General features: G+C 38.8%; 2 protein-coding genes and 1 long non-coding RNA gene across 8 annotated transcripts; 1 reads left to right on the top strand and 2 right to left on the bottom strand.

The window, feature by feature from the left end:
• Positions 1-62,837: 62,837 nt before the first annotated feature.
• On the bottom strand, positions 62,838-68,865 carry LOC133784146 (uncharacterized). Its single transcript, XR_009871157.1, has 5 exons — positions 68,594-68,865; positions 68,331-68,400; positions 68,020-68,153; positions 66,583-66,711; positions 62,838-63,040 (listed from the first exon to the last, which is right to left on the bottom strand). It is a non-coding gene; the product is annotated as an uncharacterized LOC133784146 (long non-coding RNA).
• Positions 68,866-85,548: 16,683 nt separating this feature from the next.
• Positions 85,549-88,533, bottom strand: LOC133782423 (3-ketoacyl-CoA synthase 11-like). The gene is made up of 2 exons (XM_062221726.1): positions 87,577-88,533; positions 85,549-86,637 (listed from the first exon to the last, which is right to left on the bottom strand). Exons 1-2 carry the CDS (start codon positions 88,300-88,302, stop codon positions 85,852-85,854), a joined length of 1,512 nt encoding a protein of 503 aa, XP_062077710.1. The 5' UTR covers positions 88,303-88,533; the 3' UTR covers positions 85,549-85,851.
• A 21,392-nt stretch (positions 88,534-109,925) lies between these two features.
• Positions 109,926-120,474, top strand: LOC133782422 (uncharacterized). 6 transcript variants are annotated; one of them, XM_062221725.1, is made up of 7 exons: positions 109,926-110,493; positions 110,586-110,691; positions 111,141-111,268; positions 111,595-111,822; positions 117,749-119,134; positions 119,255-119,610; positions 119,683-120,474. In XM_062221725.1, exons 5-6 carry the CDS (start codon positions 117,749-117,751, stop codon positions 119,387-119,389), a joined length of 1,521 nt encoding a protein of 506 aa, XP_062077709.1. In that variant the 5' UTR covers positions 109,926-110,493; positions 110,586-110,691; positions 111,141-111,268; positions 111,595-111,822; the 3' UTR covers positions 119,390-119,610; positions 119,683-120,474. The 6 variants fall into 6 exon arrangements, 5 of the variants coding, with proteins under 5 accessions (XP_062077709.1, XP_062077707.1, XP_062077705.1 ...); XM_062221723.1 differs by having other exon boundaries at positions 109,926-110,351; positions 110,422-110,493; positions 110,586-111,822; XM_062221721.1 differs by having other exon boundaries at positions 111,099-111,822.
• The last annotated feature ends 23,705 nt before the right edge of the window (positions 120,475-144,179 follow it).

Raw genomic sequence — 144,179 nt, 5'->3', positions numbered from 1 at the left:
CGAGGCCACTAGGCACAGGTGGCCCTTGGGACGAGGCCCTTTGGGGCGAGGTCACTGGGCGTTCTTAGTCCTTGGGCGAGGCCCTTCGGGGCGAGGCCACTAGGCATGTGTGGCCCTTGGGACGAGGCCCTTTGGGGTGAGGCCACTGGGCATGCTTAGTCCTTGGGTGAGGCCCTTTGGGACGAGGCCACTAGGCACACGTGGCCCTTGGGATGAGGCCCTTTGGGGTGAGGCCACTGGGCGTGCTTAGTCCTTGGGCGAGTCCCTTCAGGGCGAGGCCACTAGGCACGCGTGGCCCTTGGGACGAGGCCCTTTGGGGTGAGGCCACTGGGCATGCTTAGTCCTTGGGCGAGGCCCTTCGGGGCGAGGCCACTAGGCATGCGTGGCCCTTAGGACGAGGCCCATTGGGGCGAGGCCACTGGGCGTGCTTAGTCCTTGGGCGAGGCCCTTCGGGGCGAGGCCACTAGGCACGCATGGCCCTTTTGACGAGGCCCATTGGGGCGAGGCCACTGGGCATGCTTAGTCCTTGGGCGAGGCCCTTCGAGGAGAGGCCACTAGGCACGCGTGTCCATTGGGACGAGGCTCTTTGGGGTGAGGCCACTGGGCGTGCTTAGTCCTTGGGCGAGGCCACCCTATGCTTGCATGTCACTTAGGTGTGGCCCTTGAGGGCGAGGTCACCCCGCGCGCGGATCCTGGTGGTGCCGCCAGGTGCGCGAGCGCAGATCCTGGTGGTGCCGCGCGGTGCGCAAGCGCAGAGCAGAGGCGTCGCGCGATGCGCGCGCGCAGAACAGAGGCGTCGCGTGATGCGCGCGCGCGGATCAGGGGCGTCGCGCGATGCGCGCGCGTGGAGCAGGGGCGCTGCGCGGTGCGCGCGCACGGAGCAGGGACGTCGCGCGGTGCGCGCGCGCAGAGCAGGGGCGTCGCGAGATGCGCGCGGAGCAGGGGCGTCGCATGGTCAGTGAGCGCGGGTCCTTGGCTGCACGTGAGGGACTTTTGGCACTTGTTTTGCGTCTCCTACAAGTACCAGGTTTTTAGCATTCACACTTCCCCCCTGTCTAGAAGAGTACCTTTAGGTGCTCTTGTAGACTATTCTCATCAATTCTTATAAATAGGCCCTCATGCAAGGCTCATTATGTACACCTCACTTCCTTAGCTTAGTGGTATCTAGACCCATACTCCCTTCAAGAGGTAAGGGGTTCAATCCCCCATCACCTCACTTTTTCCATAGTTTTTTTTTTTTTTTTTAAGTATGGGCTAATTTCTTGGGGTATCTATTTGGAGACTAACACATCCTTTTGGTCTACTTTTGCAGGCCTATACTGTGGCTCTACGGTTTGCCGACTCGTCTAGCAACCTCTCCGCGTCTACTGCTGAGAGGGACTGCCTTATTGCCCGGGTCCAGGAGCTCGAGAAAGAGCTTGAGAAAACCCAGTTTGAGCTAAAGAAGGTTCGGGCCGAACTTGCCACCTCGTCGAGAAGGAAGCTGAAGGCGGTTGCCAAGGCCAAGGAGCTGAAGGACCAAGTTGTCAGCCTGAAGAGCGAACTCCAGGCGACCAAGGATATCGTGACAGTGTCGCAGGAGAGGGTTACTTATTTAGAGGATGAAGTCGAGTCTATCAGGGTCGAACTCCAGACTGCAAGGGCCGATGTCGAGGCTACCAGGACTGAACTCCAGGCTGCTAGGACCAATGTCGCTACGTTGCAGGAACGAAATGCTTCCTTGGAGGAGGAGAAGACTGTCATTGAGTACAGGTCCATAGACCGCGCCCTTTACAACGTATGGAGGCAGGATCCCAATTTTGATTTCTCTTCTTTTGGTGAGCATGCCGTCGCTCGAGCGGCCATGTGGAGCCCCCATGGTAGGAGGCCCTGAAGTAGTCATTTCATAATTTTTGTTAGTTAGCCCACCATGGGTGTGCGCTCCTTTTTTTTTTTTGACTCTGTAATATCATTATCACTACTACTTTTCTTTTGTAACTCTTGTATTGTCTTCAAAACTTTCTTATTTAATGTATATATACATGTGTTGCTATTTATCTCTTATTCTACTGCATTCGAGGCCCTTTTGAGCCTGTATGATGGGGTTTGGTTGGTTCCCCTCTTTTATTTACCAGGCTGGAGGTCCTTGGGAGCCCATGTGAAAGGGTTCACTGGGACCTCTTTTGGTGCCTCTTGATTACTCTTATAAGGATATTTTGACCCCTTGGGTCCTAGCTATCCTTTTATATATTCTTGCGCGCGCTTATTATTTTTTGTGAGAAGCGTCCCTCTCGTCATTATGCATAGTACTATTTTTGCAAGGGTCTCTTTTAGGACCCTTTTTGGCTAGACGGCTTGGTGGCCGCTCTAGACTTATTAGTGTTGTCACTATATATTTTTCTGTCGTAAGACCTTTTGGGCTCCTTGACGTTCACAAGGGTAGCTAATCCTTGTAAACCCAAGGGATGCCTTGCAAGGTCCTTTCCTTGTTTTCTGTATTTAAGGACTTCGCCTAAGGCCCCGATATAAGGGGTTCTTCTAGGACCTCCCATTAAAGGGTCCTTTTTAGGGTCATGGTCCCTTTTGGGTCCTCCTGATGGAGGGCCCTTTTTAGGATCCTCCTAGTGCATAGGATCCTGGTGCAAGGGGTCCTTTGGATTCTCCTGCTTGTTGCTTGCTTTTTCTTCACGGGCCACTTCCTCCTGATGGAGGGCCCTTTTTAGGATCCTCCTGATAGGGGGTCGTTTTTAGGTTCTTCCTAATTGAGGGCCCTTTTTAAGATCCCCTGTTAGAGGATCCATTTTAGGAGCCTCTTTTTTAGGAGTCTCCTTTTTAGGAGGGCAAGGGGTCCTCTTTCGGATCCTCCGTTAGTGGGTCCTTTTTAGGAGCCCTTTTTAGGTTCTCCTTGCTAGCTGCATGTTTTTGCCTCCTGTCCTGCCCCCCAAGTGTTTGGTGAAATTTATTTCGGCAGGCACTTTGGCTGATGCCCGCATAGCGAAGAAAAGTAACACATGAAGTTGCAAACAATTTCATTCATAGCATGCGGTTTACAACCAATCTTGTAAATAAAAAGGGTTCCATTTAACTAGGAGGTTACCTAGGCAGCCTCTGTGATTCTTACTAAATTAAGCTAAAATAACAAGGAGAAAATTAAACACAGGTTCTTTTTGCACAGAGTGCCGAAGCCTCGCTGGTAGCACTTCTCGAGATGATCCGTAACTCGTGCGTCCAACTTGTGTGGGTCTAATTTGTGTGGGTCGCTCCTTCATACTCAACCATTGCCATTGGTATGGACGGTTTGGTGGCTGTGCGGAGGGACATGTTATAGCATTGCCTCGCCTCCTTCTGCTCCCCTTTCACGCATGCTACTCCCCCGAGGGTTGGGAATTTCATAGCCAAGTGATACACAGAAATTATCGCCTTCAATTCTCTCAGAGAGGGTCTCCCCAATATCACATTGAAGGCTGAGGTGCAATCCACCACGACAAAATTAGCCATTACGGTGGTTTGCCTGGGTTGCTCCCCTATTGTGAGGGCTAATTCGATTGCCCCCAGGGGCTGCATCGAATCTCCCGTAAACCCATACAAAGACGTAGTGCAAGGCTTTAGGTGGCGGAGGCTCAATCCCATCTTTTCCAGCGCAGGTCGATACAATATGTCCACAGAGCTCTCGTTATCCACCAGGACCCGATGTACCCTCATTTTAGCAAGCTGGGCAGTTAGCACCAGGGGGTCATTATGTGGGAAATTCACCCCCTACGCATCTTCTTCAGTGAAAGTTATCGAGTCATTCTCACCCTTGAAACTCTTCGGGGGGAGTTGCTCCAAACATAACACGCGAGGAGGTGGACTTCGTCTGGCCTGCTTGGCGTACTTGTCTCGCCCCTTCCTTGAATCGCCTCCGAATCCTGGTCCCCCAAATATAGTCCTGACCTCTCCCTGTATTTCTGGGGCCACCTTTCGCGCCTGCGGTGGGGACGCTCCTTCGTCTGTCTTCTGGCTTTCTTTGCGCACGTACCTGCCCAAATGTCCCCGGCGAATGAGCTCCTCAATTTCCACCTTCAAATTGTTGCATTCCGCGGTGGTGTGGCCGACGTCCTTGTGATACTGGCAATACCTGCTGGGGTCTCTTTTGGACCTGTCTTTTTTCATTGGCGGGGGCCTTTTGAAAGGGACTTGGTTTTCATTCCCAACGAAAATATGCTCCCTCGCATGGGTGAGGTCAATGTAAAAGGTGTAGGGGCCCTGTAGGTGCTCCTCAGAGCGTTGGTGCTTCCGGGGTCGATCGTCTCTCGTTCCCTCATAAACCCCCTTCTTCCTTGCACTGCTTTGGCTATCCTGGACTGAAGGTTTTGGGGGCAATGGGCCTTTTCCAGCTTTGAGGTTCTCGTGACCGTCCTCCACGCGAATGTACTTTTGTGTCCGCTCGTAGAAATCATCCAAGTCTGTGACCTCTCTCTTGAGCATGTTATCCCATAACTTGCTCCCTGGGCATACTCCTGTCGTGATGGCCATTTTCAGCTCTCGGCGGGGTAGGCTCCCTACCTTAGCTGCCTCCATGTTGAACCTGTGGAGGTTGCTCTTCAGACTCTCGTTTTCTCCCTGCTTCACTTTGGCGAGGCTGGTGCCTGGCATCGTGTAGTCTCGCACAGCGTGGTGCTGCTGGAGGAATTCATCTGAAAGTTGTTGCCAAGATCGGATGGACCCCGGTCTAAGCCTCTTGAACCATTTGTATGCATGTCCTTTTAATGTGACAGCGAAGCAATGACATCTCGCCCCGCTGCCGATTCCCCTTAGCTTCATCAAGTCATTAAATGTATCCAGATGATACTTCGGATCTGTGCTTCCTTCGTAGTGGGTCATGTGGGGCTCTTTAAAGTTGGCAGGGAGCCTGATGGCCTGGATCTCTCTGACGAAGGGTGACTCAAGGTCGAACTCCTCCTCAAAAATTGGTCCTCCCGAGCCGACGATGATCTTGCTTCGTAGGATCCTTATTTCTGTGTCCAAGTCCTACCTTCTCTTGCTTAGGGTGTCCTTTAAAGCGGATGGGTTAGGATCACCCTCTCCTTTGCCCCCCCGAGGCGCCATAGGGGGCGTGGTCCCTTTACCAGCCCTCTTTTTATTGAGCTCCTCCCGTAAATCAGAGGGTGCTCTCCTAGAGGTGACCTCGTCCTCGTTGCGAGGGGCAGCGTTGGTCCTTGGCTTTGGCTTCTGGGCCTGCTTCGGTGGTTCAGGATGTTTGCGTTGCTTCGCTCGGGGGGTGTTGCTGGTGGAGTGTCGGGTTCTCCCATCATCTATTGGTACGGTGGTCTCCACCCCTCCCGGCCTTTCTCCTTCCTCTTAGGCAAGTTCACGCTCGGTTTACCCTGCAACAGGCCATTCAGGACCTCTTGCATGTTCTCCAAGGTGGTCTCCAACCTTTGGTTCTTATGGTGGAGCTCACGTATTTCCTCTTCATAGAATCGAGATTTCGAACTCGAGCTCACGGAATGGACCCAGGAATGCTTATCATGCCTACGAGTAGAGGGGCCCGGGTCCTGCCGGCCGGAGTTCGGTACCTGCGGTGGTTTTGGGAGAGGGAACTCATTAGCATTTCCCGATGGTGCTCTTGGAGGACTTTCTCCAGGTGGAGCGGCCGGTGACGAAGCCACCCTATCACCTCCGTGAACCTCAGGGTTCTTCGGGGGCCCCACATCTTTGGGTGGAGGAGGATCCTTCATGGAGGCCTTCAGCTGGACTCCGCTCAGGTGGACCTCTACCTCCCGTGGCTCCCTGAGTCGCTTTGAACGTCTTGGAATTTCTTCTTGCCGGAAATAATGGTAGAACAGTAGCTTGGAACTAACATTCCCACAGACGGCGCCAAACTGTTGACGGTGAGAACTTGTTAACTAAGTTGAGTTGGAAAAAATTATCAAGTTAAGATAGTCAATAAGAAGGCTGTAGAAATTTAAGTAATAACTCAAGAACAATCACAGAACAACAATGGAGAAATCAATATTTCATTCACTCTCAAGCATTTGCTACAGTAAATTTTCCAACCCCCTCCCATGTGGGAGAGGGGTCCTTCTTATAGTAAGCTCTGATGGCCTGGGATACATGGTGGTCCAGGAGACCAAGTGGTACACAAGTACTCTGTCAGGAGAGTGGTATTAGGCGTAGTGGTGTCGGTTCTGGTACACCATTAGGGTCCATGGGAGCACCTCAGCTTTTGTACCCGGACCTGACTCCACTACTTGTCTCGTACGGGTGTCAGAGACGTGGTGGTGGTGTGACCACTCCTTGTACTATTCCCAACCGCCACTACTTGTCGGGTACCGGTGTCAGGTCTGTCCCATGATCCTTGCAGGCATGTACGTACCCCTTTAGAGGTACCTCGTTCGTACTCTTTTTGTCTCTTATGGGCCACCTTGAACACTGGCATCATGCACGCGTGGCCCTTGGGTCGTGGCCCTTTGGCGCGAGGCCACTGGGCGTGCTTAGTCCTTGGGTGAGGCCCTTTGGGGCGAGGCCACTAGGCACACGTGGCCCTTGGGACGAGGCCCTTTGGGGCGAGGCCACTGGGCGTGCTTAGTCCTTGGGCGAGGCCACTAGGCACGCGTGGCCCTTGGGACGAGGCCCTTTGGGGTGAGGCCACTGGGCGTGCTTAGTCCTTGGGTGAGGCCCTTTGGGGCGAGGGCACTAGGCACACGTGGCCCTTGGGATGAGGCCCTTTGGGTTGAGGCCACTGGGCGTGCTTAGTCCTTGGGCGAGTCCCTTCAAGGCAAGGCCACTAGGCACGCGTGGCCCTTGGGACGAGGCCCTTTGGGGTGAGGCCACTAGGCGTGCTTAGTCCTTGGGCGAGGCCCTTCGTGGCGAGGCTACTAGGCATGCGTGGCCCTTAGGACGAGGCCCATTAGGGTGAGGCCACTGGGTATGCTTAGTCCTTGGGCGAGGCCCTTCGGGGAGAGGCCACAAGGCACGCATGGCCCTTGGGACGAGGCTCTTTGGGGTGAGGCCACTGGGCGTGCTTAGTCATTAGGCGAGGCCACCCTATGCTTGCATGTTACTTGGGTGTGGCCCTTGAGGGCGAGGTCACCCCGCGCGCGGATCCTGGTGGTGCCACGCGGTGCGCGAGCGCGGATCCTGGTGGCGTCGCGCGGAGTAGGGACGTCGCGCGGAGCAGGGGCGTCGCGCGATGCGTGCGCGCGGAGCAGGGACGTCGCGAGGTGCGCGCGCGCGGAGCAGGGGCGTCGCGTGGTGCGCGCGCGCGGATCAGGGGCGTCGCGCGTTCAGTGCGCGCGGGTCCTTGGCTGCACGTGAGGGGCTTTTGGCACTTGTTTTGGGTCTCCTACAAGTACCAGGTTTTTAGCATTCACACCCTGGATAACCAAGACTGTTACACTGTGTGTTTGAAATAGAGCAAGACTTGCTAATCAAGTCTTTTAGTTGGAATTGTGTATCTAATGACACAAAGGATTAGGTGAAACAGAATTTGATTATAAACGGTTAAACTTTATTGAAAACAGACGTTTATTATAAGGGATCCCAAATCAGGGTTTAAATAACGTAATTACAAAATTCTTATTTACAAATAATCGACCAAGCCACTCTAATGGCAAAATACACGTTTTAGGTTCCCAAGAGCTCTCCAACCCATGGCCAACTTCCTTTACTTGCACCATGTAGCACTCGTGAGCCAAAGCCCAGCAAGAAAACATAATAACATATCACAACAGTATCAACAGCTAAACAGTTCACAAATGCTTTAATTAGAGAGGACGACCCCCAAGCATGATCCATTCCCGAGCCCTAGCTTATTACCTAGTCACAACCAAGATAATGAATTCCATTAATACTCAAATATAAGTTTCTGGTTATAAAACTAACTCCCGGGAAACCGAATTCCACCAAGCACGGTGGTGAAACCAATCCTGAGCACTCTAGACTTCCTTCCCGTGCTTAAAACCCTTAAAAACTCATGTGTGCAACCAAGGGCAGCGGCCCTTGAAGCTTAGCTGCGGCCCTTCTCCAAAACAGAGCCAACACCCTCCTGAAGGGGACACGTGCCGCGGCCCTTGCTTTGGGCACCGCGGCGCTTGCCTTTGGCCGAGCCTTCTTGGCTCCTTTGCAAGCTAGGGCCGTAGCGCTCTAGAAGAGAGCCGCGGCCCTTCCCTTCGAACCCAGAATTTCCACCATTTCTAACCTCCAAACCTTAACCAAAACCATCCCCAAGCTCCCTACTTCAATATCAATCATTCCCAACACTTTTAAGACAACTTTAACATCATAATTCAGCAGGAAACCCAATCCAAAGCTCATTGCAATCCATGTTTCAATCTCTGAAACTCAAGAACATCAAACACCATAACCAACCATTCAAAACTCATATTTAAGCTTCTAAATCTTAAATTAAAGTTTACCTTTTCAGCTGAACCCCTTTTCTAAAAAGAATCCCAGCTAGTTCCCAAGTTTCTAGCTTCAATTCCACCTTAAACATCAAAATTACAATTATCTTACTACTCAGAAAACTCAGAATTCAACCACACAAAAGATGTTTAGATGCTTACCTTAATCCCTGTTTTAGTTCCTTGATTTACCCCTGAGCTAAACCTTCAATTCCTCACCACAAATCCAAGAGATTCCAGCTTGTTTCCCCTTAGTTTTCCTGTGTTTTCTCTCCTTTGTTTTCCTTGAACGTGTAGGTGAACTGAGGTAAAGTGTTTAGTCGGTTTATGTTTTTCTTCCAAAAGCTTCTTTATGTCTAACTTATCTTATTAAGCTAATCTCGAGGCTCGGGGTGCCGGAACCGTCCCCGAGGCCAAAATGGTAAAATCTCCCAATATTCCCACCTAGACATCCTAACCTCAAATATATCTCCATATATTTATTTTCATAACCCGATAGTCTAAATAGTTACCCGATACCTATAATATCCCTGACTTATCCAAAGTCAACTATTAAACCCCGTTGTGACTTTCCCCGCTACCTGCTCCCTAGGATCGCCTCGTGCCGCTAATTACAAACGCACACACCTGTACACGCACATATATTTATCCATCTATCCACATAATAATGTGGTCTCAACAATTATCACACACATTCACATTTATGCCCTAACGGGCCAAGATTACCATTATGCCTTACCAGCCAAACAGGGCCCGCATACTTATTCAATACCCATTTCACGCTTTCTTACCATTAATTCTCTTAACCTCCAATTATGCCCTCCCGGCACACTAATCAAGGCCCTTAAGCCTTATTAATAATTTTGGGTCGTTACAAAAATGGTGTCAAAATAAATATTTTCCCTAGAGGACATTAAAGATAAAGCTTTGGGAAAGGGATATTGTAGTCTTTTCATACCCAGCGATAGACTTAAGCTAGCAGAAGCCTTCAGAAAATAAAACAAGAAACACTCAGCAGTTCCTTCAACTTTCTCTCTCTCCTTAGCTCTCTCTCTCTCTCTCCTAGTTGGTTTGGATCTCATGAATTCTTGAGTTTTGGGGTAAAGCTTATTAGGGATTGAAGTTTATATTAGAAATGGAAGCTTAAGACATAAAGAGGTAGCTGGGAAAGGATTTTATCAAAGGTGCATTCCAATTTTAAGTTTTGATTTTTGTTTTGTTTGTTGTTTTTAGAGTTTGTTTTGAATTTTGAGTTTGGGTGATATTTTGTTACGTTTATAGGGTAGGTTTTGATGATTGTGAAATGTTGAGCCAACTACTATGGTCTAATTGTATCAAAATCATGTTTTGGGACGATTTTTGGGGAGTTTAGAAATCTAGAAAATGTTGGAAATTCTAGGTTCGCAAGGTTGCGCAGGAATGCTTTTCTTGGTGCACCGCGACCCGCATGAAATCAGAGGCTAGGGCGGTTCTTTGAATTGCCTTTGCACTACGATGCCTGGTGGACTACAATGCGGCGCGTGCCCAGGGTGATAGCTTGGGGCGCTTTCTGACTTATGGAGCATCGTAGCTTTTAGTGAGGGGCACTGCGGCTCAAATTGGGAAAGTTAGCCAAAGAGGGGTTTTTAGTATGGGAACTTAAACCTAAAGGCTCGGGAAGGATTCTACTACCCAATTTAATTGAATTCGTGGTCTCGGACGCTAGGAATCAACCTTGAAGCTGTTAATTGGTTTATTTCCTTATGATTATCTGTTAGTATATTGTGACTGGATTATCGCAGGCTTCGAGATTAGGATCGTACTTGAGGCCATATCGTCATTCGCAAGGAACTCAAGGTAAGAAAATTACACCATGGTTGAAACTAGGGCTTGATCCCTTATGATTGAATTCGTTATGACTCTGTCTTGAGTTATTTGTTTGAGTGTGTATAACTGTGCTTTACATAGTTGAGTTATGTATGCATTGTACGTTTACTCATATCTGAAATTATGGTGCGCACTGGTACAACACTATGGCTGCTCGAAAAGAGACTAAAGCGTGAGTTTTGCCTGTCTAGCTTTATATCTGTCTAAATGACACAAGTCCGGTACGCAACTTGGGTTTCCTTATTATTATGTGAATAAATTGAATATTGTTGAGTATTGTAATTAATTATTAATTAAGCTCTTTATAATTGTAATCTGTTGATTTTTTGTATGCGTGATTGAGTTTTCTTACTTGGACTTAGCTCACGGGTGCTACGGGTTGCAGGTAAGGGCAAGGGGAAGCATGACCAGAAATGATTTGGAGAGCTTCGGGGGCGGCATGTACATAGGCAGCCTGGTCGACCGCCACGGTCGAGACTTCTTTTGGAAAGCTAGGGTTTAGTGGTTTTGCCGCTTCGGAAGGCTGTTATGTACTTCGTTTGTTTTTCTTTGTATTAACTTTTTAACTCCTCTTTTCTTTGGGATCTTATGGATATATACTAAATCTTTTAATGAAAAGTAACAAATTTTTAACCAAAAACTTTTACACCAAATTTTAACTAACCTCAACTACATGTTTTAGTTCAAATTACTCGCTTAACGAGTTAAGCACAATTTTAAACAAACTATCTAACGGTCCTGATTTAGTATGGAGTTATAGGAGGACATGGAAAAAGCCAAAAAATTGATGGACAGATATAAAAAGCTTGCCCATGATAACCACAAAAAGGTGTGAAGCTGGAGCAGGATTTGGTTGCAATTAGAAAAGAATCAGACGATCTCGAGAACAAAGTAGAGTCTCTCGAGCAGACCAACCAAAGAAACCTAAAGCGGTTCTAGGTAGTAGTGTTTAACTTCTTTTAAATGTTTTGTAAGAGTAATAAAAACACAAGCTTTAATTACCTTCCTGAGCAGGTAAAGAAGGAAGAACTAGAAAAGTGTGCTACTCGGTTGGCTGACGAGAACAATCATTCTGCTTACCTAGATATCTTTCTTTCAAAAGGCATCAATTGAAAGGACAGTGCTGATACCACCATCGAACAGAAGAATCAACAGACCCCACCTGCGGAGTGATTTTTTCCTTTGTAATATTTTTATTCCTATAATTTTTATAACACCCGAACAACATGTTCATGGTGTTAAAACAATACACTTCCTAAGGAATTTTCTCTTATATTTTACTAATTACATCTGAGTAGCACTGCTCGCGGGGTAAAGACAATCATTTTTAGTATTATAAATTTTATAGTTATAACACCTGCTCGTATGGCCAAACCTAGCACAACACTTTATGTTTTTTTAAGAACGCACAAAATTTTGAAATAATATTTTAAGTTTTTTTTCATGCTTTACCTCATTTTGCTCATGTGCTTACTTATTTTCATATGGTTTTCTTAACCTTAGTATATCTCATGTGCTCCCTAAGTGATCGAGGGGCTTTAAGTGCTCTGTCACGTGCCACAGACCGTACCTGTTCTTACATAACTGCTTGTACAACTTTGAAATAATTATGAATACAATAAAACAACACAGTAAAGAGACAATACTTGTAGAAAAAATATAATTGTTGGCAAGAATAAGTTGTTGTGCACAGTTCCTCTTATTTCACGTAAAAAGTGGACAAAATTCATTTCTATACGAGTGACCATAATGGTCTTACACTTATAAGCGACCACCCAAATATATGACTGGCCCCTATCCAAAACATGTAAAAAAAATTAAATACAAGCCATCCCTTGAAAAAGAAATGTTTATTGATAGTTCTTGTGTAGGTGTTTTCCACTCCAATAGTGAGGAATGAGATCTTTGTTTAATTGAGCAAGTTTCTACATTCCTGGTCGGAGATTTTCATCAATTTGATAAGGGCCTTCCCAATTTTTTTCCAAGGACTCCAGTAGCCTATTCGCGAGTGTTGAGAAAAACTCGTCGAAGTACTAAGTTGCCTACAACAAACTTCCTTTCGCATACTTTAGAGTTAAAATATCGAGCGACTTTCTGCTCATAAACTGTTATTCACAGTTGTGCTTGTTCTAGACATTCTTCAATCAAATCTAACAATTTCACCAGCAATTGGTGGTTTGTATTCTGGTTGTATGTTACCCTCCTATGTGATGATGGAACTAACTCAGGTGGTAGCATGACTTCATACCCATTCGGGTAGTTTTTCTAGCCATGCCCCATTTGCCTCCTCAAGCCTTTTCTTTAGAGTATCCTTTAGTGTTTTATTAATAGCTTCAACTTGTCCATTGGCTTGCGAATGAGCGGCAGAAGGGAAAGTTTTAGTAATATCTTTTCACTCAAAAAAATCAATAAATAGGTCACTATCAAATTGTGTGCCATTGTGCAACACTATCTTCTTAGGTAATCCATAGCAAAAAATCATATTTTTGACCATAAATGCAAGAACTTTCTTCGATGTGATGGCCACGGGAAATTCAACTTCTTTCCATTTGGTGAAATAGTGGACAACTACCACTGCATATTTTACTCCACCCTTTCTTGTTGGTCAAGACCTGATCAGATATACTCCACAAACGGTAAACTGCCATAGGCATTGCATCTGTTTTAACTCATTAGGAGTTTCCCAAGGTATTTTGGAGAATCGTTGGCAATTATCGCATTTTGGCACATACTCCATTGCATCCTCATTCATGGTTGGCTAGAAATACCCTTGTCGTAATATCTTTTTCGAAAGACTCTGCCCCCAGCGTGATTACTACAAAACCCTTCATGTACATCTTGAAAAAGTTCTTTGGATTTTCTTTGGTGATACACTATAATAGTGGTAACGAGTACCCTTCGTCGGTAAAGGATACCATCGACTAGTATAAATTGACCAGATTGACTCTGATGTCTTTTTTATTCATTTAGATCAGCATGCAATAACCCCTGCTTGAGGTAATGTATGATGGGAGTCATCCAAGTATCAAAAACTTGAATAACCATGGTAGAGTATTTTTCTTGTATACTAGGAGTTGCTAGATGTTCAACTGGAACAATGTTTAGTGTATCAGCCTCCTTCGCACTAGCCAATTTTGTTATTGCATCAGTGTTCAAGTTTTGGTCGAGAGGTACTTGTTGTAAAGAATATTTTTCAAACTGTGCCAACAAGTCTTTAGCTTTGTTCAATTAGTCGACAATCTTTGGCAACCTTAGTTCCGCAAGCAGTGCTTCGTACTCCTCTTCATTGTTTGATGCAGTAAAGTCGAACCTGAGAGCAAAATCAAAATGGTGTCCTTCGGGTGTGATAAGAATTAAAGCTGCTTCCGAGTTGTGCTTGTTAGATGAACCATCAACGAACAACTTCTAGACTGGGATTTCTTCCAATGCTTCTGAAAGTCTAGTGAATTAGGTTTCAAAATCGACCAATGCTTGCCCTTTATCGCTACTCAGGGCTGATAGGTAATCTCAAACTACACTAATTCTATAGCCCACTTAATTAGTCGACGAGCAGCTTCTGGCTTTAGCAACACTTGTCGCAAAGGCTGTTCGGTTAGTACTTTTATTGGGTGAGCTTGAAATTAGGGTCACATCTTTCGTGATGCCAGCACTAGGCCATAAGCTAGTTTTTTGATAGTTGGATACCTTGACTCTGCTCCTACCAGCCATTTACCTTCAATTGGTTTGGATAAAATGGAAGGTTGAGCCATATGTTGTTTGATAGCTTGGAAGGCATGCTCGCATTTTTTTATCCATTCAAATTTTTTACTGCCCCTCAAAAGATTAAAAACTGAGACACACTTGTCCTGTTATACTTTGAACTTCTTTGGTTCTGATGGGTGATTACATCTCGATCAGAGATTGGACTTTTTTAGGATTTGCCTGTATTCCTTGTGAATTTATTATAAATCCAAGAAATTTTCCAAAACCTACCTCAAAGGAATACTTAATAGGATTTAGCTTCATCTGATATTTCTTCAAGATGTTGAAGCACTCCACGAGGTCATTCACATGTCCACCAGCTTTCTTTGGCTCTACCAACATGTCATCGACGTATACCTTCATATTGTGGTCGATCTGGTCTTTGAATATATGGTTTACTAGGTGCTGATAAGTTGCCCTGGCATTTTTAAGACCAAATGGAATAACCTTATAGAATTATAGTCCGATGTAGATTTGAAAGTTGGTGTGTTCCTCGTCCAGGGGATGCATGCTTATCAGGTTGTATCTAGAATAAGGATCCATAAAATATAGTGTCTCGTGCACTGATGTAGTATCGACCAGCTATTCGATCCATGGCAACAGAAATCAGTCCTTCGGGCAAGCTTTATTGAGATCTGTTCAATCAACAGAAGTCCTATATTTTTAATTCGATTTGAACTAGGACGAGATTTCAGACCCATGAAATCATTTTAAGATGCAAATTGATATTTTAAAAAATAATTATTGTTAATATTAGATAATGTGTGTTAAAGCCTCTCAGTAATTTCTCATGGAAATATGTAAATAAAAAAGTGATTATTTATTGTTGATCTTCATTTCGATCATGTTATATTATGATCTAAATTTTGATCAACATTTAGCATGTGCCAAATTTTGCAAAGTTGCCTACTATTGAAGAAGATTTTCTTAGAAGTATGCTATATTTTAGCAATTCATTAGATTTTTGCACTCCATCTGTGTTGCTCTAACTCAAGTAATAAATAAAAGAGATTCCAAAAGAGTGGTATGTTACAAAAATAGGGATAAAATGAACTGAGATAAATAATTAAATTATCTTTAGGAGTTGCCTATTGAAGTGTGGTTAACAAATTAGTAACCAATCATTGAGCTGGAAATTTAATAAGGGTTGACTTCCCTAAAATATCACTTGTTTTAATAGTGTGGATTCTATCCGAAATACACATTCGAGTAGTGCTCAATTCAACCTTTCTCGAGCACATCCTAATTGAACCTTGGGCATGAGAACCGACTCACGGTCCTTTAGGCATTGACTTGAGAATTTCCACGTATTATTTCCGTACATGAGAATATGATCAAACACTTGCTTGTATTGCGAGTCTCACATGATGCGTCAAAAATAAGGCATAACAAATTCTATTTTATGTTATTTGTTATTTTATATATCTTTTACTGCATTTTGTCAATTTGATATTTTGTCACAGTAAGATATATAATATGATACATTTTAAAATTAGAATTTAGTTTTAATAAAATATACATGTCTCACTTAAAAGCATTATTATAAGTACTTTCTAATATCAATTAATAGTGTAGAATTCTCATTCTGCAATAAGAATAAATTTAGGGAGTTTTTTCACTGCACACCATTTTTTGTGGTACTTGAACACCTCATGTTATTTTTTGGTCATGTAGATAGTTATAATTCCAATTTTTGTTATAACGTTGTATGTTGTACTTATTTAGAACATTCCACAAATTTGTTAAAATTATGAATAAATTAAGGTGTCGAAAATAAGGTTCAAATAATTTGTTGCACTCGTGACTAATTTTTTTTAATGCTTGTGAAGCAGACTGTTAAAACCTTGTTTATTTTACTGTCAATTATTCGGAATTTTTTGAAAATTTGCACAATGTCCTAAATAAGTATAATGTATACCATCATAAAAAAAATAGGATTGTAAGAATCCATATGCCAAAAACACGAGGTGCACTGGTACACCCAAAAATAAGGCGTGGATTGCAGAATTTTCCGAAATTTTATCCTAAATATATGACTAACATAAACAAAACTTATAACCCTGCATTCTCTTTTTTTATCACTTTTTTTGCAATTTATAATTTTATTTGTGTAAAAATATTCATTGTAGTCTATCTTCTAAATTTTATTTCTTTTTCTAAATAATTTTATATTTTTTTTTGTTATTAATTTCGCCTCTATGTCAATACGACTACTCTATGTACTACAACTGCTAGTTTATATACTTCATTATTTTTTAGTTTTATTTTATAAATCGAACGAGGGGTTTTACATGTTTAATTATGCACTAATTTAGAATAAATGATTCATAAGTCCTATGAAATCTTCTGTTTACCCGAAAAATATTTGCTTCATGACGTGGCACAATAGGGACATACGTGGATAGCACGTGACTATTTAGTGATGATATTCTGGTCGACCAACGACAAGGATAACAAGCTACTCGATGGATTCAAGAAATATGTTGAATAGTACGACAGAAGATATGCTGATATATGCAACCAGGTCTGATCGTGGTAACGAAGCCAGAGTTCAAATACAGTTATAAGTTGAATATGTAATGACCCACTAATCTAGACTATTTGGACCATTAACGAAACTATACATAAAACTTACATTTTTACGAAAATACCATAATTTATTGAGTAACTTGCAAAATAAGAGTTATTTACAAATAAACAGAATACTAAGAAGGATTTGGGATCCCATTGTCTTTAAAAACAAAACATGATTTAAAATAAAAGACATTACATAATAATGCGGAAAATACATGTAAAACCATAAAAAGAATATAAAATGAGACTACATCCTCGAATCGAATAACGCTCGGCCCCTTGACTCCATTCACCATCGATACACATCCTCCAAGCGTCACGAATCTTACCGCCTCTAAAGCTTATTTTCCTGCACATAAAACAAAAAGGAATGAGCCTAATGCCCAGCAAGGAAAAATCTAACACATAGTCATATACATAATTTCATAAGAAACATAAAGACTTAACATAATACATATAACATACACTTATTATAATGGCCATTATTACTTGGGGTCCCATAGACTAAACAAGCATATGCCCATGGGATTAGTGGGGTCCTACTAGCTAAGTAGGTCATATGCCCATAACCCATTTGGGGTCTTGTTAGTCATATGGGTCATATGCCCAAGCCTAGAAACATATATACATATCATAACACATTTAATAACATAAAACATATAGATAACATAAGCACATTACATATTGATTCTAGCCTATTTTCCTTACCAAAGTTACCGGGATATAATGGACTGAGTTGGGACTTTTTGGAACACTCCTAAAACCATAAGAAAGAGTGAGTCTAAAGAAAGGAGATGAAATGAAAGAGATGGAAAGACTAAACCATTTGAGAAACATGCTTACCGAAACTTATGTGCTCAAGAACTTAGATTCCCTAACCAAAATGAAGATTAAGGTTAGAGATTGAGTAGAAGACTATGAGAAAGAAAATAACATAATACAGAAAGGAACTAGAGTTTTGGTTACCTCAAAGACTTGAAAGACCAATCTACACCTCCACCGAAATACTATAGAACTCACTTCCCAAAGTGTTTGATAAGCTTATGATGTTTAAGCTTATAGTTTTCCCAAACCAGGTGTTTACACTCTCACACTCACTTAACACTAGCAGCTTCTGAACTTAGAGCAAATGGTGAATAATGGCTGGGTACTAGGTCCTATTTATAGAGTTTGGGAATGAAAATATCTTGATTTTACTTGAATAAAAATAATGGCTTTTTAGGTGAAAATCATTTGAATAATCGTTCAGCAGAGGCTGAAGACTCGTTCAAAAGATGCTGGACTGTTGAAGGAGTTTGAATGGCTGAAAGGAAATGAATTCAAAAATGTTTGAAAACATACTGGAGGAGGCGATATATCGCCCCCTGTAGGCGATATATCGCCTGGGCCAGTATGCCCGAGGCGACCGTGCATCGTTTCGTGTTTTCCGTATTTACGTGCTGCGATATATCGCCCCCTATAGCTGCGATATATCGGCACACGCTGAATAATTAAACACGAAATTACACATTTTTAGCTAAGTTTGAATGGAGTAAACAGCCTTGACTAAGCCTTCAACGTATTCAAAGCTGCTGACTGACCCTATAACATTCAAACTTTACTCCTTATTAAATTAAATCCTCAAAAATCTTTAATCCTTAATCACCATTCATAACATGTGCTTAAAATCCTATTGGTTGATGTCTAAACCTTATAATATAATAAATATAATCCTTAATATCAGTCACATTAATCAAACCTTAGGTTATACTTAATATTCTTAAACTATAGATTAAACTTAGAAAATCTATAAGTACTACTATGAGTGTCCAAATAATTCCCGGTCTGAACCAAAAATCCATAGTAACAAAGATAACACTAAACATACTATAATACTACTAAAAAATTAGCTAAGTAAAGTTCTTGGACTCTACAGAATATTTCTAAGATATTTGACCCTCTTTATGTGGAACTATTATGAATTTGGTTATTATTCAAATATTTTTATGTTCAAAGTTTAAACACGACCTATTGGCCCATATGTACATCCTAGAATCTATAAATAGGACTCATGGGATTCATTTAGGAGAGAGGCAGTATTTGGTATTCAGAAAGAGAACAAGTGTTTTTATACACAAATTTTGTATTCCACTTTGGAGAATGTGAAACTTAGTGAACCCTAGATTGCGGATCGCAGGTTTCAGAGTTTACATTAATAAAAACACTAAGTGGATGTAGGTTATTACCAATCTCCAGGGCCGAACCACTATAAAATCTTTGTGTTGTTTAGTTCTTGCATTCAACTAATTAATTCTAATCTTTTTTAGTGACTTTGTGTCATTGGCTAAATCATCAGTCAACATCTTCCAATATACAAAACCTAAAAATGTAAAATATAAAGTGAAGATTATAAAAACAAATGTTGTAAGGAAAACATTTCCCCTAATGACGTGCAGTATGAAAAATAGAGCTCGTAGCTCTTAGAAAGCAAACAGAGATCTTGTAACTCTTTATGAATGAATGAAGAGTTTGTAACTTTTGCTGAACGAATGAAGAGCTTGCAGCTCTTAATGAACGAGTGAAGAGTTTGTAGCTTTGTACAAATCAATGATGAGCTTCCAGCTCTTGATGAATGAGTGAAAAGCTTGGAGCTCTACACAAATTAATGAAGAGCTTGTAGCTTGTTGACAATGAGAACTCATCAACGAAACTAGTTTGGAAAGCACAAAGAATTTTAAGTACATGATGAACTTTGAAAGAAAACTTGAAGGAATGTTGTAGATTAAAAACGGAGAAAAATGTTTCTATTGCTCAATAGTCTAAGTGTATAATGAATTTTGAAACTCCTTTACCTAAAGGGTGATGTTCTATTTATAAGGAAGCTATAATGGATCCTAATACACAGTGGTCCCAAGACAAGAACATAGTACATTATGGTATAGCAGGTGTCAGGGCACAGAGAGTAGTGGTGTTGAGGTAGTGGTGGTCAGATCAGAGCTATGCTAAAAACGTTGAGGTAGTGTTACCACTACTTTTTGGGTGCAGACATGAGGGTCGTACCCTTGAATTCTCAAGGGTCGTATGTACCTTGCATGTCATGGTACCTCATACCTCACAGTTGCCTCTTTCCTTTCCGATAAGCTTCTTGAGACACATCCCAGGATATCTCTGTGTAAATGCTTGAAGAGATGGGCTTTCAATTTTACCTTCTTGTATATGATTAAAAAGATGCTTTGGGCAGATGATGGTGAGTCATAACTCAACATAGTGAGCCCATTTCACGTTACAGCATGCACAACAAGGCCCTCTTTGGAGATGGCCAGGCTATTCTTAGGCTCATATATAAGGTTCCTAAGTCATCTAAGCATTTTACGTAGGCTTTGCTTCATATATAAAGCTATAAAGCCTGGCCTAAAATATATGGATTTGAGGCCATCTCCAAGGCAATCTATGCATTTTTTGTATACTCCTAGGCCGTCTAGGCATTTTATTTAGACTTAGTCTCGTGTATGGGGCTCGACCATCCATACAAGGCTTGGGCATGCATACAAGGCTCGACCTTGCATAACGAGGCCCTTCTTCGCGTCTAAGGCTCTGACGCCAACCCTGAGACATTCTAGGCATTCGACATAGGCTCGGCCTTACGTATGGGGCTCGAGTATCAGGTACGAGTCTCAGCCTCGCATAGTGAGCCACATCTAGCCTTGCATCAAAGGCTTAACCTTGTATAGCGAGGCCTTTCCTCACGTTGGCCCCGTGCAAGTTTCCAACATTTTAGGACTAAGAACTAGGCGCAATACTTTTTCGGATAATTTCCCATGTTCACACTTGCCCTGGAGTCTATAAGGAGACTTTCAAGTGTTCTTGTAGACTCCTTGCAATGTACTCTTTGTAAGTTGCATGACATGTGTTGTGTCGTGTACCCAGAGACTGCATTTAGTCTCTTGGAAATATATTTGACAGTATGTTTTCCAACATGATACACCAAGTGTGGTGAAGTGATGGACTTTTTCCTTATGGAGATTAAGCGATCTATATGTTAAACATCGTGATCTTATCCGACAGGTAGCTATGTGTATGTGTGCGAAAGATACACATGTGTTTCTTGCATAAGGGTCTCTCATGGTGGGGTGTCATACATGGTGTTGAGAGGACACATGTATAAGAATCCTCTTGATGTGGACTCTTGTATCATGCTCTTGAGTGGTAGCCTCTCAAGGTGTCTCTAGCATATTTTTCCTTGGAGGTGTGCTCTCTGAGTGTAGCCTCGCGCAATGGCTTCATGGTGACATCTCATGTCATGACCCTTAGGGGTGTAACAAGGTCACACCAAGGCACAATGACTTCTTTAAATGAGGTGTTTCATGGTGTACCCTTCGCATAAAAGTCTCCCACATTGTACCTTTTGCATGGCGCACCTCTCGTGACATAGGTCTCGCAGTGTGCAAGTCTTATGACATGGTCACTTATTGAAACCAATCTAGATTAGAGCCTAGCATAGCATATTTGAGAAGCATTGTGAGACATAGTCTTGTATAAGGGTGTTGTGAAACATGCTTCAACCTAGATGGATGTTCTTCTTGAGGGGTAGTCTTGCAAGAAAAATGTTCACGCGATGGTGTAGCTATTCTTTGTGAAATTTGTTTTGGTCTTTTTTTAACACTTGCTGGCCCCCCGAATCTAGAAGGAGACTTTCATCTGTCTTTGTATACTTTTGTTATGTTGCACTTACTACGTGTTTAAGGTAGTAATTTGCACCCTCTTGTAGACCTTGTATAAAGGAAATGTAAAACCCTTTCCTCTCTTTTTTTTCTTCTGTATTGTACATTGAGAAGCTTTTTTTTTTTTTGTGAGGAATTTTGGATGTCCATTTTTACACAATGACAGTGGTCTTATTGGTGCACCATAACTGTTTCTATAATGACATGTTGTAAAGACCTGAAAAGTCAAAACAAAAATAATGCAGAAAAAAAAAACATTTTCATTTAAAAAAACGTCTTAAATATGCACATAAAAAAAAATCTTGATGTATGCACATACTTAATAAACTATGTACAAATACAATCCTATTAATAGCAAAGTGAGTCATCAAGTTCTTCAAAACAATAACAAAAGCTTTTCAAAAGCGACCATTACCCCACTGTCGGGCCACATGTACATCCAGTAAGGTAGACTCGAGTGCTCACTACTCAGCTTTATCCATGCCCTTACCTACAACATTAAACAACTAGGTAAGCAATAACGCTTAGTAAGATCAACCTAACAAACAACCAACTGCATAGTAGAAGAGATAAGAATTAATGACCGAGTCATTGAAACAAACAAACAAACAGGCAATCTTACCAAAATTAGGGTTTAGGATAAATTTCAAGAACGCCCAAGCATCCTTGTAGTACTTGATCTCTACCCAAATAGCACAATCAGTATAAGTTTCAACCTATAGGGAATAGCTAACGACAAAATTCCACCAAATTCTAAAATCTAGAAGCAAACTTGTGGATTTTCAATAATAGTGGAGCATCCAAGCATTCCCACATTAAGCATACTTATTTAACAAGAAAGACCTAAGTCTCAATAACAAAATTTTAACCATACATTCATGACGAGAGAAAATAACAGCTCACCTTGAGCAAAAATGTCATCACGGGTGTAAAAGTGATACCACTGGTTTACAGAAACTCCTAGATAATACTCATTGCTCAAGAGTAACCTCAATGTCAATGGTCTCCACTGAGACTCTTAGAATACATGCCTCCTCATCTCTTGTCCAATCACCACAGTCTCATACTAGACATAATAATTACAATAGGAGTGTTTCAAACCACAATCATAGATATACTTGTAACGTCCCCTACATCAGGTACGTTGTTGCACACTCATTGAAAAAATCCTACAAATGTATCAGGCATCTAAACACAAAAGCTATAAAACAAAATTTATAAAAATGCAAAAAAAATTAAAATCTATGAATTTAATAAAACTTACAACCTTTCAAGAGTAAAAAGATAAAACTAAACTTAAATAGTTATACAAAACTCCTAAAAATCCTATATAGATAAGTCCTTGCTACTAAGTCTGGAGTTCACAAGCTGTCCAACTATCAAGCCACGCCTGAAAAAGGTTGGAAGAATAACATAATAAGCTAACTCTCAATAATTAAATCTCTTGCAAGGCATGTATGCATATATACATATACCATGAGCTTGATGTTGCATGACACAAAGTATTCTCATAGCGTAAACAGAAACACGATCAACATAATAGTCATCAATCAGTCACTCATAACCAGAACACTAAGAGTCAAGTTCAACTATTCAACAACTGAATTTAATTCAATGATAACTTTATAACCCAACATAACATATGAAAAATACTTAAAGGGGATCAACTACAGCATCTCCTTGAGACGTGTTGATTTATCAACAACCTCAGTGATACTTCACCCAGAAGACCTCAACGTTCAAGACATTATTTCGTGTCATCACTATTGTATGGGATAATCATAAGTACACCCATCTATCTAAACCATCAACAATAAGGTCTTTACCTTTTATCCCAATAGACTTCTCATGGCTAACGCTTATCTTTAATCTCCATCAACATGGTTTTCTGGACATGTCTTTCACTGTGCTAGACGTAGCATTTATACTTAAGAAACTCGTAAATTGATATTGGTCATGTATAATGAAAACTAGGGCCTTCTTACGATACTAAGCTTCGATAATTCTCTTTAAACTTATTTAGAACTTTAGATTATTGTTTAAACACTCTATACTTAGATCTAAGCCCTTCTAACACATAACTTATGCCATTAATAAATTTAATATATTAAAATTTTATACTTAATAGAGATGATTTACTCTTTGTGACCTTAACACTATTTTAAAAGTTTAAAGTTCTGAAGCCTTACTGAGTAGGAAATAACAGCGGTTAGTGGCGACAATGATGGATGTACTAGAAATGTCGATGAAGGTAGGGTTAGCATATTTGAAAACAATTCCCTCGATGAGTAGATTGCGATTATACAACACATTAGTCCAAACTAGCGCCGATGTCGCGAGAAAATGCTCCCAAAGGGGCGAAGATAGCCAAATTCTTCCGTGAGGAAAATAGCGAGTTGACCAATAGAACTTAGTGGAATTTTTTTCCTCTCTCCACGTGGGTTCCATTGGTACCAACCACTCTTCAAGAGGTGGTCGAAGTTGGCGAGAAAACCGTTCAAAGTTTGAATGGAAAAACTTTGACTTGGTTTTCTTGGTAGCAAGCGGCGAGTGAGGAGATGGTGCTTGGTGGTTCAGTTTGTTGGAGTAATACCAAGCCAAAGGGACGGTATGTGGCGGAAGGTGCTGGCTGAAAGTTCGTTGTCCATAGCTATGTTGAAGAAAGAGAATGGAAAATAAGAAGAAGAGTGTGAGGACTATCGGGTAGATGGGAAGGACAAAAAAGATTGGGAAGAAGAGGTTTGAATAAAGTGGGTCCCACCACTTTTGAAAGTAATTTTATTAATAAAAAATTTGGGTTTTGCATTCTTCTCTCCTTAGAAAAATTTTGTCGAGAAATTTAGCAATATAACCTCAAGCGGTAAATTCAAACAGGCAAGGACACTTGTTATAGGCATACACTTTCGCCGCCAACTCTTACTCCCAAGTATTCCTATCTTTTCTATGGATCCACCATAAGAATGTAATTATTGGAATCTCCCTATACCTTTGAAAATTAACTTGCTTACCAAAATTGTAAGAAGTTTTTTTTTGTAGACGACATCCTTTAGACGATGGACAACATCATATCCAATAAGGTACGATGGATATGGATTATACTTCCTCAAAATTGATTCATGGATCTCAATATAAACGTTCCCCAACTGTGCTAGTAAATTTAACCGGTAAGTGATATCCCCAACCCTTTCGATAACCTTTCTGTATTCTCCTAGCATGTGCAATAAATTTAGACCTATGGGCCTCAATCATAACAAAGTCTTTTAGATTAGGGAACTTTGCAACAATCAATCTTCCCTTATGGAATAAACACCTTTTCACATTTACCATCTATCCATCCAAATGTTCACCAATTCGGATTAGATTCCAAAAAGTTTCAATTTCTCATATTGCAACTAACATTGTCTAACCTGCTTAAGTAGCAATGTGCAATCTCCACAAGTTATCTCTTCTCACTCAGAGTAGTACAAGTTATAACCATCCATCGTCATTGTTCTCTTCAAGATCTAAAGAGTCAAAGATGCATGAGCACTATGATATTTATAACTCAGTACATTCATCACCATGTTGGCTTTCATCTAGATAATAATATGGGGTGAAATCATAGCTTCTCAAGTACCCAACTCATCTTTTTGTCCCATCCTCGAGTCCATTTGAGTGAAGAGGTACTTGAACTTTTCATGGTCAAGAATAGGTGTCAAATTTATCTCATGTAAGTAACATCTCCAATCCTTTAAGGCAAAATGATAGTTCTGAGCTATAAATCATGCATTAGGTATCCCTTGCATGAGACTTTAATTGGCATGAAGTATAAGTGACAAACTTAATGCATTCTAAAAGTATTTCCAAAGCCTAAACTTGTGGGATCTAAGTGAACACCAACAATTCCTTACTATTAGAAATAGTTGACACATGTGGGATAGTAAACCTTTTATTTAGTTCCTGGATTCTTTTTTTTTTTCAAAACCATCGGTCCACACCGCGTAAAGCTTTTCCTTTTGAAGCTTTGTTATTGGCATAACACTCCTCGGGAATGTTTCAACAAATCAATGTTAGTAGCCTACTTTCAAAAATAGACTAAGAATCTTAACAACACTCTTTGATTGAATAATTATGTATATTTTTCTTTTCCTTTGCAAGATAAATCTATCCTTAAATGATCCACAACGATATCTTCTGAAAGTATTACACACTCAAAGAAATTTAATGTTAGGATTCCCAAACTCACGCTTTCTTACTTGAATTATTTAGCATGTGATAAATTAAGTCTTACAAAGCATTTTCCAAATATCCAACGTGTTCTTCACACTTCCAAGAATACAAAATATATCAATGAATACCAATACAAACCTATCCCAAATGATCTGAAATCTCTACTCATGAGAACTATACAAGTTGTAGAGTGTTATTCAATTCAAACACAATCACCAAATCTTAATTCAAATAACGACTTAATCTCAATTCAAACTTAGGAAATAACCTTGATATTCTAAGTTTATCAAATAAGGCATCCATCATCATTAGATGGTACTAGTTATTCACCATCAATTGATTATAATCAACACAAAAGAGTAAAAATCCATCTATCTGATTTTCACACAAAATAAAACTTCTCATGGTAAATTTTTATTGTAAATGAAATCCTCATACAATAATCCCTATAATTGGTTCATCAGCTTAGCCCTCTTTTGTGGTGCTATATGTTGAGGGAGAGTGAGATTACACCACAACAATAACTACAATCTATACAAAATTATGATTGACAAAAACCAAAGAAATATTGAGAAATATGATGCAAACCCTAGTGTTGGAACACAATTCTTCAACCTTGATGATGCTTCAAAGCCCTTGTTTAATCAACCACTTTGAACTATTTCTTCTTCAATGGAAAAACACAATCAAAGGCTTATACACGATTTATATCACTGTCCTATTTCTCTATTTCCTAGCCCACCATAGTTGCTTAAAGCTTTTTCAAAGAGGAAATAAGAATTGGGATTGAGAAAACCTTAAACATAGAAAGTCAAGCACTTTTTTTATGAGTTTTTTTTAGAAACTTGAAATTCTTGAAAGCTAGTGTGAGAGAGAGAGGTTAGAGAAAGATATGAGAGAGTGATCAAGTCTTCCAAAACTCTTTAAGGACCCTTTTATAGTGTAGGCATCGTCATTAGGTCTAACTAATAGGATTAGAGCTAAAGAACTCGTCATTTGGAGCATAAAACACGTGCCCGTATGAACACTTCAGACAACACATTGCCTGCTTGTAGGTGATGCATCGCCTGCCACACGATGTGTCGCTTGTTAGGGCTTTTTGAGCCCTTCGCATCCAGGTGATGCTACGCCTCCAAAGAGGCGACACATCGCCACCTCGACTGACTTATGACCCCTCTAATGGCCCTAACATTTCTCAAAATGCTACCATACTTTTTGGGAATCCTTAGATACCTCTATCTATCACTTTGGACCCAAAGAAACATTTTTTCAGTGCCTGCAATTGAAACTCAAATTTCACATCTACAGTATGTAAAATTCACTAAGTGTTTTATACCTAGCTTGTATAACAACACTTATCCTTTGTATTTAACCAATAATAACACTATACAATTAGGTGCATTGGAGGCTTATTGAGATTAGGGAAACAAATCAATGCAAAATTCAACCTCCCAATTCAGGTGGTATTTCCATCTAATCATCAAAATCACATCTGGATTGCCATCCACCACCAATATCCAAGTGATCTAATATGGAGTCCTAGACCCTCTCTCATTTGCATACTAGTACTCCCATAACACTCCAAGTTTTCCTCCCATCTAAACAAGCATTTCAAAATAGTAGGGTTTTACTTTACAACACCTACATTGGCTCAATGGAAGATGAATTCACCGCTTGATAATAAAAAAGTCACTCACTTACTTGAACGATCAAATATGGTTTGGTACATCTACTACCACCCCATACCTAATATTACATCCATTTTTCCAATGTGAAATGCTATTAGATTTGTCATAGCTTGTGCCATTCCAACACAATTCAACCTCCACCGACAATCGATGAGAACTTCACTATGTACTTCCTCAAGTACACTTATTATAATGTACAACAAAGGGTTTCTCATCTCGATCCAACATGCTAATAACAATAAATGTATGAACAAATGAGATGCACCAACATTGAACAATACATTGATTCATGAGTGTGACATAAATAGCATATCTACCACAATTCTCTAGCCTACACCTCCATACACATCCTAATTAGTAATAGCATAGGATTGAACAAAACCATTTATTTTCTTTGATCAGATTAACTAGTGTTCACACACCATAATTTTTTTCATAAGTGCACCTATTGACTTTCTGTAGCCACATGAGTTTAGGACTTGGTGAGTAACTTCAATGAAACTTAAGCTCTGTATTGTTAGGAAACTTATACAGGATCTTTATTTATTTTCATGTATATCTAATATTAAACAAATTAATACGAGATAGCCTAAAACATGTTTCTAAAATTGAATTCAAAGAGAAACAAAGAATAGAATACTTACAGTATACGCAGCGGAATGAAAGAGTCCTTCCTTCAGTTTCTCTAATTCTTGTATCCTCTCTGTTGCAGAGTATTATCAAGAAACTGAACCGATCTTCTATTTTCTTCACAATCTTACAATGTATCCTTAGAATCACCTAGACTAGTGATAAGTACTGAATTTGTCTATTTTTAATTCATTATTCTTCTATTATTATGCACTTGATTATTTATTTATATATGTCTAATTAGTTTATATTGTGTTTTTAGGATTTTCAAGACATTTGGGTGAAAGTGAATGAATTTGGGATGTTTTACAAGCAATGGTTAAGCTCGGAATTACAAGTCTGAAACTTCACACTTGATTTTGATACTTTTCTAATACTTTTTTGGAGATATACCTAGAAATAAACGTTTTATATATTTCTCTTAGCTTTCTATAGATTTTTTAATCGTCTAATTACGAGTTATATCAAGGAAGTTATGCTTAAAATACTTTTGGTCACTGCAGTAGAAGAAAATCGAAAAACGGGAACACTTGCTACGGCCGCGGCCAGCCTTATTCCAGGCCACGGCCTGGGGGATAGAACGTAGTGGCCGCGGCCAGAAATGTCCCAGGCCACGGCCGGAACCCGATTTTCTAGAAAATACATTATTCTAGTGGCCGCGACCACCAAGAATCACTGGTCGCGGCCGATGATCGATTTTTCCTTAAATTTCAATTTTTAAATGTAATTTTTGGGGGCTATAAAAGGGATTAGGGTTAACTTTTATTAGAACTTTGGATTGTGATTTTTAGAGGCTAGAGCAGCAGAGGAGGAGGAAAAAACATCATCATCTATATTCTTCAATCTAGTTTTTCTTTCTTCTCAAAACTCTTTTATTTTCATTGAATATTTATGTTTATGAATATGAATATGATTATGGAGTAGTTTTCTTTATAGTTAAGGGTTATTTCAAAACCTTAGACATGAGATCTTGAATGCATTGATGAATTTTATTCCTTTTATTCCCTTATATTAAATTGCTTTTATTTTTCTATTTGAATGTCATGGATCTTGTAAAATCTTGTTTAGATGGCCACTAATTAATGTTTTGCATTGTTCTACTATCATCTTAGGATTTCTATTCACCTAATAGTTTAGGATTCTAAGTAAAGTGATAAATTGCAATTAAGGTATTGTGACGAGTATTTTAATTGTGATGAGAAATAGAACCTAGGTTAAATGAATTGCATGCTTAATGGGTTTGTTGCCTTGATTAACCTGTTTCTACAAAGTGTAATGCTTTTACTAGGTTAAATAGATTACATGCTTAATGGGTTTATTGCTGGCTAAAAAAGGGTTAATTAAGAGCGCTTAGCTTTAATTAATTATATTAGGGAAACTGGGATAATTGACTGCTTAAGTGTTATCTGCAGGGTTAATAATTTAATTGGGAATAGGGAATATTATTCATCATTGTTCATAGATTGATTGTTGAAGGTGGAGAGTAATTCTTGACTATTTCTTTAATATCGTTATATCCTTAGTTATTCAATCGTTGATATTTATTTCATTTTATGTTTTCAGCTAGTAAAACTAAAACCCCTTTTTAATTTCAATCTAGTATTATTTTGAATAATAATTTGACCATAGTCCTCGTGGGTTCAACCCTTATTTACCGCTATACTGAAGTAGCTGGTGTAAGTGAATAAAAAAATATATATTTAAATTTGATACGGCATACGACACACATCAACTAGTGTGGGAAATTCTCAACACATGAGATAGATATAGAGAGAAGAAGAGAAAATAACAAAGAGGCTTAGAAAATGACTTGTGTTTAGAGAGAATCTAAAACTATCAGAAAACCAGTGATTAAACTTGTGTTTTAACTTTTCTCTAAGCACTCATTTTATAGACTCAATTAGGCTATTTAATTTAATTAAAAAAAATCAATAAAATAATAGTCATTTTAAAGCCCTAGGTCGAAATTATCATGGGCTTCAGGCCAGTGAAATTTTCATTTGATTATAAGCCCATTGGACTTAAAATCAAGGCATGTATTATTTTCTATTAATTTAATTAATTAAATAATTATTTAAATCCTTCATCAAATTAATTATTTATAATTTGAACCTTGATTTAAACTTATTTATTAATTTAGATACCAATTTATCTTAATTAATAAATCTGCCATAATTTCTCTTTTCTTCTCTAAATTACATAACTCTGTGAAACTATCCAAAATTGACCTGGTCAACTTTGATAATTCTAATTGATAATTAAATCAATTAATTGAGACTATCTAGATGATTTTATACAAAGTACAATGGGGACCATGGGCCTATGAAATCAAGCTCCAATAAGTTATCATAAATTTAACAAAAATATTTACTAACTTATTAATTCCTCGCGACATCACTATAGACTCGGAATTTCACTCTTGACTTCATAGATCGCTCTATAACAAATATAGATATGCTATTAATTATTCATTGTTACAACCACAATTGTCACTCAATCCTCTATAGATGGTCTACAATGAGATAGGACTAAAATCCCATTTCATCAGAAGCTATAGATGTTCATATCTATGATTAACACTCCCACTCAATTATAATACCGAGTTCCCAAGATGTAAGTATGGGCTAGTCCGTAGGGTAAGCTGGTAACGAACAAGTCAAAGACCTCAAATAATACAATCAGTTAGAATACTAACCACTCAGAATTGAGATTGAATTGACCTATGGTCAACTATATGATATGACTAGAATAGATAATAATGATATGTTTACTTATCTTATCAACTGTCAATATTGGTCCTGTCCGATGTAACAAATACATCCGATATTATCTACTTTGCTAATGTTCTGGAAAGAACATAACACTGTAATGTGTAAGTAGATCATATCATAGATTGGCAAGTCAGTGTAAATCCTGTGCACTGACTAATCTTAGGACTAACTTATTTTGAACATATAATCATATTTATATTCCACTGTGATTATGTCACTATAAATAAGATTAGCTATATGCTCAGGATTTAATAGAAGTTTATATTAAACAAATAATCATGAAAATAAAACATATGAGCAAAGCGATTGACCAAGTCGAAAAACGATTTCTATTCTTTTATTGATAATAAAATGAGATTACAAAGAATTTGTGTTTTAATTAGGGCATAAAATCCCAACAAACTCGCACTTGCACTAATTGAAACTAATGCATTAATTCTACTAATCCCATTTCCTTGATATGCTTATCAAATGTAGCTTCTGGTAGTGTCTTTGTAAACGGATCCGCAAGATTGTCTTCGGTTGCAATCTAACCTTCACACTTCCCCTGGCCACATATTCTCGAATAATGTGATGCTTCCTTTCTATATGCTTACTTCTCTTGTGACTTCGAGGTTCTTTCGAGTTGGCTATCGCTCATGTATTGTCACAAAACAAACACAAGCGGTTTATCCATTTATGGAATAACACCAAGATCCAAATAGAACTTCTTTAACCAGACTATTTCCTTAGCTGCTTCTGACGCGGCTATGTACTCAGCCTCCATGGTGGAATCTGAGATTGCAGACTGCTTTACACTTCTCCAAATCACAGCTCCACCCCCAAGAGTAAACACCATTCCAGAAGTAGACTTCCTGTCATTGACATCAGTCTGAAAATCTGAATTGGTGTAGCCTACAGGGTTCAGAACACCACCTTTGTAGACTAACATATAATCCCTAGTCCGTCTCAAATACTTCAGGATATGCTTAACTACTATCCAATGTTCTGGTCTTGGGTTTGACTGATAACTGCTCACTACTCCCACTACATAGCAGATGTCTAGTCTATTACGCAACATGGCATACATCAGACTTCCAACTGCAGATGCGTAAGGAACTTTTCTCATTGCATCTTCCTCTTCAGGAGTCTGGGGAGACTGCTTCTTTGAAAGATGAATTCCATGGCGAAACGGTAGACACCCTTTCTTTGAATTTGTCATTGAGAAATGTTCAAGCACTTTATCTATGTAAGCTGCTTGAGATAGAGCTAAGAGTCTGTTCAATCTATCCCTGATGATCTGGATACCTAGAACATAACTCACTTCACCCAAATCCTTCATCTGGAATTGAGTGCTCAGCCAATTCTTCACATCTGATAATTTCTTAACATTGTTTCGAATGAGTAAGATATCATCTACATAAAGAACCAGGAATACCACTATTTGATTTGCCTTCAGTTGGTAAACACAGGGCTCATCAATATTTTGTTCAAAGCCATAGGTTTTGATTATTTCATCAAACCTAAGGTTCCAGGAACGAGAAGCTTGCTTAAGTCCATAGATGGACCTATTAAACTTGCAAACTTTTCCTTCTTGTCCAGATACTTTAAATCCTTTTGGATGATCCATATAAATGACTTCGTCAAGCTTTCCATTAATAAAGCTGTCTTGACGTCCATTTGGCAGATCTCATAGTTGAGAGCGACTGCTATGGATAGGAGGATGCGAATGGATTTGAGCACGCATTCCCTTTGGGTATAACCCTTTGCCACTAATCAAACTTTATAAGTCTCGATATTTCCATCAACACCTCATTTCTTCTTGTAGATCCACTTGCACCCAATGGCCCTAAAGTCACTAGGTGCTTCCACAAGATCTCAAACATAATTTGAGTACATGGACTCCATTTCATGTTTCATGGCTTCGAGCCATAGTTCCTTTTCAGGGCTAGCCATTTCCTGTTTAAAAGACAATGGATCATCATCACTAGTGTCACCAACAACCACATTTGTTTCACCATCCAAACCATAGCGAACTCAGTTCCTAGAAACCCTCCCACTACGACGAGGCTCCGTGACTATTTGCTCAGGAACAGTGGTACTTTCTTCATTTAAATCAACTAGCGTAAACTAGGTTCACGACCATTCCAGTGTTCTAAAGGTGTTTTGGGGATTGATTTAGATGGCACGACATTGAGAATGTCGTTCGTGGTTTCAATTGCATGTCCCCAGAATGAAGTTGGTAGAGTTGAGTAACTAAGCATGCATCTAACCATTTCCAATAAAGTTATATTCTGGTGTTCCGCTACACCATTTTGTTGCGGAGTACCTGGGGCAGTAAGTTGTGATAAAATCCCAAGTTCAGTTAAATGATCTTGGAACTGCATATCCAAATATTCTCCACCCCTATCAGATCGCAAGATCTTTAACGTTGTACCTAATTGGTTCTGAGCCATTGCTAGGAAATCCTGAAACTTTGGAAATGTTTCTGATTTCCTATGCATTAGGTAAAGACATGAGTATCTAGATTAATCTTCAATGAAAGTGACGAAATACTCAAAACCACCCCTAGCTTGTACATTCAAAGGTCCAAAAACATCTGAATGCACAAGACCAAGTGGTTCTTTGGCCTTATCACCCTTTGCAGAGAATGGACGCTTGGTCAGTTTGCCTTCTAGACAAGATTTATATACAGGTAATTCACCAAGGTGAGTTTCCTCAAAGGTCCGTCCTTTGTAAGTGTTTGAATCCTATCATAGCCAATGTGACCTAGTCTCAAGTGCCATAAATATGTCATATTATCGTTATCGGTCTTTTGACGTGTATTGGTCCTAGGTTTAGCTACTTTGAATAAATCATTGTTAAGAGCGAGAGGTTTGTTAGGTCGCAGCATATAAAGCCCTTTTTCCAAACATGCAATACACAATTGTGATCCATTGAAGGAAATAGATATATTAGAACTTGTGAAAGTCATAACAAATTGTTTTAATTGCAACATGGAAACTGAAATTAAATTTCTACTAAAATCTGGAATAAAAAATATATCTTTTAAAATTAAGTATTTATTTCTGAACTTCAGACGAGCTATTCCTCTAGCTTGGACCTTAATGAACGCTCCGTTCCCAATTCTAAGCTTTGAGCCACCTTCGTCCACTTCCTCCCACGATTCAAGAAGTTGTAATGAGTTACAAACATGGCTGATAGATCCAGAATCAATAATCCAAACAGATTTATCATTCTCTAAAACACATGTTTCTACGATAAATGAACTATAATCATTACATTTGTTTTTCGCTGCTAGAAACTTGAGGCAATCTCGCTTCCAATGCCCCTTCTCTTAGCAGTGAAAACATTTATCTTTACCTTTCTTGTTTTTCATGTTCTTCCCCTTAGGCGTCTATGCACGTGGTTGTGTACTCGTCTTTGCAGCCTTTGCAAGCTTGGGGTTGTTGTTTTGTCCACCTTTCCTCTTGTTTCTAGCTTTCGAAGATGAATCTGGGTTAGCTTCAGCCTTAGCTAGATCAAAAGCAACATCAATAGTCTTATTTTCTCCTCCTTTACTAGGTCCACCCATGACAGGTTCAATAATCTGAAGCTTGTTCATGAGCTACGTCAGACCATTGTTGAGTTTAGCACGAACGTGCAGACACGGTTCCATCCGAGAATTTACGATGCCATCACGAACGTGCAGACACGGTGCTATCCAAGCATTTACGGTACCATCACGAGCATTGACGGTGCTCGTTCTGGGGATTCCTCAATCATGACGAATTTAGAGTTGTCACCAATCAACTCTATGTTGATATTCTGCTTCCAATTAAGGAAGTTTTCTCCAGTGAGTTTCTCCATCGAAAGTTGAGAAAGGATGGGAGTAGACACAGACACTACTTAGCTTAAAACTACAAATTATCAATAAAATAGACATCAATCACATTTGCTCAATAAACCTTCTATTCACACAAATTTCAAGAAATAGCACAACATATACCAAAATATGTAAGATATGAGAAAAAATACCAAAGACAATCATATCTCTATTTCTTTAGGTTTTTAACTAATCTATATATCCTTGTCCCGGTTGGCGAGAGTAAAAAATACCACTAGTTAAATAGAGTTGTAAAATCATTTAATAATGGACCCACTATTAACAACCTACCATTCGATCAAAATAAGAAAACAAAATCTCTTATTTTATGAGCTAGACCCACGGTTTCGATAATCATAGATTTAGTCACGGTAGTCACCGTAGGGGTGAGTCTAGTAGAATTTGACCTATAATTATCTATCTTTCGAAATCTAACCTTGTCAAAATAACTAATGAACACCTTCCGTAGGAGGAAGAATCAAAGCGCTTCGAGGCCCCCTTAAGCTATTAACTATGTTAAACCACGGTGGAGATCGAATAAAATTCTTAAAATAAGCTCATTATAAAATTAAAAATAGTATTTTTATTATTTATTTTTAGAAAATTAATGACTATGGTTTTCCAAAAAAAAAAATTAAACAAATTAAAATTTTTAAAACCAAAGTCCTATAATTTCCTATTAATTCTAAAGTTTCACATTGAAACAAATTCAATTAATTTAGAATCAATTTGTTGCTAATCAATATTTAGGTTTAACTAATATAATGAACATATACAATTAAGTCCAACTCAGATAAATGGGCCTTAACAATTGGGCTTGTATGGAGGAGGGCTGGGTCCAGTATGTCGTTCCCACTACAAAGGCCCCCTATCTTCCATACAAGGTCCAAAAGACAAGAATTTAAACCGTTGTTTTATTAATTTATTATGCCCACTATAGTCATGCAAAGCAAATGGGCCTTCACAAGTGGAATCACCCACAAGAGAGGAATTTAAACTTTACATTTTCTAATGGGCCCAAATAAAACCTATAATTTTATGAATATTTTATTTGGCAAAAACTATATATCTAACAAACATATGAGCCACTATATGCATCTAAGCCCAATTGCAAAAATACCACATAGTGCAAACAGACATGCTATAATTGGATGGGCCTAATCATGTTACTATATGAGAAATTCTATGAATTTATGCAAAAATACCACAATTAATTATCTAGAATTTATCAAAAAAATTCAAATTAATTAAATTTTTACAAAAAATAAGTCAATTTAAATGAAATTTATCAACCATTAACAATAGTTAATTTAAATTTCATTTATCAACGATCAACTTGGTTTAGGTTAATTTGAAAAAAAAATATTAATTTAATTTAAATAGGATTTATCAATAATTAGCCAAAGTTAATTTAAATCCCATTTATAAAAAAATATATATTTTATTAATTGGCTGGAAAAAAATGATATTTTTCAAAATTTAACCAATTTTAAATTTTAAAATCAATATCTTAACTACTTTCCAAAATATCTTATGTTGTTATAACTATTAGTTAATATTTTAACCATTAAAACATAAAATAAAATATAAAATAGTTATAACAATCCTAAAATATCTCAAAATAAATAAACAAATTCAAATATCCATAAAAATATCTAACTAACAATATTCAAATTTCAAATAATTTAAATATTAAAAACTATAGAATAAAAAAAAAATTTATATTTTCAAATAAAGATTTAATAAAAAAAAATCAAGAATATAAATGAAAATATCTTAAATATCTGATATCATAATTCTAATATTTTAATATATTAAAAGATTTAAAATTAAATTGTTAGTCTATTTTTTTTTAATTTGAATTTGAATATTTGTAGAAAATATCTAATTATTTAAATCTCAACTAAAAAAATATTTTATTTAAAAAAAACAATTTTAAATTATAAAACAAAAAAAAATTGGTTTTGATTATAAATAATTTATTTCTACAATTTTAATTTTCTTTAATTTCCAAAAAAAAAAATATTTGGGGGATGGGCACGCTCGCGCGCATGGGAGCCAGGCAAATATTTTCAAAAAAAAAATTGTACAATTTTCCAAACCAAAATAATTTTCTAATTAATTTTTAACATGTTTTACACAAAATAAAGCATATATAAAATTAATATAATTGAAAACACAACAAAATAACCTAGAAAATTGCTAAAATTCACATAAAATCAATATGCTTCGTAAAAACATGAAAACTATCCAATTATTCAAACTTATCAAATAATCCAATTTTAAACAACATGTTAATGCATGAAAATAAAGATTACCAAAGGCTCTGAGGACAGTTGTTGGAAAACTTATATATAATCTTTATTTATTTTCATGTATATCTAATATTAAACAAATTAATACGAGATAGCCTAAAACATGTTTCTAAAATTGAATTCAAAGAGAAACAAAGAACAGAATACTTACAGTATACGTAGCGGAATGAAAGAGTCATTCTTTCAGTTTCTCTAACTCTTGTATCCTCTCTGTCCCAGAGTATTATCAAGAAACTGAATTGATCTTCTATTTTCTTCACAATCTTCCATTGTATCATTAGAATCACTTAGACTAGTGTGGGAAATTCTCAGCACGTGAGATAGATATAGAGAGAAGAAGAGAAAATAACAAAGAGGCTTAAAAAATGACTTATGTTTAGAGAGAATCTAAAACTATCAGAAAACCAGTGATTAAACTTGTGTTTTGACTTCTCTCTAAGCACTCTTTTTATAAACTCAATTAGGCCATTTAATTTAATTAAAAAAATCAATAAAATAATAGTCATTTTAAAGCCCTTGGTCAAAATTATGGGCTTTAGGCCCGTGAAATTTCCCATTTGATTATAAGCTCATTGGACTTAAAATCAAAGCTTGTATTATTTTCTATTTATTTAATTAATTAAATAATTATTTAAATCCTTCATCAAATTAATTATTTATAATTTGAACCTTGATTTAAATTAATTTATTAATTTAGATACCAATTTATCTTAATTAATAAATCTGCCATAATTTCTCTTTTCTTCTCTAAATTACATAACTCTGTGAAACTATCCAAAATTGACCTGGTCAACTTTGATAATTCTAATTGACAATTAAATCAATTAATTGAGACTATCTAGATGATTTTATCCAAAGTATAATGGGGACCATGGGCCTATGAAATCAAGCTCCAATAAGTTATCATAAATCTAACAAATAAATTTACTAACTTATTAATTCATTGTGACTCCACTATAGACTCGGAATTGCACTCTTGAATTTATAGAACACTCTATAACAAATATAGATACGCTATTAATTATCCATTGTTACAACCACAATTGTCACTCAATCCTCTATAGATGGTCTACAATGAGATAGGACTAAAATATCGTTTTACCCCTCATTGTATTTTATCATTAAAACACTTAGTTCCTTGTAAATGATATTTCAATAAACTAATTTAATTACTGAAATGAGATCTCTATCATTTAACACCTTGAACCAAACTAAAAGGAAACCATCATTTCACTTCTTCATCAGAAGCTATAGATGTTCATATCTATAATTAACACTCCCACTCAATTATACTACCGAGTTCCCAAGATGTAAGTATGGGCTAGTCCGTAGGGTAAGCTGGTAACGAACAAGTCAAAGAACTCAAATAATACAATCAGTTAGAATACTAACCGCTCAGAATTGAGATTGAATTGACCTATGGTCAACTATATGATATGATTAGAATAGATAATAACAGACTGTCAATATCGGTTCTATCCGATGTAACAAATGCATCCGATCTTATCTACTTTGCTAATGTTCTGGAAAGAACATAACACTATAATGTGTAAGTAGATCATATCGTAGATTGGCAAGTCAATGTAAATCTTTTGCACTGACTAATCTTAGGACAAACTTATTTTGCACATATATTCATATTTATATTCCACTATGATTACGTCACTATAAATAAGATTAGCTATATGCTCGAGATTTAATAGAAGTTTATATTAAACAAATAATCATTAAAATAAAACATGTGAGCAAAGTGATTGACCAAGTCAAAAAATGATTTCTATTCTTTTATTAATAATAAAATGAGATTACAAAGAATTTGGGTTTTAATAGGGCATAAAACCCCAACATGTATAACTTTCGGTAAGACACCAAATTAGCAATGGAATCCTCTACTGACGATATGGACTATTTCTATTCTTATGGCCTTGGTAACGACAACCAAAACCACCATGATCGAAAATAGGACTCTTCCTAGAAGACTAGTATTTATACATTTTCTCTCAATTTATTGACTCCAACCCTACCATAATCCTTATATATCCAGAGTCATATTGTGATGGATACTTCCATCAAGCATCAAATTCATATTCCTGGAACTCATTTTCACGAGTTTCAATATGAATCATTAACACCATATAATCATTCAAGTTAAGATAGGATAGTAAGTTGGTCAAGAGTCCTTAGGACATAGAAATTAACTTGCTATGAAATATTGGTCCACATCTACATCACATGATTAAATGGAAAATTCCTTCATCCTTTGTGTACACTCATTCACCAACTTGGTATCCCACCATTTCACAACATTCATTGGTCACTACGAATCAACAAGGACAACTCATTACCCAACTTGCGTCCGAGACTAATAATTTGTTAATTTTCATAGGCATTTGAAAGCCACTAGGGTCCTATCCCTCATGAATGTATGACATCCAAAGTTTTCGAAAGACTTGGAGAGAACAATACTTGCGTCTGACATCACCTTAGTCTAGGATTTTATAGCTAATAATTTAGTGAGGAATAGATGCTTTCTATAAACATAACTTTTTGTCATATGAAAATATTTTATTTAAAAACTAAATTAAAAATATTATGTTAAGTCTCGTAAAATCTCTTAACATAATTTGCGGAAAAACATAACCATTTTTCAAAATATGATAACTGAAAATCCATATAAAAAAAAAATTTAAAAACATGCAAAAGTTTGGAAGTATGCGCATACTTAAAAGTAAATTACAGTGTCAAAATTTTAAAACATTCAACAAGCCCAGAATAATTTCTTAGTTATCATATGTGTTCTAGTCCCCAAAACATAAATTCCTAAAAGGCTGGTCCACATGTACATCCTCGCAGATAAACTCCAACGCTCACTGATCCACTTTTCCTTTGATCTTACCTACAACACGAAACAACTAGGTAATCGAAATGCTTAGTAAGAACCACTTATCAAACATATCCACATAAACAAAGCAAGAACTTAAACTAAATGTAACTAGCTAGATAATAGAATTCTGATGAAACCAAACCCAAACATACAATTGAAGAACGTGCAAATGTCTTGACAAACTTATGGTCATGCCTCATAACCAAAATGTATATCCTGAAAGTACAACTGCACGCAGAAAATCCTAGAGCATACATACAATCTTAACTGGAAACATACATACATACTAACTCAGTCGTATCACAACATACATACTTACTTAGTCATTCATATCATAACATACATACTCACTTAGTCATTCATAACTTAACATACATACTTACTTAGGGTTCCAGAGGAACCTTCAACATAACTTAACATATCTTACCATAGCGTCGATGGGTGTAAACTAGTTACACTGGTTACCAAAACTCCTAGAAGAATTCGACATACTTTCTTAGTCATAAAGATTTGATTTCGGAATTAACTTACTTACGTGTCACTGAGTTTAACTAGACTCTTTTGTCACGGGTGTTAAGCCGGACTCCTTACATATTACGGTGGCCAAATGACCTTAGTGTAATGACCCAAATTTTCAAGACTCGATAATGCGGAAATATAAATGTTTTCATTTAACAAAATATCTCAAAAACCCGTATAAAAAAAATTGTTTAAAAGTCGTATGGCATACTTAAAATTTACTACAAACATAATTTATGAAGATTACAGTGAGCCTAGTTTATGAAAATAACACAACATTGTCCAAAAACAAAATGGCTTCCCAAAAGGTCAGTCCATATGTACATTCACAAGGTAGACTCCAGCTCACTGCTCAACCTTGCCCTTGTTCTTACCTACAATAGGAAACAACTAGGTAAGCGAAAACGCTTAGTAAGTTAAACTTTAAAACAAAAGCATCCAAAGAAGACAGGTGGTCACTGACAAAGCTACTATCCACAGATAACAATAGCTCACAAAAATTAGGGTTCTGGATCCATCCGAACCTTACGCAATCAATTTCAAGAAAGCAAAAGCATCCTGCCAAACTTATGGTGATGCCTAATAACCAATGACAAACTATTTCATATAAACAAATAAATCTCTGTACTCAGAAAATCCCAGAGCAAGCAGATATAATATATCACAACTATTATTCGAGATAACCGCTCGACAATTTCCAACAATTTTAGCGTGTCACACCCTCCAGTATAAACGCTAATCTGTAAGAGAGAACTGAGACTCAACACTAAAATCTAGCAAATAAATAATCCCATCAAGGGTAACTATTGAGTTACCTAGGGCATTGCTACTTATCCAAGAGTAAATCCCTCACAAGGGTAACCATCAAGTCACCTAGGGTATTGCTACTATTCAAGAGAGTAATCGAAGTTACACGGGTTTACAAAGACTTCTATATTAATCAGAGGTATTGGTGAGCAATTTCCCCTAGGGTGTTCAGCCTCACTCAAACTTGGAAACCACTAGTATCTCTAGGCACTCTCACTGAATGGCCAATATTCACGAGTACAATCTGGGAATAACTTATCAGAGCACATGCTCGGGTTCTAACCATTCACTGATTAAGTAAGCATGAGGGCCCCTAGTTCCCATTCATTTTGGTGCCCCTAGGTTTAAACCAGCAATCCTCACCTCTTGGAGACTCATCGTGGTAATGAACCTAACATAATAAAATCAAGCAGTGTGATAGGGATCAGTCGTCTAGAATATCATGGATATCTGCTGGTCATATTTTCTAAATTAGCACCAACTAGACTAACGTCTCTAAGCAAAATTTCTACGACACTGTATATATGTGCATGTGTCTCTATACTAACATACAATACATAGTCGTTTCATGTTGCAGCCGCACAATAGAAATTAACTTACTTGGAGTCCTTTGCTCTCAGCAAGATTTCACCCTCCAATGTATAATCCAGTTATGCTTAGCCAATCCTATAATTATCCATACTGTATACTCGGATTAATTATGGCACTTCATAATTCATTATAATTATTTGGGCAGTTTGGTCATTTTAAAAATCATTTGTAAGGATTAAAGATCTATATTTGGCTTTAAACCCATTCAAGAAATTTATACAAAATAATTTGAGACTAAACCATAAGTCTCAAGGAGACCTATCCTATGGTCTCGATACTTAGGCTCGTGTATCGTAATAGTATTTTCCCACAATTCCCTACAAATCTTATTCTGTAAAAGTTCCGCTGTTAAACCGTACTTTCAACAGGCAGTTAAATATATAAAAGATTTTAGACGGAATTATATCCAGAAAATACTAATTAAATTCCTTAATTATTTTTCAAGAAAATAATCTCTTAATTTTCCTTTTTATTTTTCTTAAAGTTTTAATCTCTAAAAACCGCTTTAAGAAAATAGCCTAATTATAACATAATTAGGAAAACTGTTAAAATTTCTTATCTTGACTATTTAATTTTTCCGAAGCCAATTAATTAATTGTACTTACTAGAAAAATAATTTACTTAATTATTTTCTCAAAATATAGGGTTTTAAACCGTCTTCGAATTTATTAACTTATTAATACATTAAATATTTATTTTTAGAAAGAATAAAAATTCATTAATAAAAATAATTCTCACTAATCTCGAAGTGGTATTTTTGGTCAAAATATGTTTTCAAGACTTACCAAGTTTTTATCTTGCAATAAGCAAAATTTTACTTTTTACCTTAAGTTCCAAAATCTCATTTTGCACGAAGTGTGAAAACCTCATTTTTAATTACATTCATTGTTAGGTCATAACTTAAAATTTACTAACTCAATTACTACCAAAATTTTCCAATTGCATTTTTGGTATACCATTTAGGTATTTGTAAAATATTAGGTCAAAATGAGCATTTTTGATTGGTGACAATATTTTCCAATAATGAGGTAAAAATGACCTTATTTTCAAGTCTTTATTTTTTCCATTCTTTGGTACTTAATAACTTTCAAACCGTTCAATATTTTGTTACCAAATTTTATAGTGGAATACTAGGTTATGCCAAGAATATGTCAACAAATTTTTAGAAAATACTCGGTTCATTTGACTTATACAGTGGCTGTCCAAACTTGGTCCGGAATTAAGAATAAACAGTTTTTTAACAAAACTTTGAAATAGCATAACTCACTCATTTCTAAACATTTTTTAGTGTTTCAAAAGCTAGATATTATATACTCCATCTCAAAAACATCACAGTCCAATTATATTTTACAAAATCAATATAAAGTGGATGGTTGACCCCTTAGAAGTCATAACTCAAAACTTGTATTTTGGTTTTAGGGTTTTCAACAAAACCCTTGGGGATTTTGATTCCTATTTTCAAAAATCAACACACAAGCATCATAAAGATTATAAAGCAACTACTATAGCTTTATTACATCACCAGTAAAAAACTTTAAGCATTAAATATACAAAATAATGCTTAAAAAAATAAAAACCATACACTAACAACCATAAAAAGTAAACTTTTTACCTCTTGTTATTCTTGCTTAAGGTTTGGATCTTTCTACTAGCTTTGGATCCTTCAAAACCTTAACCAACTCCCCCAACAACATATATAATTAGCTATTAAAAAATATGTGGTTAAAACTTTACAAAAGTCTAGTTTTTTAAATTTTACCTTAGGGAAACCCTTCCTAGACCAAAGCTTAAACTTCCAAGCCTTCTTAGTGTTCTTGAGGTTGAAAATGGAGAGAAAACTTGAGAGAGTTTACAAAAAAAAAGATGAGAGTGATTGTGAGAGAGAGGGGGTCGGTTTTGGGGAGAGTTAGAAGAGTTTTAACAACTCTTAAATATCTTAAAACACTTGAGTATTTTTCGTACTATCCACTTGCCTATTAACCCTAATATTTAAAATGGGGATTAAACTTAAATAATTTGGTCTACCCAAATAAATTCTCCACATGGCTGGCCACCCTTTATTCTATTTATGTCATATTTTTTTAAAATGGTTAATAATTATTTCCTAAGAAGAAAATTCCAAATTGACTTTCTATAACATTTTTCACTCTTATTAAGTTTTAAAAACAAAAATTAACACATAATAATTAAATTAAATGTCTCTCACATTTAATTTAATTAATCACACAATAAAATTTAACCTAAGGTCCATTCATGGAATAAAATTCCGCAATTCGGTAAAATTAAGCATTTGAGACCAAAATGCCCTAAAATTTCCATTTTCTCTTAGGTTATTATTTTTTACCAAACTTTAATTTTTATGAATGTTTTTTATGATCAAAATATATTTGTCATAATTTTTCATTTTATTTTATGAGATTTTTACCCTATTAGGGTTTTTGTGTCAGCCCAAGACCGAAAGTCTTATCTTGACTTTTAAACACAAAATTCATAATTTGGCTAGCAATAACTCATGGAAATAAATTCCAAACAAATATAATATTATTTAAAATAATATTCTTAACTTGGGGAAAACAATCCCGACCCGAGTCGTTTCAAGGTACGCAGGATGTTACAATACCTACAATTTATTAAGGTTTCGTCTTCGAAACTTAAAACAAATGAGGATACTTCTCCCTCATCTTGTCTTTTGTTTCCCAGGTTGCCTCTTCAATGCCATGGTTACACCACTACACCTTTACCAATGGCACCGTCTTGTTCCTCAACACTTTTTCTTTTTAGTCTAGAATCATCATCGGCTTCTCCTCATAGACAAGTTGAGGATCAATACTCACCTGCTCATTGTTGAGTACATGCAAGGGATCACACATGTATTTTCTCAACAAGGATACATGAAACACATCATGCACCTTAGACAGGGCGGGCAGAAGAGATAAACGATAAGCTACTTCCCTGATCCTCTCTAAGATTTTGAAAGGTCCAATGAACCTTGGGCTAAGCTTTCCTTTCTTCCCTAACCGCATAGCCCCTCATAGCAGAGCTACCTTCAGCAACACATTATTGCCAACCTCAAACACCAGGGGTCTCCTGTGTCGGTCGGCATATTTGTGTTGTCGATCAACCGAAGTTTGCAAGTGTTGCCTTATCTATCGGATGTTCCCTATAATCTGATCAACCTCATCCGATCCTAGAAACTTTCTTTCACCGGTCTCATGCCAATTCATCGGAGCCATCTTGATGGAATCATGATAGCTATTATTGTAAGTGAACTCTATCAGTTGAAGCTTCTCATTCCACGACCCTTGAAAGTCGACCATGCATGCCCTTAGCAGATCTTCCAGGGTCTGAATTGTTCGTTCGCTTTGACTGTCTGTTTGCGGGTGGAAAGAAGTGTTGAACTTCAGTTTAGTACCCAACATCATTTGGATTCTATCTTAGAATGTCGACGTGAAATGTCCATCGCGATCTGATACGATGGAGTTGGGCACCATGCAGTCTCATTATTTATGCAATATAAATATATGCTAACTTATGTGCCCCATAAGTTACCTTGATCGGCAAGAAATGAGCAGACTTAGTCAGCCTATCTACGATAACCCAAACGGCATCGTGCCCCTTGGAAGTGGTTGGTAGACCTGTGACAAAGTCCATAGTGACCATCTCCCACTTCCATTCTGGAATTTCTAAGGGTTGCAACAATCCGACTGGCCATTGATGCTCAGCCTTTGTAATGCCCTAGATAGCCAAGACTGTTACACTGTGTGTTTATAAAAGTGCCAGACTTGCTAATCAAGGCATTTAATTAAAAACGTGTTACTGAAACTACAATGGAACTAGGGTTAAAATATTTTCGTCTCAAAAGCTGCATTTCTTAAAAGTAACGTTTTCTGTTTACACGGGATCCCAAAAATATTAAGATTAAAACCATTTACAAATATTCAAGATTTAAATACATTAATTAGCCATTCTAAGGCAAAATAGACTATTAGGCATTCCCTGTCCTGATCCACTCCTCGGCCATGGCGACCGAACAGCTGACTATGTACATTCAGCCCCGCAGCTCTCCATCTCAGGATTGGTCCGACTTGCCTTTTTCCTTTACCTGCACCACGTAGCACCCGTGAGCCAAAGCCCAGCAAGAAAACACAACAACAGAGCATAATCAATCAATAAACAATCCACTATCTCATATCACATAAGCAAGTTCTCATTAGACCAAACATCCATGATAATCAAGTATTCAGTATACCAAACATATCATTTCACATCAATATATAATTAATCACAAATGATAACTAGGGTTAGCACCCATAGGTCGCACCCTCTGTTTATCCCACTGACTCCGACCCACTTAAACAGAGCTCAATGAATATTAAGTTGTCCTCGGCTACCAGTGGCCAAGCCGCGCCCTGTGCGCAAATATTGTATACGGCACCCTTAGGCCATTTATCACATGTCCCATGGCATAATACCATCATTGACATTATACAGATATCGGGAGCACTTAGTCCCATCACAAACATATAACCAGGTGCAGTTTTCTTACCTTTAAACTCGCTAGCTTCGTTCACTTTGATCCCTGAGCACGATCCCTCTTAAGCCCTGGCGCACACCTAGTCACAACCATAGGTCAAAATCATCACCAAACCTTAAGTCCAAAACCTAACCTCGGAACCAATCCCGAGCCCTCAGGAAGTTCCAATTCCACCAAACGGGGTGGTGGAGTCGAACCCCGAACCCCCGGGCAAAAACCCTTGAAAATAACTCAAAAACCCTTTTTCTGGAAGCAAGGTAGCGCTACAGCGCTCTTTGGAGGGCGCTACAGCGCTACAAGCAGAAGCCAAAAACCCCCAGACAACCTAGCCTAGCGCTACAGTGCCCAAAGGCTAGCGCTATAGATCTAGTCACAAAACCAGTTACCTTGCATTTTTCCTTCCTGCGATTTCCCTGAGCCAACCCTTACCAAAAAATTTTCAACCTTCAACCAAACTTAAAAACAAGCTTATCAACACACTCCACTCATCCCAAGCATCCCAAATACACAAAACCCAATCACATGCATCCCTAAACATAGAATTCACCATAGATGAACCTAGAGTTAAAAAAATCTCAGCCAAACAACAAAACTTCAGAATTCAAGTGTCCAAGCTCAAATTTTCTTACCTTTAATAGGAAAGTTGATGTTGGGATATCCTCTACTCTTCCTTGGCTTCCTCCTCCTCAAACCCTTGGCTTGAATTCCCTAGAATTCCCATCAAATTCTACTTAGATATCACAGTTCAGCACCAAAACCAAAAAGTGAAGAAAATCTCAAAGTCTTATCTCCACTGAATGAATTTCCCTGCCAATTCCTCAAGCTTAACTCAGAAACCTAATTGCTCAGCTTGACCTAGCTCTCCTCTAAACCTTATCTCCAAAAGACCCCAAGAAATGGTGGAGAAGAGCATAAACCGACCTTGCTTTTCTTTCCCTTCTTTCTCTTTCTTTTATTTCCTTTTCTTTCCTTCAGACTTCTATTTCATTCTACAAACTCCACTAAGCATAAAGCCTCGGTTATGCCTATCCTTATATGCCAAATGACCACAATACGCTCCCCTTTAATTCTAAATCTCTTAATCCACCTAGGGGCATTTTGGTCATTTCACCCAATTCCCGCTAATTCCTCGAGTGTCTCTAATATTTTCCGCTTACTTCCCAATACCTAATTAATCACCAATTATATTCCTCAATGTCATAATTAACCCCAATATATTCTCTAAATTCACATTTACACCCCCAGGCTCGCCCCGAGCCGGGTATAAATCCCCGCCGTGACTTTTTCGCTTAACCGCTCACTAGGATCGTCTCGAATCACAGATCACATATATATCCACATAATAATGTGGTCTCAAAAATTATCACATATATTCCAATTATGCCCTCACGGCACACTAATCAAGGCCCTTAAGCCTTAGTAGTAAATTTGGGTCGGTACAGCCTTTGTTTGCTGACAAGTCAAGCAGTGTGCCACATATTTTTCCATCTCCTTTTTCATCCCAGGCCACCAAAAGTACTTTTTCAAGTCTTGGTACATTTTCTTGGTACCCGGATGCATGGCATAAGGAGTATTATGTCCCTAAAAAAATATCCGCTTCTTGATCTCGCCATCCTCCGGAACACATATCTTCAGAGAATGGAATCATGGTCGCCCCTCGTCCCTCACTTCATACATCAGTCATTGAACCCAAGGATCGACTAACTGGCTGCCTTTTAGAGCTTCCTTAACTGTAGGCTCAATAGAGAGGTTAGCCAATTGACCGACTACTATCTGTAAATCCAAGGTAGCAAGGTCGGCTCGTAACTGCGGCAAAATCTCTTTCACTATCATCACGTAAGCACTTAGCTGTCAACTCAATGCATCTACGACCTTGTTTGCTTTTCCCGGGTGGTACAGAATGTCGCAGTCGTAGTCGTTGAACAACTCGACCATCGATGATGTCTCATATTCAATTCCTTCTACGTAAATAAATACTTCAGGATTTTGTGATCAGTGTAGATGTCGCAATGTATCCCATATAGGTAATGCCTCTAAATTTTCAGTGCGAAAACCACCGCTGCTAGCTCCAGGTCATGAGTTGGATAGTTCTTCTCGTAATTTTTAAGTTGTCAAGAAGCATAAGAAATTACTTTTCCATGTCGCATCAGCACTGTTCCCATAAGGCATCGCTATAAATAGTATATCCCTCTGTGCCATTAGGGATTATCAGCACTAGGGCAGTCATCAATCTCGTTTTTAGCTCCTGCAAACTCTTCTCGCACTTGTCAGTCCATTCACACTTGATGTTTTTGTGGGTGAGGGCAGTCATTGGTGCAGCTATTTTGGAAAATCCTTCCACAAATCACCGGTAATATCCCGCTAACCCAAGAAAACTTCTAACCTCATGAGCATTTTTAGAGGTTTCCACTACTTAACAGCTTCTATCTTGGTGGGATCTACCGAAATTCTATCTCCCGACACTATGTGCCCCAGAAAACTAACTTTCTCTAGCCATAATTCGCACTTCGAAAACTTAGCGTAAAGCTTTTCATCTCATAGACGCTGAAGGACCAGTCCTAGATGCGTTGCATGCTCTTCTTGGCTTTTTGATTATATTAGAATATTGTCAATGAACACGACGACGAACTTATCCAAATACTCGCAAAATATGTGATTCATGAGATCCATGAATTTCGCAGGCACATTGGTTAGTCTAAAGGACATCACTAAGAACTCGTAGTGAGCGTAGCGCGTTCTGAAGGTCGTCTTTGGTATATCCGTCTCCTTAACCTTTAGCTGATGATAGCCTGATCGCAGGTCTATTTTGGAAAATACTGACGCTCCTTGTAGTTGATTGAAAAGATCGTCAATCCTAGGCAATGGATATCGGTTCTTGATCGTTACTTTGTTCAGCTCCCAATAGTCAATGCACATTCTCATCGAGCCGTCTTTCTTCTTCATGAATAGGATCGGGGCTCCCCACGGAGAATGCCTTGGTCTTATGAACTTCTTGTACAGTAACTCTTGATGTTACGACTGCAACTCCTTGAGTTCAGCTGGCACCATCCTGTAAGGAGTCTTTGAGATTGGCACAGTTCTCGGAATTAGCTCTATCTCAAACACGATCTCTCGGTCTGGTGGAATCCCTGGGAGATCTTCAGGAAATATGTCAGGAAACTTGCACACAACCGATACATCAGAAGGTTGTTGACTCGTCTCTTTATCCTTATCCACTATGTTTGCCAGAAAACTGATGCATCCGCCATTCAACATTTTTCTCGCCTTCATCGCAGAAATCATGGAGCACTTCTTTTCTCTTGACGTACCCTTGAACTCGAATGGTTCTTCTCCTGCTAGGGTGAAGACTACTTTTTTGCGCTTGCAATTGATAAGGACTCCATATCTGGTTAACCAATCCATCCCAAAGATGATGTCGTATTCATGTAGGTCCAAGACAACAGATCCACTGCCAACTCATGACCTTCAACCAAAACTGGTACGACTCTAACACATGTCCGCACCAGCATATCCTCTCCCGAAGGCAAGGATAACCCACAAATAACAGACATAGGCTCAGGGTTTCTATTTAATTTTTCGACAAAGGATGCAAATACAAAAGAGTGCGATGCACCAATATCAATTAATGCATATGTCGAGGTTTGGGCAATAAAGATTTGACCTGACACCATATCAGATGGTCCAGCTCCTTTTTCGCTTTGCGTAAGCACATAAACTCGAGGCGGATTGGCTGGCATTCGACAATCTTTAGCAAAGTGCCCTGGCTTTCCACAATTATAACATACCCTACACTCGCCCCAATGGCGTCGGTTACACTTGTTGCACATTTGCACAAGGTCGATCCACATGTACATTCACAAGGAAGACTTCAGCGCTCACTGCTCTACCTTGCCCTTGTTCTTACCTACAACAGGAAACAACTAGGTAAGTGAAAACGCTTAGTAAGTTCAACTATAAAACAAAAGCATGCAGAGAAGACAGGTGGTCATTGACATTAGCTCACAAAAATAATTGTTCTAGATCCATCCGGACCCTAAGCAATATATTTCAAGAACGCAAAAGCGTTCTGGCAAACTTATTGTCATGCTTGATAAACAATGACAAACTATTTCATATAAACAAATAAATCCCTACACTTAGAAAATCCCAGAGCAAGCATATATAATATATCACAACTATTATTCGAGACCAACGCTCGGCAATTTCGAACAATTCGAGTGTATCACGCCCTCCAAAATAAATGCTAATCTGTAAGAGAGAACTGAGTTTCAACACTAATAACTAGCCAATAAATTTCCCCATCAAGGGTAACTATCGAGTTACCTAGGGCATCGCTACTTATCCAAGAGTAAATCCCTCACAAGGGTAACCATCAAGTCACCTAGGGCATTGCTACTATTCAAGAGTGTAATCGAAGTTCCATGGGTTTACAGAGACTTCTATGTTAATCAGTGGTTCTGGTGAGCAGTTTCCCCTAGGGTATTCAACCTCACTCAAACTTGGCAACCCCTAGTTTCTCTAGGCACTCTCACTGAATGGCCAATATTCACGGCTACTATCCGGGAATAACTTATTAAAGCACTTGCTCGGGTTCTAACCTTTCACTGATTATGTAAGCATGAGGGCCCCTAGGTCCCATTCATTTTGGTTCCCCTAGGTTTAAACCAGCAATCCTCACCTCTTGGCCACTCGTCGCGGTAATGAACCAGACATAATAAAATCAAGCAGTGTGACAGGGATCAGCCGTCTAGAATATGACGGATATCTACTGGTCATATTTTTTGAATTAGCACCAACTAGACTAACGTCTCTAAGCAATCTTTCTACGACAGTGTATATATGTGCATGTGTCTCTATACTAACATACAATACAATAGTCATTTCATGTTGCAGCCACACTATAGAAGTTGACTTACTTGGAGTCCTTTACTCTCAGCAAGATTTCACCCTCCAATGTATAATCCAGTTATGCTTAGCCAATACTATAATTACCCATACAGTATACTCGGATTAATTATGGCACTTCATAATTCATTATTATTATTATTATTTTGGGCAGTTTGGTCATTTTAAAAATCATTTGTAAGGATTAAAGATCATTATTTGGCTTTAAACCCATTCAAGACATTCATACTCAAAAATTTGAGACTAAAACCTAAGTCTCTTGGAGACCTGCCCTATGGTCTCGATACTTAGGCTCAAGTATCGCAATAGTATTTTTCCACAATCTGCTAAAAATCTTATTCTTTAAAAGCTCCGCTATTAAATCGTACTTTCAACAAGCGGTTAAATATATAAAAGATTTTAGCTGGTATTATATCCAGAACATACTAATTAAATTCCTTAATTATTTTTCAAGAAAATAATCTCTTAATTTTCCTTTTTATTTTTCTATAGGTTTTAATCTCTAAAACTCGTTTTAAGAAAATAGCCTAATTTTAACATAATTAGGAAATCAGTTAAAATTTTCTTATCTTGACTAGTTAATTTTATCGAAGTCAATTAATCAAGTTTACTTACTAGAAAAATAATTTACTTAATTATTTTCTCAAAAAATAGGGTTTTAAACCCACTTTTAATTTATTAACTTATTAATAAATTAAATCTTTTATTTTTAGAAAGAATAAAAATTCTTTAATAAAAATAATTCTGACTAATCTCAAAGTGGTATTTTAGGTCAAAATATGTTTTCAAGACTTACAAAGTTTTTAGCTTGCAATAAGCAAAATTTTACTTTTTACCTTAAGTTCCAAAATCTCATTTTTACACCAAGTGTGAAAACCTCTTTTTTAACTACATACTTTGTTAGGTCATAACTTGAAATTTACTTACTCAATTGTTACCAAAATTTCCCAATTCCATTTTGGTATACCATTTAGGTCGTTGTAAAATATTAGGTCAAAATGAGCATTTTTTATTGGTAAAAATATTTTCCAATAATGAGGTAAAAATGACCTTATTTTCAAGTCCTTATTTTTTTCCACTTAATAACTTTCAAACCGTTCAATATTTTATGACCAAATTTTACAGTGGAATATTAGGTTATGCCAAGAATTTTTCCACAAATTGTTAGAAAAAACTGTATTCATTTGACTTATACATTGGCTGTCCAAACTTGGTCCCGAAATTAAGAATACGAAAAAATAGTTTTTTACCTAAACTTTGAAATAGCATAACTCACTCATTTCTAAACATTTTTTAGTGTTTCAAATGCTAAATTTTATGTACTCCATCTTAATAACATCACAATACAATTAAAGTTTACAAAATCAATAGACAGTGGATGCTTGATCCCTTTGAAGTCGGAACTCAAAACATGTATTTTTGTTTTAGGGTTTTCAACAAAACCCTTGGGGATTTTGGTTCCTATTTTCAAAAATCAACACACAAGCATCATAAAAAATTATAAATCAACTACCATAGCCTTATTACATCACCAGTAAAAAACTTTAAGCATTAAATATACAAAATAATTCTTAAAAAAATAAAAACTATATAATAACAACCATAAAAAGTAAACTTTTTACCTCTTGTCGTTCTTGCTTAAGGTTTGGATCTTTCTACTAGCTTTGGATCCTTCAAAACCCTTTCAAAACCTCAACCAACTCCCCCAACAACATATATAATTAGCTATTGAAAATTCTATGGTTAAAACTTTACAAAAGTCTAGTTTTTTCAAACTTTACCTTAGGGAAACCCTTCCTAGACCAAAGCTTAAACTTCCAAGCCTTCTTAGTGTTCTTGAGGTTGAAAATGGAGAGAAAACTTGAGAGAGTTTTCAAAAAAAATATGAGTGTGATTGTGAGAGAGAGAAGGTCAGTTTTGGGGAGGGTTAGAAGAGTTTTAACAACTCTTAAATATCTTAAAACACTTCAGTATTTTTCTTACTATCCACTTGCCAATTAACTCTAATATTTAAAATGGGGATTAAACTTAAATAATTTGGTCTACCCAAATAAATTCCCCACATCGCTGCCCACCCTTTATTCTATTTATGTCCTATATTTTTTTAAATGGTTAATAATTATTTCCTAAGAAGAAAAATCCAAATTGACTCTCTATAACCTTTTTCACTCTTATTAAGTTTTAAAAACAAAACTTAACACATAATAATTAAATTAAATGTCTCTCGCATTTAATTTAATTAATCACACAATAAAATTTAACCTAAGCTCTATATTGTTGGGGTTTTATGCCTTAGTTAAAACTCAAATTCTTTGTAATCTCATTTTATTATCAATAAAAGAATAGAAATCATTTTTTTGACTTGGTCAATCACTTTGCTCACATGTTTTATTTTCATGATTATTTAAATCATGTAAAATTTTATTGAATCTCGAGCATATAGCTAATCTTATTTATAGTGACGTAATCACAGTGGAATATAAATATGATTTTATGTTCAAAATAAGTTAGTCCTAAGATTAATCAGTGCACAAGATTTACACTGACTTGCCAATCTACGATATGATCTACTTACACATTACAGTGTTATGTTCTTTCCAGAATATTAGCAAAGTAGATAAGATTGGATGTATTTGTTACATCGGACAGGACCGATATTGACAGTTATTATCTATTCTAGTCATATCATATAGTTGACCATAGGTCAATTAAATCTCAATTCTGAGTGGTTAGTATTCTAACTGATTGTATTATTTTAGTTCTTTGACTTGTTCGTTACCAGCTTACCCTACGGACTAGCCCATACTTACATCGTGGGAACTCAGTAGTATAATTGAGTGGGAGTGTTAATCATAGATATGAACATCTATAGCTTTTGATGAAGAAGTGAAACAATGGTTTCCTTTTAGTTTGGTTCAAGGAGTTAAATGATAGAGATCTCATTTTAGTAATTAAATTAGTTTACTGAAATATCATTTACAAGGAACTAAGTGTTTTAAGGATACAGTACAATGAGGGGTAAAACGGTATTTTAGTCATATCTCATTGTTGACCGTCTATAGAGGATTGAGTGACAATTATGGTTGTAACATTGGATAACTAATAGTGTATCTATATTTGTTATAAAGCGTTCTATGAATTCAAGAGTGTAATTCCGAGTCTATAGTGGAGTCACGAGAAATTAATATGTTAGTAAATTTATTTGTTAGATTCATGATAACTTATTGGAGCTTTATTTCACAGGCCCACGGTCCCCATTGTACCTTGGATAAAATCATCTAGATAGTCTCAATTAATTGATTTAATTATCAAGTAGAATTATCAAAGTTGACCAGGTCAATTTTGGATAGTTTCACAGAGTTATGTAATTTAGAGAAGAAAAGAGAAATTATGGCAGATTTATTATTTAAGATAAATTGGTATCTAAATTAATAAATAAGTTTAAATCAAGGTTCAAATTATAAATAATTAATTTGATGAAGTATTTAAATAATTATTTAATTAATTAAATCAATAGAAAATAATACAAGCATTGATTTTAAGTCCAATGGGCTTATAATCTAATGGAAATTTCACGGGTGTTGACCGCGTTTTTGGCCAACAACGTGAGAACATCAAAAACGATGAAACTTTCAAGAGAAATAAAATGACACAGACGGGTTTTAAAAGAAAATAAATAACACGCGCAATTTTTATAGTGGTTCAGCCCGAATATGTTGGTAATAGCCTAATCCACTTAGAGTTGTGATTATAGATCTGTACTCAAGATCAGATGAACTAAGCCAACTGAGTTTCTTCAGTACAGATTGCAAGAATACAAGAATTATTTCAAATACAAGCACTTTCTCTCTCTAGAAAACTCAGACCCAAAATTTCCCAAAAGTCTCAAAAGAAGAAGAAGCCCCTTTCTGATCTCATAAGCCATGTATTTATAGGCTTAGGATCATACATCTGATATCCCCTAGAATCGGGATATTTTATTATATTTATTACATTTACATTACAAAAATATTCAAAATATAACATAACTCCAAATTTGTGGGAAGAATGAGAGATTCCCGCGTGTGCCAAGATCGGTTCTTGTTGAAGCCGTTTCTGGGAATCTTGACTTAGTCCTCCTCTATCTAGTTGATCCATATCTCCTTCAAGCTGGTCGAACACACCTCTACTGGATAGTCACGCACTTAGCTGGTAGGATATACACTTGCTGGTCGGACATGTGCATGCTGGTAGGACATACACTTGCTTCTCGTCTAACATGGCACTCTAGTCTAGCATGCCATGTCTCTCCTCTAAAATGGCACTCTGGTCTAGCATGACTTTTCTGGGCAGCAAAGTCGTGACTGGTCGGACAGGGTCATGCCTGGCCGGTCATGACACTTCTCAAGCCAGTCAAAATTTTATCACAACTCTCAGGAGTCAGTGTATTTATTGACTTATTAATGTGTCTTTTATGGACCATGTACTGCCACTTGTCACCTCTATTTCCACGTCATCGATCTCCATTTTTTGGGGATAACAACGGGCCTGAAGCCCATGATAATTTTGACCTAGGGCTTTTAAATGACTATTATTTTATTGATTTTTTTAATTAAATTAAATGGCCTAGTTGAGTATATAAAATGAGTGCTTAGAGAGAAGTCAAAACACAAGTTTAATCACTGGTATTCTGATAGTTTTAGATTCTCTCTAAACACAAGTCCTTTTCTAAGCCTCTTTGTTATTTTCTCTTCTTTTCTCTATATCTATCTCATGTGTTGAGAATTTCCCACACTAGTCTAGGTGATTCTAAGGATACATTGGAAGACTGAAGAAAATAAAAGATCGGTTCAATTTCATGATAATACTCTGCGACAGAGATGATACAAGAGTTAGAGAAACTGAAGGAATGACTCTTTCATTCCGTTGTGTATACTGTAAGTATTCTTGTCTTTGTTTCTCTTTGAATTTAATTTTAGAAACATGTTCTAGGTTATCTCATATTAATTTGTTTAATATTAGATCTACGTGAAAATAAATAAAGATCATGTATAAGTATTTCCTAACACATACATGGAATAAAATTCCCCAATTCGGTAAAATAAAGCATTTAATACCAAAATGTCCTAAAATTACCATTTTCTCTTAGGTTATTATTTTTTTTCTGAAATTTAATTTTTATGAATGTATTTTATGCCAAAATATATTTGCCATAGTTTTTCATTTTATTTTTCGAGATTTTTACCCGATTAGAGTTTTTGTGTCGGTCCAAAACTGAAAGTCTTATCTTGACTTTTAAACACAATATTCATAATTTGGCTAGCAATAACTCATGGAAATAAATTCCAAAAAAAATATAATATTATTTAAAATAATATTCTTAACTTGGGGAAAACAATCCCGAGCGGAGTCATTTCAAGGCACTTGAAACGCAAGACGTTACACTTAGTTACATACTCATCGGTGGCAAACTAGATTCGTACTTAGTTCCCCGGTGGCTAGCCGGAGTTCATAGTGGTCACAGTAGCTAGCCGGAATCAGAATCAACTTACTTATGTGTCTTGGAGTTTAACCGGACTCTTATGTTGAGCCGTACTTCTTACATATTGAGGTGGCCAACCGACCTTAGTTACATAGTCACCGATGGCGAACCGGTTTCTTACTTAGTTCCTCGATGGCTAGCCGGAGTTCATAGTTTTCACGGTAGCTAGTCGGACTGCTTACCTTAGTCATGAGTATGCAAACCCTCTAGGACCACAGTCTTGAGTAAACCTTCTAAGACTAGTTCAAATTATTAGCTTATAACTTAGTTATCTAAACTAGTCATTAACGTGTTGTAGCCAAACATAGCATAAGTTGTCTTACCCGGATTCCATAGCGTTTGCTTGTGGAAATCTTCTATCTAGAAGTGAGCCTTCACGCTTAGATAACACTATAGTGAAACCACACAATGAGTCAGATTAAACTATGGCATATTCTTATAGTTAATATTCCACGATAGCTACATTCAATAAAGTTCTCTTAGAGACTCTATCCAGACATTTGTCTTATACACTTATAAGACCAGATTCCGCTTTAAATAAATTTACGGTTTCCTGAGAAAAATCGCCCTTACCGCAACATGCTCTCCATGCTGTGCATTTTAATATTCTATCTCTAGAAGACTCTCTCAATCGTATTAGGCATATTTTGGTTACTTATAAAAAAAGTTTTAAATGACTCTTAATCTTAGAAAACCACCCACTTTCTACTCAAGTACGAAGTTACCGTTTCCCTTTTTTTTGCCAAAAATACCGCATTTCAACCTTTTTCAATTTATTATCTGTTAAGAATAATAATTTTCGATTTACGATTTTATAAAACCTAACTCCCATTTTTACCATCTTTAAATCCATAACCTAGGATCTCTATTACGTCATTTTATAAAAGAAAGGGCAATTGAACTCTGAGTTTAAAAAATTTTAAAACTGAATTCTCAATAACCTTAAACTAATTTGGGATTTGTTAGATATCCAAAACTTTAGCTATATTTGAAAACAACTTCATGTCCAATTCTGAACCTATATTTTTTACTATTAATTTTAACGTGATAAAAATTTCGCTTTAAATCTTATATTCAATGCTAGGTTCTCTAACCACAACCCTTTAAAATCTCGTTCAAGTAATATGTGTCCTAAAGATGAGAACTAGGCGAAAGCTCATGTCAAAAATTCAATCTAGGTTAAGAGAACTAACCTCCCAAAACTCATTTTTTTTGTTAAGGTTTGAAATTACTATTTTTCTCTATTTTTAGGTAACCTAGAAAAATTAATACTCTTAAACCGTGACATATTTTAATCTAAAATTTTACTAGGGTCTTAATACTTATCTTAAAAAATTTCTCACTAAGTTTAAAAAAATTTGGGAAGGCGAAACCCATAAACCATTTAAAGAAATCTGGATAGTGCCTGTTGCCCAAGAGTTTTTCTCAGATTTTTTAGGGTTCTTAGAAAAATTATTTCTCTTACATTATAGCCCAACTTTTTCTAATATTTTACCAGGATCTTTAATCATATCTAATTTAGTTTCTCTCAAAATTTCATAATTTTTAGGATAGGGGAACCCATTAAAAAATGTAATACAATCTAGGAAGTGTTTGTTGCCCATAAATTTCATTTTTAGATTATTAGGGCAAATTTTTAAAAACCATTACACTTTAACCATTTGGCTCAGTAAAATGTGTTCAATATTCAAAACAATCTTGGCAGTGCATGCTACCCAAAAAATTTCCAGATTTCATCAAGATGCCAAAAAGCTCATAACTTCAGTTTGAAAACACATTTTTTCGATTTTCAAAAGCCTAAACTCAAGTACTCATCTAGAGCTATGCAAACATACAAATTATTTTCACAAATAGAGGTAGTAGGATACGATCTGACCCTTTGGAAGTTAGACCACGAAAACTTGGCAACATGCATTTCTACAAATTCTAGCAAAAATAAACACAACTAGTAAAACCCTTGCAAAATGCATTCATGAGAATCAACAAATCAACCAATCTAACACTCAAGCATAAAATAAACTTCGAAAACCAACAAAATAATCGATACAACCAGATCTAACATCAATAACAAAAAACAACTCAAAATCAACCAAAAATCTACCTTTGATGGTTCTAGCTTGGAGATAAGGTTCCCTTTGCCTTTCAAACTTCCTCCTTGTGTTCTATACACTCAAACCGAGCCCAAAGGTTCCACATGCAGATTTTAAAAAAATAATGCTAGGGTAGAAGGTGGAGATGAGTGGAAAATTGCCCAAACTCTAAATATTTTAACATTGTTCTCACTAAAACATCAACAAGCTTCAAATCTTTGAGATCCTCCTAGAACCACCACTCTTGAACCCTATAATATATGATCCATGTCATGCATGGCTATTAGAATCACAAGCATGCATAGTAAAACCCCTTAGGATTTCAGGTTTGAAAGAAAAAGAGAAGGAAAGAATGTACTAGGTTTGAAACTTACACTTGCCTAGTGTGCTCTTGAGTTTTCTTCCTTCCTTCAATGGGGAGTGAGAGCTCTTGCTCCTTGGAGAGAAAAATAGCAAAAAATGGAGATGGAAGAGGGAGAGCTTCAGTTTTGGGGAGAATAGGAGAAAGCTAGTTTTTTGTTTTATTGAGGAAAAAAAGAAATTAAAAGAAATAATGATTGGATGTGTAAGAGGAATGATTGGAGGGTTAGCCAATGGGTCAGGTAGCCTCTTACTCTTCCTAGGATAGGTTTCAAAGAAACTTGAATACACTATGGCATAGCCTAGCTGCCCATCACACCCTCTCTCCTCCTTTGGAAATGACTAAAATGCCCTTGCCCCTTTTAACTCACTTCTAATGCACTCAAGGGCCCTTTGGAAATTTCACTCTCCAAATTTAACCAAATTTTTACCCTATAGCTTTTAAATATCTCCAAGCAAAAATAAAATCCTCATTCAACCTGGTAGATTTGAATTAAATCCTCAATCAACTTTTCTTAAATTTATTGGCTCGACTATAAAGTCCCAGTGCGAAACAAAAATTAATATTTTTTTGCCATAGTATTTCATATTTACTAAATCCGAGATTTTTACCCGATTAGGGTTTTTGACCCAGTCCACGACCAAAGGTCTTGGTTTCTTAAACTGCACTTACCACAACATGGCTAGCATTCAAACATCACAGCTTCTTGTTGCATAAAATGTTCCTCTAACATACTACATAATACATGGAATTAAAATACCCGAACTAGGGTTTACCGGGTTGCCTAAACGTAGGGCGTTACATATTTGGTGACACACTCTGAGTTATTTAAAACCAGTGCTCCGATACCATTTTTTTATCACGACCCAAGCCCTAGGCAGTGGCAGATGTGTAATATCCATAAGTTGGGTGGTCAATAGTCAAATTTTGACCATTGATGAAAAATATTGCTTATAAGTGATCATTTACTGTATACTATAGACTACAATAGTTAGAAGTAATAAAATAATGGAATAAATCCTATAATTTTATAGAAAATAATAGTAATCAAAGTTTAATCACTCTCATCATATGTACGTTTAAAAGTAATATTCTCACAGTTATGCGACCACCAAATAGTTAAATTTAATAAGTTAGAAATTATCAGAAATATAATAAGCATCTGTAATTCCTCAAAACTAAATAACGCAACTAAATTCTAATTCATATACCTTAAAAGAATCACAAATAATTTACAAGTTATAGACTTCGCCTTGAACCTAAACTTTAAAGAAAGCTAGATTGGACTAAACTAGAAAAAATTCAAACATTGTATCCCCATCTATCTTGGTATCTATCAATCTAAAATTAAATGTCACCTGGAAGGGATAAATATGGGTGAGCTTATAAAACCATTAAGAAAACAACTAATATCAAAGGATCAATAGTTTAATAAAACCTCTCCAGGGTTGCTTTGAAAACAAAGCATATATCATCATGTATAAACAAAAAATTGAAGGAAACCACAAATTATCATAAGAGACAAGCTACACGTGCACATCACACCATCCACTAGATCCCTTATTCCTAATACCCATCATAGAAAATTGACATCCTAAATCGGGTAGTCATGCCTGATAACTACCGCAATGGGTGTCTCAGATCACATCATGTACAGATCCTAGGTCTTTACAGCTACAGATGAGTGAACACCTCACCTACCTATTATGACACAAAGACTAGGTCGTGAAACAACAATATGCAAAAATCATGATTAATATGACTTTCATCATTATAACCAAATGCAAGAAAATAGAATAACAAAGCAACATATTCCCCCTATTTTAGAAAATTGGGCAGCATAACAGCTGCATATGAATAAAACAAAAAATCATAACTTTCATAAATAAGTATATAAAATATATATTTTTCACTAAGTACCGTCAAAATAGTCAAGAAAAGAAGGCTGATTAAGTTATCAATTTTTCAAACATTTATAAAATCACATAATTGGAATATGTCTAATGCAATTCAACACATATAAAACAAGTCCAATAACTCAATTGAGTCCATACCTCCTTAGAATTGTCTATTCGAGTTCAAAGCGATGCTCCTAAGCATAACGATTATCCTAGAATGATTTCATCCAATTATAATATCACGCTTTTCCGACGTGCATCACATGAGAATATGATTATCATCATTGCATTCCTTATTCAAAATTGTGTCCAACGAAATATATATTTTTAAAGTTTGATGTTCTTAAGCCTTACCAAATCGGACATAATAAAGATTAGTGGTAGCAATGTGCGATGTACCAAAAACGTCGACAAAGGTAGACTTGGAATATATTAAAATGATTCCCTCCACTGGTAGATCACATTTATACAGCCCATTATTCCGAACAACCACCGATGTCACTGGAAAATACTCCCAAAGGGGCAGAGATACCCAAAATCTCGCCGGATAAAAATATCGAGTTGGCTGGAATGACTTAGTGGGTTTTGTTCCTCTCTCCACTTTGGTTCCAACGGTACTAACCACTCGTCTATAGATGATAAGAGTTGGCCAAAAAATGTGTTCAAAGTTTGAATGGCAAACCTTTGATTTGCTTTTCCAGGCCCCTTGGCGGTTGAGGTTGCTAGAGCAAGATGATTCCAAAAGGGATGGCACGTGGCGGTAGTGGTTGTCGTAAGTTTGTTGTCCATTGCTGCATTTATGAGAGTGAAAGGAAAGAAGAAAAGAAAAAGAGGAGAGAGAAGACTATCAAGCAGATGGGAGGGAAAGAAAAGAATGGTTAAAAGAGGTTTGAATAAAGTGGGTCCCACCATTTTTTAAAGTAACTTTATTTATAATTTCTTTTGGGTATTAAAGCCATATCATACGACAAAAAACATATACACTAGTTGGAAAATATTATGCTAACCACCCATAAAAAACGAAAAAAAATCAATATAACTTAAAAATAAAAACTAATTAACAAAATTAATATGGGAAAATATCTTTTTGGCCCCTATGTTTTTCCGTAATACGCGATCGATCCCTATGTTTTGTTAAATGACAATTTGGACCCTGTGTTTTATAAAATGGATCAAAATAGTACCCTAGACCCGATTTTGGTTAAAATATTTTCAATTATAAGGACAATTCTCGAGTCGTTAGAGATGAAATGGGTTCAGAGAAGCAAAGAAAGTAATCGAGGAGCTGAGAATAAAAGATTATATTAGAATTTTGTTTTACCAAAATTGGGTATGAGGTACTATTTTGATCCATGTTGTAAAACACAGGGTCTGAATTATCATTTAACAAAACATCACTACAAGAAAAAATGCTTTTAATAACACCGAAAATGTGTTATCAAAACATACCATAACACTTTTTGATGTGTTAAGACCGACTATGTTATCGTAGGTCAGGGTACTTTACATAACACTTTATTAGTGTTATACAGATGTGTTATTATACTGTCAACAATAACACACTTTCTGTGTTATTTTAATATATAGATCAGTGTTTAATTATGTTATTTATAGTCGATTATATAACACATTTCAATACTTATAAATTTGTGTTATACTACACTTTAGTATAACACTTTTTTTGTGTTATACTACACTTTAGTATAACACATTTTTTGTGTTATACTATACTTTAGTATAACACAGTTTTTGTGTTATACTACACTTTAGTATAACACATTATTTGTGTTATATAATGTAGTTTGCATAACACAATTCTTTGCATAAAAAGTGTTATTGCAATAGATATTATAACACAATTTTTGTATTATTGTTATATTTAGATATGTTTAAATTCTCATTATATATTTTATTTATATAACATTAATTTATTCTATTATATTTTAATTTTTTTTATATAATTAAAATTAGCTTTCTAATATATATTAGTATCATCAAATGAACTTGATTTTCAAATAACAAAAAGTAAGAACATTCAACATTGTATTAACAATCCACAAATTAGTTTAAAACATTCAACACTGTCATCAACAACAAAATGTTCTTTAAGTATTCAAAGAGTCTTAAATATTCAACATAGTTAAAAGTTACTACTTTCAACACAAAGAAATAAATAAAGTTACTACTTTCAGATGTCTTAAGTATCCTTTTCTACTTCGCTTGTCACATCTGTAAAATAAACAAAGAAATATTTTATGGTTTTTATCTAGCATCACAAATTACTTCAAGAAAAATGCTATGGAAATTATATCCAAGAAAGGACACCACATACAAAATAATGAATTCACAACTACACCAAAGCAAACAAAAACTATTCTACTTCGAAACTACTCGGAAATGAGTCTTTTACTTAAGAGTGTCAAAAACCATAATTTCCAAGTCTCCACATAAGATATAAAGGAAATACTAGCAGTTTTTTCTTTTTTGGTTTCATCAGGTTATGACAAGTGGGCAAAAGAAACAATTAACTGAAGTCGCACAGAATAGATTAGCATTTGCTAGTTTGGTAAAGTTGAGTTCTTTTCACCATTGTCAAATCTACCAATAAAGCTAAGATCAAAAGATTTATACAATTCTAAGTAACATAGCTAAAGTCAATAGTTCTATTGTTACTGTCACAGTATATTCATTAGCAAAGCAACCATAAGCTTCTGATGAATGTTAATTAAGAAGTTCAAAAGCACCATCACGAACTTCATCATATGCCATACAACCTTTAATGCATATACAACTCCAAAAGAAAACAAAGCAGAAACTGGAGAAAAACAGTTCCCTACTTTCACATCTCTTAAATTTCTTTCACTGTATTGATGTAATCATGTGTTGATTTATTTTAAGGGTTCCTTAGGAAGCTGTTGCCTATTATGATAAATATTAAAAGCCAATAACATGAAGAAGAGAAATTGCAGGATCAGAATCTTCTATCGACCCTAATTTTTTTATGTTTTCTCCTTAAGGAATCAACTTTTCAGATGATTCCAATACCTCATAAAGCTTAAACTAGTACTTAATATATGAAGATAGGATCTTTCTCCTCTATGATCATCGCTCTCAGGCTCAGCTGTTATAACGCCCTACTACCTCAGAGTCGTTACTAAGTGAGTTTAAAACGGAAATTGTGCAACTAACTGACTCTACGAGGTTTCTAAAACCAAAAGTGTGACTTGATCAGAAGTTAAGGCTGTAGTCTTTGAAAATGCTTAGTTTCATTGAAAACATTAAGTGTTAAACATTTGGGATCCCAAAATAAGGTTTATAAAATATTTACAACTCAAAAATAGATTTACACCTGGTTAACTATCAAAAGAATAAGTTAATACAGCCATATACAAAATGCCCCCAACCAAAGCAGTCGGGCAGGCCGAACATGTACGCGCTGCCCCCACGCTCTCCATGCTCATGGCCGGTTGACTGACTCTTTGCTTTTACCTGCCACACAGAGCACCCGTGAGCCGAAGCCCAGCAAGAAAACTCATACAGTATATAACATATGCATAAAATATAGCTGACATATAATCCACTAATAAATAGGAAAACCATCAGACTGAATAAACACGGCCATGCTGCCCCAGAGGCCTTACCAAAGCCTGGGGTCTCGATCCTTACCGTAAGGATAACTCATGTATCCATTGGGTCCCACCCTGGCTACAAGCACTCCATGTGCTAAGCGTTACTTCCGGCCCCAAGGCCGTTCTCAGCCTTCGCCGCTCTCGGCCTTAGCCGTTCATTTCATTATAATCACACATATAGTACATTTCGAAATAATCATTCAAGCATATAATAATTCATTTAAGGTTATACATTCGCACATAATACAATCTAGGGCCATGCCCTGCAATAACATTGTGGGCCCATGCCATGTTCTCGGGTACTACGGTTTTCTTACCTTTCAATTCGGTAGCTTTGATCACCTGACTCCTCGAGCACGATCCCACTCGAGCCCTAGCTCTCACCTAAACAAAATCCATAAGTCAAAGTCATTACCAAACCTCAAGTCCAAAACCTAGCCTCGGGACCAATCCCGAGCCCCTGGGATGTCCTAGATCCACAAAATAAGGTGGTGGAATCGAGCCCCGAACCCTAGGTCAAAATCCCTCAAAAATAGCCCAAAAACCCCTTTCTGTGAACAGTGCAGTGCTACAGCGCTCTAAAGAGGGCGCTATAGCGCTACAAGCAGAACCACACATCCCCAGAAATAGGGCCTAGCGCTACAGCGCCCAAATACTAGCGCTGTAGCGCTAGTTACAAACTGGCAACACCCAAAATCATTTTCTGCGATTTCTTTCAACCATTTCAACCCCAAACTTGTCCAAATCTTTCTCAAACCCAAAAACAAACTTATCAACACCTCACACTCATCCCAAGCATCCCAAGAACTCATAACCCAAGCTCAAGCAACCCAAAACTCAAGATCTACCATAATGAACCCTAAACCCAGAAATTCAGTCAAACATCAAAGTTAAAGAGTTAGAAATCATACCGTGGATGGAAATTCGACCTTGAGTTAAACCCTAGACCTCCTTAGCTTGCTCCTTCTCAACCTTGGCCTGAATTCCCCTAAAATCCCCATCAATTCAGCTTAGTTACACAGCTCAAACCAGTCAAACCCTAAAACTGAAACTTCTAAAAACTTACCTCAATGTTTGATGTGTTCTTGCTAATCCCTTGCCAATCTTCAAGTCTAGCTTAGGATCCTTGATCTCAGCCTATCCTAGCTCACCACTGAGCTTAACTCCAAGAAAAATGAAGGGAAATGGTGGGAGAACCACAAACCGTACCTTTTGAGACAAACCCCACTGTTTTTCTCTCTTTTCTTTTTCTTCCTTTTTCTTTCTTTTCTACAGCCTTATAACTCTTTTCTACCAAATCCACTAAGTATAAAGCTTCATTTAACTTATCTCTAAAAAGCCTAAAGACCAAAATTCCCTTCCTATTAATTCTAAACCTTTTTGTCTATGTAGGGCCATTTTAGTCATTTTACCCAATTCCCACTAATTCCTTGAGTGTCTCTAATAATTTCCCGCTTACTACCCAATACCCGATTAATCACGAAATATACATTCCTCATCATCAAGATTAACCTCAATATATTTTCCAAATTCCCATTTAAACTCCCCAGGCTTGACCCAAGCCGGGTATAAATTCCCGCTTTGACTTTTTCGCTAACCTGCTCATTCTAGGATCGTCTCGAGTCACAGATCACAGATATCAACACAGTCATGCCCAAAATGGCCAAATTACAATTATGCTCTTTCTAAGACAATCAGGTCTACATGCATACTAATACACATAGTCATGCATCTCAAATAGTCAAATAGTCATATAACATGCATTAAATCATAATCATGCATTTAACTCATTAAAGTCACACACAAAATCTCATTATGACCTCCAGGCACACTAATCAAGACCCTTAAGCCTTATTAGCGAATTTGGGTCATTACAGCTGTGCCAGAAACAACTTCTGTTTCTTTAAAATACGAAAATGACCATTATATATATGAAATTGCATAGCTAACTATAGCATTATATATATATATTATATGATAGGGAGCATATGAGTTACTGTAGAATTAAAAGAAGTCAAAGAATTAGAAGAGAGGAGGAAGACACTTGATGCTCTGGCAAAAACAACAATTAGTTACTCCTATTGCCACTGCTAATAAACTTATGTGTGAGATATGAATATGAGAGAAGGCATAGCTCCATACCTAGGGAATCTGTAGAGTGCCAGAGGTGTTGTTGCCGGAAGTCTTAACTTTAAAGTGAATAACAAGATTACTGCAGTAAATTGTTGCTGCAGAGTTTTATATGTTTTTTTCTTTCTGATTCTTTGATCCCTGAAAGTGAATAAGAATGACCATAACCAATTAACCAACCAAATCAGAATGCATATGAGACAAAAAAGCACAGAAGAAAATCTTACTATCAATCAATATCAACTTTACCATTCTTAGTAATAGAATAGGAAACAGACCTATCATGTTTTGACCCAATAAAGCTCCATGACTTAATCGATTTTTAATAAAAACATCTCACCAATTTCCAAAAATAAACTACTACTAACTATTATTATTTTACTTATGCCAAATACATAAACCGTCAAAAGGAGCATGGCAACTTTTTCATTGTATAATCATAAGGAAAAAATGAGACTTTCTTTCATTACCCAAGTGTGTAAGCTCTGGTGAGAACCATCTTTAATATGTCTCTAGTGTTTACTTGTATCACAGCAACACCACCGAAAAAGTTTGTAAGATAAAATACAAATAAATTAAGCTAAAATCACTCACACAATATCAATAGCCAAGAACAAGAAAATTACAACTAATCAACTAACAGAGAATAAAATTTAGTCAACTTAAAACTAACAAATACAATGCTAAAGATCCCCATCAATAACAAGTAATACATTTAATAGTCAAAATCAATATATATATATGAAGAAAACTTTCAATTTTGTATACAGAGTAGTCTCAGATGCTTCTCAAATTTCTATTTTTGAGAGAATTGGGGAAGAAATTTCAATTTGCAAAGAAAAAACCTATTGTTCTATTTAACAGTGTCTTGGAAAACAAAACATCAAGAAAATTGCAGGTCAATACCTTCCCCAGTAATCAAATCAACCTCCAAACTTTCTCTTCTCTAATGGACAAAAACTACATGATCAATTGTTTTCTGGGGAACAGTATATATTGTCTCAGTTTTTAAAAAAAAAAATTGTACACTTCTCTTTCAAAATTAGACATGTGAGCTTCTTTTTGTTCCCCTTTTAATTAAAATTCAAGAACTACAGTTTCAAGCAGATCAACATAGTTATATTGCACTACTAGAACAATTAATAGGCTTTTATACGTCATCATTTGTAGAGTATCTTCAAAACGTCGCTTTTCACACAAACATGTGCATTAGAATAATCAACACAAAAATGCTATTATGTTCTGTTTTTAATTTGAAGGAATTTATCAATAACTAAAGTACATCTAATATCAATAAAGTGCATCCACAAAACACAGATATAAGTTTGAAAAAGTAACACCTAAAGCTTATGTTACAAGGCTTCATTATGTATCATTTTAATCATCATATTGCAAAACAATATAAGGAATGTAGGAAATACATCTTTTCATAGTAATTAGTAAATATACCATTTGGTCAGGGTGACTAGAAGAAAGAATCTCTTGGAGAACAGACAATAACTTTCCTTCTAAACCATCAGAAATGAGGTTTAGTGCCTCCTTCCATATATCGACATCTCTCTGATAGCCATTTCCTAGAGATACTGCATCAATAGTAGCAGTATAAAAAGAAAAATAATGAGTTTTAGAAAGTAGGATTTAAAGTTCAGCTGTAGATATCTAGCACTAGTTGAGGACGCCCAATAAAGGAAAATAAGTCTCTAAGGGATAGCAACTGAGAACTAAATAAGTAAATCACTCATCATTCATTATAAACTTACAAGCATGCATGAGAATCCTCCTCGTACATTTCAGCAGGCACTGTCGTTCAATGTAGTATTGAAGCAATACCTAAAACAAAATAGACAGAAAAGTAATACAATTTCAAGAGCATGGAGGAAAATCTAACATTCACAGGGAAAAGCTTCCTTTGAAGATAAGTGTTGAAACCCCATTCCTCTAGATAGAATTTGAAAATGAATTTGATAACATGGAAAGAAAAAGATAATAATAATAATAATAATAATAACAATAAGCAACTAACCACGTGAGGAAAGTCTTGAACTATAGAGTCAAGAACAACATTGTACTTCTCCAAAGATCTTTCAACGAGGATATATGACTGAACCTCATCTAAACACTATAACAAGCAAGATCTAATTAATCAGATGGTACAAAATAAAGAATATGATCTTAATAACAACTTCTTTGTATAATTCAAAACTTATATTTTAGGAGAGTCAACATAAACCCAGAAATACACTTATTTAGAGTGTGCTAGGCGGGAGGAAGAAGTGGAAGAAAGGAAAGGAAAGGGATGGGATGAGGGTTATTGGATGGATTTGGGTAGGGTAGTTGTTATGGAAAGATTTAGAAGGGAAGCCATTGGGCAATAAGAAACAAAAGATTGCAAAAAGTAATATTAAATTATTAAATATATTTCCAGTTTGTACAAAAATTTGTTTGACAAATTGCAAACACTGAATTACAATCTAGAGAATTATAAATTACTCATAACTATAACAGACACTTCTCATAATTAGGTAGATTAAATTAAACAAAACTTTAGGCAACAACTACAACATTCTTAAAGGAAAAAAAAAGATCTGTTTAAAAAGGAAATTTAACAAAGCAAAACTAATAATATATGTTTTAATTTAAAAAAAAAATTCTGGTTAGATAATGTAAAGAACGCCCTAAACTAATACTTATAAAACATTCGAATAACATAGTTTATAAAAGAACACCACTCATTATCAAAGTCTCAGTGGGGACTTGCTTAAAACCATGCAAGTTGGCGCCATTAGTTTTAAAAGAAAACATAAATTTTTATGCAAAGTTCAAAAGAAACAAAAATTTAAATAACTGAGTCCCACTGATAATTAGGAAAGTCTCTTAAAACAAAACATAATTTAAATGGCGTTCTAAGATGATCGTTTTTCCGTCCATAGGATTACCCCACGCCATACACCCCACGATGATAGAACTCCTCACGTCACCACACGTGCCATAAGAAATTCTATTTACTACCTGGAAGGAAAGTAAGGGGGGTGAGCTAAAAGCCCAGTAAGGAAGTACAAACAATAAGCAAGTAAGAATACAACAATACAAACACTAACGTTCATCTAAAACATCATGGCATATCATAACATAATCGTAACATACCATCATTGCATATCATAACGTAATCGTAACATATCATCATATCACAATCATACAGCATACATGATGAGCATAGCCCGCTAGTTGTCCATGTCACCCTAATCATATTCATACAGCATACATGATGAGCATGGCTCGCTAGTTGTCCATGTCACCCTATGAGGTAAACAAGAGTCTCTGGTCCTTGAATAACCCTTGCGCGTCCACCCTAGGAGTTACGTCTTTAGCTATAGTAACTCGTTCGATGTATCTAACATCGTAATTTGTTTGATGTATCTAACATCGTAACTTGTTTGATGTATCTAACATCGTAACTTGTTTGATGTATCTAACATCCATACACATATCATATTCAACATATCATCACATTATGGCATTCATATTTCATAACAATTAATTCATACAACAGTCTTACCATTCATAGCATAAAATCATAGAATCTATCTAACTTCCTTACCTCAGGTCCAAGCTAAGAAATTTTCACAATCTTTCAACGAGCCTATATCATAATCAAAACAACATTTCTTAGGTTCATAAAATTACTATTTGCCCTTCCATACAACTCATGTGTGCATGGGCCATGCACACATAATAACAGTTACACATAACACGCAATTATTCTTAACTGCACATAAAGCTATAAAAGAATAATGCTCATTTTACTATTTTACATGCATGATCTTTTTATAAAAACCACATAGTTGAATAGTAAACATAATTTTGGACGTAAAAGTGGATTTGCATGTAACATGCATACGTGAGAACATTACGTAATAGAGACATTTTAAAAACGATAATTCTACATTTCTTACTTTTATTGTTAAAAATCAATAGACATATAACATGCTTTATTTTTCTTAAAATTTCTAAGTTGATAAATTTCTCAAAACATTATTTTATTTTATAAAATAATTTGATTTAGTTTTAAAAAAAAGTGACAATTTCCTTTATTATTCTCAAATTACAAAGAAGTAACAAAAACTTGGAATTAATTAAAATATCTATTTTTAATATGTTTCTTTAGAAAAGCAAATTTTAACATTGGTTAATTGTGTTACATAAATGATGTGAGAAAAATATATTTTTAAGTGTGGGAAAAATATATTTTTATTTAATTTATATAAGACTTAGTTTTATGTAACATAAATCCATATGTAACAATTAAATAATCATTTTTAAACTTTTTAAACCAAACTTTCAGCCACTATTTAATTTCTTTAAAAATCACAATAAATAGAATCCAAATATTTTTCTCTATCAAAATAAAGGAAAATCATAACTTATCAAAATATGCATTCATACCATTTTAAAATATCATTTTTCAATATTACCATAACTTAGGATAATAATTTGTTCCAAAAACTCATCAAATTTATTTTAGTGGAACACACTTCACATTTTCTCACAAAAATTTCAGCAACTATTTTTACCTATAAAAATCACCATATTCAATTTAAAACCTCATATTTTTCTAAAAATACAATAAAAATTATGTAGGTATTTATTTAAGTAAAATATCATTTTAATGGGACTTAAAATACCCTTTTTAATTTCATAAAATTAACATAACATCAAGGACATTACTTATGCATGCAAATCATTTTTTTTTTTATCAAACTTTTACCCAATTATTTACAAAAATCAGCAAGCTTAATTTCTCATGAAACTCATCTTTTATCCCAAAAATTTCACATAAAATCATACATGGCCAAAATCTCATCATACTCTTATTATATACATAATTCTAAGAATATTACTAACATATTCACATGAAATCTTATAAAACCCATTTTTTCTATTCCATTAAATCTACACATGAAATCCAACAACAATAACAATGGCAATAACATACATTAATTCATAAACATCACATTTCATATACATGCCTTTATAATAACCCTAACATATTTCTATCATTCCTCCTTTTATGCATATCAAGATTCATTAGTACAAAAATCACCTACATCTTATCATATTTCTAAAATCATCATTTTCCATTTTACATAAATCAAAGATTTAAAAAAAAATAACCATAGCAATATAAACATAAAATATAACCTCATATAAACCCTATCAAATCCATTTTCTCAATCATACCCATGAGCCCTTTTTAAACAAAACATATTCTCTTAAAAATACAAATCATAATCATCAATCCTACAATAATCAAACCATTAGCATCACCATCAACAACCTCAAAGATAAACCCATCAAAACCAATATATAGGCTAAGAAAGACCATTACCTCTCTTGATTGTAAAATCAAGAATACAATATGATCAACACCCAAACTTCACACCCCTTGTTCAAGCCTAGGGTTTTTTTGTTGAAATCCACCATGAGGAGGAGAAAGAAATCCAATCACACACAACAAATAAACAAGTCAAAATCATATAATCAAGAAAAAGAGATTGGACAAACAAAAATACAAGAAAACATACTCTAAACTTGGTTCCTCTTCTCCTTCTTCTTCTTTCTTTCTTTCTTTCTTCTTCTCCTTCTCTCTCTACACGCCACACTCTCTCTCTCTCTACCTCTCTCTCTAGGTCACGGCAGCCACACAAAAATGCCCTCCTCTTCTCTTCCTTTCCCCTTTATTCAACTCTCTCAATAAAGCCTCACCAACACAAAATGGTAAGTTTCTTATTTCTATTTTATTTTCTCTTAATTTTCTTATTATTTTCTTTTATGATAATAGATATAAGGAATAAAGGGTGATCACATCCTATCCTAAAATAGATAGTTTCTTCCAATATTTGATTTTATTGCCTTAGAAAAATAAGTGGAAAAATCAATCCATTTCCCACTACACACTACACGTCCAAGCACCTTCCTTTCCCTTTTCTTTTTATTTTTTTCTTTTCTTTTTTTTTATTAACTAAAATAAATCCAATAAAGGAAAGAGTATGTAGAAAATCAACACATGTGCACCCTTTTACCATATACTAGCACACACTAAAACACTAGGGTGCATCACTATCTACCATGCACCTTAGTGCATTCAACCATAACTCACATAATTACCTCAATTGTCACACTTATTCAAAATGTAACACTAATAGTAAAATAGACATGTTACACAATTATTCACTTATTAAATTAATTAACCAAACAAACAATTAACAAATTTAAAAAGATTATATCAAACAATTTTAACAATTAAATAAAATAACAAACAATCAAATAAAACAAACAACAACTAAATAAAATAAACAACATTTAAATAAAACAATTCATCATACTTAACATTTAAATAAAATAAATCACAAAATTTAAATAATCTAAAAAAAATTTGGTGCACTACAATATACCCTCCTTAAAAGGAATTTCGTCCCGAAATTCTTTCTTACCAAATAACTCAGGGTATTTTGCTTTCATGTCTTCCTCCAACTCCCATGTTGCTTCTCGTTCCATACTATTCTTCCACAGGACCTTAACTAGTGGAATCCTTTTGGATCTCAATTCCTTGATTCCCTTTTCTATAATGCGCTCAGGCTGTTCATCAAAACTCAGGTCCTACTTCAGCTGTAATGGCTCGTAGCTCAACACATGAGAGGGGTCTGACACATACTTACGCAACATCAAGATGTGAAAGACGTTATGCGTTTCAGCTAATGCTGGGGGCAGTGCCAAACAATACGCAACTTGCCCTATCCTGTCCAATATCTCAAATGGAGCAATATATCTAGGGCTTAACTTCCCTTTCTTTCCAAAACACATCACACCTTTCATCGGCGAGACTTTCAAGAAAACAAACTTGCCTACTGAAAACTCGATGTCCCTTCTCTTGAGGTCAGCATAGCTCTTTTTCCTACTCTGCACAGTAAGCATCCTTTGGCGTATCTTCTCAATTGCCTCACTGGCCTCACTAACTGCTTCAGGCCCTAAAATTCGTTTCTCCTCAACTTCATCCCAGTGCAAAGGAGATCTACATTTACGCCCATAAAGCATCTCATAGGGAGCCATCCCTATGGTAGATTGGTAACTGTTATTGTACGAGAACTCCATTAGAAGTAGATATTGGTTCCAAGACTTTGAGAAGTCCAAGGCACAGCACCTCAACATGTCTTCTAATATCTGTATAGTCCTCTCAGACTGGCCATCGGTCTGAGGATGAAAAGAGGTGCTAAACTTTAGTCTTGATCCCATGGCTCTCTGTAGCCCTTTCCAAAAGTTCAATGTGAAAACTGACCCTCGATCAGAAATTATCGACTTTGGCACCCCATGAAGTGTCACTATTTCACTAACATACAAGTCAGCATATTGATCCCCCGAGTATGTGGTCTTAACTGGCAGAAAATGGGCAGACTTAGTGAGTCTTTCTACTATCACCCACACTGAGTCGTGCTTCTTGGTGAGGACACCAAGACTAAAGATCCAAGTCTAGTTCCAGTTGGTCTGGTGACGAGGGCGCGAGCCAAAAGACTCAGTTTAGGAGCTTGATGAGTCTTATTGTATTTTGTCATCTTGCGTTTTTTATTTAGTCTTTGTTTATTTTGTGATAAGTCAAACATTTGACTTGTGTGAGTCCAATAGTCCTTTTGTCTTTAATTTTCGGTTTTCATTAGGAAGACAAAAGGCTTGTCTTTAATTTCGGTTTTCATGAGGAAGACAAAAGGCTTGTCTTTAATTTCGGTTTTCATGAGGAGACAAAAGGCTTGTCTTTAATTTTGGTTTTTAGGAAGACAAAGGGGCTTGTCTTGATGTAATTTTCGGCTATATAAGGCCTTGAAAACATTTGGAAAAATCAGATTGTGATGAAATGAAATTTGTGAGTTTTTCTTCTTGAGTTCTTGAAGAAACTATTAGAACTTATCAAGGGGTTCCTTGTGGCGTTCAACCTGACTTATCAAACGGATTCCCATCCCCATTTTTGGCGTCTTCCTCATACCAAGGTTCGTGCTTGGCTAAGCATTGGGTCGCGGTTCTTCATTCCCATTTCGTGTGTTCTTGGTGGCTGCCATATTTGGTGTCGGGTTTCACCACAATCGTTGGTGTGGTTCGTATCAGTTGGTATCAGAGCTTAGGATCATTCGGTTTGGCCTATCCTTTTTTTTTCTTTCATTTGTGTTTCTATTCTATTCGTATTTCTATTTTAGGGTTTCTGAAATCAAAAAAAAAAAAATCTATCTATTCGTGTTCTTGATTTTCTTAGTCTTTGTTCTTGTTTTCCTTCTAAAAATCCGAAACCATTATAGTTAATCTCTTTATTCCAGATTGTTTCTTTGTTCAAATCGTGTTCTTATTTCCTTGTTTACATTAGTTCTTTTTGAAATCCCTTGAAATCCGAAACTAATCAACTGAAATTGTTATTGAGTTTGTGAAAATCCTTGTTTCCTTTGTAAAAATCTGAGATTGTTATTGAGTCAATTGTTTACTTTGTGATAGTGCCACGGATTGATTGGTCCTTTTCTATTTTGGGTTGTTATTTTTGGGAATATTTGTTCTCTGTTATTGGGAGTGTACCACCAATTGTTATAGTGCCACTGATTGAAATTTTGTTTCCCTTTATTTGGGAGAAATTCGAGATTGTTATAGTGCTACAAGTCTATTTGGGTTTTCTGTAATTGGGATTGTTTTTGGTATTCTGTTTTGGGTGAATCACCGATTGATTTTTATGTTATTGGGGAAGTGTTCTTGAATCACAGAGTGTATTGGGAGTATTGGTTTTCACAGATTGGTTTGTTCTTGAATCTGTGTTAGTAACTCAGATTGTTTGATTTCGGGTTGGCTCTTTGGTATTCATTTTTTTTTCTCCTTTTCAGAAATTCGTATCTGGTTTCTCAAATTTGAGAGGTTAAAAAAAAAAGGAAAGGAAAGGAAAGGAAAAGGGAAGGGGATCCGAGAGCAAAAAAAAAAAAAGAGTCTGGAAACCCTTCTTAAAAAATTTTGTTCTATTCTTGTTCCCCATGGTCTAGAGGCCTTTTTGCCAAAACACCACGCAAGTGTTCCAAAAATCACCAGTTTTCGCCACTTTTTCATCGGTTTTCGTTTGGTTTGTTTGGTAGGATTGGCTGCTTGAACCTCCATATCACCATTTCATTAGTTTTCAAAGAGCTTAAAGAAGAATAGAGTGGAAAAAGGCAGTGGTGTAAGCTTATTTGAGGGTAAAAGCCATCATTGAGTGAAACACGAGTGTACTTGAGTGACCATTTTCTTTGAGTGAAACACGGGAGGGAGTGCAGTGAGGTCCTTTCTATAACTGTCGAACCTTATTGTTTTGCAGATTTTTCCATCATGTCACAAAATACAGAAAGAAATACAGGCAATGACAATCCACCACCTACAGTTCCAACTCTACAACTTCAAGCCATTATGGGGGAGATGAGGAGGATGTTGAGGGAGGAGTGTGAACAGATACATGAGCGGTTGGATAGGGTAGAAGAAGGGGCACAACAGGGACCAAGGAGGAATAGGGTGCACCAAAGGGAGGATGAGAATGAAGGGGATTTAGAAGGGGTAGTTTCTGATGATGAGTTTGATAGGATGTCGGCGGGTAACCATAGGAGGTATGGTGGGAATAGAGAAGATAGGAACCAGGAAGATAATTATTTGGGGAATATCAAAATGAGAATCCCAGCATTTCAGGGGAAGAGTGATCCTGAAGCATACCTTGAGTGGGAGAAGAAAATGGAGTTAGTTTTTGATTGTCACAACTACTCCGACATGAAGAAGGTAAAACTTGCTGCCATTGAGTTTACTGATTATGCTATTGTTTGGTGGGATCAGTTGTGCATCAACAGGAGGTGGAGTGGAGATCATCCTATTGACACATGGGAGGCCATGAAGAGGGTGATGAGGCGACGGTTTGTACCACCTCATTATTATCGAGATCTCTACCTTAAGTTGCAGGGTCTTCGTCAGGGCTACAGAAGTGTTGATGAGTATTACAAGGAGATGGAGATGGCTATGATTAGAGCCAATGTTGAAGAGGATCGGGAGGCAACCATGGCAAGGTTTTTGAATGGGTTGAACCGAGAGATTGCTGACCCAATCGAACTACACCATTATGTGGAATTGGAGGATTTGGTTCATATGGCAATCAAAGTTGAGAGGCAGCTCAAGAAGGGTAGTTCAAGTTCGAGGCCAAGACCGAGCCCACACAATCCAAGTACAACACCTTGGAGGTCGAACTATCCAAAGAAAGAAGACCAACCCACTTCATCATCTACACCAAAACCAGCCACCACAGCCACACCACCTCAAGGTAAAACAACTCCTACTAAGTCTCATTCTAGTGAGATAAGGTGTTTCAAATGTCAGAGGCGAGGACACATAGCTAGCCAGTGTCCAAACAAGAGAGTTATGGTGATTCGAGAAAGTGGAGAGATAGATTCTGAAGATGAAGATGATCTTGCTGACATGCCACCATTGGAAGATGCTTCTGACAATGAGTATGGGCCAGAATCTGGTGAGATGCTTGCACTAGTCACAAGGCGAGTCCTGAATTTGCAAGCAAAAGAAGAGGAAGAAGAGGTGCAGCGAGAGAACATCTTTCACACTCGTTGTCATGTGAGAGACAAGGTATGTAGTGTCATTATTGATGGAGGTAGTTGTACTAATGTTGCTAGTGCTTCCATGGTTGCCAAGCTGGGGCTTACAACGCTTAGGCATCCTTGTCCATACAAGTTGCAGTGGTTGAATGATAGTGGTGAAGTGAGGGTTACAAAACAGGTGCTGGTATCATTTCGAATTGGCAAGTATGAGGATGAGGTATTGTGCGATGTGGTTCCCATGCAAGCTGGACACCTCCTTCTAGGAAGGCCTTGGCTATTTGATCGGCGAGTCCAGCATGATGGCTTCACCAACAAGTACTCATTCACGTTCCATCAACGAACAATCACTCTAGCTCCATTGACGCCAAAGCAAGTATATGAAGACCAAGTGAGGTTGCAAAAATTGAGTGATAAATAAAAATTGAGTGAGCAAAAGAATGAGAGTGAGAAAAAAGAGAGACAAAGAGAGAAAATGGTCGAATCAAGTGAGAGAGAAAAGAAAGAGAAGAGTTCGATCAATGAGGGAAGATTAGAGAGAAACAAAATAATTTTTATGTAAAAAAAAGTGAGGTTAAGGAGGCTCTTTTAAACACTAACCAACTTGATGCTAACAAAGGTCATCACAAGCAGGTTTTTGACCCCGGTGATTGGGTATGGGTACACATGAGGAAAGAGCGATTCCCAGCACAAAGACGTTCCAAATTGCTACCTCGAGGAGATGGTCCATTTCAAGTGCTAGAAAGGATCAATGACAATGCCTACAGACTCAATTTACCAGGTGAGTATACTGTTAGTGCTACTTTTAATGTTTCTGATTTGAGTCCTTTTGATGCAGGTAAAGATTTGAGGACAAATCCTTCTCAAGAGGGGGGGAATGATGAGGACACCAAGACTAAAGATCCAAGTCTAGTTCCAGTTGGTCTGGTGACGAGGGCGCGAGCCAAAAGACTCAGTTTAGGAGCTTGATTAGTCTTATTGTATTTTGTCATCTTGCGTTTTTTATTTAGTCTTTGTTTATTTTGTGATAAGTCAAACATTTGACTTGTGTGAGTCCAATAGTCCTTTTGTCTTTAATTTTCGGTTTTCATTAGGAAGACAAAAGGCTTGTCTTTAATTTCGATTTTCATGAGGAAGACAAAAGGCTTGTCTTTAATTTCGGTTTTCATGAGGAAGACAAAAGGCTTGTCTTTAATTTCGGTTTTTAGGAAGACAAAGGGGCTTGTCTTGATGTAATTTTTGGCTATATAAGGCCTTGAAAACATTTGGAAAAATCAGATTGTGATGAAATGAAATTTGTGAGTTTTTCTTCTTGAGTTCTTGAAGAAACTATTAGAACTTATCAAGGGGTTCCTTGTGGCGTTCAACCTAACTTATCAAACGGATTCCCATCTCCATTTGTGGCGTCTTCCTCATACCAAGGTTCGTGCTTGGCTAAGCATTGGGTCGCGGTTCTTCATTCCCATTTCGTGTGTTCTTGGTGGCTGCCATATTTGGTGTCGGGTTTCACCACAATCGTTGGTGTGGTTCGTATCACCATGAAGTGTCACTATTTCACTAACATACAAGTCAGCATATTGATCCGCCGAGTATGTGGTCTTAACTGGCAGAAAATGGGCAGACTTAGTGAGTCTATCTACTATCACCCACACTGAGTCGTGCTGCTTGGTGGTTCTAGGCAACCCTACCACAAAATTCATAGTGATATCCTCCCATTTCCATTCAGGAATGTAGAGCGGTTGAAGCAACCCTGCTGGCCTTTGGTGTTCCGCTTTGACTTGCTGGCATATCAAACATCTAGAAACAAACTCAGCAATGTCCCTCTTCATTCCATGCCACCAATATAATTCCTTGAGGTCTTGGTACATTTTCGTGGACCCTGGGTGCAAGGAATAAGGCGTTGTGTGCGCTTCTTTCATAATACTTTCCTTAATCTCGGCGCTGTCAGGCACACAAATCCTATCCTTGTATCTTAGCAATCCACCCTTAGACATCGTGAAATCGCTGCTGCCACCTTCTTGTACCAAAGCCCCTTGTTTCACCAAGGCTTCATCCAATTTCTGTCCTTCTCGGATTTGTTCTAGTAAAGAGGATTGCAATGTGAGGTTTGCCAAACTTCCTGTCACAATTTCAATCCTAGCATTTATGATCTCTTTCTGAAGAGGCATCTCTATTGCATGCAGCACTGAGACACTCCCATGTCCCCGTCTGCTCAAAGCATCAGCAACTATGTTTGCCTTGCCTGGGTGGTATAGAATCTCACAGTCGTAGTCCTTTACTAATTCCAACCACCTTCGCTGCCTCATGTTCAGCTCCTTTTGTGTGAAAAAGTATTTCAGACTTTTGTGGTCAGTGTATGTCTCACACCTATCTCCGTACAGGTGTTGGCTCCATATCTTGAGTGCGAATACTACAGCTACCAATTCAAGGTCATGAGTGGGATACCGCTGCTCATAATCCTTGAGTTGTCTGGAAGCATAAGCTACCACCTTCCCTTCTTGCATCAACACGCATCCCAAGCCGTTCTTTGATGCATCACAGTACACCACAAACTTTCCACCCTCAGTGGGAACACAAAGGATAGGCGCAGAAATCAACTTATCCTTCATGGTCTGAAAACTTTCTTCACATTTTTCTGTCCATGCGAACTTCTGATGTTTCCGGGTTAAGTTGGTCAACGGGGTAGCGATCTTCGAGAAACCCTCGACAAACTTTCTATAATAACCTGGCAACCCTAAGAAACTCTGAACTTCTGAGGCATTCTTTGGCTGGGGCCAGTCTCTAATGGCCTCGATCTTTGATGGGTCTACTGCAATCCCATCCTTGGAGACTATGTGCCCTAAGAAGGTTACCTGTTCCAGCCAAAACTCGCATTTAGAGAACTTGGCATACAACCGATGTTCCCGTAATCTGTTAAGAGTCAATCTCAAATGCTCTTCGTGCTCTTTCTTGGTCTTTGAGTAAATGAGGATATCATTAATGAACACTACTACGAACTTGTCCAAGAAATCCTTAAATACCCTATTCATCATATCCATAAAGGCTGCTAGGGCGTTGGTGAGTCCAAAGGACATCACTAAGAATTCGTAGTGCCCATAGCGAGTTCTGAAGGCCGTTTTTTGTATGTCTCCCTCTTTCACCTTCAACTTATGGTACCCAGATTGCAGGTCAATCTTCGAGAACACTGAAACCCCTTGTAGCTGATCAAAAAGGTCGTCTATCTTAGGCAAAGGATACTTATTCTTAATGGTGACCTTATTGAGCTCTCGATAATCAATGCACATCCTCATACTCCCGTCCTTCTTCTTAACAAATAGGACTGGTGCTCCCCATGGCGAATGGCTAGGTCTTATGAATCCTTTGTCCAACAACTCCTGTAGTTGGTTCTTAAGTTCCTTTAACTCTACCGGCGCCATTCGATAGGGTGCCTTAGATATCGGTGTAGTTTCAGGTGCAAGCTCGATTACAAACTCGATCTCTCTGTCCGGGGGTAGTCCTGGTAATTCCTCGGGAAACACCTCCGGGAACTCACAAACAATATGAACATTTTCTGGCTTTAGTTCTGACTCCTTGGACTTATCCACTACACTGGCAAGGAACGCCGAACATCCATGTGTTCATCATATTCCGTGCTTCCAGTGTTGATATTATGGGTGTTCGAAGGCTTGCTACTTCACCTTTAAAGGAGAAAACCTCTCCTTCCTTTGGCCTGAACTCTACGATCTTCTTTCGACAGTCTATCGTAGCCCCATGCTTGGATAACCAATCCATGCTGAGTATGACATCATAATCCGGTATACTCAGTTCTATGAGATCTGCTGGGCACTCTCTACCTTCTACCGTTACAGGTGTTGACGGTAACCACTTATTTGACAACATCATATCTCCCGATGGCAACAATGTACTAAAATTATGTTCAAACATCTTATAAGGCATATTCAGTCTATCAATCACATTCATGGAAACATAGGAATGAGTTGCTCCAGAATCAATTAAGACTCTACACATTGTACCAGATATAGGGAGCTGACCTATAACAACGGTGTTGCTATTGGCCGCTTCATTCTGAGTTAAGGCGAAGACTCTTGATGGCACCAGATTGTTATTGTTATTCTGTCCCGCCTTCCATTGTGGGCAATTCTTCCGCAAGTGTCCTGTCTGGCCGCACTTGAAGCATTTGTTGGAACCGGCCTGGCACTCTCCTGGGTGTTTCCTTGTGCATTTAGGGCAGGTAGGATACTCGACTCGGTTGCCCTGTTGGTTCCCATGGTTCCGGTCATTGAAGCGGGTATTGCGGTTGCTATGGTTCTGAGAGTTGTGGTTGTTGCTGTTCGTGACTGAAGGTCTAGGTCTTTTATCAACCCCACTATTCTGCCCTTCGATAGCCTTTCTCTTGTTGCTCTCATGGAAGTTCTTGTTGCAGTGGTTCTCTCTTCTAGCGGCATTATCCTTCCATATTCGATCCTCCAAATATTCAGCCTCAAGAGCTCTGTCCAATACCTCTGCATAACTGATCACCTCAGCGCTGGTCATCCTAACATCCCTTGCTATCATCGGTTTGAGCCCCCTTACAAACCTCTGGACTCGTATTGCATCAGTCGGCACCACTTCAGGGGCAAACTTGGCCAATCGATTGAACTTATGTGCATAGTCGGTGACCGAAAGGCTCCCTTGAACCAGAGTTATAAATTCATCAACCTTAGTTGCTAGCACCGCTGGACTGTAATACTTCTTACTGAATGCCTGGACAAACTGCGCCCAAGTCATGGTATTTGGATCACGGGTCTGTTTAGTCACGTCCAACCAAATTCGTGCATCCATCTTAAGTAGATAAGCTGCGCAGGAAACCCTTTGGCGATCATCTAACTCCATATGATCAAAAATAACCTCAACAGACCTTAGCCAATCTTCTGCCACCATTGGATCAGCTTTCCCTTCAAACATCGGTGGGGCTTGTTTCCTGAAGCGTTCATATACTGGTTCAAACCCATAGGCTACAAGTTGTGGTGCAGGTGGTGGTACTGGCGGCTGAGGTTGTGCCACTGGTACTTGAGATATAGGGTGCGTTTGAGATGTCTGTGGTGCTTGTCTAGCTTGCGCTAGCTCCTCATCTCTTAGTCTCAACTCTTCTCTTAACCTTGCCACCTCTGCAGCCAGGTCCACAGTTGGCGCTGCTGGAGCTGCAAGTTGAACAGTTGGCACTTCAACGTCAGGGATGGCCGTAGTTTCAGACCTTGTGGAGGCACCCTTTCCTCTGCCTCTACCTCTTCCCCTTCCTCCTCTTCCTCTGCTTGACATGATGAAGTTCTAAGGCAATCATAGGAAAAATCATAAGGAAGGAACATTTCATATTGATGGATATTTGTAAATCATGCATTCACATCGCATCACTTAAATTTGCAATAAAATATCCACAGTATTCAAAAAAATGTTTAAAATATTCCAAAATTAAACAATCCCAAAAAGTGTTTAATTAACCAAGACATATATCCTTAAGGTCTTAGAAAATTATTATTAATCCAACTTATTTATTGGCATCCCCATACGATGATCATGAAATGGACTCTAGTCCTCGACGGTGGACTCGTCCTCTGAATTGTAATAAAAGACGTTTTCAGGGATGTGGAAATAGTCGGGAGCGCTCGCCATTATCTCCATCCTCGCGGTCAGACACGGTATAGCTCGCAGTACTTCCTCAACTGTCGTTTCTCCTTCCACGTCATGCACCGTCTCTAAACGCTCCTCTATTTCGCCATCATTCATCTTTACTAGCACTCACTCCAGACGACTAAGGTCATATCTTGCCAGAAAGTTGCGAATCGTAAACTCCATGGTGCTAAACTCCATGTCATCTAGCGCAACGTTATTCCATGATTGATGTAACTGTCGAAGAGCCTCTGGGTACATCGACAAAGCTTCACTCATTACCAAGAATTGCTCTATGGGCCAAAGCAAGGCTCCCCTCTTATTCATTATTCCTTGTATACGATCGCATACCTCCTTCGTCGTCTTTAAAACCGCCATGCGCCAATCATCAGGATCCTCGTCAAGCTCGACTTTTGGAATCACGCGGATTTCCTTAAGCAATTGTTTCTTTGTCGTTCTTAACACAGGAGGCATATTTACTACTGCAGCTAACTATAGAAAAATTAAATAAAATAGAAGCAAGTAATAACACATAAGCAAATACTTACGACGCAGTGAAGTGAGATTTTCCCATCTTTAGCATGTATGGAGGGGTCCTTGGAAACATGGACGACCTGTCTCTGATACCATTTGTAAAGAACGCCATAAACTAATACTTTCATGTATTTCCAGGTTATGTATAAGAAAGTCTTGGTCTCTTTCTGTAAGTTAGCACATGGGATTTGGGGTATGGATTTCTTTTGAATAAAAACGAGTCAAATTATATAGAATGTAGCTGAGAGGGGGATACCTGAATTTTCCTAGAATCATCTCTTAGAGTGAGAAATGCAAGCTTTCCAAATGCTCGACGAGCCACAATTCTTCCGGCTATTGATACATTGTCTTGCTCACCATTCATTTCTTCGCCATTTTCTAAATTTTTATAAGTCTCTTGCAGCTGATTAGCAGAGTGAGTCCTGTCCCACTTATATGCATATGGTTCCAACCCTTTGCTTCTCAATTCTTCTATCTACACAAAACACATCCACACAGACCTATGTTTATTGAGCAGTATTGAAATAACAATGTCCCTCTAACACACATTTCGCCGAACAGTTTATGGGCATTACTTAATTGCCTCAAACAAGGATACGTAATCAACGTCTAATTTCAAAACCTAGAGTCGGGAGTTAATCATCTTCACAATTTTCTCAAACAAAAAAAATACATATATATATAATAATCAATTATCATAGAAATACCTCAATCAAAACTTTGGAGAAACCAATTCAAAGAAGAATGATAAAGAACAGACCTTTTGCAAGCGAATAGCTCGAACTGACTCCGGACTAGAAGTAGTAGAAGAAGAAGAGGAGGATGAGCGACGATTACGGGCATTGGGATTAGTAGCAGTGGCGGCAGAAGAACAAGAGCGAATAAGCAGCGGAGAAGAAGAAAAAGAAGAAGAAGAGCGTCTTGCTCTGAAGGCAGTGGCGGAGGAAGATGAGGTTTTGAAGAGGTGCTTGAGGGATGGTCAGAAGTGTTTAGAGGTTTGGAAATAAAAAAGTAGAGGCAAATAAAAAAGTAAAAAGTAGAAGACTTTACTGACGCGGGCTCCAAAAAATTTTGTACCGCCAATTTTTTTCCCACCAATTGTTTTATTATTTTATGTATGATAATACTTTTTTAATACGATTATATTTATATGCTATGGAAAGGGGTATTTGGTGTAGTGCATATGAGTCAATCGAGTCTATGGTAAAAACACAGGGGCCAAACTAGTATTTTCTCAATTAATATACATATACGTATACAATGATATTAAAATATTTAGAATAGAAAAGTATCAATGTAAGACAATCTCCAATGAAATATGTAAATTTTGTGTCAAAGTTGGCACAAAAAATGAGTAATTTTTATATTTAACTCAATATTTGCAATTGTGCTCCAATGCACAAGATGCAAATTAATTTAAAAAAAATCAACAATTCATTTAATATTTTTTGATAACATACAAAAAGTAATATTTTTTTCATTTTTATTGTAAAAAAAGTAATCAATAATTGTTAATTAATAAATTAGTGGTTATATCATAAATAAATAAAAAGTGACATTTATTGGTGTACTAATTTTGACCCATGCTAAGTCTTGTGTAAAATTCGGCACAAGTTTAGTATGTGTCAAATTTGACACACTTTTTAAAATACTATTGAAGTGATAATTTTGCTAAAATGTACTAAATATAACAAACTTTTTTTTGGCACTCCATTTGAGATTCACTAATTTGCTATATAAAAAGGGCATATTTAAGAAGGTGGTTAAACTATTTTATTAAAATACTGAAAACATAGACATTTACATCCTTTTACATATGTGTCATTTTGCTCCGAATCCCATCAATTTAAAAATGTTAATGTAACAACCAATAAAAAATTCTAATATAAACCACATCGACTTCGGTGGTTCACTTCACTTGGTGTCTACTGGCCATGAATTGAATCGAAGGAGACGATGAGCTTTCTTTCTTACCAATTCTACTGTCCGTATTTACTTCAGATAGCAAAAGAAATTTTAAATTGCAGTGCTTAATCTAATTTTCCAACTATAAGTAAAACTCTTTATTATCATGAGTTATCTAATATAAATCATAACAAAAACTACCAAAAAAAAAAATTGAAAAACGTATATAATAAAAACAACATAATAGTTTCTGGCTAGCTAGCTTGAAATATGATAATTATTCTAATAAATAAATACATGCACACAATATGAAACGCACGTTTTACTAGTACTAGTCCCAAACACATGAGCCCTTCCGATCGAGGACAACCACACAAAGTACACCAAAAAAAAAAGGGAAGAAGATAAAAGCAACATAAAATTAAAATTACAATTTGGCCTATAGTGAATGCTGATGAGTGATTATGACATATCACCATGCCATCAGGCATCAAAACAGGAGACCTCAAACTCTATTATTACTGGTGCACCAATTCTTTCCCTAGTAATAGTAAACATATTATTATTCCGCTAGAACGGGTTGCAATTCTGGCACTGTAACTGGAAAGTCGTCAATCTCATCAATCCAGAGATTCTTCTCCTTTGCCGGATTGACTGACCGGATTGCCCGCCAAACCGCACTGTTACACTTAAAACCCGATCCGAACGCGATTTGCCAAACACGGTCTCCCCTCCGGACCCTAGCTTTGGCTTCAGTGTAAGCCAACTCATACCAGAGAGAGCTACTAGAAGTGTTTCCGAACCTGTAAAGGGTCATTCTGGAAGCTTCCATGTGCAATTTGGTGAGATCAAGGTTCTTCTCGATCTCATCAAGGACAGCTCGACCACCTGCGTGGATACAAATGTGTTCAAAAGCTAGCTTGAAATCAGGCACGTACTGCTTAATCTTCATCCTGAGTATTCTTCTCCCCACAAGATTTGCCAAGAAGAGGATTTGCTCCGATATAGGGAGGACTAAGGGGCCTAACATGGTGATATTAGTCTTGATTGCGTCTCCAGCCACCGGAAGTAGGTCCCTCGAGAGCTTGACGCCAATGTGTCCTTCATCGTCTTCTTGTTGCATCACGCAACGGTAGCTCTTGTCGTCGCCGCCCTTGTGTGTGCGTAAGGTGTGCATCAGTTGATACTTGGAACGACGGCGTTCAGAGGATTTGTTCGTTAGGAGAACTGCCGCACCGCCAAGGCGAAACAGGCAATTGGTTATGAGCATTGACTTATTTGTGCCGTCGTACCAGTTCAGGGTCATGGCCTCTGTGCTTACCACTAGCGCATACGTGTTGGGTTGTTCCTAATTAATGATATGCACAGTTAATACAAAAAATTACATAGATGTATTTAGTACTAGATCAATGCTTAATAATTGTAGTTAATGATTATGCAATATATTAGTATTGTTATACCACGTGAAATCATATATGATAATACTTAATAAATTTAAATATGTTACAGCCAATTCAAAATTGCTCCAATAACACTTGTTTGTGCTATTGGGAAGTGTGCCCATAGCAATTATCAACATATTAACATAGCACACACGTTTTTATATACTCACGTTGTTTGTATACATCTCACCATAATTACTGTCAAATTCATGGATTTTCTTTTTCTGGGTCAAAGTCTTTGACTCAAAGAGACATATCATTGATAATGAAGCTAGTAAGACAAAGACGTCAGCTTTTCTTTAAAGGGAAACAACAAACCAACAAACCGTCGAGAAATTTGTTTTTTCATGATTAATATTTTAGATTAAACGCAGCTTTTTTACTTCAGCTAAAGATCTTACTATGTACAGTAGACTAAACGCTTCTTAAGGGTGTCAAGCACCAAATTTGAATAATTAAGATCCGAACATCAGTAGTCTAATATGTACAGTAGTCAAAAAAATAAATAAAAAACAGTAATAGAACAGAACCAAATGCTCTTGCTTCCATATATATATATATATATATGTATGTATATACATATAAATGTTTGTGTTTTAATTAAGAAACAAATAACCATGGAATCACAGCTTCAAGACATGTTTGAATCTATTATGATGATAAATAATTTCTGCCATTTAACTATCTTGATGGTTGTTTTTTAAAGTACATAATCTTTAATCAAATAAATATCATGAGTTTTCCCCTTTACTGAGTTCTTTAACATGGCTTGGACCGCAAAGATCTATATATATATATATATATATACACACACAGACATATATACACATTTTTAAATTACAAACCTGTAACAAACGTTTGGCAAGGTCGACAGCAATAATTCCAGCGCTGCATCCCATCCCACCGAGACTATAGCTTAAAATGTTCCCCCTAAGCTTGTAACGGTTAACAACCATGGCTGACAGAGATGGTGTAGGATTGAACAAGCTACAGTTGACGACCAAAATTCCAATATCTTTGACATTAACTCTGGTCTTGGCCAACAACTCGTCTATAGCCCCAAATACCACCATCTCAACCTCCTCCCTCGCCTTCTTCATCGTTGCTATCGGCGGGTCCTCCAGTGCGGCCTTCGGTGCGTATGTCTTCTGTCCGTACCCGGATCTCTCAATGATTTTCTGGTTAAACTTCAGAAGATCGTCGCTGAACGAGGTGGCTTTTCCAAGCTGCCGCATGAAAGTCTCACGACTGCACATTAGGGAGGGATCCGGCTTGAAGCAGGAGAAGTCGAGAAGATAAACGGCGCGAGGGCGCCATGAGAAGTACAGCGTGACGAGGCAAACGGTAAGGGCTGTGCAGACGAGTGTACCGGAGACTAGGCCGAGTTCAAACTGTTGAAAGAGTTGAGCAATGTCTTCGATCGAGAGGTGACCTAGGGCTATGATGATCGGAAGAAGGAAAAGATACATGGCATTTGAGATCAAGTAGTGGTAACCAAGCTTGACGTACTTGAGTTTCACTGAGTGCGGTTTTTTCTCAAGGTCTCGTGCTACTTCTTTCTCGTTCCCCATTTTTCGACAGTTGAACACAAAAATAAAAATTAAAAAAGTTTTAAGGACTAAGGCCGGATTGAATCGATGAATATTTTCAGAAGAAGGTGGACAAATAAGCTGCTACAGTAATGTAAGTGAAAGAAGAAAAATATTTCATATTATTGAAGTCATACGTGAAATACAAAGAAAATGTTAAGCCATGAAAAGAACGATGATCGTGTAATAATATGAGAATGGTTGTGTTGTTTTTATACACTTACAACAGAAAGCGTGTAATGGATAATTGATGAACATAATTCTAATTTATTTGTATTGCCAACACCATCTGACTTGTGATATAAATGTAAACCAACTATCACCATTACCATCCACAACTACCACTAGCAAACTAGTAAAAAAAAAACAGCATATTAAGTAGGAGATAGGTTAGGTTGGCACATCAATGCATATTTACGACAATCTCATATATATTGATTACTCATGTAAGGGTTTGTTTATTTATATATATATATATATATATACCCTATACTCGCTTTTATATTGTACACTTTTCATTAGAGTAAAAGTAATTATATATGCTGACAAAACATGTACGAAAAAATTACACATACCTATTAGTAAATCAGGTTTAATGGGTGAACTCTATCTTAAATAATTTTGATTGGACGAAATATGTTCTTTTCATAGATTTGTGTAATCTCTGAGTACACATTTTGTATACAAATATCAATATTATTCAGACATTAGTTTCTTTGTTTGTTAGTTTCTGTTTGTTTAAAGCTTAATTTCTTGGAATTGTTTGTATTAATTTGTGTATTCTATAAATTTATGCTCCACTGTTCCTGAATTCTAATGAAAAAAACCCATGAAAACTAGAGACAAAGTTTAATGAAAGAATTCTAAATAAGGAATGAATATGTTCAACTGTTCTTGAATTCTTTAATAGGTGAGATTTCTTTTAATTCATTCAAAATCCATTAACGGTGACATACCTATTATTAAATGTTTGGTGAGGGTAGATTTTAATCATAAAATTTTAAATGGCACGTACGAAAGTTTGTAAATGACCAGACAGAGGTAGAGTTGCCAGAGAGTAGCCATTCCCACTCATTAATTTTAAGTTTGCAGTCAATACCTAGATTAGAGAGGCTAATGTTTTACAAAACAAAACGAAAAATCAATGTCATATGTGCACAACATTGGAGTTGTTCACTAAAAATTTAATTTATTTTTGGGTTACTCATGATTGCTACCATACTTCTATTTTTTAGTGGAAAGAAAATAAGTGTTTTCCCGCATGTGGGTAAATTTCATGGGCGCCATACACGACAAATGTGTTGGGATAAAGTTATTGGATCTAAATTTGAGGTGAAAAAGATTGGGAAATTATAATTGCACCCAAAAAATATATATAGGCTCTACATTAATTAAAAAAATATATTTTAAACTAGTTTTAGTACTTTTTCTCAATATTTTTCTTGACATTCTTTAAAAAAATTTCTGTTAATTTCAATAATTTTATTTTATCTTGTTCTCATTATTTTTTTTAAAAATAATTTATAATTTTTTATAAAAAAACTTTTTCTTTAACAAGTTTTTATATTTTTTTGTTTTAATTTTTATTTTATTTAAAATCTATTTTATTTATATGTATTTTTTAGAATAGGAAAAAGTTAAAAAAATTAGAAAAATGTGAGTATAAGTTGATAAAAATATATATTACAATAATGTTGAGACCCAATCAGTCAAAGCCACCACCACCCCTACAAAAATTCATAACAAAATTACAATAATGTTATCGGAAGAACCACCACCGCCACCACCAACAACCTCCTAGAAAACAAAACCCAAGCAGAGGCAACAAAAATGTTTACAATACTAAAACTATCAAGAACATGATTGAAAAAAATAAAGAAAAATAGCCCCTGAGCCTCATCACCCAAACCCACGAGCCCCATCACCCTACCCCAACCCCGAGCCCCATCACCCAACCCAAACCCTGAGCCTCATCACCCAAACCCCCGAGCCCGAGCCCCATAACCCAATCCCAACCCCAACCCCAACCCCGAGGCCCCTGTCCCATAGGCCAGACCCAAACCCTGTGAGCCCCATGACTGTCCGACCTCACAACACACCCAGAGAGAGAAAGAGAGATTAAGAGAGACGTACCCAGAGGCCCAAGCCCCTGCTATAAGTCCCAAGCCTTCACAAAGAAGTACAATGGATGAGTCTCGTTCACATTGGTTTGGAGAAGAGAAGCTGCAAACACGTATTTCAAAGAAGAGAAGAGAAGAGAATAGAAGAGAGGTGGACCAAATGACGGGCTGGGCAAAATTTTTTCATATAGATAAGTATTAGCGACGAGACCCGTCGCTATTATTATTATCCCACCGCTAATAATATTATTAGCGGCGGATAGTCCGTCGCTAATAATATTAATTATTTGCCGTTAATAATTCTAAATAACAAAGCTCGGGAATTTTCCCGGGTATTTGATGACAAGCATTAGCAGCGGACAATCCGCCACTAATAATTATAGCTCTGCCACTAATAATATTTTATATATATTTTTTAAATTAAACATTATTAGCGATGGACCCCCTAGTCCGCTGCTAATAACCTTAACATTATAGGTTGATTCAGCCCGCCTCTAATTATACCGCCTCTAATAATAATTTTTCTTGTAGTGTAATTCAACAAGGAATCTCTCTCTCTAAAATCTCACAAGAAATATGAAGATGAGAATAATTAATCAAAGGTCTCCTTTTCTGGTTTCTTGAAGTACTAATTATAGAAAAAAGGCGGTTAAAATTTTAGAAAGAACTTGTCCTAATTCGTCCACGTCAGTAACCCAAGTGCATCAAATAACAAATTGAAGTGTGGAAATTATCAATTTTTCGCTCTTCCCCGATCCCTTCCCAGTATAGCATGTTCGACTATCAAAGGATCGGGCAACAATCTTCCTAGGTTTAGCTCCTTCGACCCTCAAAGGGTCGGGTGAGCTTAACTACGATCTTTTAATTATTTCAATCGTTCACCTGTTAAGTGTTAGTATAAATCATATTTTAATTAAAGTACATACTTAAACATATAAAATTATCAGAGTAATTTTGTTTTACACACCAAGCACTAAAGGAAAATACAGGGATCACCCAAAGATTATAGCAAATATTGAAATAAAGGTGTGCGATAATTTAAATAACACTAGAACTTCTATTGTACTTTAACCAACTTAGCTTACGTCCAGTGAGATTATATTTTGTGATGAACATTTGATAAGATTTGGATTCATCTATTTATAGGTCGATATGTAACTGTTACCATGAGTTTAGCAATTAAAGTTGTTATTACATGGCATTGTTTACCCAGAAACGGACTACCTAATGACGTGGTAGGACTGGCCTACACGTGGGATGCACGTGGCAGTTGAAGTAAGTATATTATGTTCGACCATCGACCAGAAAAGAATTTGCTCATCAGACATCATAATTATGGGCGACCAGCCTGGTCGCGTATATTCATTTATTTCCTTCAGATATGTAATTTTATAATTACGTATTAGTTGTAATTTCCATTATTATTTAGATACGCCTGTATTAAATATAATTAAGGCTCATTGTCCCATGCAGGACTCCTTGAGCCTATAAATAAGAATCAAATGGCTCAAGAGAAGGGACTTTTTACTTTTGGGATTTTTACTTTTTGGAACTTCAGAATTTTTTGTGAGAAATAGAATGTTTTTATACACCATATTTGTATTCATCCGAAAGCTTGTGAAACTCGTGAACCCTTGTTCATTGATCATACCTCTTGGGATTTTACATCATAGGAACACGGAGTAGACGGAGGTCATTACTATCTTATTGGGGCTGAACCACTATAAATCTTTTGTGTCGTTTATCTTGTTGTCTTGATTTCATCTCATTTTCTATCCTTTTAATTGATTCCGTGTCATTGACCAATTTGAGGGTCAACATTTTGGTGCTTTCATTGAGAGTTGAACTCAAGACTTTCAAAAAGATCAAATGGCAAAAACGGCTAGAAAGACTGGACAAACCTCTGGTGTTGCACCATCTCAGCCTCCTCCACAAAATGTGGCTGAGGATGATCCACAAGTGGAGTTCGAAGAGGAGGAAATGGATTTTGAGACCTTGAGGACGACACTGATTGTGTTGCAGGAAGAGTTAGCCAATCTGAGGGCTAATCAAGAAAATGTGGCTGAAATGATGGTATTGCAGCAGAGAGAAATTGATTGGCAATGCCAAGAACTGAATGAGAGGTAGGCCGGCATGGATCGCGGACAGAGGGACACCACTGCCGCCCTGGAGGCAGCCATTCAGTTGGCTCGAGGACAGCCTACGCCAGCTTCTCAGCCGGATCAGCCACCTAGTGTACTGCCACAACAAGATCCACATTCAAATTGTCCACATCATCACCACACTCCACCTCCACTGGCAAGCCCTCAGAGGCTGGAGAAGCCTCCTGCTGCTCAACAGGATATTCTATTTCAACATTCTGAGCAGCAACCTCCTTCTCGCGTTGGTCGAGATAATCTCCAGCAGCAAAGGCAGAATAGGGTCGGGCAGCCTCCCCGAAGCCCTAGACGCCAAACTGTTGAGGAGCCAAATCCACAGAGCAGGGGACAACGTCCTTCTGCTGGCAGGAGACAGGACGAGTTAGCCTATGTGGTCAGGGGCCCCCCACGACATAATAATGTCCGGGGACCCACCGACCAACGCAGGCCTCCAACTGACGAACTTGACGTGCCAGTGAGGGGAGGGGGAAATAGCGCGATTAGCAGGTCACACCATAGTCGGTCATGTTTTAGGGATGGCCATGACTATAATGAAGCTGATTCCAGCAGAGGAAATGCTGGTCAAAGGCAAGGGGAGAGGGGTGGAGAACGGATTCCCCCACAAAGAGAACATCGGCCGACGAGCCAGAATGCTAGGGGGCAGCCTAACGTGTTTGATCGACTGGGCGCTAGCAAGCAAAGGCGCAGGGATGATGATTTGAGGGACGTACTCAATGACAGGTGGGAAAGGCACGACAAGTATGCCCCTCCAACACCGATTGCCCAAACAGTATCAGACGCTGTACAGGCCTAGCTTGATGCGGTGAATCAGGCTGTCCCGCAGTTAGTGGGGAGCCGAACATCCCACATTGAATATGATCGGAGAAGAGGCACTCAATTCATACAAAGAATAGCAATGGACGAAACCCCAAGAAAAATTAAGATGCCGGTCTTACCCAACTTCAATGGATTTGGAGACCCAGTATCTCATGTGAATAAATTGAAGATACAAATGGACATCCAGATGGTGTTAGATGAAGCTCGATGCAGAATCTTTTCGGCCACCTAATCCGACACTGCTCAGGAGTGGTTTTTCAAATTCCCTCCTGCTAGCATAGTGTCATGGGAAATGTTCATGAAAGAATTTTACAGGCATTTTTATGCTGGTCGAGTACATCCAACCGAAGCCAACCAATTGGTCGAGATACGCCAGAAGGAGGGAGAATCCTTGAAGGAGTATGTCCAACATTTTATGAGAGCCGCTGCTGGGGCTAAGACAGTTGGTGATGAGGGAAAAATGATGGCACTTACTGCTGGAGTACGGCGCCATTCATCCCTCTAGAATAGTCTGAGGAAGAACGAGGTGAAGAGCACCCAAGAATTCTTAGACCAAGTAGACTGGTACATCAAGCTTGAAGAGGCAATTGCCAACGAAGGTAAGGTGCCCACAAACAACCAGGGTTTAAAGGAAGATCCCACCAAAGCCACCAATGGGTCTGGGAAACCCAATGGCAACGAAAAAAATAATGGGAAAAACGGAGGGAAAAGGGCAAACCACGAGCCGTCAACATCTAAAAATAAGCGCCCTAAAAGTAATAGATATGAGCCGAGGTTTACTAATTACATGATCCTAGTCGAAAGCAGAGCAGAAGTGTACCAGGCTACCAACACCACTGTCCCTTACAAGTGACTAGCGCTGATCAGGAAAGATATCTCCAAAAGAGATACAACCAAGTTTTGTCGTTTTCACAATGATTGTGGTCATGACACCAACGAGTGCAACCAGCTTAAAGATGAGATCGAGTTCCTTATCATACAAGGACACCTGAGAAGATATGTACGAACCACTAGAGGTTCTCAGCGAGAAGCTTAAGGAGGCAACGAGCAGGCATTTGTACGCCAACGCTCGCCCCCTTTACAGCAAGCTCCAATTTTCGGTACACTGCTGACCATCTGTGGCGGCCCACACCTGACAGGGGATAGTGGGAAGGCAAGGGAGCGATCCGCCCAAACCTTACGTCATGACCAGAACACTGAAATGCTGAACGTAGAGGAGAGAACCCCCAAAAAAGCTCGAACAGAGGAAGAACTGACAACTTTCTCTGAGCTTGACGCCCAACATGTCTGGTTTCCCCATTCGGATCCTATGGTCGTGGATGCCCATATCGCCAATATGATGGTTAAGCGGGTGTTAGTGGATACAAGAAGCTCAGTAAAAATTATGTACAAGTCTTCGCTAGAGAGGATGAAGTTGTCAGTGAAGGATTTGGAGCAATGCAACCAAACCATTTATGGTTTTTCTGGCGAGGGGCTCGCGCCAACGGGGTCGATCAGGCTTCTAGTCACAGCAGGAAATACACCTGCGAATAGGACATTACTCACTACTTTTATAGTAGTTGATTATCCTTCGGCATATAATGCTGTGATTTGAAGGCCTATTCTAGTCGACCTACGAGCTGTGACCTCGGTCTGGCACCTGGCCATGAAGTTTCCAACCGATGTAGGGGTAGGATGCGTGTTGGGAAACCAACGAGAAATGCAGGAATGCTATAATTTCTCGATTACCAAGGCGAAAAGGGGTGGATCGAGAGAAAGAATCGAGAAAGGGTTGCAATTGTCCAATGAAGTACAAGCCCAATCAGGTGAGCATGTAACCAAATAGGTGTTGGGGTTTTATGCCCTAATTAAAACCCAAATTCTTTGTAATCTCATTTTATTATCAATAAAAGAATATAAATCATTTTTTGACTTGGTCAATCACTTTGCTCACATGTTTTATTTTCATGATTATTTGTTTAATATAAACTTCTATTAAATCCCGAGCATATAGCTATTCTTATATATAGTGACATAATCACAGTGGAATATAAATATGATTATATGTTCAAACTAAGCTAATCCTAAGATTAGTCAGTGCATAGGATTTACACTGACTTGCCAATCTACGATATGATCTACTTACACATTATAGTGTTATGTTCTTTCCAGAACATTAGCAAAGTAGATAAGATTGGATGTATTTGTTATATCGGACAGGACCGATATTGACAGTTGATAAGATAAGTAAACATACCATTATTATCTATTCTAGTCATATCATATAGTTGACCATAGGTCAATTCAATCTCAATTCTGAGTGGTTAGTATTCTAACTGATTATATTATTTGAGTTCTTTGACTTGTTCGTTACCAGCTTACCCTACGGACTAGCCCATACTTACATCTTGGGAACTCGGTAGGATAATTGAGTGGGAGTGTTAATCATAGATATGAACATCTATAGCTTCTGATGAAGAAGTGAAACGATGGTTTCCTGTTAGTTTTGCTCAAGGTGTTAAATGATAGAGATCTCATTTCAGTAATTAAATTAGTTTACTGAAATATCATTTACAAGGAACTAAGTGTTTTAAGGATAAAATACAATGAGGGGTAAAACGGTATTTTAGTCCTATCTCATTGTAGACCGTCTATAGAGGATTGAGTGACAATTATGGTTGTAACAATGGATAATTAATAGCGTATATATATTTGTTATAGAGCGTTCTATGAATTCAAGAGTGCAATTCCAAGTCTATAGTGGAGTTACGAGGAATTAATAAGTTAGTAAATTTATTTGTTAGATTTATGATAACTTATTGGAGCTTGATTTCATAGGCCCATGGTCCCCATTTTACCTTGGATAAAATCATCTAAATAGTCTCAATTAATTGATTTAATTATCAATTAGATTTATCAAAGTTGACCAGGTCAATTTTGGATAGTTTCACAAAGTTGTGTAATTTTGAGAAGAAAAGAGAAATTATGGCAGATTTATTAATTAAGATAAATTGGTATCTAAATTAATAAATAAATTTAAATCAAGGTTCAAATTATAAATAATTAATTTGATAAATGATTTAAATAATTATTTAATTAATTAAATCATTAGAAAATAATACAAGCCTTGATTTTAAGTCCAACGGGCTTATAATCAAATGGGAAATTTCACGGGCCTATAGCCCATGATAATTTCGACCTAGGGCTTCAAAATGGCTATTATTTTATTGATTTTTTAATTGAATTAAATGGCCTAATTGAGTCTATAAAAGAAGTGCTTAGAGAGAAGTCAAAACATAAGTTTGATAAGTCACAAGACAGATTTTCTGATAGTTTTAGATTCTCTCTAAACACAAGTCCTTTTCTAAGCCTCTTTGTTATTTTCTCTTCTTCTCTCTATATCTATCTCATGTGTTGAGAATTGCCCACACTAGTCTAGGTGGTTCTAAGGATACATTGGAAGATTGTGAAGAAAATAGAAGATCGGTTCAGTTTCTTGATAATACTCTGCGACAGAGAGGATACAAGAGTTAGAGAAACTGAAGGAATGACTCTTTAATTCCGCTGCGTATACTGTAAGTATTCTATTCTTTGTTTCTCTTTGAATTCAAATTTAGAAACATGTTTTAGGCTATCTCGTATTAATTTATTTAATATTAGATATACATGAAAATAAATAAAGATCTTTTATAAGCTTTTTCCAACAATAGGGTGTCGCACAAAGTGAGGATAGAGAATTAGATCCTCGCTTTGGGGATTTTGAAGAAGATGTAGGACCAGTCGAGGACCTCAAGGAGGTCCAACTTGATGAGGCAGATCCGACCAGGGTTGTGAAAGTCAATAAAAACTTAGAGACAACAACAAAGCAAAATCTAGTGGAATTTTTAAAGGAGAACCCGGAGGTGTTTGCCTGGTCACATAAGGATATGGTTGGGATTGACCCAACGGTTATCAACCATGTCTTAAACATAGATAAAACTTTTCCACCAGTACAACAAAAAAGGAGGTTGCTCGACAAAGATAGATCAAAAGTGTTAAAAGAAGAGGTTGAGAAGCTAAAGGAGAAAGGATTCATTAGGGTAGCGTTTTATCCATCTTGGGTCTCTAATCCCGTGTTGGTTCCCAACCCGAATGGCAAGTGGAGGATGTGCGTGGATTTCAGAGACAATAAAGCCTGCCCAAAGGATTATTTTTTGCTCCCAAGGATCGACCAGCTGGTCGATGCCACCTCAGGGCATGAGATCTTATCATTCATGGATGCATACTCTTGATACAATCAGATCAGTATGCACCCACCTGATGAAGATCACACTAGCTTTCAAACTGATACAGGGCTATATTGTTACAAAGTAATGCCCTTCAGTTTGAAAAATGATGGTGCGACTTACAAGCGACTAATCAATCACATGTTCAAAGAGCTGATCGGTGTTAATATGGAGGTATATGTTGATGACATGCTGGTTAAGTAGAAGAAGGTAGAAGAGCACACTGGGTACATGCAAAAGTGCTTCAATGTCTTCAACAAATATCAGATGAAGCTAAATCCCCTTAAGTGTTCCTTCGGAGTTGGATCAGGAAAAATTTTGGGGTTCATTGTGAACTCGCGAGGTGTCGAAGCTAATCCCGAAAAGATCAAGGCCCTGATCGAAATGAAGTCCCCAACTAAAATTAAAGATGTTCAAAGTCTAACCGGGAGGATTTTCGCTTTGAGTAGATTCATTTTCAAATCAACGGACAAGTGCGTTCCATATTTTAATCTGCTTAGGGGCAATAAGAAATTCGAGTGGACAGAAGAGTGCGAGTTGGCTTTCCAGGCTCTAAAGTATCATATGTCGCAACCACTGATTTTTTCCAAACCGGTCGAGAAAGAAACTTTGTTCATCTATTTGGCAGTCACTAAGTATGCTGCTAGCGCTATCCTGGTCAGAGAGGAGGAACATGTCCAAAAAGTTGTGTATTTAATAAGAAATAGGCTAATAGGAGCAGAACTGCGATATCCGCCCATCGAGAAATTAGCCTATTGCTTGATTTTAGCCTCCAGAAAGCTGGGACCATACTTCCAAGCTCACCCCATCGTAGTACTCACCGACCAGCCACTACGGCAAGTCCTGCAGAAACCAGAAGCTGCCGGTCGATTGTTAAAATGGGCAGTTGAAGTTGGATAGTTCGATATTTCTTACTCGCCACGAGCAGCTGTGAAGGGACAGGCTCTAGCAGATTTTGTCACAGAATTTGCTGGGCTCCAGGATACCGAGCCGATAGAAGAGCCTGAATTCCAAAGCCAAACTCCTTCTTGGAAGTTGTTCATAGATGGCTCTTCAAAAGAGAACAATGCTAGAGCAGGTTGGGTCTTAGTCACGCCCGAAGGACATCGATTCCACTGTGCAATTAGATTCAACTTCACAGCGTCCAATAACGAAGCCGAATACGAAGCTCTGCTTGCAGGATTAAGATTAGCCGAGGAAATGGATATAAAGTCACTTGAAATCTATAGTGACTCCCAGTAGGTGGTTAATCAAATTATTGGAGAATATCAAGCCCAGGGTCTGAAAATGGTTGCTTATTTGAACAAAGCAAAGGAATTATTGGCACAATTTGAAAAATATACTCTCCAGCAAGTACCTCATGACCAGAACTCAAACGCTGATGCTTTGGCCAAGTTAGCAAGCGTGAAGGATGCTGACACCTTGAATATTGTGCCTGTTGAACATTTGTCCGCACCGAGCATTCAAGCAGAAGAGTCTTTGCTGGTAATCCAAGCAACAGACACATGGATGACGCCCTTCATTGAATACTTAGAACATGGAGTGCTGCCGGCGGACAGGAACAAAGCAAGAACCCTCCAAAGACAGATGGCTCGATTCATTCTGGTCGATGGAAATTTGTATAGGAGAGGGTACTCAATGCCACTTCTAGGGTGTGTTTGAAAGGAAAAAGCCAAAGAAATAATGCGAGAAGTCCATGAAGGTTTTTGCGGAGATCATGATGGGGTGCAGAGTTTATCAAAAAAGATCCTAAGGCAAGGATACTTCTGGCCAACGATGAATGAAGACTCTGTAGATTTTGTTCAGAAATGTGATAAGTGTCAAAGGTTCTCCAAGATACCGCGAGCAGTCCCTAATGAGTTAAAATAGATGCAAAGCCCGTAGCCATTCGCAGTGTGGGGAATAGATCTGATCGGGTCTTTGCCCACGGGAAAGGGCAACATCAATTATGTTGTAGTTGTTGTTGACTACTTCACAAAGTGGGCCGAAGTTTAGCCACTTGCAAAAATGACGACCAAGAAGGTGCGGGATTTTGTGGTCAAGAACATTGTGTGTCGCTATGGGTTGCCAAGAAATATTGTCTCAGATAATGTCACACAATTTGCAGCGATTTGTTCACAGATTTTTGCGAAAGGCATGGGATTATCAAGAGTTTTTCTTTAGTAGCTCATCTGCAAGCAAATAGACAGGTTGAAGCTGTCAACAAAACACTAAAGGATACCTTGAAGAAAAGGCTTGAAGAAGCGAAAGGGGCATGGCTAGAACAGTTACCTGAAGTCCTTTGGTCGTATAGAAATTCCCATCGAACAGCAACAAGCCATACTCCATTTTCCTTGGCCTATGGATATGAAGCCATGTTGCCTGTTAAATTAGATCCACCATCGCATAGAACGTTGGCATATGATCAGAGTGTGAATAGTTAGTTATTGATGGAATCTTTGGATTTGGTCGATGAAAGGCGCGAGCAAGCTCAACTTCGAGTAGCAGCTTACCAACAAAAGGTCGCTCGGTATTTCAACTCTAAAGTATGCGAAAGAAAATTTAACGTGGGAGATTTGGTACTTAGAAGAGTTTTTCTAAACACCCGTGATCAAGCTGCTAGCGTGCTTGGACCTAATTGGGAAGGTCCGTATCAAATTGAAGAAGTCCATCGACCAGGCACCTATAAACTTGCTCACTTAAATGAAGATCTCATTCCTCTCTATTGGAATGAAGAACACCTGCGCAAGTATTATCAATAAAACAGTTCTTTTTAAATAATTGGCTTGTATTAATTTCACTCTGTACAAGTTTATGAACAAGGGTTAGTCAATCATATGACTGTTGCTTATAAGTGTAAGATTAGTTTTTTGATCACTCGTACAGACACGATTGTTCATTTACTACAAGAAATAAAAAGAACTGTGCGCAGCCAATTATTCTTGCTAATTATTGTATTTATTACAAGTATTTGCTCATTACGTGTGTTGTTTTGCTATATAATCACTTTTTATAAGTATTTTTACGAGCAGTAATGTTCAAACAGGTCTTGGTCTTGACAAGTGACCGAGGACCTTAAGCTCCTCAATCACTTGGGGGGCATATAAGGTACTAAGCAAGCAAAGCATATCAACATGCATATGTAAACATACGAGTAAATAAAGGGAAAGCATACTACGGTACTTAGAGTATTTTTCAAAATTTTGTTAAATCAAAACAAAGTACTATGCTAAGTTTGGTCATGCAAACCGATGTTATAATAAAGTGCAAATATTATAATATCAAAAGTAAAATGTTTTACACTGCGAGCAGTTTCTACTCGGATGTAATTATTAATTAAAAGGAAAGTTGCCTACACAGCAAAAACATTGTCTTGATATCACGAACCGTGGTTCGTGTGTCCTAGTTACAAATTAAATAAATAAATAGATAAAGTTATGAAGCAGCAGGAGCAGCTAGAGGTTCTTGTTGAGGCTGCTAGTCGACTGTGGTATCATCACCCTCGTCAATGCCTTCAATACCTGTAGGCAAAGAAATCTCAGGGGATCCCTGAGTTGTCTCCTCTTCAAGGCGAGCAACGCATTTCACTAGCTTAACCTTCTTCACACGCTCTAGTAAATAATCAAAGTTTGCCTCGCGGTTGTTTTCCAGAACATATAAAAGTAGTTAAATGATGCTCCCCTGAACCTCTCCAAGTCACTGGCATTGGTTTCTTCAAGTAATTTATAATCAGTTCGCCTTGGAGTTTGGAGGCCTCTTTGTAGTTCAACACTTAAGACTTCTTGTACCTCTCTTTAGACTTCGTGACTTTGACCAGGGTCTCCTTATGTTGCTTCAGCTCCTCGCCCAGCTTGGCAATCTTCTCCTCAGCAGCTCTTAGTTGTTCGACATTTTTCTCCTCGGTCACCTTGACCTGCTCGGCGTGTTTGGCCTCGGCCACTTTGAGCTGTTCAGCAAGCCTCTCCTCAACAACTTTAGTCTCTTTAGCGTATTCAGCAGCCATTGCCTCCAACCGACGCTAGCCAGTACTCAAGGTTAGAACTCCCTGCGATCAAAGAAAATATAAAGTTGTTAGTAGAAATGAAAGGACAAAGTAAACAATTAAAGCACAACAAAAAATGGTAACTCACACTGAGTACTTCATTTAGCCCGCGGCTGAAAATCTGATCGACCTTCATGAAGCTAGTGTTGCTGATGGCCTCTCGGCTGCACCGATACCTTGATAGATTTTTATCTTGTCGTTGGCTGAATTGAAGGCTATGTTCACGATAGCTTCTCCTTGAGTATTTCTTGACTGATCAGGAGGATTCTGGTCGACGGGAGCTGGTGGAGGAGTCAGGTTGATGGGAGCTAGTGGAGGAGTTTGGTCGATGGGAGCTAGAGGAGGAGTAGTTTCCTTGGAAGGTGCAGGTGCAGGAGACCTCAGTCCTCGCCCTTTTCTTGGAAGGGTTGCTGCTACCTTCCCTAGGGTGTCGTCTGCTTTCCTTCTTCCCACTCACAGGAGCAATGGTTTTGGGTTGGCTGTACAGATCAAATGCGTCGTCGGAAGGCATGACTGAATGATATAAACAAACGATCAGGCAATATAAATTGAGATATTTACTAAAGCAAGGAAATAAGAGTAAAAAAAATTCTAAGTAGTATACCCAAGCTACTATTACTAGTCGATACATTATTTGTGGTACTACTGCTACACTCACACTCTGCCTTGAAGAAGTCTGAATTTAAACTAGTCGCATATTTAAAGTTGCCGTCTCCATCAAATAAATGACAGGGAATGGGAAAACTGTCTAAGAGTGAGAAGTTAGTACCGTTCTCATCAGATGACACGAGTATGGGCTCGGGGTGTGCTGGAAGTTTCTGCTTGCCCTTCCCTGTTAGGTCAGAACATCAGCAGCTCGTGGATTATTGGAGGGTTCCCTGATGGTCACTCTTGAAGCCTGCCTTCTTGGGGGCTGTGACACTTCCTGATGCTGCTCGGGGAGGTCTCATCCAGTAGCACTCCCTGTTGTGGACTCCCTCACATCTTGGTGAGGCGCCATAAGGCCGACTAGCCTTAAGTTGCTCTTCGTGACCAACTCTTTGATGCTTTTTCCAATGTCCGTCATACTGGCCAAGGAAACTGCCCTTATCTCCATCTCTGGAGTAGGGACTGGTCGGTACCATGGACCTAAACAACACAAAAAATTCTAAAGATGGTATAGAGAAGCTAGAAGAAAACAAGTGACCAATGAGCAAAAGATTTACCTCCTTAGGTGAAGGCCAGGTTGTCAGCAACCAAGTCTGTTGTAAGAAAGTATTCCTAGAAATACTTCCCTACACTGGACTTGTGGGTAATGTCGCTCAGGAAGGTGCGAGCAGACTCCTGGTGGTAAAAGTGGAAGAACCCCGTGTTGTTGTGGTTGGGGTTGGATTTGAGATCGAACAAGTAGTTGATCTCATGTGGCGTTGGTATTGGCCACTTCTTATGGTTATAAAGGATATAGATCGCAGATAATACTCTATATCCATTGGGGGTGATTTGGAAGGGGGCGACCTCAAAATAATTGGCCACCCCTTGAAAGAATTCGTGCAGAGGCAAGATTGCCCCTGCCTCGATATGATACCTCAACCAAGCGCTGAAGGTGCCCCCAGGCACGTTTGCCCACTGGTCGGGTGAAGGTTTGAAGAGGATTATCCCGGGAAGACTGTACTTCTTGAGATAATTTTTTACCATCCTAGGCGAAATAATGCTAGGACGAGCTACATACCATTCGACCTCTGGCCTAAGGCCATCGTGAGGTCAGGCTTTAATTTGTATTTCAAGTGGTACAGTATTTACAGGCTGTGGATTTTTAGAAGGCTCCTCGGTTCGAGGGGCAAGTTGATTAGAAGAAGGGTTGGTTGTCTTCTTCTTTCTTTGAGCAATAGATTTTATGCAACCCATATTCGTTGAACTGGTCGGAGGTCTGTTTGTTGACTTGTGTTGAAAAAAAGGAATTTCTGAAAATGGCAGTGACGATTGTTCTCGAACCCCGAACAGTAGCGCAAGCAAGTCATCGTCAATCGGCCTCTCACCTCCCCAAGGATCTTGCATGAAAACCTGGGAACAGAAAAGGGGAGATAAGAATCTACGACCAATAGACAGAAGAAGTGGAAACGTTGGGATAACGTTGCTCGTGTATAAAAGATAAGCTTTTATACGACCAGCAACATTCTAACGTAAACACTAAAAATATGTGAACAACTTGAAAAAAATGGATTAAAAAGCAGAAGTGAAAAGTTTTTTCAGGGAAACTTTTCGACTTCGAAAATAGGCAGGAAAAACCCAGATTTTTCTGAATAAATAAAAATCAAATTTTCACTTCGATTTTGCACCTTAAATAAGAAATCCTACTTCCCAAGCCAATTCCTAGGACTCATTTAGTGTTTTTTCAAATTTAAACTCCAGTCCTCTCATGCTACTACCTACGAGCCCAATTACCCCAAAATAATTTTTTCTCAAGAACATTCAAAAGCTCAAAGCACCGGATATAAGAAAACTAGAGAAATGAATGTTGCATGGCATATAAGAAAGAAAGAAGATCATGAAACTTACTTCAATGAAAGATTGAAGTGGGGTCGCGAGTGTTGATACAAGCGGCTGGGCAGACACACCTTGGATCGCCAAGTTTTTTTTGAGTTGTTGTAATGACCCAACTACTCTAGACTTTTGGTCCATTACGAAAACTATACATACTAACCCTTAACAAAACTTACAAGTGAAAATACCATAACTTTATTAAGAAAACTTGTAAAAATAAGAGTTAACTTACATAAAATCTCAAGTAGGATATGGGATCCCATTGTTTTAAAAACAAAACATAACATTATTTAGAATAAAACGGGATTACATAACAATGCGGAAAAATACATGTAAAAACCATAAAGACAAAACTACATCCTCGAATCGAATAACGCTCGGCTCTTGAATCCATTCCGCCTCAATACACATTCTCCAAGATACCAAGAACCTTTCCCGCCGCTAAGACCTATTTTCCTGCACATATAAACAAAAAGGAATGAGCCTAATGCCCAGCAAGGAAAATCTAACACATAGTTCATATACATAAATTTCATAAGAAACATAAAAAAAAACATAACATAACACTTATATCATACACATACTATAATGGCCATTATTACTTGGGGTCCTATAGACTAAACAAGTCATATGCCCATTAGATTAGTGGGGTCCTACTAGCTAAGTAGGTCATATGCCCATAATCTATTTGGGGTCTTGTTAGTCATATGGGGCATGAGTCTTGAGGAAAAGAAGAATGGTAAAAAGTGAAAAGTGAAAAGAATGAGTTATTTATATTGATCGAGGCACAGATAAAAAGGTAATGATGGGGCATGAGTTTTTGAAACATGGGGAAACGTGTTAGCCATCAAATTTTTTTTGGGAAACTGCAACAACCATAATTAGCTACTTTTTGAAAAGGCACTGACAGATGTGATAGGTCATATGAAAGGTCGGTCATTTAAGTTTACTTTATGCTGGTCGCAGTAAAATAAACTTGGGGGGCAAATGTTAACCCAGAAACGGTCTACCTAAAGACGTAGCAGGACTGGCCTACACGTGGGATGCACGTGGCAGTTTAAGTAAGTATAATCTATTCGACCATTGACTAGAAGAGAATTGACTCATCAGACATTATAATTATGGGCGACCAGCCTGGTCACGTATATTCATTTATTTCCTTCCGATATGTAATTTTACAATTACGCATTAGTTGTAATTTCTGTTATTATTTAGATACACCTGTATTAAATATAATTAAGGCCCATTGGCCCATATAGAACTCCTTGAGCCTATAAATAAGAATCAAAGGGCTCAAGAGAACGGACTTTTTTACTTTTGGGATTTTTACTTTTTGGAACTTCAGAATTTTCAGAGAGAAATAGAGTGTTTTTATCCACCATAATTGTATTCATCTGAAAGCTTGTAAAACTCGTGAATCCTAGTTCATTGATCGCAACTATTGGGATTTTACATCAATAAGAACACTAAGTGGACGTAGGTCATTATCATCTTATTGGGGCCGAACCACGATAAATCTTTTGTGTCGTTTATCTTGTTGTCTTGATTTCATCTCATTTTCTATTGTTTTAATTGAGTCTATGTCGTTGACCAATTTGAGGGTCAACAGGCATAATTAACTAATAAATGAACAATTATAATATTTAATGATAAGATAAATACAATTTTTTCCCCTGTATTGTGCAAAAGTTATTAATCAGACCGTGTGTTTTGTTAAATGATAATTCAGACACTTCTTTTTACAAAATGGATCAAAATAGTACTCTGGACTCAATTTTGTTTAAAATATTTTTCAATATATCCCAAATATCCAAGAGTTTTTTAATTTATGAATTAATTATATCATTAAATATACATTTTTAAAATAAATAAAAATATTTTAAAATAAAGTATTTAAGAAAATTGTTTCTTAATTAAAAATAAATATTTTTAATTCAAAATATAATTTAAAGTCAAACCTAAAATCTTAACTTTCATTTTTTTGTTTTCCTTTCCGCCTCTTCTTCTTCTTATTATTACATCATTGTTCTTGCAGCTAGCTCCCACGATAGCAGGCTTCCATAGCAGCAGATCTTGATCGTGTTCAAACAAAGGCGACAAGCTAGCATCAATGGCAAGACTGATAGATCTTGTTCGTGTTCAAGCAGAGGCGACAAGGTAGCGTTGAAGATATGGGTCATGAGATCTTAATTAAAAGGACAACGAGCGAAGCCTCTTAGTTGATGATGGATCTGGGCCATGAGACTCTAGTTCACGAGTCTCCCCTTGGAAGTTAAAGGACCCTCTGGCTCGAGCTTGTGTTCAAGGCAATGGAGTTCAAAACAGTGAGCTTAGCAAATTGGTTGTCAGAGCTTCATATATAGGTTTTGGGGGAAGCTTATTCATAGCTCCAAATGCTTTCTCCACTTCTTGTTATTCATCCAACGTAATGAAACCATGGAAGTGCATATTTGAACCATGGATTGGGTTTCTTTCCACTTTGCATCATGGTTGATTTAACAAATTTTTGTTTACTTCTTTGTATTTATGAATAAATTTGTGTTTATGAATTTTTTATTTTTTATATTTTGCTTTCGATGGATTTAGGAGAAATTTTAGTTTCTTAGGAATAATAAATTTGGGATGAGATTAGATGTTGAAAATTGATTTTTATTTTTATTTTGGTTTTCGTTATTTATATTTGAGAATTATTCATGGCCATCTCCCCAAGTAACTCAAAACCTTCATTCGTAGTCTTACTCATCAAAGCTTCTTCTATTGCAACATCAATAATAGTGTGAGTACTAATACACAAACCATTGTAAAAGTTATGGAACAACATCTATTCCTATATGCCATGATGGGGACACCTCCTTAATAGTGAGCGAGTTATTAATTTCAGATCGCAACATCATAACTTTAAGTTGTGGAAAGAATTTAGATAGGGCTTTTGAGAGAGTTCCTCCCATGTACTACTAAAGTAGTCATCAATGAATTTAGTCAAATTTTCTCCTTATCTCGTACCAATAATAGAAATAGTCTCAGTCGAATAAAATTGTCACCCAACCCAATATATTTGAAAGTTACACACAACTCTAGAAAGTTGGCAATATGAGTGTTGAGGTCTTCCAAATGTAATCCGCTATACTGCACCATAGACTAAACAATTGAGAAGATAGCATGCTTGCTTTCAAAATTGTTAGCATTAATGGCCGACATTCGAATGCTTGATTCTGTTCATTGGACGTGCATTGGCATTCTGCTCAGGAATGACCAAGTCTTGATTCACACCCTCATTCCTATTGATTATAGGTTCTCTCTTGGAACCTTTTCTCTTGTTCTTACAATTATGTTTACATGTCTTCTCTATCTAAAGATCAATTGGTTAAGGTTTAGTATCTTTAATTCTACGCATAAACTCAAATTTATTCCTTAAATAACTTATGAGATAGAAACAGAAAAAGTTAGAACAAAACTGGCAATAAAACCAAATTAGAATTAAACTGATTTTATTAATATTAAAAAAATTCATGGCAACGGAGCTAAAACTTTGTTGTGAAAATTTAGTACGCAAGTGCATGTAATCGTAAACAAGTAATAGAGAGAAGTAAAATTATCGTTCCCACAAAGATTGCTTATTAATTACCAATTTTCTTAGTCTTAATTATGATTGATTAACAAATGAATAATAAAATAAATGAATGCAAACAATTGACAATAACTTATATAATAAAAAACCTAGGGTTTGTTACTTCTCCATAACAATCATCTTGAATGTATCTATCATATTTTTACAACTTCTTCCTATGTTTAAAGTAGTTTTCTAATGTATTTCTTATTGTTTCTCAAGAGGTAGAAAGTAAAACTAATAAATAAATAAACTCCCTACATCTCTATGGAAATTTCAACCTATTAGGAGTCATTAAGAACATAAACTTCACACTACACATATTATATAGATATTCTTATCCTATAAGAATCTATGATTCTCTAACTATAGCATATTTAATTATAAATTCTCATATCTTAAATAAAAATCATAAATCATGTAAATGCTTATTAGGTACTCACAAGCAATAAACACAAATTAGAGAACTCAAACATATATATGAAGAAGAAAATATTAAATTAAACTAAATATCATTAATGATTAATGTTTGACTAGATCATAACTCTAAAAAATATATTTAATTCATCAAGAAATATAAAACAACCACGAAAGTTAATAAATAGTGCATAAAGGAAGATAGAAGAAAAAAACTCTAAGATGAATCGTCTTTGACTCTCCAATAGCTTTCAATAGTCTCTAAATTATTTAGGGCTTCAAAATATCCCCCTAAAATAATATAAATCATTATTTTTATAGTAGTAAGGTTGTTGAAAAGCATTTTCCAGATGTTGTGAGGACGAAAATAAACCAATTGTTTTATTATGATTTAAACATTTTTGTTGATATATTACACATGTGATCAAACACTAACATTTGAGAGGATAAAGGAAGGCTTGGTGGAAGGTTTACCTATTAGGATTGGTTAAATACCTAGTGAAATTGGTTAAGCACAAAGAGGAGCAAAAACTATTAAGATTTCACTGAAGTCAACATGAGCAGATTGACTTTTGTTGTAGACATTTAAAAAATTATCTTTTGTGGTCCAAATTATTTCTTTGGAGTATATAAGAGTACCCAAAAAGTTTGGAGGCATTGGAAATATTTTGGGTTGATGTACGGGACGAAAAGTCAGTGACAATGGTGTTGCATTGCCTATTGAGAGGCAATGCATCGCCTATCTAATGAAAGCTTAGACAGGAGATCACTACTACAAAATTAGGCTTTCCCGACACCCAACCATGACAGTCAACTCTGTTGACTGTCGTAATTGTTTAGCGGGACTCTACGCCGACGGTTAAAAGCTGTAGGCATAGAGACCAACGCCGACAGCTAATAACTGTCACTGTTGCTTTGACAGTCGCTATTGACCCCAACGCCAACAGTTAATTCGAGACCAATGTCGACAGTTAAAATGTGTCGCTATTGACCCCAACGCCGACAGTTAATTCGAGACCAATGCCGACAGTTGAAAGGTGTCGCTATTAACCCCAACGCCGACAGTTAAAAATTATTGTTATTGACCTCAACGCCGACAGTTAATAAAAGTCCAATAATGACAGTTATAAAATGTCGTCGAAATTCAAATAAAAAAATCTAAAAATATAATTAATATATAATTTAATTTTAAAAATAAACTATTTTTTTTAAATATATATTTATGAATATTATATATATTTATTAAAAAATTTTAAAACTAATTTTTTTATATTATTAACTTTTGTATTTATAATAATTTTTATATTAAAATTGAAATTTAATTATATAATGAGATAATAGATGGATTTATGTCTCCAATTATATATTATTTCTTGGAATAATTAATAAGTCACATTAATATTTTGAAATGGAGAATAAATTGAATTAAAAAGTTTTACTTTTGTTAAATTGTATTATTATTTATATTAATCAGAAATTTTTAAATTTGATAAATGAGATTTATCAAGAATTAAAGATTTATATTTTAAATTATGAGAATCAAAATAAAATAAATTTTGATCACCCATTAGTATATTATTGTTGGAAATAAATATTAAGATTCTTTTAATTTGAATAAAAAAAATTGTGTTAATTAAAAATGAATTTATATATTAAAATCAGATTTTTTTTGTAATTAAATAAAAAGAAAAATCTGAAAGATAAAACTTTCCCTTTCCCTCTTTTCCCTCTCTTCCCCGAATCTCTCTCTCTCTCTCTCACTACTGTGTTGCTTCAACCAGGCCCGAACGGTCATCGTCCCATCGCCAGAGCCGTACATGCGCCAGCCAAGTCGAACCACTGGCCCTCGAAACGTTGACCCCCGCGAGCTCACCATGGTACGCGCCGCCCAGGGCTGTCAACCAACAGTCCGAAGCCGTCCGCCTCCTACACTTTCTGGCAAGATTCCGACTACCTCGGGCCTCCCCAAGCCTAACCAGCATCACCACCATACTCCTCGTGGTCTAAGCTCCAAAACCCACCCAAGGATCGGCCTCACTAGTGGTCGAAAAAATAAAGGGTATTAGTCGGAATCCATGGAGGTCCGAATCTTGTAGTGGAACCACCGCCGTTGTCACCATTAGGCAGGTAAACAAAGCTTCAAATTTCAAACTAGATGTGTGTAAGTATATATATATGTGTGTGTGTGTGCATGCAGGATTTTTGCAGACTTCCAGAAATGTTTTCATCCTGATTCTCTAATCTATATACCAATTCCAACATTGTCCAAGTGAGTTGTATTTAAAAATCACCACTGATACTCAAAATTTTAAATAACATTTGTATCTTTGTTTATGATTATATGATTCCAATATTTTACAGCCATCATAACATTTGGAGAGATGCCCATGGTCCTTAGAGGACTTTCCATTACTATCACCCAGAATCTAAGGGGTTAGATTTTGCTGGACTGATGGATGACATTAAGGTAAGTTAATGTACCTTCTCAAAAATAATTATTAAGCTTTATACACAAATTTCAATCAGCCAAATTTGTTTACTCTAATCTAATGCACAACCTGCCAAACCTACTTTTAATGTCTATAGTCATAACTGAAAAAACGAATTGCACTACATCACAATCACAAATATTTTAGGCGTGGTTTGATTTTGTTTCTCTACACCAGCACAAATTAGCAGATACTTCTTTTAACTATGGACGGTAGAAGTATCATCTATATATATATATATATATTAAATATATGTATGTAGGAAGCTAGTATATTTTGGTGTATGATTACTCATCATAATTAAAGTATCCAATTATTATTGGTTAATATTCCTTTTTGGTGAATGATGTATCTATCTATCTATCTATCTGGTTCTTGTATATAGAAAATAAATGATATAGAAAAAGTAACAAGGTAGTCAGATCAGATCGTTGTCGTTGGAGAAATAAAGGCGCACATTGATGAGGGGAGAGCACATATATCATATCTGTCCCTGATGTTACCTACCATCGTCTCACTCCCAAAGACCAATTCATGGTTCTCTCCACTGATGGGGTAATTAAGAACTAAGAACTTATATTGATATTCTTAGATATGTTGGATTTTATAAACTGTTTCTGATTGGTGTGTAAATGATGAATAGGTTTGGGATGTGTTGATGAATGGTCTGTGATTTGCCTCTTCTTTCAGAATTAACATTATCCTAGATTGTAGACTTGAGATGTTTTTGTTGCACCGTTATTTGTTTCAATCAAAATAATGGGCATGCTTGCCTCTGTCTATGCTTTGCTTTCTCTTTTGTTTCAACCAATGGTTAGAAACTTGTCTTTGTTTATTAACAGGAAATATTAATAAAAGTTCTTCCTTATAAACCTTTATAGGGAACCAGCGGCCCCACACATTACCATGTCTTGTTTGATGAGAACAAGTTCAATGCTGATGCCTTGCAAGTTCTCACGAACAATCTCTGCTACACGAAAATACTATTCATTTTCATTTTTTGTTCTCCAATTTCAACATTCTATTGTGAACTATTTTTGTTGTTCCTGTTCTTGACCTGAATTTGGTTTTTCAGGTATGCGTTGTGTTGCACTATCCTAAGCGCTACGGTATAAATTCCTATTTTAGATTTTAATTATTTTGAGTTTTGAAATTATTTGCGAGTTACAAAACTAAAATGTAATTGTGTATGTTCATAGTATATTGAGAGTTAATTAGTATAATGAGTTGAGCTGTGATTTTATTGGACTGCACTGGGACTGTCATATGCCTTGTTTGTAGGATTTTAAAATTTGGAGATGTTCGATTTGCAGTTGTTGTGCTGCTCGTTTTTCTCGAAATTTACAGACTCTTGTCTAGTTACTTTGCAACTTTGTTGCATGCTCTTCCTAACCGACTTAGCATATTGTATACTAAATTATATATCATATGCAAAAAAAAATTGTTTTGCAAGCTGAATTATGATTTTCTATTTTGCGTAGACTCACATGTGAATTAGATTTATAAATTTGGATTAGGCTTATTCACAACTCGTTGTGTTACTTTAACAACTTTGTCTGGTATGCTAGTTGTGTTACTTTAACAAATTTAACAAATGTTATCTGGTATGCTTGTGTTACATATTAATAATCTATTATATTTATGTTCTCGGTGCTCTTATTTATAACTATATTATCTTTTCTTTTCTTGCTAAGTACCATGGACTTAGAATCTGATGCATATTTCTTAAAGAACTAAGACTAACTACTTGAAGTCATGAGGCTATCTTGTTTGATAAGAAAAATACAACTTTTATATAAATCATTTTTGTGACTAAAAACTAGTCATCCGTTTTATTTCTTCCGCAACCTCAAGTTCTCTATTTATTTTAGTTTTGGTTTGATTTTAATGGTGTTTATTCTGTATAGTAAGCTAGCTAAAACTCTACTTGGATATTTAAGAGAACGAAAACAATTATATAAGAGAACCAAGACAACAAGAAATTCTTCAAGTTATTGAGTATTATTTTCTTTCTTGCTTGTAAGAATTATGTACAGTGAGGATTTGATGTATTATTTACATTGAGAATAATGAATTTTTATTGAGAATTATTTGGTCTCATGGGGATTTGATATATTATTTACATTTCAATTGAATGAATAAATTTTGTATATATATATATGAATTTTTATTATGATAAATATATATTTTTTTACAAGTCATGGTAATAATTAATTATGTGAGCATTTTTTTTATTTAAATTTATATCAAAATTCAATTGTTAAAAATATAATTAAAAGTTTTAAAAAATATATATCGAAAAATTATTATTTATATATATATTTAATGTTACGTCGACACCTATTAACTGTCGGCGTTGCCAGCAATGACCACACTTATTAACTATCGGTGTTGCCAACAACGGCGACATCTATTAACTGTCGGCGTTGCTTGCAACGGTGACACTTATTAACTATCGGTGTTGCTAGCAATGACGACATGTATTAACTGTCGGTGTTGCCAGCAACGACGACACTTATTAACTATCGGCGTTGCCAACAACGACGACACTTATTAACTATCGGCGTAGCTACCCCTACGTAGGCATAGACAAATACAACAGTTAGTCGACTATCGTCATTGCTCAATAGCTATAGTTAAAAACTGTCGGGAAAGCCCGTTTTTGTAGTAGTGGATACATCCCCTTCTTGCAGGTGATGCATTACGTGGGTTGTCTGTATGAAGCCATATACTTACGTGTTTCAGTTTATAAACTCATTTCAAAATGCTCTAATCTCATTGGTTAATACTAATGATGGTTTGTATAATATTTAAGGGGTTCATATGAAATTTTGGTGAATTGATCACTCTCCACTCTCTCTCTCTCTCTATAACTCATAAAGACTACTAGTTTTCTTCAAGATCTTCATCAAGAAAGCTTAACTTGTTTGAAGACCAATGCTTGTTAATCTCAATCTCATTCCACCATTGTAGTAGCTTCTAGCAATCTCATATGGGAAGCAATCTCATATAGAGATTTTCGGACAACAATTCCAATTTTGTGAAGCCTTTTTGTCATCTTCATTGTTTATCACATAAAATAATAAACTCATGATTTTATGTAACTAGGGTTCTCTCTACAATGGTAATTTTTTCCCTTGATTTAATTTGTGTTATTCTTCTATTGTGTGTATTGTTATCTTGAGATTAATTCTTTTAAATTACAATATTCATTTTGCGTTTATAAGGCCATAATCCCAACAATCAAAATTATATATTCCAAAATCCTAGAGTTCTTTATTCCTAAATTGTCTATACCAAAGGTTCCTGTTTTTCAAAACCCTAATCCCAAACATCATGGAAGAAAGTTTATCAATCTCAGCCCTTTCATTTAACTCTCAAGATCGAGTGAGGTTAGTCGCTTTGATGGCTCTAACTTTGTTCTTTGAAAAGAAAAGATCAAGTTTGTCCTCACAACTTTGAAGGGTTACTGCATCTTGAATAAGGATTTGAAGGCTTTAGGTCCACCCAAATACATTGATTCTCAAGAAGTCATCAAGAAAAGGAAGAAGCAGAAAGAAGATGAACTCATATGCCGTGGTCACATCCTCAACGCTCTCTCGGATTACCTCTATGATCTCTACACCAACACTACATTGGAAAAGGAAATTTGGAAGGCACTTGAGAAGAAATACAAAGCCGAAGAAGTTACTAAAAAATTCCTTATAATTTAATACATGGAATTTAATTTTTTTGATAAAATACCTCTATGTCTTTATGTGCATGAATTGCAAGTAATTGTTAACATGTTATCTACTCTGAAGATAACTTTGTTAGAGTCCTTTATAGTGGATGTTGTAATAGACAAGTTGCCTCCATCTTCGAGGGGCTATGAGAAGAAGATACTCCATAAGAATGAGGAGATTTCATTGAAGGAAATCCTAAAGCACATAAGAATGAGGGGCTAGGGAATGCGACTTCTAAAAATCTACATAAGAATGAAGAGGAATTGGTTGCAACCTTGCGTGAGGTGAATGCCATTCGAGGCAAAGTGCAAGGATGGTTGTATGACACTTGTGCCATCATTCTTGTAACTTACGATAGAGGAATCTTCAAAAACTCTGAAGAGACCAAAGACGACCATGAAATCCAAATGGGGAAATTAGCATAAATCCAAGGTGATAAGCAAGGAAAATATGGATCTCTTCTTCACATTAGGAAAGAATGTTATTCTTACAAATGTTTTGTATGTTTCAGTTGTGAGTAGAAATCTTGTAAGTGGAAACTATTTTATTAGACTGAGCATCAAAGCAGTGTTAGAGTCCGGTAAGCTCATTTTATCCAAGGGAAACTACTTTATGGGAAAGGGATATGTTTGTGATGACATGATTAAGTTGTGTACTCAAGACTCTAAATTTGACAATAATATTGCTACCTCTTAATGCTATATGCTTGACTTAGATTCTATTACTTTGAGAAATTATAAACTTGCTCATATTGGTTATATCAAAATTAAAAGAGTTATTAAATATGGTTTAATTGTATATGATAATATTAAGTGTTGACCGCGTTTTTGGCCAACGATGTGTGAACGTCAAAAACGATAAAACCTTTAAGAGAAAATAAACGACACAGACGATTTTATAGTGGTTCAGCCCCAATGTGTTGGTAATAGCCTAATCCACTTAGAGTTGTGATTATAGACCTGCACTCAAGATCATATGAACCTGAGTCAGTTGAGTTTCTTTAGTGCAGATTACAAGAATACAAAAATTCTCTCAAATACAAGTATTCTCTCTCTAGAAAATTCAGATCAAAAGTTCAAAAGTAAAAAAATCCTCTTTATGATGCCAAAAGCCTTGTATTTATAGGCTTAGGATCGTACAGATGATATCCCCATAATCGGGATATTTGGTTATTCTCATTATATTTAATTTACAATAATATTCAAAATATAACAATACACTAAATTTGTGGGATAAATTGAGAGATTCCCGCGCATGCCAAGACTGATTCTTGTTGAAGCCATTTCTGGGAATCTTGACGTAGTCTTGCTCTATCTAGTCGATCCATATCACATTCAGCCTGGTCGACCACACCTTCACTGGGCAGACACGCACTTGACTGGGCAGACATGCACTTGACTGGGCAGACAAGCCCTTGGCTGGGGCAGACATGCACTTGACTGGTCGGACATGTTCATGACCGATCGGCCAAGGTCATGCCTGGTCGGACAAGGTCATGCCTGGGCAGACAAGGTCATGCCAGGGCAGACAAGGTCATGCTAGGGCAGACAAACATGTGACTGGTCGGACAAGGTCATGCCTGGGCAGAAAAGGTCATTCCTGGGCAGACAAACATGTGACTGGTCGGACAAGGTCATGCCTGGGCAGAAAAGGTCATGCCTGGGCAGACAAACATGTGACTGGTCGGACAAGGTCATACCTGGTCGGCAATGACACTTCTCTGGCCAGTCAAAATTCTTCATCGGTCTACCAGGTCACTCCTAAGCCAGGTCACCCAACCATTCCTTGATATTTGTCATTTCTATTGCCACGTCATCATTTTCAAAATTTGGGGATAACATTTGCCCTCCAAGTTTATTATATGATGTCTCACATAATAAAATTTTTTCTCCATAGCTGACGACACTATATAAAAAAAATAACTGTTTACCTTCCCGCCATGTAACAGACCACAACTCCACAGACCACTGCAATTAACTGCTCATAATCGTGGGGAGAAAAAATATCCCAGGAATTCCAAGGGTCCAAAAATAAATGGTAATTCCCATTTTTTTCTTCTTTAAATAGATCCCTACACTTCCCACATTCCCACATACACAAGAAAGTTAGATATCAAAAACCCTCTCATCTTTTTCTTCCTCCTTTGGCCGAAGCCTCTTGATTTTCCCCTTCTCTTGGCCGAAACTTCAAGGGTCTTCAAGGTGAATCTCTCCATTTCTTCAAGCATTCTCCAAGCAAATCAAGGGCTCTTCAAAGTTGGGTAAGTCTTCTCTTCCATCTTCACTTGTGTTATTTTTTTTAAAAAATTTCATGAAAATGCATGTGGTGGCCGAAACTCCATAGAGCATTTCTTCTTGAATTTGTCCATGAATCTTAGAGATATAATGTGTTTGGTGGCTGTTTTGATGTTGTTTAGATTATAGGTAACCCAATATTATCTTCAATTTCATAGGAATTTAAAGAAAAATAGGTCATTTGAACCTAAATCATGAATATGGGTCTTTGGATTTTGATGGCATATATGGGTTCAAGAACATTTGAAAACCTTTCAATTTCCCCATTTTGATCTTATGACTGTGTGTTTTGGGTGAAAAAATGTGTTTGTGCTAGGGATTTTACGCTTAGCTTTTGGCTTAGGGTTTATGGTGAGGTTTGGGTATGGGACATGGGGTATGGCCGTTTGGCCATTGTTTTTTTTTCTTTATAAAAAGTATGGTCCGATCGGACCATACCATTGCCCCTCGATCCCAAGGGCATCCGATCGGATGCTAGCCATATTCGGACTAGGGCCCTCGAATGCTTGAGCTGCTCGGACTAGACCCCACGGAGCCCTCGGACACGCTTCCTCGGACACCAGGTGTCCGGTCGGACACCCACGCAGACACGCTAGGGACGCTGGGCTCTTCGGACACAAGGTGCGCAGCTCCTCGGACCATGTGCACCGCTCGGATGAGGCGCAACCCCTCGGACCCAGGTGCGCATCTCCTCAGATAGCAGTGTCCGCTTGGACACCACACCACTCCTCGGGTGTCTTGGCATTTCTTGGCTCCTCGGACTAAGCTTGGCATGCCATAGGCACTTGGCACGCCACTTGGACCAAAAATTTTTCTATGTCCAAAACTTTTAATTCACGCTCACCCTAGGGATCTTAAGCACTTTTTAGGCACTTTAGGCACAAAATTTATTTTTTCTCCGTACATGCTATATTTTCACTACTTCGATAAATTTTTTCTAAGTAGAAAAATAAATTTTGTTCTTGTTGAATTTTATCTATATGGTTACTCACCTCCCCATTTTTTATTTTTTGTAGATGAATCGCTTTGACTATAGGGGAGGTGACAACCACACGAATTCCGATACGTCCATCCCGCAGTCGATCGAGACCCCGCAAAGCAGCGACTCCTCATCAAAGTCTCCCACCAGTCGCACTCCTGAGGATCGCCTCCGCCGCTTTAAGCAGATCCTTCACCGTTCAGCATTGTACTTTCTTCACGAAGAGCAGTTTCTTCATCAAGTTGAACAATCGACAATGAGGGTGAAGAAGTCCAATAGACTCCCCCAGGACCAGGATCCTCAAGTTGCTCGCAGAGCGGTGCAAAAAGTGGTGGAACGCAGTGAGGTCCACACTGCAGCTTCTTCGAGACCACCCCGCCAGGTGCCAAAATCAAGTAAGACTCGGAGACAAACCTCCCAGAATTTCGCTACCGAGGTCCAGCACCTGGCCGTCCAAAAACCAAGGAAGGAAGGAGAAGAAACACCTTCCTGGTTTACCGCCAAGCCTACAAAACTCAACCCCGGGATGTTCGACAAACACATCCAAGCCTTGGGTTTGAGAGGGGTGAATGTGATATTTCCGCACCCTCACCAGAGAGCCAACAGGCCCAGCAGACCATACTGTGCCTGGTCCAGGCACCATATCTTCGCAGGAGCGACCATCCCGCTACACCCTTTCTTCCGGTCAGTAGTGGATTACTTCAACGTCTCTCCCTTCCAGATCGCTCCGAATGGGATTCAGGCGTTGTCTGCGCTGTACATTCTCTACTATGTGCAAGGCTGGGATGAGCCCACTCCTCACGAGATACATTACTTGTTCGACTTCAGGACCAACCCAAGCCATAAGAACACAGGTTTTTTCCACCTCTTTCACAGGCAAAAGGGGGTTAAATACCTTTGTGGCATCGCTCACAAGTCGAACCCTGGGAAATACTATACAGAGTATTTTCTCACATCAGACATCAAAGCCAACAACTTGGTTTTTACACATGCGGGTCCATTCGATCAACCCTTGCCCACTCAAGAGATGTTCAAGCGAGCAGAGGAGTTGGCTAACATGTGTATCGAGGAGAAGGACGTGAAAAATTTGGTTACTGTGGACAACCTTCAGATGGTGGGCCTACTACCATGTAACCAAAACATCACAGTGGAGAGTACCATTGAGGAGAATAACGCGACTGATCAGTCCAACGCCGACACTGAGGTGGTGACTGACCAGTTTTCTCCTGGACCATCTCCTCACTCCTGTAGACCAGGCGATCTCGTCATTAGGGAGCCTCAGCCAGAGTATCAGTGCCGATCTGCTATTCCTGCCCAGTCCGAGAAGGGAAAGGCCATCCAGCCTGAGAGGGACCTGAGCTCATCATCCGACGACGAGGACGACTTCCTCGATCAGATCCTCAACTCAAGTCTAGTAGTCATAGTAATATGTTTGATAACTTGGTGATATGAGATTAATAGAACTGTAGTAGTAATATACTTATCCACATATCGCTTTATATATATATATATTTTAACAAATCTTGTGTCTCCTCTTTTGCAGATCCAGAGATGTTTAGGCATTACAACGCCCCTCCTGCCCCGAAGAGGAAGTTTGGAGAAGGAAGTGTCTCCACTCCCCCGAGCAAGGTCCCGAGGACAGTACCGCCTAGCCAAGGGAGACAACCCGAGGAGTTAGTTAAAATCCCGCAGTTGACCCTTTCCTCGCTTCCTCCTTCAGCGAGCCTAACCCCCACTCGTCCGACCGGCCCGAGCGAGGCACTACGCATTGCTAGTACCATTGTGAGGGGAGCAGCTGATCAGACTCTCCACGACGCTTCAACGATTCAAAGCTTTGAATCCTTCCCTCGACTTAATGTTGATGTTGTCTTACAGAGAGGGATTGCTCAGTTGGTGAATGTAAGTACTCTACCACAAGACAGTTTGTTACTTATATTCATACTTTGTAGTAACCTCTTGTTTTTCATGCAGACGCTCATGACCATCAGTCATGCTCAGCACCGAGCAGTAGACTACAAGGAGTTGATCAAGGTCTTAAATGATCAACTAGTGGAGGCTTAAGCTAAGGTGGATGCTCTTCAATCCAAGTTGGAGCGGTCAGAGAAGACTGTGGTTGAGCGAGAGGAGTCTCTTAAGGGGTTGGCTGATGGGAATGACAAACTAACCCAAGCCAACAAGTCACTGACTGATCGGCTAGACAAACTGACTTGTGAGAACGAGGGGTTAGCTCGCGAGAACGAGGGACTAATTCGCGAGAATGAGGAGCTGAAGCAGGAGAAGGAAGCTGATCTGACTCGCTACGAGGAGATCTGCTTCAACTGTTTTTATCAGGTGTGGAAGCTAAACAAGCCTCTCAACCTCGACTTTCTCACCGAAGAGATTAAGGCAGAGGAGCTTGCTAAATGTGAGGCCAGGGCTGCTGAGGAAGCTACTAATCCTGCCGGTGCCACATCTACTTCTCCCACGCTGTCATTCCGACTGGAAGGAGCAGCTGAAGCTAAAGAAGGGGTTGACCAGCCTGCCAGAGCCAACCAGTGACCCCTCATCTGACCAGAGAAGCCTTTGCCTAACCAGACAAGTTGTTATCCTACCAGCCCTCTATCATACTTTGTTTTGTGTTTTGTAATACACTGTTGCTCGTATGATCGAGCTGTTTGGCATTTGTACTTTACTTTTCTTTTTTTTGCTAACTTGAAACATTAAGTCTTTTTATACTTAAAACATTACAAGTTTATTGTGAATAGCAAAGTCACCCTGATATATGCCTTATATTTTCGCATGAGTACTTAGTTTTCTAACTTAGAAATTCTAGATATTTCATAAGTCTATACTAAGTATACTTTCTCACCCTCTTATTACTCTAACATTTTATGAGCATGACATTTATTGTCACACGAATATTTGCTTCTAGCTTAAAATTTTTAAAAAATTCCAAGTTACTTAAGCTTTGTCAAACAAGTTAGCTTAATGGCCTTTTTGGACTTCAAAAATTTACAAGTCAGCCTAAAAACAAATATCTTTGCTCGTGCTCTTATTGCCTGTGTTGAAGTGCACGCCAGTATACCCTATGTGCCCCCCAAGTGATTGAGGGTTGAAAAATCCTTGATCACTTGCTACTTGACCGAATTTGTCCGAGTAGTTACTACTCGTGAAACATATAGAATATACAAACATATTTCAGCAGTTAACCACTGCAAAAACATGCAACTATTTAAACGTTGGTCATTCATCTGATGGATACCGACCAGTTGAACACTGCCCGGTATATATGTATATTTATTTTTAGAAGACCTTTTTTGTTTTAAATTGTAATGACAGTTGAACACTGCTAAGCAAGAATAATCAACACATATGCAAAAATTGTAGCAAGATTCGACCACGCTGCGCGTGATCTCTTTTATTACTCGTAGAAAAAAATGACAAAACGTGTCTAATTACGAGTCTCAAACAAAATAACATTGTTCAAAATAACATGACTGGTTAGCAAATAGCCAGTTCACAAACAAACTCAAATAACAAGTTAAGCACTTGATACAAAGATACTACTCTGTAAGCAGTATTCATTGATAATATTTCCTCAAGTGCTCGCCATTCCAGTAGTTCCTGATCAGCTCTCCATTTAACCGAGCAAGTTTGTAAGTGCCAGGTGGCAATACTTGCTCAATTTGATACGGTCCCTCCCAGTTTGGTCCTAGCACTCCAGCCGCTGGGTCTCTGACGAACACCTTTCTGAGGACCAAATCTCCAACCTGGAACTTTCAATCTCGGACTTTGGAATTAAAATAGCGCGCCACTTTTTGCTGATGAGAAACAACTCTCAAGCTTGCTTTCTCTCGTCTCCTCGAGGGAATCCACAGATTCTGTTAGCAATTGATGATTCTCCTCCTGGTTGTACATGGTCCTTCGATGAGATGGTGGGTCTACTTCCACAGGTAACATGGCTTCATACCCATAGGCCAAGGAGAAGGGGATATGACCAGTTGCTGTCCGGGCAGTAGTCCTGTATGACCAAAGGACTTCTGGCAATTCTTCCGCCCAAGCACCCTTAGCTCGCTCCAGACGCTTTTTTAGAGTGTCCTTTAGAGTTTTGTTTACGGCTTCAACCTGCCCATTGGCTTGTGGATGGGCTACCGAGGAGAAACTTTTTGTGATGCCATGCCGAGTGCAGAAATCGGTAAATATGTCACTGTCGAATTGGGTGCCGTTGTCAGACACTATCTTCTTGGGCAGACCATAGCGACATATTATATTCTTAACCACAAAGTCCAACACTTTCTTTGAGGTGATCATGGCTAGTGGTTCGGCCTCAGTCCACTTAGTGAAATAATCCACGACAACCACTGCAAACTGCACTCCTCCTTTCCCTTTGGGAAATTTCCCGATTAGATCAATGCCCTACACTGCAAAAGGCCACGGGCTCTGCATTTGCTTCAAGACATTCGGAGGTGCCCTGGGCACTTTAGAAAATCTCTGGCATTTATCACACTTCTTTACATACTCCATAGAATCCTCATTCATTGTAGGCCAGAAAAATCCTTGCCACAAAATCTTTTTAGATAGACTCTGCCCCCCAGCCTGATCTCCACAGAACCCCTCGTGCACTTCAGCTAATAAAGTTTTTGACTGGTCGGGTGTTATGCACCTGAGTAGAGGCAAATAGTACCTTCTTCTATACAGCACCCCATCCATCATAATATACCTAGCAGCTTGCCTCATAACCTTCTTTGCTTCATTACGATCGTCTGGGAGGGTTCCTTGCTCAAGGTAAGCAATGATGGGTGTCATCCAAGTGTCAGCAATTGTGATAGGCATGGCTTCTTGTTCATTAATGCTCGGCTTCGCCAAGTATTCTACCGGTACTATGTTCAGAGTTTCGGCATCTTTTGCGCTAGCTAGCTTTGCTAGAGCGTCTGCGTTAGAGTTATGCTCTCGTGGTACCAACTTGATGGTGTACTCCTCGAACTTTGCTAGCAGATCCTTGGTCTTATTTAAGTATGCCACCATGCGTAGGCCCCTTGCCTGATATTCCCCCAAGACTTGGTAGACCACCAATTGGGAATCACTGTTCACTTCCACCGACCGGGCACACACATCTCTAGCCAGGCGCAAGCCTGCTAGGAGGGCTTCATACTCCGCCTCATTATTAGAAGCACTAAATTCGAATCTTAGTGCACAATGAATTCGGTGCTTCTCTGGTGTGACCAATATAATTCTCGCTCCTGAATGATGCTCGTTCGACGACCCATCAACAAAAAGCTGCCAAGTAGGAAGTTCCTCTTTCTGCTCAGTGACACGCTCTTGCTGGTCGGGAACGTCAGTGATCCCAGTACATTCAGCAATGAAATCTGCCAAAGCTTGACCCTTAATAGCAGATCTTGGTTGGTACTTGATTTCAAATTGGCCCAACTCAACTGCCCATTTAAGTAGCCGACCAGATGACTCCGGCTTCTGCAAGACTTGACGTAGGGGCTGGTCGGTAAGGACTTTAATGGGGTGTGCCTGGAAGTATGGTTGAAATTTACGTGATGCAAGTACCAAGCAATAAGCCAACTTCTCGATCATGGGATACCGGGATTCTGCTCCTATCAATTGCTTGCTAACATAGTACACCGGGTGCTGCACTCTATCCTCTTATCGTACTAAGGCAGCACTAACAGCGTGCTCCGTGACTGCTAGGTACATAAAGAGGTCTTCTCCATCAACTAGCTTCGAAAGAACAGGAGGTTAGGCCAAATGTTCCTTTATGGCTTGGAAAGCTTGCTCACATTCTACCGTCCACTCAAACTTCTTGCTCCCTCTAAGCATGTTAAAAAACGGGACACACTTGTCCGTTGATTTAGAGATGAACCTGCTTAGAGCTGCAATCTGCCCAGTCAAGCTTTGCACATCCTTAATTCTGGTCGGAGACTTCATTTCTGCGAGAGCCTTTATCTTTTCTAGATTTTCCTCTATTCCTCGGGAGTTCACAATAAACCCAAGAAATTTTCCAGAACTCACTCCAAATGAGCACTTGAGGGGCTTTAACTTCATGTTGTACTTTCTCAGTATTGCAAAGCACTCCTCCAAGTCTCGCACATGCCCTTCAGCTTCCTTTGAATTTACCAGCATATCATCTACGTACACCTCCATCCTCTTGCCGATTAAGTCACGGAACATACCATTTACCAAACGCTGGTAGGTAGCTCCTACATTCTTCAACCCAAAGGGCATGACCCTATAGCAGTATAGCCCTATGTCTGTTCGGAAGCTGGTATGCTCTTCATCAGGGGGATGCATGGTAATCTGGTTATACCCCGAATACGCGTCCATGAAGGACAATGTTTCATGACCAGAGGTTGCATCCACCAGCTGGTCTATTCTCGGCAAAGCAAAGCAGTCTTTTGGCACGCCTTGTTCAGGTCGGTAAAATCTACACAAATCCTCCATTTTCCATTGGGTTTGGGCACTAACACTGGGATTGAAACCCAGGCAGGGTAATATGCTTCCCTTATAAACCCATTCTCCATTAGCCTTTCTACCTCCTCCTTGAGAGCCTTTGCTTGATCCTTGTCAAGCAATCTCCTCTTCTGCTACACCGCTGGATAGCTTTCATCCACGTTGAGCACGTGGTTGATCACAGTTGGTGAGATACCCACCATATCCTTGTGAGACCAGGCGAAGACATCTTGATTCCTTCGCAAAAATTCTATCAGCTGTGCTCTCACTTCTGCCTTCAACTTTTTTCCAACCTTGACTCCTCTGGTCGGATCATTCTCATCTATTGGGACCTCCTCTAACTCCTCGGACGGTCCCAGATCACTTTCATAATCCCCAAAGTGAGGATCAAAGTCCCTTCCCTCGCTTTGGGAAACACCCTATTTGGTGACTTCATCACCGGATGGGGCTTTTTGTTCTTTTAAACCAAGAGTGCTTTCTTGGCCAAACTCCTCTAACATCTCTTCCCGATCGGTTACAACTGCAAAACTTAGGTCGACATCCATCTCGTCTACCTCCTCTTTCTCAGCACATACAATCATGTTGCTCTCCTTGGCTCCCTTCCTTGCTTTAGCTACCGAGGCATTATAGCACTCCCTAGCCTCTCTCTGGTCTCCTCGGACGCAACCTATGCCTGCACTGGTCGAGAACTTCATGGAAAGGTGCCATATTGAAACTGCCGCATGTAAGTGTGTGAGTAGTGGTCGACCAATAACCACATTGTAGGCGGACGGGCAGTCGACAATCAAAAACTCGGTCATCACTGTCTCAAGTTTGGGAGCCTCCCCCGTCGTGACTGGCAACTTGATCGTTCCAGTTGGTGACAATCCTTCTCTAGTGAACCCATAAATGACTTGAGAGCATGGCTTCAAGTCATTGATAGATAGCTTCATCCTCTCAAAGGATGACTTATAAATAATGTTCACAGAACTCCCTGTGTTGACCAGACATCTCTTCACCTTCATATTCACAATTAGGACTGTCACAACAAGAGGGTCATTGTGAGGATATCTCACGTGTCGAGCATCATCTTCAGTGAAAGTGAGGGACTCACTTTCGTATCGTGGGTTCTTCGGTGGTCGCTCCTCCACTGCCATAACTTCGGAGGTTGATGCTGCATCCAACTCATGACGAAGGGTACGAGCATACCTCTCCCTAGCGTTATTGCTATCTCCAGCAAGATGTGGACCTCCACATATGTGTCTAGTGTGAAGTCCACGGGCTCAGGTTGCAAAGGTGGGGATCGTTGCCGCTTGAAACCAGGATTGTTGTTACTTCCCTCTCCCTGGGACTTCTCTGATCGATACTTCTTCAGTTTCCCCGACCGGAGGAGAAACTCTATCTCATCTTTGAGATGATTTCACTCATTCGTGTCGTGACCATAGTCTCCATGGAAGCGACATAACTTGTTCATATCTCTCTTACTCATCTCCTTCTTTATAGGTGGGGGTTTCTGGTAGGGGACCTCTTGATGACTTGCCAAATAGATCTCCGCTCGGCTCGCCGAAAGAGTGGTGTAATTGGTGAACTGGGGTTCATAATTAGTTGGCTTGTCGTTTGATCCCGACTTAGCCTTCTTCTCATTGTGGCGGTCATACCCGTTATTCCCACGTTTCTTACCACCATTTTGATCATTTCCACCATTCTTGGGAGGATCAGTCGATCCGCTCGGATTGTTCAGGCCCTTCTCGCCCTTCTCAATCGCATCATCCAACTTCATGTATTTGTCCGCCCGGTCCAGAAATTGTTGTAATGTTGAAATTGGATTGCGATGAATGCTGTCCCATAAAGGACTCTGATAGATAATGCCAGAAGAAATTTCCACCATCTTCCCCTCATCTCCAACTGCGGTAGCTCGGTTAGCTTCTCTCATGAACCTTTGTATGTAGTTCTTGAGAGACTCATCCTTTCCCTGCTTAATATCCGCCAAGTGATTGGCGTAAACAGGAGGGGTCCGAGCAGCACTAAACTACCTACAAAACTCCTTTCTAAAACTTTCCCAAGAAGTGATGGAGTTAGGCTTAAACTTCCAATACCACTCCTGGGCAGTGTTGGACAATGTGGTGGGGAAGACTCTGCACCAATAGTCATCACTCACCTCGAGCAGCTCCATCTGATCTTCGAATTTCCCCACGTGCCTTATCGGGTCTGCCTTTGCTGTATAAACTGGCAGTACCGGTGCTTTATATTTCGCTGGTGGTTGGGCTGCCCTAATTCAAGCACAGAAAGGGCTGCCACTCCTGTTGTCTACTGGATCAATCGCAGATGGTCGTTTTGACAGACTCTGAACTGCTGTTGTCAGAGCATCAAGCTGCGCTTGGATGCCTGGGGCCACTACGTGGGACTCATTTTCGGGATCGCCTGGTCGGGCGCTCCTATCCGACAGACCATCATCGAGTATTTCTACTCGACTGGTAGGTCTGATTGGCTCTTGCCCTTTGACCGGGACGGTCCTTCTCCTATCAGCAATGACGTCTCTTAGATCCTTCTGAGTGGTGTGCTTTCCCAATCGATCGAACACCGTACTTCGAGTTTTCTCAGAACGTTTGCTAGGTGGAACATGCTCCTTGCCACTGTGCTGGTTGGGATGCAGTGGTGGCCTTCCTGTTTGAGCTGGGCGATCTTTTCCTCCTCGATGGTTGTTATCATTCTTCTCCTTCGACTGGTCAGTATGATGACTATCAACTTCATCACGCCCATGCCCATCTTTGAAATGGGAAGTTTCTTTACCTTGAGGAGCTCTATTGTGCTCCTGCTCAGGTGGAGTTTTCTTGCTACCTGATTTATGACTTCCAGACCTAGAAGTCTCTGATTGGTGGCTCCTTAAGGGGGTTCTGGAATTCCCCCTTTGAGTTGAGGCAGTGTCCGACCGGACCCCATCTTCCTCACGACCAAGTGGGTTACTACCACCCCTGCTTGGCCCACGAGAATGGGGTCTATCATTGTTCTTACGACCAGCTTCTGTGGTCCTTTCCCCTGGGGTGGCTGCCACTCCAGGTGCAACTTGGGCATTGGCCCGGGTCATCTGCGTAGCTGCCTCCAGAGCGAGTGCAGCCTCGCGATGTCGCCTATCGGCCTCCTTCTGCTGTCGCCGGATCTCCTCACTCCTGGCGTCCATCTCCCGCCTTTGCTGCTCGAATGCAACATTCTGTCTAGCCATTTCTTCAGCGAACGCCTCCTGTCTGGCATTGAATTGTGCCATCTCCTCTTGGAAGGCGCTCATGGCTTCCTGGAGCTCTTCGACTTCTGGAGTTACGTCCTCGAGCACGACTCTAGGCTCAGTTTCACGGTCTTGAAGGCTAGGACCTTTTGATCTGGCAGGCTCTTTAGAGGAGCTTGTCTTCTTGGAGGCTGCATTGGTGTTCTTAGGCGCCATAATACTTCAGGGATCGTCTATCTTTCTCTTCAGGCTCTCAATGAAAGCACCAAAATGTTGACCGCGTTTTTGGCCAATGACGTGTGAACGTCAAAAACGATAAAACCTTCAAGAGAAAATAAATGACACAGACGATTTTATAGTGGTTCAGCCCCAATGTGTTGGTAATAGCCTAATCCACTTAGAGTTGTGATTATAGACCTGCACTCAAGATCAGATGAACCTGAGTCAACTGAGTTTCTTTAGTGCAGATTACAAGAATACAAGAATTCTCTCAAATACAAGTATTCTCTCTCTAGAAAATTTGGATCAAAAGTTCAAAAGTCCAAAAATCCTCTTTATGATGCCAAAAGCCTTGTATTTATAGGCTTAGGATCGTACAGATGATATCCCTATAATCAGGATATTTGGTTATTCTCATTATATTTAATTTACAATAATATTCAAAATATAACAATACACTAAATTTGTGGGATAAATTGAGAGATTCCCGCGTATGCCAAGACCGATTCTTGTTGAAGCCGTTTTTGGGAATCTTGACGTAGTCTTGCTCTATCTAGTCGATCCATATCACATTCAGTCTGGTCGACCACACCTTCACTGGGCAGACACGCACTCGACTGGGCAGATATGCACTTGACTGGGCAGACAAGCCCTTGGCTGGGGTAGACATGCACTTGACTGGGCAGACATGCACTTGATTGGTCGGACATGTTCATGACTGATCGGCCAAGGTCATGCCTGGTCGGAAAAGGTCATGCCTGGGCAGACAAGGTCATGCCTGGGCAGACAAACATGTGACTGGTTGGACAAGGTCATGCATGGGCAGAAAAGGTCATGCCTGGGTAGACAAACATGTGGCTGGTCAGACAAGGTCATGCCTGGGCAGACACACATGTGACTGGTCGGACGAGGTCATACCTGGTCGGCAATGACACTTCTCTGGCCAGTCAAAATTCTTCATCGGTCTACTGGGTCACTCCTAAGCCAGGTCACCCAACCATTCCTTGACATTTGTCATTTCTATTGCCACATCATCATTTTCAAATTTTGGGGATAACATTAAGCATGATAAATGTGAATCATGTGTTAGATCTAAAATTTTTAAGACCTTATCCTAGTGTTGAAAGAGAAACTAAAGTGTTAGATCTAATACATAGTGACTGATGTGAATTAACTAGAATGATAACTAGATGTGGACATAGATACTTTATTATCTTTATTGATGATTGTTAATGGTTCACATATGTTTAATTTCTCACGAATAATGATGAAGCCTTTAGCATGTATAAAATTTATAAAGTTGAGGTTGAAAACTAATTGGAAAAGAAAATTAAATTAATAAGAAATGTTAGGGGTGGTGAACGCTTTTCCAATGAATTCAACTTTATTTATGAAATGCATGGTATAAATACATGAATGTACAACCCCTTATACACCCCAACAAAATTGTATAGTGGAAAGCAAGAGTAGAATATTTGTAAAAATGATAAACACAATACTTTTGCATGCAAATTTGTGTTTTGCATTATGGAGAGAAGCCTTGATATCTGCTTGTCATATTCTAAATCAGATTCCTTAAAAGAAGAATAAAATTTCACCATATAATATATGGATAGGAAAAAGGTCCAACCTAAGGTATCTCAAAGTGTGTGTGTGTGTGGGGGGGTGGGGTGTGTGGTACCTTGCTTATTGCAAGAGCACAAACCTAAAAGGACCAAATTGGGTCCTAGGGTGATATGGTGTGTATTTGTAGGATATGCCTCAAATAGTAATGCCTATAGACTATTAGACCTTACTATAATGTTATAATCGAGTCAAGAGAAGTTTAGTTCTTTTAGAACTTGTTGTATTGTGACAAAAAATATAATATTCGATAGATATTATTTGCGTTGTAATTTTTTTATTATTATTATTTCAAAAAATTCTATTTATTTATTTGTTAATTTATTTGTTTCTCATATAATGCATTCCTTCCTTATGTGTGTGTGAGTGTGTGTGTGTGCATGTGTGGGTACAAGAACAAATGGGCATGTGGCATAGAGGAAAAGATATTGATGGTGATCTTGATTTAGGTTAAGAAAAAGGATATTGGAAAAGTTACCATATTTGGAAAAATATGAGCAGTTTAGGTAAGGGTGTTTAGAAATATTTCTTTTGATTCTAAAAGGGTTTTGAATCATTTTATAAAAAGAATTTAAATCTGTATTATTTAAATAGCCAGTGGAATTACCATAATTATCTAAGAGGATAGTAGATTTGAACCTAGTGGATTTTTATAATATTCTAATGGTCTATTCTATTTTGTGAAGAGTTGAATAAGAGGATTTATAGTTAAATAGGAAATGATATAAAAAGATAATGGAGAGAGAGGTGTGTGGGAGAGAAGAAAAAGAAGAGGAAATTCTTTCCATTTTTAGAAGATTTCCCATACTATTTTTATAAAATAGGAATAAAGGAAAAAATGGAAAATGGAAACTTCCTTTTTCTCTCTATAGGGTTCCACCAAGAGCCTTTACAAGGAGATGAAAGCTATTCATTTTCTTTCATTTTTGAAGTGAATAGAAAAGAAGAGAAAGAGAGTGGCTAATGTTGATTAGGCTTGTTGCAACAAACAAATAAAGGAGAAGAACATAGGTTTTTGACAATCACAAAGGAAGGTAAGTGTCATGATTCTAAGGTTCTTCTGATGGTGTGGGTGTTCTAGTATTGGGAATTTAATGCATGACTTGATATTACTTGATAGCAACATATGAGGATTTTTCTTGGTGGTTGTGAATAGGTTTGACCACTCACATAAATTAGGGTTTTTAATTTGTTTCTTATATATTTAGTAATTTTATGAGATTTTAATAATGTTAGAACCATGCTAAAGTTGATTAATGATCATGGAAATTTTATAAGGGACTTTCAGCCTAGGAAAGAACAATGTCCTAGTTGTGTGCATGGCACATGCAAAGTAAATTAGAGCTCACTTAATAGCATGAATAGACCTAAAGTGACCCAAGTCTAGGGTTTGTACAAGTTTGTAAATTTCAATGTTTATGAGTATTGTGAATTGAAGTAAAAATTATTACTTTGATTTTAGGAATTGGTTGTGATGCAGTCTCGCTCTTTTATTTGCAATGACTTAAGGTAAAGAAGTTAGCTAGTTTTCTATGTGTTGTGTTATGTGTTGCTATGTATATGATAATGATTGCTTGCACAAGTATTTTGGTTAGGTGAGTCACCATCTGTGAATATTTGGCATACGTACCCCAGTACTTGACCAATGTGGTCCCAGAAGGATAGTTTCCTCATTGATCTTCTATTCCATAATTACTTGTTGCCTTTAAATGTTATATGGATAAGTTTATGTATGTTAAAGTTATATTGTTATATTTTTTATATGTATATGTTGACGGTGGAAACTCGTCAACGAAATATGGATGGAAAACTCAAAGAATTAATCAAAACTTAATGAACGCAAAAGAACTTGTAGAAATATGAAGGAAAATTGCAAGTGAACAATACAAGAACAACTCATATATAGCTCTTAGAATAGTCTGATATTACAATAAATTTTTTTCCCTAGCTGGAGAGGTGAAGATCCATTTATAGTGGAGCTCTAATGGCTCCTGATACATTGCGGTCCCAGGGGACCAGATTGTACATATGTACATTGTCAGGGTTGTGGCACAGGTCATAGTGGAGCAGAAGGTTGTGGTGTCGGCTCCAGTTCTTGGTCAGGGTCTATGGAAGCACCTCCACTTTAGTACTTGAATGTGCCTCCACTACTTGTTTAGTACGAGTGTCAGAGATTGGCTGGTGAGGACCACCCCAGGTTCCTCACTCGTACGACCACTACTTGTATGGCGTGGATATTAGAATCAGACATCCGATGTCTTAAGGGTCGTGCCATCTACATGCTTCGTGCTTGCATGATCTCTCTGAGTTATGTCTAGGATTTTACCTCCCCCCAAGGCGTCCCATTCTTTCAACCTTTAAATGTTAAAGTTTTAATGAGTCCTTATAGGAGACACAATCCCAAGGTGCATGGCGCGAGGCGTGGACTTGGGGCACGGTGACATCTCGCGGGGCGCATGGGTACGAGACCGTGGGACCTCCAGCGAGGTGGGCAAGGCGAGGTGCATGACGCAAGGGTGTCTTGCACGAGGCTAGCAAGGAGAGGTGCATGGCGGAAGGGCGTCTCGCATGAGCCTAGCTTGATGGGGTGCACGGTGCGAGGGCGTCTCGTACGAGGCTAGCAAGGAGAGGTGCACGGATCGAGGGCGTCTCGCATGAGGCTGGCGAGATGGAGTGCACAGTGTGAGGGCGTCTTGCGCAAGGTTGGCGAGGTGAGGTGCACGACACGAGGGTGTCTTGCACGAGGCTGGCGAGGTGGGGTGCACGTCGCGAGTGCATCTTGCGCGAGGCTGGCGAGATGGGGTGCATGGTGCGAGGGCGTCTCGCAGGAGGCTGGAGAGGCTAGGTGCACAATGTGAGGGCATCTCATGTGAGGCTAGCGAGGCGAGGTGCACGATACAAGGGCGTCTCGCTCGAGGCTGGCGAGACCGGGTGCACAGTGCGAGGGTGCCTCGCGGAAGGCTGTGGGCTGCGCGCGTGACATGGATACGCTTTGTCTGGGCGCCAAGGCGAAGTGAGGGGGGGGTCCTACTATGCGAGGCTATCATGGGTTCTAGGCACCCGAGCGAGACCTCTTAGTCAAGCGCGAGGAAAGTGCCTCGCAGGACCCCTCGTGTGAAATGACTGTCTTAGGCATGACGCATGGCTGAAATAGTGGTCATGCTGAAACCATGTTTGATGCCTTTTTCATTGAGGCAGTGCTCCAAGAGACCAACGAGGTGTTGGTCATGGTGGCTTTGGACCTTCAAAGGACCATAAACATGAGACGTGGGTCTTTCATCGGTAAGGAATTTTTAGCATCCACACTTGCCCCCCAAGTCTACAAGAGGGTCTTTAGGCTCTCTGGTAGACTTCAAGGTGTGATATTTTTGGGATGCCCATGAGGTATTAGCTTGCTTCTTCGTTTTGACATTATAGGAAAACACACTTTGGAGTTGAAAACTATTTTGAAATTTTGAGAATGAATTTGAGCCTATCATTATGCTCCGCGGATCCCAAGGCAAGTGCCAAGCCCCCCTCTTGACAATTGATCGAGCAGTGGATCCAATGGCTAATGTGAGTTTGTGGTTCTTATAAATAGAACTTCATTTCAAGCATAATATTTACATTTTCTCTTCTTAGCTTGGTGGTTTTAGTGCCTTCACTTCCTCCAAGAGGTAAGGGGTTCGATTCCTCACGAACTCATTTTGGTTGTCTTTCCTATTTATTATTTAAATTCATTTCCTTTATGTTGAAATCCATATAGGTGCTTGGAGACTAAAATACTTTTCTCCTTAATTTTTGCAGGCGCATACCTTCGATCCCTTGCATTTCTTCGATTGCAACGGTGCTTTTAACCCTTGGCCTCCTTTCAACCGTGACAGTACTTTCGACCCTTGGACTCCTTTCGACTGCGACTATGCTTTTGACCCTTGTCCTTCTTCTCGACTGTGTCGGTGCTCAATTTTTCTTACTCAATATATACTTTCTTTCTTTCTTATGTTCATTGGGTATAAATTAGCACTACTCGAGATGGGTCGCCTTGGCCGGAGTTCCTTGTGAGCTAATCCACACACATGCCCTTGCTTGTACCCCGTAGTTGGTCATTTAGAGTGCCTGTGTCTAGAGGTTTTGAGCCTATTCCTTTGTGTTTTGTAGCACTCCCTTCACCCATACGTGCACCCTTATTACCTACGAGACGAGGTTCCATGGCATGTGAGGGATCGTCTGGCATTCCTCCGGGGGTCGAGTTTGTAGACTTATCTTCAGACTCGGAGTCCCCCGAAAACAACCCTCACTAAGACTATGAAACTTTAGGGCGGGCCTGTATACGTCACCTTGAGCACATGGCTGGACTTAGGCATAAAATTTGGGTGGTGGAGAGCAAAATAGATTCTGTTTTGAGGGGTGACAAAGTTTCTTTCTCCAATGGCCTTAGTGACCAAATTTGAAAATTTTAGAGTGAGCCTTTTTGATCTACAGATGGAGTTGGAGTTCATGGAGGGAAACCTCCCACCTGAACCTCCTGCCCCGTTCTCCCCTTATAGTTGTCATGAGGTCACTCCGGGTTCCCCTCAACCCTTATCTTCGATCCACCCTTGCTCAGGTCTTCCACTCTTAGCGACTCGGTGAAAAACTCTTGCTAGAAAGAAAAAATGGAGGGTAAAGTGCACTGTTTCGACCTCACCTTTTTCTTTGGTATTTGCAGATATGTCGAAGAAAGTGTGACGATAGGTAGCTCCCGAGGGGCCAAATTATGGTCCTCTGTTGGCATCTTCTATTGTGTCAAATGTGCCGGAGAACCAGCTATTGGAGTTATCTGAGAAATACCATATTGGCAAGGAGTACATGCTGTATGTTCCTTCCAACAAGTGTCGGGCCGATAATCCTCCCCCAGGGTTACGTGGCCATGAGTGAGCATATCCTGAACTCGGGTGGGACCATTCCCTTACACCCATTCTTTGTCATGATCCTTAACCATTTTTACCTTTCTCCTCTCCAGCTGGCATCTAATAGATGGCTGACCTTAAGCTGCCTATACATGGCGTTCATTGAGCTCAACCGCCGTGCTCGTACGGCTCAAGAGGTGCACTTTATGTACAACCTCATGCCAACCCCTAAATCCAAAGGCTTCTATTTCCTGCAGAAAGTTAATTCCCAGGTTTCCCTCATAGAGGGCTCTGTATCCAACCCAAGGTCCTGGAAGTAGGACTTTTTCTTCGTGAAAGGTCCCTTTTTTGTACGTGAACACTTTCGCTCGTCCCTAAGTAAGTACTTCAAGCTTTTCTTCCTTTTACCTTAAATTTCTTATTTTGGAACTTATGCTAATATTGGTAACTATGTTGATTGTGTAGAGAACTGGGGTGTCTCGGAGGCAGCACTAGTGGACACCTTTCTCGATGCCGACCCCGCTAAAAAAATGGCCGACCGTTTCTTCCCCGTGGCCAACCTTAACCATTATGGTTTATCCACGGTTTCAGATCTCGATTCACTGTGGCATATTTTCGAATGAAGGAAGTAGGCGACTTTAGTCAAGCCTCACTAGGATGGGGGTGATGCAGATTGGGTGCCTGCGGAGGTTTCCATAGAATCCAGACGTCCACCCTTGTCATCTCCGTCTCCCAGGGGTGCCCTCCTTTGGTCCCTATGGATTGTGACATGGCCTCTCATTCTCGCAGTTCGCAGGCCATGCCAGGGTGCTTCGTCGTGCCCTTTTTCTGAGGAATATGATACTCTTCCTCATGCTCCCATCAATCTTGGTCCGTCGGGGCCCTATTTTTCCGGTGTTTCTGCGCCTCCTCCTCCTTCGGTGAGTGGGTCATCCGTCCCTGCTCAGCAGGGCACCCTTGATTCAGAGGGGACACCCTGGGTGGGTCGTATGGCGGCCTCTTATGGGAAAAGGTATACTCGGGTCACCGAGGGTATTCCTGAGACCGAGTGGAGAGGTCTCGGGAATTTTGCCATGTCAGAGCTTGGAGAGACTCTTGTGCGCTCCGCAACTTGGGAGAGTTCATGCATCTCACATTGGTCTTACTATCTCCTTTTTTTTTGGTTCATTGTTTGCTCATCATCATTTTTTTTCTTTTTGCTCTCTTCCAGGCTTCTCTGGTGTCCCAACACTGCGCCGACTCGGCGCAGGACCTCTCTTTGTCGAATGCTGAAAGGGACAGTCTAACGGTTAAGGTTCAGGAGCTTGTGAGGGAACTCACTAACACCAAGCTTAAGCTTGAGAAGGCCCTGGCGAAGGCCTCTTCATCATAAAAAAAGAAGAGGAGAGCAGAAGCCTAGGCCGTGATGTTACAGGAGAGGGTCGCTCGCCTGGAAGCCGATCTTGGGGGAGCAGAAGCAAAGGTTGCAACGTTGCAGGAGAGGGTCACTCTCTTAGAGGCGAATTTGGCTCAGATCAAATACGAATCCATAGAGCGCACCCTTTATGAAATGTGGAGGCAAAATCCTAACTTCGATTTCTCCTCCTTTGGTGAGCAGAAGGCCTTGAGATTTTGCTTCTGCAATTTTTATTATTTAATTTGATTTGGTTGTATGCTCATTTGAGCCTATCTTTTTTTTTTGTTGGAACTTTTCTAAGTCTTGCCACCTTATCGCAACCTTTTATTTTTATTTTTTATATATATATATATATGTGATCATTTGTTTTTGTTTCTCTATGTTTGAGGTCCTTTTGAGCCCGCAAAAAGAGGTTTGATAGGTCTTTTTTTTTTTTTACTTTTTATTTATTATGCTTGAGGTCATTTTGATCCCACTCGAAGGGGTTCGATACGTCTCTCTTTGGTGCACCTTGATTGTATTTGTAAGGATATGTTGACCCTTTGGATTATAGTCATCCTTTTATATACTTTTGTGCCCGCTTATTATTTATTGCGAGAAGCGTCCTTCTCGTCATTATGCATAGTACTATTTTTTCAAGGGTCTCTTTTATGACCCTTTTTTGCTAGATGGCTTGGTGGCCGCTCTAGACTTATTGGTGGATGCTCTTCCTAAGGCCTTTCCTTGTTTGGAGGTATCAACCTTTATTAGGAGGCTTTTCCTGTAGGATCTTTTGACCTTCTTGATGTTCATAAGGGTAGCTAATTCTCGTGAACTCAAGCGGTGCCCTTGCAAGGTCTTCTTCCTTATTTATAAGGGGTCTTTTTTTTTTTTTTTATATATATATAAGGATCTCGTATAGGACCCTTTTTTGGTTGTATACTCTGCCCCCCCCCCCCCCCCCCCCCCCAAGTGGTTGGCGAGATTTATCTAGTCGGGCACTTTGATCATTTCGCTCATGCATTTTTGATAATTATTGGAAATGAGAGTTAGATATTGTGATCATTTTTCTCATACAAGAGTTCTTACTACATACTCATTAGATGCCAATAAATATTCATTGGAAATAAGTGAAGTACATGGTTACCTACGGTGACTTTGTTCTTACTACATATCAAGGGGTTTAAGTTAGCCCTCTACCTCACAACTATTACACTTAAACTTGCATGCTTAAACAAAGCAATAATATTCTTGCCTCAAACATGGAGGTTTTACTGATAATATTTTTTTAGATGCTCTGCGTTCCACGCTCTGGATACCATGGTATCATCCAAATGTGCCAGCTTGTAGGTGTTAGGGGGCACCACCTGGGAAACTTGATAGGGCCCTTCCTAGTTCGCCCCTAATACACCCACGCTCGGGTCTCGAGTGCTGGGCAGGACTGTCCTTAACACGAGGTCTCCGACCCTGAGCGCCCTCTCTCGCACCCTTGAATTATAGTATCTTGTGGCTCGTTGTTGGTATGTTGCCAACTTCAGTTGTGCCCTCTCTCCTTGCTTCCAACAGGTCCAAATTTTCAGCCAATGCTGTGAGGTTAGTCTGGTCATCATATGCTTATATGCGGATGGATTTGATTTTCATTTCTATTGGAAGGACAGCCTCGCAGCCATAGCCTAAGGCGAAAGGCGTCTCTCCAGTGGTGGAACGAGGCGTGGTCGTGTAGGCCCAAAGCACATTGGGCAGTTCTTCAACCCATGGCCCTTTTAACTTTTCCAACATTGTTTTCAGGTTCCTTTTTAGGATTTTGTTGATGGCCTCCACTTGTCCATTGGCTTGTGGGTGCACTACAGCGGAGAAACTCCTCTGGATTCCCTTTTCTCTGCAATATTCTTCAAATACCCCTCCTTCAAACTGTGTCTCATTATCAGAGATTATCTTGTAGGGTACTCTAAACCTTCAGACGATAAATTTGTTGACAAAGGTGGTGATTTGCTTAGCTGTTATGTTGACTAGAGGCTCTGCTTCCACCCATTTAGTAAAATAATCGACTGCTACAACCGCGTTCTTTGCTCCTCTTCTTCCTACTGGTAGTGCTCCAATTAGGTCAATCCCCCACACAGCAAAGGGCCACGGACTGGTCATGCTCACTAGCTCATTTGGTGGCTGTCTGGGGTAATTTGCATGTCATTGGCACTTGTCACATCTTCTCACGAAATCGCTCGGATCCTTCTCCATGGCAGGCCAATAATACCCCTGTCGTATGGCATTTTTTTTCGTGGATTGCCCCCCAGCATGATTTCCACATTCCCCTTCGTGTATCTCTTGTAGGAATTTTAAAGCCTCCCCCTTGCCTATACACCATAGGAGCGTGGTGGAGAAGCCTCTCTTATACAGAACTCCATCTACTAGGGTGTGTTGGGCGACTTTGTAAATCATCTTACGAGCATCTTTTTGTCCAAGGGCAGCGTTCCATCACCTAAGTATCTCGAGATGGGTGCGAACCATGACTCCTCAGGGTTATTGACCATGTGAACCTCCTCTTCTGCTATGCTCGGCATGGAGAGGTATTCGACGAGGATGGACTCAAGGGTGTCTTCGTCTCAAGTACAGGCGAGTTTTGCGAGATCATCGACATTTGTGTTTTGCTCCCTTGGGATTTGTTCTATGGTGTATTTTTCAAACTGATCCAAATACCCCTTCACTTTGGCGAGATATGCAGCCATTTTTGGGCCTCTAGCATGATATTCGCCCTTCACCTTAAATACTACTAGCTGTGAGTCACTCAAGACATGCAAATGTGTTACCTTCAACTCCTTGGCTAGTCGCAGGCTAGCCAGTACTTCCTCGTATTCTGCTTCATTGTTGGAAGCTTCAAATCTGAATCTTAATGCACAATACATGTTATGTCCCTCAGGTCCCGTCATTACTATGTCAGCGCTGGCTCCTCCTTCATTAGATAACCCATCCACATGGAGGCTCCATTCTTCAAGCTGCTTTTCCCTTTCATGCATTGGTTCATTCTCTTCTATTTCTCCCTCCTCATGGGGTCGATGTGCAAACTCAATTATAAAATCTGCAAGTACCTGCTCGTTGACTAAGGTCCTTGGGGTATAAGTGATGTCAAACTAACTTAACTCAATTGAGCATTTTAACAACCTTCCCGAAGTCTCCAGTTTGTGTAAGACTTGATGCAAAGGGGTGTTGGTGAGCACTTAAATAGCATGAGCGTGAAAATAGCGCCTTAGCTTTCGCGAAGCCACTATCAAGGCATATGCTACCTTTTCTAGTTCTGGGTACCGGGTTTCTACGTCTACCAATCGTTTTCTCACATAGTATACGGGCTGCTGATGCTTCTTTTCTCCTTTGACCAGGGCGGTGCTTATAGCATGTTCTGATACGGCTAAGTACAGGTACAATTTTTCCTCTTTTTCTGGCTTAGCCAAAAGGGGTAGTTTTCCAAGGTGTTCCTTTAGCTTAGCGAAGGCTTCTTGACAATCTTCATCCCAAGTGAACTTTTTGCCCCCTTTTAGGATGTTGAAGAAAGGGTGGCATTTGTCAGTGGATCTGGAGATGAACCTATTGAGAGCTGCTACTCTCCCTGTTAAGCACTGGACCTCCTTCTTGCTTCGTGGCGGGCTCATTTCCAACAATGCCTTGTGTTTACCGAGATTTTCAGAAACTATAATAATAAAAGATAAGAGAGATTAAGAGAAAGGGTTTAGAGGTTATAAGCAAGATTTTTACGTGGTTGGGGCGTTAATGAGCCTTAGTCCACGAGACAGTTGTATTAGAACTTCGAGAGTCTACAACAATGGGGTTTTCTCTTCTTTTAGCAGAGTAACAGTATGCATGGCCAAAAAAAGAAGGTCCCTTCTCCAGTGCTCTGTTACATGTATTTATAGGTTCACAGGAGCACTGGGCGTGGGCCGGGCTGACCCGGGCCCAATAAAGGTATAAATATTGCTGGCTTCTCTATCGGAAGCCCAATACAGAATAGATAAAACATCGAAGAAAAATGCTAACTGGAGCCCATTGGGCCAGCCCAAACTGTAACTATCATCCGAAAAATTGGAGCTTTTGATCTGGACATTTCGAATTACGAGACGGATTCGGGGAACAAGATCGGTCAGAGCAGTGGTGGCACAGGTCTGAACCAGTGGCGTATAATCCCGAGGTGGCCTTTTCCATAGGTGAAATGTGGGGACAACTCCCACGCTTTGCAGGGCAGAGTCTGGGTCATGGATGCTTTATCCTGCCAACCTTGCGGACTCTACCCGGGTCTGTTTACCTCTATCCCTCTCTATTTACCATAAGCCCGGATCATCCACCAGGAGCTCGGATCGTTTACCACGCTTCGGGACCGTTCGTACCGATCTCGACTGTTATCCTCAGTCGGCTGAACCGTCTCCCGATGACCGTCCCGGACAACACTTCCCGGATGCCTTCCGGGCCATGCCCTAAATTGGTCTATTAATATCCATCTTACTCCTTGCCAAATAAGCCTGGACTGGGCCTAACCTCAATTGGGCAGTTAGTGGGCCTGGAACGCGGTCCTGGGCCCACCAGCGGGAAACAGGGATAACATTTACCCCCCAAGCCTTCATCTGGGACTGCCCGGTGGAGGCTTGCCTTGGTCCCGGATACTTCCGGCTATCTTCCCGGTTCCTTCTTAGAATGGTTGGTTCGGGTTCGTTTACTGAAGTCCTAGTTTGTTATGAGGGGTACACGTGTCGCCCAGCAACTGATGCATCGATGGCACTTGACCCTGAAAGGTCATCAACCACCTCAAGGGTCGCTAGGCCTAGGTTATTGCGTCAGCTTGGACTTCGAAGCGTCCCATCCACGTGGGGGCTTTTCATTAATACTTTTGCATTGAGGTGGACCGTAGGATGGGGCGGCTTTGAAGAGCCTCCCCCTCTGGGACGTTGGATTGAAATGGAGCGGATCCAGCACTTGAGTAGATTCATTATTGCCTCTGCACTATCCTGAACCATCCGATGGGGGATCGATCCTATCCGCTGGATCAGAGATCAGGATTTGGGTCCTTATAAATACCCCTCAGGCATTCATTTGAAATCTTTACACTCTCGAGCCATTCCAAGAACTTGGAGGATTTGTTTATGTCCGAGCTTGCAGAGGAACTCTTCCACTGTCTGCTCACTCTGCGTCGTCGCCTTTTCCCAACAGTTCTGGCATCTGCACCTTTCCTTGAGCACGCATCTTCAGCCTATCTTGTCAACAAATTGCTGAACTGCCTTCGTCAGTTCAAGACTGAGATTCTGCCGTCCTTACCACCGGACAACCACCATTTTTCACGACCAGCAATTCATAGTAAGTTCTTCTACCGTTTGCCTTTATAGATATACAAATGTAGGTTTCCTGTCATTTTTCTTATCTACTTAGGCTGCTAGAACTTGTTTGTGCTTAGACTTAGTGCTAGGGAGACTGTCTGGTCCGGGCTGCTCTGGGCCTTTCCAGGTCTGGATGCTTCTCGGACAAGTGGCGACGAACTGATTTAGGAGTAGCCTACTTTTCGTTCCCGATCAGGGTCTTGTGGTTCCCTGGTGATCCTGGGCCTGATCCAGAGGGGACTCCAAGCAGCTCGTAGGAGACCCCCCCCGTACCTTAACAGAATTTCTTGGGTTTTGGTATTGACTGCTTGGTCTTATTTTTCTTCGCTCCCAGATTATAAGCCATGACATCGGGCGTCACCCTTCACTCGGAGGAAGAAGTCAACAAGGCCCATGTCCTTCTTCACGGGTCCCGGACCCCTAAAGTCAACAAATGGGAGATGGACACAGTACCGAACCTGTTCTGGAACTACCGGATGCTGTACAGCCTGGAGAACCGCTTGGGCATAAAGTCAACTCCAGGACTCTTCCACAACCGCCTAGCCAGCAAAGAGGAGCGGGCGTACACCTCCGTGAACGGGTTCGGGGCCTAGAGCGTAGGCCACATCAGTGCGGGAGCTACGCTCCCACTTCATTATTACTTCGTACGGTTCCTAACATTCGTGGGGATCGCACCCTTCCAGCTTCTGCCCCAAGCCTACCGATTGATTGCGGGATGGCGTGTCTTCTACGCCGCGAAGGAGATCGCAGAGCCGACCCCCGCAAAAATCTTGTATTTCTACAAGATGGAGCCGCAGGTCAATGCCAAGGACAAGACCTTGGACGACTTCTATAGGCTCAAGCCATGGGGCAACTACCTCGCTCCCACTAGCGCCTAGAAGCACCCCCCGGATGTCCAACACTACTGGTTCATGACGTCTGGGTTCCTCGTAGAGAAGAACCCCACGCTGATGCTGGACTTCCAGCGAGTGGGTAAGTGTTTTCCCGATTCTTTACTTTGCCTGCCTTTCCTTTTTTTATTCTTACTGTATTACCTTAAGTGGCAGGACCTTTTGCCCAGACTCCTCTCACCCAGTTCATTTTGGATCAGAAGAAACTCTACTCTGAGCTAAGTGCGGAGGATCTGGACATGGGGGGGTTACGTTACCACCGAAAACCTCCGACTGATCGGACTGCTCGTGGCCCACCAGACGATCAACGCCTCGAGCCTCCAGGGAATACAGTGCGAGATAGATCCCAATATAAGGGAGCAGCAGGCCCTGGAGCACATCAGGGACGTAGAGGCCGGGACACTCGCGGACGCGGCCAAGCATAAGAAGGACTTGGCTCAGTCGAATGAGGCGGCCACTTCCGAGGAGCTGGAAGCCCTCTTCGAGGAGGCACTGCTGAACACAGGGACCCCTGGGGCTATCGTCTTCAGGTGAGGTAACTCACCTATGCTTTTGACTTATGCTCCCCAAGTTGGGGACTTAGTTAGGGATAGGCTAGCACTTCGAGGCCCCGTGTTCGGGGCTGACGGGGAGACGAGACCTTCGTCTCCCGCTTCCGTAGGCTCAGAAATTCTCATGTACCTGTTCGGGTTCCTCCAATATGGTAATTTCCTGAACCCGGATGACATGGGGGACCGAGTCTACTCTTTCGCGCTAGATGAATTGAGTCATGTCCGAAGCTTAGATAAGGGTTCGTCCTGGGCCACTCTTACTTTTGACTTCTCTGTTTGCATGTTAATTGTATTGACTCCTTTTCATTTGTGTTTTTTTTAAGAGATTCCGACATGTCCGATCCCGTGGACGAGATGAGGCTGCTCCTTGAGATCTGGGCTGCTAGGACAGCTAAGGCCGCGACAAAGAAGGCTGCCAAGAAAACATCCGACGTGCCAGGCTCGGAACTCCCCCATAGCAAGGAGACGCCAGGGGCGGATCCTCGACCCAGCCAGGTTGCACTTGTCGCGGTTCCTATTACGGCCGTGGACCTAGCCACCATCTCCAACCTTCTCGTTCACCCCCCGGTGATCAATCTGGAGCTGGGACCTATGGTAAGCCAGAGTTCCGGGAAGAGGGTCGCGGGGCCAGGCGTGGTGGAGGCGGAAACTGGGAAAAAGAGGCCCCGGACGAGGCGGGTTGGCTCGGCTGGAGAGTCCTTCAGGGAAAGTCACCTTGTCGCGAAGGACCTTCCGGCAACATCGGCCCTTCCCGTCCATCCGGCCTTACCCGAGGATGGGGAAGCCGTCTTGAAAGTGTCCGGGAAAGGAGGGACGAGACCTACAAGGCCCTGACGATTCGTCGTCAGGTTGAATTCGGCTAATCGATGAGACGGGCTTCCGCCCTAAGCTGGGGCAGGACATAGCCCAATTCGCGGTGGACCTGCTGGATCAAGTGGGGAAATCTCCAACTGAAGCGACACGCCACCATCGCCAACCCGGACATGCTGTTCATTTCCCAAGCTCTCCGCCATCGAGCCACCGCTGTAAGTTTGCTTTGCATCTTCTTTCTTCTTTTCCTTGTTTAGTAAGAACTCTTCTAACTTTTCTTTGTTCCAAGATGCTCTCCTATCCCATCGGAATGCTGACTTGGTGGCCGAGGCGGCCATGAAGATGGAGACGCTCTAGCTGGAGCAGGAGGCGTCCGTCAACCAAAGGGAAGCCGCCAAGGAGGCCTTGGCCAGGGAGATAACCCAGGAAAATGAGTCCTTGGCCAAAGCGGTTGCTCAGGCCGAAGCAAACTGCGTGGAGCATGATTGGGCCACTTTTTGGCATGAAGAGGCCATGTCCCGGAAGGAAGCCGAGGCTGACGAGAAGATGGCCCTTCTGGAGGTAGATCTTCTCCGAGTAAAGACCGCAGAGGAGGCAGCCGCAACTCAGTCTATCCAGGACCGGGAGAAGGTCAAAGGTTTGGAGGCCCGGATCCATGAGCTGGACGGTTCGCTTCGCCAGGAGGTGAAGGCGCACAAGGAGACCCGCCGCGCAAAAGAGCAGGCGGACGACATGCTGCACGTCACCTTCGAGGAGGCCATCAACCTGGCCTGGCGAAAGGACAAGAGCATGAACCTCCTGATCTTTCCTGACCTGGACTCAAAGAGAGCCGAGTTTGAGGCCAAGGAGAAAGAGAACCCGGAGCTCCTGGATGATGAAGCCTAGACCCGGATCTTTATCTCGCCTTTTTTTCCTTTATTTTGTAATAACATTTTTACGGATGCGTACGCGTCCAAGACAATTTGTAGTGTTTTATCCAGTTTATGTTATTTTTATTGCTATCTCTTTTTTTTTTATCACCGTGCTGAGCGTCTGGTCCTGGTTCCAAAGGCCTGGACTAGATTATTCATGATTTTAACTTAACTTACTTTAATCCTGTTATCCAGGACCCAACGGCCTGGGCCATTATGGAGTTGATAGTCATTAC

Source organism: Humulus lupulus, chromosome 6 (genome assembly GCF_963169125.1).
Source record: "Humulus lupulus chromosome 6, drHumLupu1.1, whole genome shotgun sequence".
Lineage (NCBI taxonomy): Eukaryota > Viridiplantae > Streptophyta > Magnoliopsida > Rosales > Cannabaceae > Humulus > Humulus lupulus.
The sequence above is the reverse complement of the archived record's forward strand: the minus strand, read 5'-3'. Positions and strand labels throughout refer to the sequence as shown.

Excerpts from the sequence above, each read along its gene's own strand:
- LOC133782423 (XM_062221726.1), bottom strand. The coding sequence starts at position 88,302 with ATGGGGAACGAGAAAGAAGTAGCACGAGACCTTGAGAAAAAACCGCAC. Across the intron at positions 86,638-87,576 it reads TTGCCAAACGTTTGTTACAG|GAACAACCCAACACGTATGC; the intron begins GTTTGTAATTTA and ends ATCATTAATTAG.
- LOC133782422 (XM_062221723.1), top strand. The coding sequence starts at position 117,749 with ATGAATCGCTTTGACTATAGGGGAGGTGACAACCACACGAATTCCGAT. Across the intron at positions 119,135-119,254 it reads ACTCAAGTCTAGTAGTCATA|ATCCAGAGATGTTTAGGCAT; the intron begins GTAATATGTTTG and ends CCTCTTTTGCAG.